Source organism: Microtus oregoni, unplaced genomic scaffold (genome assembly GCF_018167655.1).
Source record: "Microtus oregoni isolate MIOR12 unplaced genomic scaffold, Mior012 000000F_ref0000247, whole genome shotgun sequence".
Lineage (NCBI taxonomy): Eukaryota > Metazoa > Chordata > Mammalia > Rodentia > Cricetidae > Microtus > Microtus oregoni.
The window spans coordinates 11,878,461-12,003,222 of NW_024543059.1; the positions used below are offsets into that span (position 1 = coordinate 11,878,461).

Sequence of the window (124,762 nt, forward strand, 5' to 3'; positions counted from 1 at the left end):
TTCTCTTCTGCTCTCCTTTATTTCCTTCTTTCCCCCTCCCTCCCTTTCTCTCCTCCCCTCTTCTCTTCTCCCTCCCCACTCCTTTTTTTCCTCACTCTGTAGCCCAGGCTGGCCCAAGACTCTCCTTTTCAAGTATCCAAACAGCACCACTTTGCCTGACTTAAGTTCTCATCTTGAAAGATCCTGGGAAGCCGAGGGAAGGGAGGAGGCAGCAAGCGGCTACCTAGGCAAGCACAGTCCATGATCACTCTTGATTTGAACTCTGGACCAAGTGTGACGGAGCATGAGACATGATCCTTTGGGGAGGTTGCTATGGGCACAGAACAAGCTTGCTGCCTCTGCCTCTCCAACCCAAGGCTTTGCTACATATCCAAGGGGGCATCTGTTATAGGAGAGGGAGGGATTTTAGGACTCACTGCATGCATCTGAGCATCTGGCATCAGCAGTTTTATAGGATTGCCCATGGGAGGGGCTACAGTCCCAGGTTCCTCTGAATCTGCCCCACACAGTGGGTCCATTTCTTAAGTTCTGGCAGGGGATCCCAGTTTCTGGAGGCTCCCTCTGAGTTGTACAGGGTAGAGGATGGTCACCTTATCCACAGCGAAGGAAGCTTGACAGAATTTTCTGGGTAGCCATCCTCTCCTTTGCTTGGCATTCCTAGGACGGCATTAGGAACTGCTGAATATATACGTGTGTGTGTGTGTGTGTGTGTGTGTGTATGTGTGTATGTGTGTGTATGTGTGTATGTGTGTATGTATGTGTGTGTTTGTATGTGTACGTACTTAATAGCATCAGCCATGTTTCACGTTGTCAAAAATCTTCTTACATATGACTTTGAATAATTATTCTTCCCTGTAGATATCTACCATGGTGCATCTCATGAAGCCCATCATGGTTCCCCAGCCTTGTAGGTTATATATGTACTACATTGAAATGAATGGTCATATTTTCTAGATTCTTGCTTCCAGGAAATTGTACAGAATACTAATGGTACTCTTTTCCTATCCTGTAAGGCAAATGAAAAACTTGTCCTCTATCATCGCCACACAAACCGAGCCTTGGCCGCCCATCGGCATCTCCCCCTAAGGTACCATATGCTGCTGGGTGTAAGAGAATGTCATAGTGGGCTCAAGTCGTGCATGTAAAAGCAGAGACGTTTGACTAGACGTCTGTGTCTAGTCATGCGAAGTGAAGGTTTTTAGGTGCTGAATTAAGAACAATGACATTGTTCATGAAAATTATTTAAAAGTTAAGGCCAATTTTTGTTTTCGATTAGTGTTAAGCATACTAGACAAGTCAAATACGTGAAAATCCTTGTTCATGCTCAACGTTATTTGAATTTTTCTGCTCTGTGAAACAAAGATAAGCACTCAGTTGGCACATCAAATACTTTATTTTGTCAAGTGACATATTTTATTTTATAATTCAGAAAGGGGTTACTAAATTTATGAAGACAGTCAAAAGACAAAGTTTAGTTTAAATTCAGGGTGGTCCATATGTTTATCACCTGAAGTTTTGATTGGCCTGAATTTAAAATCCAAGAGACTTGATTTTGCAAATACCTTTTATTCATTTATTTAGTTAGTTGAGACAGGGTTTCTCTGTAGCTTTGGATCCTGTCCTGGAACTTGCTCTGTAGACCAGGCTGGCCTTGAACTCAGAGATTCATCTGCCTCTGTCTCCTGAGTGCTGGGATTACAGGTGTGCATCATCATCGCCTGGCACAAATACTTATTTTTAACACTAAAGAAACTTAATGTATTATATTTGAGAAATGTATTATATTTGAGAAAAACTTTGTCAGAGATACCTACACGGCCCACACATCTATTGACTGGAATTGTAACTGATACTTTTAAATGTCATAATTATGAATTATGATGCTTTGTGTAGAACTTTGATGCTGCTATTCAGTAAAGTCTTCTCTGATGGGAGGATGCTGGCTATAAAGGGACCCCATGTGCCTAAACCCTTGAGAACAGGGGGGAAATATTCCTGCAAACGTACATTTTAGGGGCTCTCCTGGGCCTTGCAGAGTGGTCTGGTCCAAGAGGGATTTCCTAGGAGGGAAGAACACTGTCATTCAGTTTCTGACTGGAATCCATTCTTTTGTGCTCCAGGACCTATTTTGGGAAGGAAGTTGAGGTTGCAGCTCACACACATCTGGATTCACACAGAGTTGAAAAACCCAAGAACCACTGGATGCTGGTTACTGGGAATCCCAGGAACACGGCGACCACCATGCTGGACCTCCCCGCTCCTCCCACAGACGACACCCGTGCTGTGGAGCAGGCCATGGGCATCAGCACATAGTGACACACCAGGCACACATGTGACCTCTCGGGCCCTGCTCTCCGCAACTGTAGGTCTTAAAAAGAAATGAACAATCTTAGTTGTGTCCCAAGCAGTTTTTCCAATAGGCTGCAGAACTCCAGGAACACGGTCTTAAAAGAAATATATTAAATGTATTGAACTAGTGATGGCCTTGCTGTAGGGAGTAAATGGTGTCTGAAAACAACAGTATTTGAAGTTAGATCAGCTTTTGTTGATATCCTAATTGTGGCAAGCTCAGTACCCCCACTCGGAGCCCCTTGCTTAGTAGACCCTGCAAAGCCTATGCTCCTTTCCAAAGCTGTGTTTATGTAATAAAGGCTGTCAGAAGTTTATGGATGTTTTGGCATTGCTGTTTCTCCCCCAGTTTTCTTCCATGTGGAACAAGGTGTGGTTCTGAGCTGTAGCTTTGCCTTGAGATTAAAATCCCCGACCTCTATGACCTTATAATCACACTGCAGAATCAATCCCTTTACCGCTAGTGAATTTTTGAAACTGACCGAATCATGATGTCAGCCATGGGGTAACAACGAAGGTCCCAGCAGTGGGGCTGGAGAGATGGCTGTGAGTGGTTAAATGTGAATTCTGCTCAGTTCTCAGCGTCCATGTCAGGTGGCTGACAACTTCCTGTAAACTCCAGCTCCAGGGAGGACTGGTGCCCTCTTCTGGCCTGCGCAGGCATTGCCCTCACACGCACCCCCCCACCCCTCCAACATACGAATACACATAATAAAAAAAATGAAAAAGGAAAAGTCGGGACAGAATGAATGTATATGCTTCTGTTTATTTGTTCAGCTACTCATTCTGCCTTTGATGTAAGATATTAGGATAAATAGCTCTCCCCAAATGCGCACGCCTTTAATCCCAGCACTTGGGAGGCAGGCAGATCTCCGTGAGTTCAAGACCAGCCTGCTCTACAAGAGCTAGTTCCAGGACAGGCTCCAAAACCACAGAGAAACTCTGTCTCGAAAAACCAAAAAAAAAAAAAAAAACCCAAATACATATTGAGTTGTAGAAAGTAGGTTACAGTAGGTTTTATGTAGGTGAACTTGGGCTCGAGCACGCTTCAAGAAGCAGGCATTGGCACCAAAGGCTGACTAGCCTGTCTCTGTGCTGGAGCCACTCTGGGGAACAGTTCTAGTCACTAATGTCAGAACCCTAAATAGACATCTTGAGTCAACACTGGGTTCAACCTGGACAATGAGTTTCATCAGGGACTCTCAGACAGTCCATGGGCTTCGAGAGAAGCCCCATAGACAAGGACCTAGACAAGAAAGTAATAGTTCCTTGAGGTGGCCAGAAAAGGCCTCTGTCAGCAGGTGCCAACCTGGCTATGTACTCGAGCACCCGGAGACTTTTGGCAAGAGCCGTGTCCAGGCCGTACTTCCTTCTACCAAACCACAGTTTCTGGGGTAAGGCTTTAGAGTGTGCAAGCTTGGGCACATCTTAGGAGAGCCTCATTTGGTTTACTTTGGGTAGAGTTCCAATTTCCATGTTAAAGTATTAAACTTTAAAGGTTGTTTTTAAAATATTTTTATTTTATGTGTATGGGTGTTTATTGGTATGTCTGTACATCACATGCATGCACTACCCACGAAGGACAGAAGAGGGCGTCAGATCCCCTGATATGGGAGTTAAAGATCGTTGTTGGCAACCAGGTGCGTGCTGGGAATGGACCCTCTCGAAGAGCAGAAAGTGCTCTTTAATTCTGAGTCATCTCTGCAGCCTACAGAAGCAGTATTTTAAAAAAGCTTGCCAGTTTATTTTAAAATAGAGTCACTGTCTTTGGAGAGGAGGGTAACATACGCTTATAGGTCTTCAAGGGCAAAAGCCCAGACAGGTAGAGTTGCTCTACCTGCCTATCTGGGGAATACATTCTGTAATAGCCAGAACCATCTGCAAATATAGTAGTCACTTCTGCCCCATTTTCACTCCCATCACAAGGGCATGTTTATCCCTACCACCATTCATGTGTGTGTGTGTAAGAGAAACTCCTGGGCTTGGAGGTACAGCTCAGTAATAGAGAATACTTGACTAGCATACAGAGATCCTTAGGTTTGAATGCCCAGAACTGGGGAATGGTGGATACAAATGAATCCTGTGCCTCTCATGCCTGTCACTAAAAGAACAGGTGAACTTCAGAACCGAGCCTGTTACCTGGGTCACCCATTCCTCAGTATCGCCCGTCCTTCCTTGGTCACTGGTAGCAAATCCAAGTTCAGGACTGAGTGGGACCTTAGCTTCCGGCAGTAGGAACATAAGATAATCCCAGAGATGAGGTTTGGTCACTTTCTAGCTCCAAGTCCTCCCTCCCCACCACCCCCCAGGGCTGCAGGAAGAAATGATGTGGTAAGCACGGCTCTGTAAGTTCATCTGTTTCTACCCACAGGTGGAGGGGAAGAGGAGGGAGAGCAAGGGAGGGGGAGGGGAGAGGGGGAGGGCCTTAAGGTCCATTGGAGGGGGGAGGTCATCTGTGACTCTGGAATCACAAGTGTGAGAAAGTTGCCCAAGGCTTGAAGTGCAGATTGCAGATCTGATTGGTGGGTTTCTGGGGAGTGTTTTTTTTTTTTTTTTCTTCACAAAAGGCAAAATTAGAAACACCTTTTTCACTATTAAATTCATTATCTAGAGTTTTTTTTGAAGAAATAACCACGTAGTTCCACTTATATATTTGATGATCATGCAGTATAAATTCAGTTATTGCCCCCATAGGAGCCTGAGTTACTAGGCCCGAGTCCTGTGCACAGCAAACAGTTGGTCGCTAGATAAACTCTTACAAATCAAAAGGAAACAACACCCATCCTGCTTGAAGACTAGAGTGGAGTGTTTGAACTGGATTATAAAAAACAAAATCCCAAACCAAACAAACATTCAAGGACCAAAGAAGCTTTTCTAAACCGCATTCCAAGGAAAACAGCCCGAGCAGCATCCCTGGCCTGGCAGAGCCGCGCGGGGGCGTCAGAGCCTGCAGGGGCCAATGGCCTCACCTGGCAATGTACGGAAGAGGAAAGAGCCTCAGCCGGGAAAGGGATTCACAACGCTTCAGGGGAGCCAGAGGCGGGTCCTCCGAGATGCAGTTACTTGGAGGTAGGCACCTGATCTGCTTGTAACTGCTAAAGTACTTTGAAGAGCAGAACCAGGAGTCGGGTCAGGAGTGGGCATGCAGTTGCCTAAGGTGGCCACAAGAGGTCAATATTAATAACGTTAACAAGTCAGTTCCAAGAAAGGGCTAGTTAGGCTTAATGTCAAATAATGTGGGACTTTCCAGCTTCAGAAATGAATGTTTTAAGAGGGAAAGAATTATGAAAAGCGCCCTGTTAAGAGGCTATGGGAGGTCAGGGCACCTCTTTGCCATAGTCTATGATACCACCCATCCCTATCATCATATCACTGTAGACTGGGAAAGGTTATGCAAGATTCCCCGTCATCTACCACCACCAGCTCCCAGTGCTGTCTGGTCTTGGGATGATCTTGCTTGTGTGCTGCCTTCTGATGCTAATTTTATTTATTTTTACTTTAGTGTTTAATTTTTTAAAATATATTTTAGAGTGTTTTGCCTGTACGTGTGTATGTGCTCCACGTGTGTGCAATGCCCTCAGAGGTCAGAACAGGACATCAATCAAATCCCTTGGAGCTGAGTTCCAGACGGTCATTAGCTGGGTGGTACCGAGACTGAACCCACATCTTCTGCAAGTGCGTAAGCGCTGTGGATGGCCGAACCATCTCTCTAGTCCCGCAAAATCGAAGTTTTAGTGTTCCTTCCTCTTCTACATCCCTATGGAGAGGCTTCTTAGAGAAGTGGCATGCATGCGTGCGTGCATGCTTTTGCCATCTGTTGTCCCCGTTCAGCACGTGGCTCGGCTCATATTGTTGCCACTCATGTAGTAAATGGACGCTTAGGATGTGGGGAGGCACCGCATGTGAACCGGTGTTTTTCACCACCAACTTCCACTGTGGATGAAAATGTGGTTTCTTTGCCCGTCTGCTGTGCTTGAACTGTAGGCTCTCTGAAGGCAGGGAATGGAGGACCCCTTCTGTCCTCTGTGTGGAGCATCATTGCTAAAGCCATCACCAAACATTTATTGACTACTTGCTGTGTACTGGGCCTTTTGTAGTCTGAACATGGCAAGCCGTGTAGTCCTCACAGCCTACGAGATATAGGTACCAGCATTATCTGAAATTTACAGGACAGGGAATCCACAGGATAGGTTAGCAGAATCGGTGTCACATGACCAGTAAGGAGGGAGTTCGGCAGCCTGGACTTCAGCCCAGAGCACTCAATCCTCTAACTCTGAGATCGACCCGATGACTAATACCGGAACTCGGAAATGCCGAGGCGTATTCTAGGATGTGTCTCTGGATGTGCGTTCAAGTTCTGCCCTGAGACCTGCTGCAAATGTGCCCTGCTCCTGACAGAGGGCGAAGCGGGATGCGGAATGCTTACTGTGCATAACTGTGCCCAGTGGGCACAGTGGAACTATGGGTATGGACGCTAATTCTGAACGGAAGCTCAAAGGGATGCTACGAGCCTCCATGCTCACTCATGTGGGAGGTGGCCAGTGTTCACACGGAGCTGTTTGAGGGGAGCTGGAGCTCGACGTCATCAGAGTTGGTGGGAAGATCCATGCCTGCAGGGCAATGAACCAGCGAAAAGGAGGCAGCCGGAGAGAGGCTGAAAGACAAATTCCGCTTAAAGTCTGCTCCGGCTGCAGAGACTAACGGTGAAGCGACCATGGAGAAGGGCGGAGACCTGAACACTGATCCTGTCAGGAACATCTGGCGGTACCAGAGAAGTGCCATTTGTGACAACGGAGATGAACCTAGAACGCTGTGCTCAGGGAGATCTTGCATGTGAAGTGTGGAAAAAGCAGAGGGAGAGCAGGACGGTTCCCAGGGGCTCGGCATGAGTGCCGACATGCTCTGAGCGTGGACACAAGCTCCCAACGAGCCGGGGAGCAAGCCCTATACATGCTCCGAGGTTCATTTTTAATTTCCAATTAATTAATTGATGCTTGGTTTTTCAAGGCATGGTTTCTCTTTGGAAAAGATTGGTAGAGCTACAGACCATGAAAGACATCAATTTGTTTTTCTCTATTTTTGTTACACATATGCACATAGTTTTATATAGTTGGAAATATCCTTGGCTTGGGAAGGCTGCAATGAAAGCCCTTGGCTCTCCGGCATTCAACTGTAACTTGTAATTTTCTTGAACGGCACCGTGATAGTATGTATGTATGTATGTATGTATTTATTTTTTGAGACACCTCACAATAAAGCCCCCGTAGTTATTTTCTAAATGAAAAAAGAATCATAGTACCAAGCAGAATTTTGATTTGTTAAAAAACAAACTCAAACATTGAAATTCCTCCTGTGCCTTCTGCAGCTCAGCAGACCCGCTCCCTGTGCACGCCAAATAATCCTGTGTCTTTTTGTTGGCTGCTCATTTCAGACGCCGTGAAGCCTCGTGTAGCTTGGTGAGTCTTAGACTGCTAATGGCCGCTTACATAACTCAAAACACTTGGGTGTGTGGCTGCTTTTAAAACCATTAGTGGAAAAATTTGGAAAATAATGCTGACAATATTTAATTTTAATTAATCATGCAATTTCTTGAATTATAATGAAAGGATGGACTTTCTTTTTTCTTTTAATCATTAGCATATGCTAACTAGTTAACTGCCTCAATTAGTAAGCTTCACCATGAGATTTCCATGCATGCATTTACCTCGTTAAAGTGTGTCCATGCTCCCGTTTCTATCTTCCAGTGTGTTCTCTCTTCTCCTCCCAGGCTCCAAGCCCTTTTCAGTTCCAGTCTCTCAACATTGAGGTCACCACCCATCCTCCACACATATGGAAAAAAAAAACCTGTCTTTTGTGTTTCTGAGATTTCTATTAACATAATGGTCTCCAGTTCCATGTATCTTCCAGTAAATGGAATAATTTCATTCTCTTTGTCTTCTGGGGCAGGATCTTCTTGCTGTATCTTAGGCTGGCTTTGAACTCATGCTTCAGTTTCCTGAGTGCTGGTAGACAGGCAACAGACATCATATTTGGCTCATTCTTCCTTACTAGCAACACACTCTTGTGTATATAGACTGTACCTTGTTTGGTTTTCCTTTATAAAATCTTCTGTGTACGGGCGTTTTTGTTGGGAGCTGTAGCTTCCTGGCCCCCTGACTTTCTTTGCCTGTCTGAGACCCTTTGCCTGCTGGAGTGAACTGAGCAAAACACCTGTGCCTGTAGCTGCTCTGAGCACGAGATCCTGATGGAAGGCTGATGAGGCCTGCAGCTGAAAGATCCCGAGAGCTGGGCATGGCTAAGGATCCCTGTATAAACTGCCCCTGAGCACAATAAAGTGAGCATTGGCATTCTTGTATCAAGGATGACCCATGTCCACATCTCTGTCTGTCTGTGTTTTTAAGTCTCAAGTCTGGTTCCTGGCTTGAGTACTCACCTGTATTGGCAGGAGAGATACAGGCGTAGTATCGTATAGATTGTAGCACACATGTAGAACAGGATTCCTTGGTTTTTACACGTTTTGCCATGCATGTCTTCGCAACACGTGTGTGTTTGTTGCCCACAGAGATCAGATGAGGGTGTCAGACGGTTTTGAGCTGCTGGGAATCAAATCCAAGTCCTCTGGAAGAGCAGCTAGAGTTCTTAACTAAGGGATCATCTCTCCACTCCCCTCCTTCCTCCCCCTCCCTCCTTCCTCCCCCTCCCTCCTTCTCTCCCCCTCCCTTCCTTCCTCCCCCTCCCTCCTTCTCTCCCCCTCCCTCCTTCTCTCCCCCTCCTTCCTTCCTTTTAGTGTCTTTGAGTCAGCTCGCTGTATAGCTGGGCTGGCCTGGAATTCATTGCATAGTCAATACTACCTCTGGACTTACAGTGTTCTCCCCCTGCCTTTGCCATTCATCTATTTCAGTGCACGTAGGTTGACACCATGGCGTGGCTATGTGATGGCCGCAGCAATAGCTATCAGTGTTCAAGTGTCCCTGTTCTATGCTGACTTTGGTTCCTTCCAGTGCATAGTTAGAGGGCGTACAGTCCCGTTCATGTGGTAGCTATATTGTTTTTTTTCCTACATCTTAAATAATCTTATTTTAACTTTTATTCTTCTCTGTTGTATTACCTCCCGACTACAGTTTCCTCTCCTGCTTTTTCTCCTTTGCCTCTCTCCTCTACCCCACATCAACTCCTCTTTTGTTTTCCTTCCAAAAAAGAAAAAAAAAGCAGGCTTCCCATGGATATTCACTGACCATGGCCTAACAGGATGCAATAAGACTGGGCACAGACTGTCCTATCCAAGCTGGATGTGGATGTGGCAATCCGGTAGGAGGAAAAGGGGCCTAAGTGCAGATGAAAGAGTCAGACAGCCCTCTATCCCCACTGATAGGAGCCCCACAAGAACATTGTCGTAGGTAGGGTTTCTATGGCTGCGAAGAAACATCATGACCAAAACTCAAGTTGGGGAGGAAAGGGTGTGTTCGACTTACACCTCAGCATTGCTGTTCATCACCGAAGGAAGTCAGGACAGGAACCGAAACAGGGCAGACTCCTGGAGGCAGGAGCTGATGCAGAGGTCATGGAGGGTGGTGCTTACTGGCTTGCTTCCCCTGACTTGCTCAGCCCATGTTGGAGAACCCAGGACCTCCAGCCCAGGGATGGCACCACCCACTGTGGGCTGGGCCCTCCGGCATTGATCACTAGATAGTGAACCGCTTCCTCCTTGAGATCCAGCTGGAAGGTATTGCCTCAGCTGAGGCTCCTTCCTCTAGCTTGTGTCAAGCTGACGCACAAAACCAGCCGGTACAAACACCGAGCTACACAACCATAAGGTATACACCTATATGCAGAGGTCCTAGCTCAGTCCCATACAGGGGCTGTGTTTGTTGCTTCAACCTCTGCAGGCCCCTTCGAGTTCTGCTTAGTTGATTGTCTAGGTGGCGTTCTCCTGGTGTCCCCGACCCCTCTGGTGTTCCTCTGGCTCTGGTAGTTACATTGTTTTAGGAGGAAGTTCCATGTTGTTTGCACAGTGACCACACTGACATGCTCACTAGAAGAGTATAAAGTAGAAAAGTTACTCCACCCCAGATCTTCACGAGCTTCTTATTTTTCAAACAGCCATTCCCAGGCTGGGTGAGATGGGGTTTAATGTTCTGATTTTCATTTTCCTGATCGCCAAAGATACCGAGCATCACTTTAAGTATTTATTGTATCTCCTAAGAAAAATGAGAGACTGACGCAGGATGTGTGTCTGAAACTGTGAAAGGATAAAAACGGCTTTTAAAAGATGAGCCTTCTGAAAGAGAGTTCTAAAAGCGTCTAATGTTCAGCCTGAGTGGCGTCTCTCAAGCTGTCACATTGTGTGTCTTATATAAAATATTTGTAGTATTTGACAATTAAGCTTTTTTTTTTCTTCCTGTTTTGTGGCTTTGGGGGTTGAATCCCACGCCTCTTGTCTGCTGTGAGCTGAACTACATTCATAGCCTCCTTGTGATTTAAATATCTTTTAATACTTTAACCAATCTTTAAAAAAAGGAGAGAATATACGTGCTGTTTGGGTGTATCTGGAAACTCAGTTTCCCTGACGTATTACTCAGGCTTAGATGGATAGTTTTTAGAGGCAGCCTGTCCACTAAAACTGGACAGCCAGAAGAAGTTGTCTGGAGACTTATCCCGATCAACACTGGGGAAATAGCTCTGGTGGAGAAGTCATTCGAGTTGCCCTGTGTGTTTGGCGGCAGACCTTGAGCTGTGTTTTAAGCCACTGAGATGCCTGCAGTTCCTGCAGGCTTCCTAGGCACCCGGGTGTGTGTATTCACTGGGGTACCAGACTGACCCACCCAGGGTCCTTCCAGAATCCTGCACTGCGCATGCGATGCCGTGAACGCTCAGCGTGCGGAGTTGCTCAGCGCATGGACGTCCTCCCTTCTCCCCACTTTAGCGGGACAGAGATGGTGCCTCAAGTGGCTGTCCTCACTGTTGGGCAACCCCCTCTCCTTTCCCTCCTTGCGTAGTCTCTGTGGTGTATTATTGTTGGCTGAAGGGAACGAGGTTGAACATCTGCCAAACACCTGTCTTGTCTCCTGAATGTGCTTCCAAACAGACGGGCAGGAAGCAGCACCACCCTTGCTGAGTTGCCAGAGTCCAGGGCTTGGGGGCTGGAGGGATGGGGAAAAGGAGTTCAGATATGATCTCTTTCAGGGCAGGGTGAGAGAGTAGCAGAAGAGGTCTCTGGGTTCTGCATCCTGCCATACTTCCCTGGCTTCCTCTGGAAGGGCAGTATTGTAGGGTATGTATATCAGCAGGAGAGACTGGCTGCCGGCAACGGATACAGATGGGAGATGTTGGAGGCCGACTGGGGCATGAAAAAAGGAGAAAGTGACCTTGACCCTTTATATGGGAGGCGATCTGAAGCAAGGGAGAAAGGCGTTGATAAAAAGTACCTTACTAAGAAGGAGACACTGGGGGTAGCTGGCACTACCTTACTGTGAAACCTGAGAGGCAGGATGTGCCAGCCTGCGGTGGATCTGTTTCTCCAAATCTCACTTGTGGGTTGCTCGAGGATGTCAGCTTCCTGCTTTGTATTCCTTGTAACACAGCTGGATGAAGAGAAAATCTTCAGGGAGGGTGGGGTCTCAGGAGTTCAGGAGGAAGACCCACTGGGATCTCCATGACATGGACAATCAGCCTCTTTCTGTCTAACTCTTTTTCATTGGCTAGTACATCTTTTTACTCTCCTGCCTGTCTCCTTGTTTAGCTCAAGGTGGAGCAAGCAAGGAATGAATTTTCAAGATGGTTGTTCCCTCAGTAAAGTGACCTTTGACTACTTTATGCTCCTAAACACTTCAACATAGACTTAAACTAGCAATTAAAATGTAATGTTTAGCCCAGAATTATAGCTCCTCAGGCAGCTGGTGCAGGAGGATCACGACATTGAATTCTGTCTGGGAGACATAAGAAGAGGCTGTCTCAGTTTTTTTTTTTTTTTTTTTTCTAAACTCAGGGTTGAATTTGAGCTGTGGCCTCAGCCCCTGTTGTATCTGTTCCCACATCTCACCCACTGCGGTTTCTGACGTTTGGGAGAAGAGATCAGGATACCCAGTAAGTTCTCTGATCATCGTATTTCGCAGAAGACCAATGCAAGTCACTTCACTTTCTTGCTTGTTTCCTCCTTTCTTTTTCTTTTTTTCTTCTTTCGTCATCAAACTGGCAACTCAATCGTCCCTTACTTCTTTCTCTCTTTAGTCTTCCCACTGGGCGTGAGCACCAGCCCTGGGTCTCCTCACGTGAGAAACAAGAGCTGAGAAGGTAAGCCAGTTACACTAAGTGCTTCTTTGGGGCCCCTTTCAAGTAGCTTGAGGTAGAGGGACACAGGTACATAGCCACCACCAGTGTTCTCTTGGCACCCTGGCTTGCCTCTAATTACGGCCTTACATAAACACAATAACAGCAAGGGTTATCTTTCACCACCTCCTTCCAAGTGTTCCCAAGGAGACCATCGGGTCCAGTCACCAATTTACATGATCCCAGAATTCCTTCCTTGTTGTTATATTACTTGGCATGGTAGAGGCACACAGGGTTGCTGTGGCTCCCCTCCCCTCCCAGCTCTTGTTGAAGGAGAGGATCCATCCACCGTGGCTTAGTCCAAGGTCCTCATCTTCCAGGGAGCAGCCTCACAGGTATTGGTAAAAAATTTATTTTCTTTTTTCTTTGTTTTCTTTCTCTCTCTTTCTTTCTTTCTTTCTTTCTTTCTTTCTTTCTTTCTTTCTTTCTTTCTTTCTGGTTTTTTGAGACAGGGTTTCTCTGAAGCTTTTGGAGTCTGTCCTGGAACTAGCTCGGAGATCCGCCTGCCTCTGCCTCCTGAGTGCTGGGATTAAAGGCGTGTGCTGCCACTGCCCGGCTGGTAACTTTCCCACAGTTCCCTATTTGGCTTGGTTTCACTTTGGTCCTCAGTGGTATTGGGGCTGCCTTCAAGGATAGACCCCCTTTGTCGCTGTAGCAGGGACCTTCTCTAGGAAGCGCTCAGCCAAACCTTCTCCAATAAGCAGTGACTTTCGGGTCTCTTGGAAATGAAGATCAGCTCAGCTCACTTTGGGGAAGTCTTGGGCTGTTTCTAATCTTGCCGGAGCTTGGGTTTACTTTACCTGGGCTGTTGCCAGGCTACATAGGCAGGATCCCATTGAGACTGTGTCTGAGAGGTGAATCCAGCTTAGACAGCAAGATCAATAGATTACAAGTTTTTTTTTCTTCTTTCACGAATTCCTTATACTGCTCATTACCAGAGGGACCAGCGCTAGGCTTCAGTCTCTCTGCCCCTGAGACCAAAAGTGTTTTTCTTTAGTTTATTGATTACATCATGTAATGGACTCTCTGGACCTGAGTTTGACAAGTCAGGGAAACGTGGTGTCAGAAAATCAGCAGGGAAATCAGCGACAGGACCGAAGATGCCCAACTCCTATGTATGTCCTAAGGTTAGTGGTTTCCGTCACTTCCCTGCTTCACTGGGCTTTCTGTCGTCTCTTTTCTCTTCTGACAGCAGTGAGAGACTTGGGCCATCTAGGAAAATAATGGAAACAGAAATGCAAAGGAGAAAGAAACTTATCTTCAAATAAGTTACCAAGTCCAAATGTTGCAAAGAACCAAAAGGCGTGTGAAGACCGGGGATGGGGAGGACCCTTGAGCGGAACTGGTGAGTTTCATAGAGTGGAGACCACTCAAGCTGGGGAAGGACACACACACACACACACACCCACCCACCATATGATCCTGGAGGTCCGTCTACTCAGAGAAAGTAGATTGCAGAGGGTCAGATTTAAGGATCATACTCCCAAAGCAACTGTTACCTGTTGATTTGTAGTGTTCTGATTAAACAGGAATCAATGGCCACTGTGGAAAACAGGAAAATGAGGTAAACTTTGCTAATTTTCAGTGCCTCATTGTGTTGATGGGCCCCAGCTAGCCACTGCCATGCTCACATCAGTCTCTATGTGGATATTCAGTGTCTAGTGTGAAGTCAGTGATTGCTGGGATCAATTTGTGATTGGTGGTGAGTATGGTTTATGCTCACAAAACTTACCTTGAAATTTTTAATTAACTAAAAACTAATTGTGTGTATGTCTGAGTGCAAGTTTGTGCATTTAAGTGCAGTGTTCTTGGAGGCAAAAGGAGGGAGTCCGGTCTCCTGGAGCTGGAGTTACAGATGTGAGCGACACAGCATGGGTGCTGGGAACTGCCCTTGAGGCCTCTGCAATAGCAACAAGGTTCTTCACGCTGGAGTCAACTCTCCAGTCCCTCATAGTGGGATTTTATTCCCGGTGCTGAGCCGTGCTAAGAGGTGGCAGGATCTTTAAGTAGTGTTTGGGTCCATAATGCCACTCTCACAGAACTGATAAATATATTTTATAGAAACCTTTCTTCTATGTCTTCCTTATTCTTTGACAATCTTACACATCTATAATTTGTTTATATAGACCATTACTCCCACGTCCCCTTCCCATACTCATTGAACCACTGGGTTTAATTAGTGTTGCTTGCATGAGCCCTGAGTGGTAGAATATATTCTGGAGCATGGGCTGTTCACCAATGGCTACACTCTAGTGGAATTCTCCACGCTCTCTTTCTGCTTTGGAATTACATTGAGATGTCAGAAACAAGGTGGGGACAGCCTGGTTTCCTGAGTCACTTCTTTGGAAGGATTGACTAATACAATAAACATCACATGTCATAATTGAAAGAATCAGCTTCTACTTATATATTATTTTTATATTAAGTAATAAAATTTCATACTTAAATTGTGATTATTTTGCTACATTGTATAAGATAATCTGAGAAGATAGTTCAATCTATCATCTATCTATCTATCTATCTATCTACCTATTAATCCATCCATCCATGGTATTTAATTTTTTTCTACACAGGGTTTTTCTGCGTATCCTTGGCTATCCTGAAACTCACTCTGTAGACCAGGCTGGCTTTGAACTCACAGAGATCCACCTGGCTCCGCCTCCCAAGTGCTGGAATTAAAGGCATGTGCCACAATCACCCGGCATGAGAAGATCATTTTAATAACCTCATACTATTCCATTGGATTAACTTACTGCTTGTGCGCCATGCTTTGGAATGCTTTGTGGAAAAGACGAGCCCACTCTTCCCTCTGGGGAGGAAAGCAGCATATTGCTTCTCTGAAATGTATCGTAACATCTTGTTTCTCCCCTTTGATCCAGTTCTGTGTTAGCAGGTTTATCCTTAGGATGTGATAAGCAAAAAGTTATCAAGAAAGCTCTCTTTATAGTATCCAAATTGGACATCATGTACACGATGACGGGTTAGATAAATGACAGTGGGTTTCCTGGCATCGCCGGTTTGTTGGCGTGGCTTGTCTAGTATCTCCAGTATCTGGAATCTGAGGGTGAGAACGTGGCTGGGAGAATGGATTTCTTGTCTCCCTGCTGACTGACTGCCTCTGATTTTGGAGGAGGCTGGCCAAGATTTCTCCCCTCCTAATTTCCTTGGCAGTCTATGACCCTGGCTGCAAAGAGTGTTCAGATGGCCTCCTGGACATCAAACAGCTACAGCCCAACATTTGGTTACATAAAGAGCGAATGAATCATGAACACATGGATTATATTTCCGTTCAAATACACAGCAATTTTGAATGATGGGAAATGGACTCTGGGCTGTACAAATTAGCACTAGGTTGGGGACGTGGGTGAAGTCACCGAACAGATTTACCAATTTGCTATGTCCTCTGTGCACCCCAAAACATTTCTCCTTAGATCCTTAGGAACGGAATCCATTTAATTCAACAGGCTGTTGAAAGCTAGTTCTTCTGCCAAAGTAGTCAGGAGGCCAAAGGCATTTATTTTTGCCAAAGGTTCTTGGTTCTTGAAGTTTATTTTCTTTTTCTCTTTCTTTTTCCTCTTTCTTCTCTCTCCCTCCCTCCCTCCCTCCCTCCCTTCCTCCCTCCATCCCTCCCTTCCTTTCTTCTTCTATTTCAAATAAAGCCCATGAAAACTTAATATGTATAGTGGATTCTCCCTTTTATTAGTTTCTGTATTGGAGATTTTAATTTTCTTCCTTTTTCTTTGTTTTGAGGTACAGTCTCATGAGGTAGCCTAGGCTTACCTCAAGCTTGCTGTGTAACTGAGACCAGTCCTCAGAACTCCTGGTCCTCCTGTTCTACCTCCCAAGTACTGGGATTATAGATGCCCACGACCTCACCACACTTTTTCCTCTGGCCAGATTGTGACCCATTGAATGCTGGCGTTTCTAAGGTCCATTACTACTCATATATATATATAATTATATATATATGTAATATTTGTAACATATATTCTCTCTGTAGCTCTGACTGTCCTGGAACTCTCTATGTAGACCAAGCTGGCCTCAAACTCCTTGAACTGACAGAGATCCACCTGCCTCTGCCTCCCAATTAAAGGCATATATCACCATGCCTGGCTTCTATGATCGATATGCTAACTTCCTAGTCCTAGTTCAGGTTCTCTCTCCTCATGTCCAGTTCCTGCATCTGCACATACACTGAGTATCTCTGTTCTCTGTGGCTCACAGATGTTCTGAACTCTGTCCAAATGGAAGTCACTGTGGTCCTTCTCCTCTTGGATATTCTCCCTGTCATTAGCATCTTAGTAACTAGAACTCAGTCACTCCATCACGACACTATATTAGCACAGAAAGACTTGGCTTCCTGCTGTATATCAGACACTGTGTTATTTAAGGAGACGTGAAGCCCAGGGCAGCAGTCTTACTCTCAATGTCTTCACAGTCCAGAGGAGAAGCAGGTCATGCAGATGGATAGGACAAGCATGGCACCAGGAATAGGCAGAGCCTTACACACCGTGGGAAAGGGGCATGATCACCCTGGTGTGGGGGGCAATGAAAGGAGGTTTCAGGGTGGCAATCCCTGAGCTGAAACTCAGGACGTGAGTGAGGAAAAGTGGAGGGAGGCAAAGGCAGCTCACAGAAGCATGAAGGAGGGAGGACAGCAAGCTGGGAGCAATGAGTCCAGAGGCAGCATGGCTAGAGCCTGGGTACGGAGTGGATAGTGGCTGCTACAGGGACTCGCTAAAGGCCTTGGATCCTGTCGTGCAAAGTTTGGATGTTCTGAAAGTTAAATTTGTTCCTTGACCACTTCACACGTGAACTTACTGCATGCTGACCGCTCTCACCCCCACCTTCTCCCACCGCTCTGCTAGCCCTGTCTAGCCCACCTTCCCTACAAATCCTTTTCACATGATCACCTTGAGCCCACCTTCCCTACAAATCTTTTTCACGTGATCATGTTTATTAATTTAGATTTTGACCCACCGAGTTCAACCAGGATTGTCTGTGTGAGCATGGGTTTGGAGCTGAGTGGGCAAAGCAATAGATACACGTGGATGACAATGGCACCCCTTCTTTTAGAATCTATCAATAGCTAACTACTCGTCAGTAAGGGGCCTATAAGCCTCTCCCTTTCTGTGACTGATTGTTGACAGGGTGAGCCCCAGTGAAAGCAACTGAAACCAGTGCGAATTAATGATTGTATTGGTTGCATGAGCTGGTTGCATGCCATTTTGCTGTCTTTCATCTACCGTCTGGAGACATGTTTTCTGCCGCCTCTTGTGCATTGGTCCCTGAGTCTTAGGGGATTATGCAGTACCTCATTTGGAGCTGAGTCCTCAGCCATGACTTTTTCTCACTCTCTTGGGCGGCCATGAGTCTCTGGAGTCACTGCTGTTCACTGCAAAGAGAGACTTTTCTAAGCTGAGGATAGCTTTTGAATACGAGTATAAATATTGAGATATAGAAGGCAGTTTGATGCTGTGTCGGTTTATTTAAATGGCAATAGCAAGGTCCCCACTTGGGCCTATGGCCTCCCTGGACATTGGTTTTTAATAAGGATTGCAGTACCAGACATGGGTTCACTCCTGAGGAGCAGGGCTCAGATTTAGTCATAGAGAGTTAACTACCTCGATAACATCTGTGCCCCTATTGTACAGGTGAGCCAGTTTTACTTGGCAGTTTGGTTTGTTTTGATTCGTAAGGTTCACAGCTGGGTAAGACAACTGATACCCTTTCTCCGTTAGGAGCCTGCAGAACATCTTCTAGCACTTTGAAAGAGAGCTAGCAGGAACTTCCCAGCTCAGTTCTAGATCGCTTTCTCTGTATCTTACAACCAAGGTGTGTGGTGTCTTCAGCAATAGGTCCTCCAGTTCTAGTGGGTAACCAAGAAAAGTGACAAAACACGTTGTCTTTGGGGCCTTTGGAGCCTTCCTGACCAACTCTGTGGAGGTGTCTTTGCTTAGCAACCCACTTCTTCTAGAAGCAGCCATATCTAGCCACATGAGGCGATTTCCTTCTCTCTTATTTTTAACTTGGATTATAAAAGAGCAGATTTCTGTATGGCATTTTTATATCTTTCATTTTCATTAATTGTCCCCAAACATCCTCATCTCTCCAACCCCGCCGCCTTCCCCCTTGCAATCTTTCCACTCCTCGTTTTCCCATCTTCCCTGTTCTGCTCTCCCTCCTCCTGCAGGGCAATCCTCACCCCTAAAGGCCCCTACCTAGTTTCCCAGGTCCCATCCACAGGTGCTCCATGTTAAACCACAGAAGAGTCAAAGCTAGGATCTTGATGCGAGCAAGAGCATGCAGCATTGTCCTTCTCGGTCACTCTGTACAAATTATTCTGGCTTTGTCTCTTTGGTTGCTTTTCCATATGAAGTTGAGTATTGTTCTATCGAGGTCTGTGAAGAATTTTGCTGGGATTTTGCTAGGCATTGTTTTAAATATGTATATTGCTTTTGGTAAGATTGCCATTTTTACTATGCTAATTCTGCTTACCCAAGAGCATGGGAGATGGTTCCATTTTCTGGTATCTTCTTCAATTTCTTTCTTCAAAGATTTAAAGTACGGGGAGGAGGTGGAAATTTTTAATAAAAAAAAAAAGATGTAAAGTTCTTGTCATACTGGTCTTTCACTTGTTTGGTTAGAGTTGCTCCAAGATGTTTTATGTTATTTATGGCTATTGTGAAGAGTGATGTTTCTCTGATTTTTCTCAGCCCATTTATCATCTGTATAAAGGAAGGCTACTGATTTTTTTCGAGTTAGTCTTGTATCCAGCTACATTACTGAAGGTGTTTATAAGTTGTTGAAATTCCAGGGAAGTATGTGGAATGTTCTGTGACCATAGGTGGCTGGGAAGGGTCAGTCGTCTCTGTGGGAGAATGGCTAGCACTTCGGAGGCACAGCATAAGGACAATGGAATGTGGGCTCAAGTCTCCAACCGACAGGCCAGCATGAGAAAAAATGGTGGTGGAAAAGCAAGGCGGCAACAGGAAACCATAGAGAGAAAAGCTGTGTCCTGGGGCATGGAGATGCCTTCCCTTTGGTTCACGGGGCAGGATGAGGGCCAGCTATGATGGAACCATTACAAAGTGCAAGGACAAGAGCATGCTGGGATTCCAGGGCAGAGGTAGAGGAAGGTAGGTGCAAAGCAATGGAAGGAGAAGCTGGACGATGCTGTTAGAGAATCAGGGGTGTGCGCTTTGTAGACAGTGCAGACATAGAGACAGGAACCCACGTAAGTGCTGAGCCAGCACAGCCACCGTACCTACTGATCCTCACAGAGATCAAGGGACAGGAACCCCGGTGAGCTTCAAGCTGACATAGGAGTTATGCCCATTACTGATCATCGAGACACAGGGCCAGAAACCCAGGGGAGGGCCAAACCTATGGGAGGGCTGGTGGTAGGGATACTTTGGGCCCTCACAGCATCACTGGTGACTTCTTCTGGCTCTGTTGCTTGTATTAAAAGAAATATGGCAAATGCAGTTGGGCCACTGCTCTGGTGGGAGTGGGAATACCTCAATGCCACCTTTTCCATGAGGGTCCAGCCTGGGCTTTCACCGTTGAGCTCCTGTCTCAAGCCTGACCTGAAAGTCATGCAAGCCACCTACTCCCTATGTTCCTACTTCTCTGGCTACAGGATGCTTTCTTTCTTTCTTTCTTTCTTTCTTTCTTTCTTTCTTTCTTTTCATCTGTCTTTATTTTTGGTGATTTGACTCTGGGGCCTCCCATGTGAACTGGTCGCTAGCCCTCTGTGGCCCTTATGTGTATTTTTGATGGCTTCAGAATGGACCGTGGGTCTCTCTCTGTTTGGCAGTCATCCATGTACATGCAGTTCTCCTGGAGAAGTGGGATTCAGACAATAGACTTTTGTCCCCGGGTTCTGCGTTCTATGGCAGCCCCCATCCCAACATTCCAGCCATGCTTTCTGCCTCCCCCAGCTTTCCCCAGCTGTGGCCACCGAGTCAATGCTCTGAGACCAGGCTGATAGCAGGTAGGGAGAGCAAGACTAACCTCCACACAGTGGGCATATTATCCTTTGATCCTCCAAGGAGAGAAAAAAGTCGTGATGGTCCGGAGGAAGCCCTTTGCTTAGTTCTGTTTCCTAAGTTGTCTCTATCTGGGTTTTCCTGGGTACTCTCAGGGTCTCCATTTGCTTTATGGGTCCCTCTCTAAGTTCATACGTGGGTCACCTCCCCTATTTATTTATTTTTTGTTTGTTTAAATGCAGGCTTGTGTATACAGGTGCATGTGGGCATGGAATACACGTACGTGTGTGTGTGTGTGTGTGTGTGTGTTCACTCTATCACTGCCACGTCCAATCTAGAATATTCTGCCCATCATTTGTCCTCATATGAGATTAGGGTGGCCAGCAGCTGCTGCCTTGAATTGAAAGGGTCAGAGTAAGAGTCAGAACACTTCATCCCTGCAGAAAGGAGACAAGCTGCTGCGTGGGAGGGAAAGTCAGAGAGCCTGCAGCGTGGGAGTCTCCAGGAATGGTCCAGAGAGTAGTCAGTCTCCATGGTGAAGAAGCTGGAGAAGAAAGAGCAAGGATGGAATCAGAGTAGAGAGCACTCCTAGGGAGGGGACAGAGGCAGGGAAGGCGAAGGACTGGCTTTCAAGAGGCCTTCCACTGCTCAAGAGCTGGTTTGAGTCAGACCCACGAGGATGGAAGAGGGTGCTGGAGCTGAGTGGGCATATGGGTGCCCAGCTGGGACACTGCAGCATCACGTCTGGCCCAGGGCATGTGCCAAGAAGTCCTTGCTACCTTGAATTGACTTCCTGGCGATTTGGCAAATTTCTCACTGTGACCCACGCTTGCTCTTGGGAATTCGTACATAGTTCATATGTAGAGTTATTTTGGAATTTATGTACTGGCCACAGATGAATACTGATGAATATGAATTTATGTCTGTGCATGTATGTATGTATACACAATGCAAAACATACATAATAGAAAACACTTGCAAGAAAACAAGGAAAGCTTCTAGAATTAAATGAGACACTATGTCTCTGGGTCTTCAGAAAACAGTCTGTAAGTTAAACATATAAGACACAGCAGGTATAAAACACATGGAAGGTGATTAAGGTTGGATCCATTTCTGCAGTTTGCTAAAGAGTCCACTGCCAGGGATCCCCGTGGATAAGGCATCCCTGGCCCAAGTGTGTTTGGTTCATCTTGCTGGTGTTTATGGGCAGAACAGTATAACCAATGACTCCTTAGTCACCAGGACTGGAGACTGAGATGGATTTGGGGGCTCTGTTCTTTAGGACCTCCATTGCTTCTGTGATTTCTTGTCTTTCAGAAAGACATTTCTACTGGGCGGTAGTGGTGCCCGCCTTTAATTCCAGAACTCAGGAGGCAGAGGCAAGTAGACCTCTGTGAGTTTGAAGCCAGTCTGGTCTACAGAGCAAGTTCCAGGATGGTCTCCAAAAGCTACAGAGAAACGCTGTCTTGAAAAGTAAAAAACCAAAAAATTAAAAAAGACATTTCCCCTTTATGTCTCAGCATCCCCATGCTTGTACTGAAAGGTCACCCTAGAATAAAAGATTCTGCAGGTGTTCAGTAGCTCTCCAGGACCTGCTAAGGTAGGGACAAAGACAGCAGCCATATTTCTGTTACTCATCCAGCCAGGACAACTTCACATTGGTCCATTTCAGGGCTTGCTGGCCTATGCTTTGAGAAAAGAGGTTGATTTGCTCAAGACACTTGGCTTAGATCCTCCAGAAACAATGGTCTGAGTACCAAACATCATTGCTCTCTCACCTGGACTGATGTGATGGGACTTGTCACTGATGCAGCTGTTGAGTTCTGGGTTGCGAAACTGGTTGGCACTTGTGTTTGGTTTTGTATGACTACTGGGTGTAAGCCCCACCTCTGTCATTTCTTAGTTCTCTGGCCCGAAAATAATCTCCTAGGCTCTCTGAGCATCTGTTTCTACAATTTTCAATGGGGGGGAAAATATGAGGTTTGATCACAACATCTGTCTTGTTTCATTCTTTGTGTTGTATGAAGCTCAAGCACTAGCGGACAGCTGAGCAGGTCTTGAGGTCTCTAATCACTGAGGACGTACCAGAATTTGTGGGTTGTTTCTCTGTGGCTTGTACTTAGCAAATCACCCAGCTTAGAGCAGCAGTTTGCATTTGTTCTTCTCTGGGTACTGTTTGAGGCCCAGTTTATCCTTACCACCAATGTCTAAAAATGAAAAAGTACTTAAAATAACGTCAATTGATATAATAGATTCTCATTTCCTAAGTAAAAAAAAAACAGGTTGGTTGAACAATGTTTAGTGGTGATGGCTATACTGTTGTTCATTTGACAAGGTCTAGGATCACCCATGAGATCTACGCACATCTGTGAGGGAGATTGCAAGACAGTTTCACTGAGGTGAGAAGTCCTACCTTGAACGTGAACAGCATCACAGTTTGGGATAGGGTCCTGAACTGAATAACAGGGAGAAAATAGCCTGAGCGTGGTCATCTGTCTCTCTGCTTCCTGACTGCTGACACGATGTCACCAGCCACCTCACATTCCTTCCTCCATGCTATGCCTTCAGATTGTGAGCCTAAAGAAACCCTCCCTTCCTTGAGTTCCTTCTTGACAAATGTTTTGTCATGGCAATGAAAAAAAATAATTAATGTGGACAAGAGCGTTGATCTTTAGGTGGACTTAACATCCTTGGGTTGAAAAAACACATGGTTTAATGCCATCATTAGGCCTAAGTTGCTTTCCTGGGTTTTCTGAGTCATCCGTAGTCCTCTTGGGTCTCTGTTGTGCAGGCTTTCCCCATCACGGCATGTGGCGGCATCTCTGTCTGTAAGAATATGTGGGGTGTGGCCAAGGGATGGAAAGCCAATGCCGATGCCTTCTGAGGACAGTCTGGGGGGACAGCAGGTCACTTGCTCCCTCCACAGGGCCCTGGAGGCCTGTCATAAACGGTTTGAAAATGCCACAGGGGAGCACAGAAGTCCAGGAAATGGATGATGGGACTGAGGGTGATGTGGGATCTCCATCATTGAGCAACATCCTCCTCCCAACCCTGAATATGTGTCTAATTAATTTGTCATGGATTGAAACAATGGCTTGTTCCTGGATTGCGGGGTTAATATAACGGGTCATGGGATATACAAAGGAATATTTGTGAAACTAAAAAGCAACTCCATTTGACTTCTGCATATTTAATTTTGTGTCGTCATGTAGGTAGATGAGCAATACACATTGTTTTGTAATTGGTCTTGCTCACTTAGTTCAATCTCATAGACCTCTTCCTGTGACTGTAAATGTCACCATATCTCCCTTGTTTATTTAGCCTGTTTCCAGGGCCATTGCAGTTGGGGACCCTGGAAATGGCAGGCAGGGTGAGGCTCTCCTAGTGCATCCTACAGACCCAGTATGTGGGATATTCACTATGTAACCAGCATAGAGTACAGATAACCGTAGAAAGAGCTGCTGTTCTAGGTCCCCACCCTCACTCAGGGTGACTCCCGGGGAGCTGTTCCGACCTCGGGTGCTGACAGCAGGGACCTTTCTTGGATCCCACATGGTCGCTCTGAGAAACAATGATGATCTAGACCCACCTTGTGGGTATCTACCCCAGAGGGGATCACAGAACTCAGTGCGAGGGTTGGGAAAATTGGCCAAGAGTGAAAGGTTTCTGAACATACCGTGATAAAAATCTCCTTTAAATCCAACATGTATCAAATTGAAGGTTTTTCTGGAAGTCCTGGTTTGTGCTCATGGTCACAGCGTTATAGCCACTACCAATGTGTCTCACGAAGTCAGTCACACAGGCCAATAAACACAGTCTGCAAGCCTCTGCTCAGAAGCAAGACTAGGCCACTAACGGCAGTGGTTTGCACAGTGTAGCCAAAGTTTTCTCCTCTGTTTCCGAAATGTATGGGCTAGCTACAGATAGCAAAGATTTAACAGTTTTCTGCCATCATGCCCCAGCACGTAGGTATTAAATTTGTAAACTTATGGACTGCATTCTGATAGAATGCCTGACTTAAAAAAAAAAATGTCTGTGAGACAAAGATTGGTCAAGATAAAGTGATTGAGACTGTGGAATATTCAACCTTAGACGGGACATCTGTATCATAATTCCCTCCAGAGGCCCAGGGGACAGGGTGAAAAGAGGGTGGGGAGAATGTCAGAGGTGGAGGTGGTGGATGGCCACAAGGAAAGAGGGTTTTTCAGACTCAGCAGGGCAGCTGTGCATACGAACTCACAAAACTCGTGACGACATGCACAGGACTTCAAGCTCAAGGCAGACCAAACGACAACATGGACAGGGGAGGTGGGCACCATGGCCACCACTAGCTAAGGAGCTACTGGCAACTGATGGATGCTGGGAGAGAGAGAGTGTCAGTTTGCTTTAAAGGTGTGGATCCAGTGGAGCCCAGACACCCAAGAGAATGCGGGCGGAGCAAATAGAGAATGTGGGCGGAGCCAATTGGACTCAATGGATTTAAAAAGAGAAGAGAGGTCACAAAATCGGAGGACCGGCAGGAGGGGATGGTGAATCTGGGAGGAGGTGGGGGTGAGGGGTGAATATGATCCAAATATATTCTATGAACTTCTCAATGAGTTACTCAAAAATTGCTGTAAGCTGCTGACTTGAGTTTTATTAAAAATGTATTACATGTATTTCATCTTGGGTTAGGACAGGATTTCCAGCCCTTTCTGAATAACCCTAAACCACTTTGCTACATATAGCTGCTAAGCAGTGTTCTCAGTACTGATGATGAGAAAATCAAAATAATGGCCAACTCTACATTCTGCAGTGCCTAATGCTCACCTAAGACTTAGCTTTTTATGTAAAAATAATTATTCTCATTTAATAAATGACAAAATTGTAGAGATGCCAAAGAACGATCTTAAAATAAAGGTCTTTATGATTTGTTGATAAACTTTTAATTTGAGTATCTATTTAAAATACCCACATACCCAAGGACATGTAAAAATTTCTTGAGTGAAAAGTGGTCATGAGGGAAAAAAAAAATTTAAGAAGCCATAATCTGAGGTATATTTGTGTGTGTAGGTGTGTTACTTGAGTAGCATGACAGGGGTCAAAGGGTTCAGGGTGCCACTATAGGGTTCTCTTCTAGGAAGACTCAGGGCACCTGACAGGCACCTCAAGAGCTGCACCAGGGTCTGTCTCAGGTTGTCCGTTTTGATCCCGAGTCTGTTTAGAGCATCCCCGCTTTCAGTTCTGTTTGTCCACTTCCCATGTATCCTTTTTGTCTTTTTAGTGAAGAAATCCAAGGATTTGTCTAAGCCAGAAGTCAAATTGGTCACTTAAACTAACAGTACAGCTTGTCCAAGTCCAAAAATACTATCCGGTAGAAGACGACAAGGAGGGAAATTGGTCAGAGGAGCCTGACAGCATTCAACAGTGCCCTGGAACCCCTGGTCTTTGATCCCTCCTTTTCCAGACATGGGGCAGGAGCCCAGAGCTTTCTGTTTGTCTTAATTAAAGTCAGCCTTCTCCTTCCCCAGAGCCCCTCTGCCCTTCTGGGGACACAGGCTGCATTCACCGTCAGCCACTCTGCCCAGACCCTGTGCAACTTTATGAAAGGCGTTTCCCACTTGGATTGAACAGGCGCTGTGTTTGTGTGTGAGGGAGAAAATGAATCACTGTAACGTGGGGGCTAGGATCTGGGGTGTTGTGTTTGTCCCATGCAAGTACATAAACACAGTAGAACTCTCTGGAAACATTAGGGGCGGGCACAGAGACTGGAGTGATTCGGTGGCCCCAACAGTGGGGCACATTTTCCATATGCAGGACCTCTCTGGGTTTCTGCCCTCTCACGGCATTCTCCAAGCCCACGGGAAAGGCTGAGGTTTTTTGCATTTCTGTCTGTGGTCCGGGAAGAGGCATAGGCTCCGAGGACTCCCTCCAGTCCAGTGAAAAACATGCTCGCTCGCTTCACACGGAGGCCGGAGTTGGAAGCGACCGACCGTTGAGAAACGTTAAAGGTTTTCTGGCAGTGGGAAAGGGATTTTTTTTCCCTTCCTCCCTCCCTGCCGAGGAAAAACAGTTCTAAAGAGAGAGTCACTTTGTAGTTGTAACTCCCATTCAAAGACTCCCAGCCCGAGAAGCCGCCGATCCCCGTGCCTCTTGCGCGTGGTCTGTGGGAGGCTGTCACTGGTCCTCACCGCCCTGCTCATGAGTTTGCCGAGGACCATCTTCCCCAGGAGGGAGGCCGGTAAGTGCAGCCTCTTCGTCTGTCTCTGGGGACTTGAAGGGGCCTGATCTTTTTTTGGACATCTTCCCGGAGGGGTGGGAGAGCAGTTTTCCTTACTTGGTGCAGCCTGTGTGTGACTGTGTGCACATGTGTGCTGTGAGTCTGTTTGTCCTTGTAGGGGCTGGCTGGGCTCTCACCCTCCACACACTTGACAGAGGGTTGAAGTGCATGTGGGGAGCTGGGAGATTGGGGAGGGATTTCCCTACGTGGTTGAACACACCTGGCTTCCTCTGTGGCTGTTGCTGGTAAGAAGGAGCAGGGCCATCTGTCTTCAATGCTGGAGCTGTCAGGGTCAGCAGAGCAGAGGCAGAATTTAAGTGGGGTAGGACAGTGGAATAGATGCGGGCCTCCCAAGTCTGGACTCTGAGGGTCTAGGGTACCCTCACTGGAGGCCCTGCCTTCCTGTAGGTACTGTCTATGAGCTGATGGCATTTCTTATGACAGCCCCCTGGGTGTGCTCCGGAAACAGACACACACAGGCACCAGACAGCCAAGGTTGATCCCTCTGCCCAGCTGCGAAAGCCGGTGAAATTTGGGTTCCACTTTAACTTTGGCAAAGGAAACATACACATGGTTTTCTTTAAACAAGGAGAGCGAGGCAAGTCAAGAGCACAGCCTGACTTTTCCAGCTCCAAGAAGATACGGACACAACTCTTGAGAGCTTTGGATTAGCGCCCACGAAAACCTCTGAGTTCAGAGGGAAGGCAGAAGGGCTGGCAGGCCACCACCCGACCTGAGCGGTGGAGTCTATGGCTCCAAGAGGAGCTAGTTGGCTTCCTAATCTTGGAAAAGGTGTTCATGTCTCTATGGCTCAGTCTCCTCTTTTGCAATTCCTGCCTCACAGGTTCAGAGAGAAACAATGGCAGAGCTCAAGTCTGTGAATGCCTGGACACCACCCGTATAATGTAGTGACCATGTCAAGTCTCAGGAGTAGCTCTTCTAGGTGATCCAGCAACCATCACAGACACCTGGGCTCTTGGGTGAACAGCAGTAGCGGTCTCCTCTGGAGCAGAGAGCAGGCTTCCGTTCAAATAACTCTTCTTAGGAAAAGACGGCGGATGTGTCTTTTTCCCCTGGGGAATCCGTCCCACCAAGTGCTGACCTAGTACTCAGCCAGTACTTGGTGCTGGGTAGAACTATCTTCTCAGTTTTTATCCACTTTCTGTCTCTGGCTGAATCTCCCTTGGTGAGGGTTTCCCTGGCAACAGACTGAGGCAGAGCTGTGAGAGTGGGGAGTTCCCTGCAGAGTGCTGCAGGCACTGCACCCACGAGGGTAAAGGACACGGCAGAGCAGGCAGGAGACTAAGGATAGAGTCTCAGCATGGGCTCTGGCTGGTGCAGCTGCTCCCAGAGAGCCTGGAACCCTTGCATGCCGGCTGCCCCTGAGGCTGGACCCCTGAGGCAAGGCAACTTCGGGGCTCAGGAAATGCTAGAAGAGTTGAGCTGGGGTCTGTCCCGAGCATCCTTTGCATGGCTGTGGAAAGGGATGTCTTAGTCGTGGGGTAAGGAGCATCTCTAAGTGACAGCTACTCGGTAAACCTGACTGAGTGCCTACTCTCTTCTGAGTTTACTCGCGCAGAAGCTGTGAGCAATATGGCCACCTGGCCAGTTGAGTTCTTGCAAAGCATCGTGATCTTGAATAGGTTCCTGTCCACAGAATCCCAGAGAACACAATGGTTAGATAGGAGAAGGGCTAGAGATGACCCCAGGAACTATTCTGGCAGTACCATTCTCCGAGGGCAGATTATGGCTGATGTGACCATGACTGCGGCTGTCTTACTTTCTCCCATTAGAAGATAGGCACCCAGACCCTTGTGGAAACCCTGAGAATGGAGCAGCTGCCAGCAGGGCGTCAGCCTGCAAGGCAAACACCAGCTCTGCCTAAGCCTAGCAGCAGAAGGGGCTGGGTCTGGAGAATTCTGCTATTCACTTTCCCTGCCCCAGGGAAGGAGTGCGGCTGCATGAGACACTATGCATGTCTTCAATGGTTTAGAGCTTTATAATGTTCATGGGGACAAGTGAGGATGTAGTGGGGTTTGTCTTGTTTCTCCTTCCCTAACCTCTTTATTTCCTGTTTATTTTTCTTTTTTCGTGGACACGACTTGTAGTGCTCATTTCATTGCATTTTAACCAACGTTATTTAAAAATACTTACACATCGGAAAGTTGTACTAGAGAAACCAGAAAAGAGTAGGTATGTTGAATTGAATTAATTGCCATATTAAATAATAAATAAATTTAGACGAATGTTATTGACAATAAGCAGGAATAAACTGAATATAAATTATCATAAGAGAAATGCATTGGACTTCAGGCTTTCTTACACATGCAAATTTTAATTGTTATTAACTTTGAAAACTAGTATAAAGTGCAGTGGGTTTTATTGTGTGCTTTCATAGGTGTGTCATTAGGTCTTGTTCTAACTCATGCCCCTCGTTCAATTTACTTTTCAATACACAAAGAGTGAAATCACTTTCTTAAACACTTGGGATTCATTTGCCACACATTGTTCGCCTAGAGCATCCTGTGCTCCAGGCACTGTGCTGGGTGCTAGTGAGCTAACGGTACATATTAAATAAACAACAGACTCAAAGCATGAAGCTAAAGGCCTTCAAGAGGCACTCGTTGGGGAAGCCAACCTAATCTGCTGGGTCAGAATGGGCTTCTATGAGGAAGTCTTATTTGAGTTGTTTTCCCCCAGGGTGTGTGGGTACCAGTCAGGGGCAGGTCCATTATGAGGGGGTTGTGCATTGTCAGGAGACAGTTTGCTTAAGATGATGAGGTGGGAGGGCCAAGAGTTTGAGACCAGCTTGTGCTATACTTATTCGTGTTGTGTACACCCTAATTCCAGTACTTGGGAGACTGAGGCAGGAGGATTGCTATTTGAGGATAGCCTGGGCTACAAAGTGAGTTCAAGGTCGGCAAGGGCTAGATAGGGAGAGCCCATCTGAGTAAACAGCATCACCATCATCACACGGGTCAGGACAGGGGTGGAAATTCAGGCTATAGGCAAAAGGGACTGAGGGAAGACAGTGACCTCTGAACCACTGTACAGGAGGACAGTCTTGCTGGTGGGACAAGATTGTCCCTGGTTCCAAGTGTGTGTATTATCATGAGACCTCCCTGTGCCTCCCTGTGCCCTCTGTAAGGTCAGTCTCTTCCTCCTCCAGAGTGCGTTCAGCAGAAACAACTAGCCAGGGCCTCCCTGAGCAGGGCTTACCATACTCCCCCGCATGCCAGGGTAGGGTGCTTGTTTCCATTTGACAAGGGAGCTGAATGCAGTGCTGGGATTTTCAGCAAATGGCATGGGGTAAGACCAGGACTGAATCCTGGTTAGTGTGCCCCATGTATTGAAAGTCATGTATTGGTGTGCCATACTATTGCTGGAAAATAACATTCACACATAGGCGTGAGCATTGTACACATACGCATGTGCACACACGTGAACACACGGGCATACATGTACACATGGGACACACACTCACGCATGCACGCACACACATGTGCGCACACACACACACACACACACACACACAGATTTTCCACGGTGCTTCCACTTGACATAGGTCTGGATAACTCCTTATTCCTAAAGGTATTAGGACCTCAACCTTGACAGACTGCCACAGTCTGTGCCCGGGGCTATTTTACTCTTTTCTGTATTGATGCTTCAGCTTGTTTTTCAATTTTGTGTTTTCCAAGACAGCTGGAGAAAGGGTTTCAAGCCCACAGAGAGGCAGAAACCACTGCATTGCTTAGTCAGTGTTCTGTTGCTGTGAGGGGACACCATGGCCATGGCAACTGATATAAGAGAAAGCCTTTGACTGGGGGCTGGCTTATGGTTTTGGAGGTTTAGTCCATTAGCACCAGGGAGCCTGGCAGTGTACAGGCAGGTGCCATAGCTGTAGCTGAGAGAGATATACTGGGCATGGCATGGGCTTTTGGACCCTCAAATCCCATGGGTCACACTTCTGCCAACAAGTCCACACTTCCTAATCCTTTGAAATAGCGTTACTCCCTGGTGAGCAGATCTATGAGCCTATGGGGCGGTTTTCATTCATACCACCACACTGGCCACACCGGCATCCATCAGCTACATTTGATTTGGTTGTCTTTCCCTCTTTGTATCTGCCAATCTCTTAGTCTTCCTCTCCTTCCATGCTCCATCTTTTCGATGTAATTGCATATGTATCAGGTATCACTAAACCCCCAAATGGATAGAACTACCTTAATATTCGCCAATTTACAGATGGTGAAATACACAAATCTTTAAACAAGATTTATTTATTTATTTTGATGTGCATTGGTGCTTTGCCTGCATGTATGTCCCAGTGAGGTGCCAGAACCCTTGGAACTGGAGCCACAGACAGTTGTGGGCTGTCATGTGGGTGCTGGGAATTGAACCCCAGTCCTCTGGAAGGTAGGTACCTTTTCTTAACTGCTGAGCCATCTCTCCATCCCTGAAACACATAAATCTTTAGCTAATATGTAGGGGACTTTGAGAAGTGCAGGTACTGGTGTGAGGCACACTATTAGGGAATACTGGACTGGAGATGCAGCTCAGTTGGGAGAGTGCCTCTCCAGCATGCACAAGGCTCTAGGTTCGATTCCCCATACCCCCTAAAGCAGGCATAGCGGTGCAGTCCTGTAATTCTGGCACTTGGGAGGTGGATGCAGAAAGATAAATCTACTGCCATCCTTGGATACATTGTGAATTTGAAGATAGATTGGGCTACATGAGACCCTAGCCACCCCCTAGCCCCCCAAAAAAGTCACCACGCCAGAAAGTTCTTTTATGTAGTTTCAATTTGCTTGGTGGCCATATAACATGTCACTAAATTTAAAGGCTTATGCAAGTAAAGGGTAGCGTCTGCTTCAGCATCTCTTAGCTCCAGAGACAGAATCCTTATCTGTGATTGGCAGACATGCCTCATACTGGGTACAGAATCAGATTCTGTAGTATGGGGCAGCTCCTAGAGGAAGGTAACCCTCTGCTCAAAAGCTAAAGGGAAGTTATTCAGAGACTGACCCAAGCTGTTACCAGCAGCAGGTGAGGGTTACAGCTTTTGGTCAGATAGATCGTAGGAGGGGAGGAGCCAGCTGGGGCAGGGAAGATGGAACAGGTGTATCATGGGAACAGAGCAGAGATGAAGAAAGACTATGTAGAGGCTCTGTGCAGATCCAGGTCTTTCCTGGGCCTTCTGGGCAGGTGGCGTGTGTCCATCTGCCTCCCGGAGGCTGCCTCGTGATTTTCGATGCAGCCCAGCCTGGCCCTGGCCCCAGCCCTGGCAGCAAAGATCTGCTTTTACTGGAAAGGGTGCTCAGAGCAGCGGAGAGCGGGTTGCAGACAGTGTTGGGGGGACAAACTCTCAACTGTCTGGGTGATGTTGCAAGGGAGAGGGTCCAGTTACAGGGTAGCGTTGTGGCTGCTGTGCCCTGCCCATCCCTCCTCCCCTCTCTGGAGAGCAAATGGGGCATTGTAGTACCCTGGGGTTCTAGGGAAGCAAAGCTGGTATTTGAGCTGCCAGTATGTCAGGCAGCAAGACATTCTTTGGGCCTTATAATAACCCATTTGCAAAAGGGAATCTGGCACTCGGAAGAATGGTTGTGGTAGCTTATACAGCCAGTGAACAGCAGAGCTGAGGACACTGGCCGCTGGACTCCAGGGCCGTCGCTCTGTTCCCTGCGCATTCTGCCTCCTGTTGCCAGGATGTGAGCACATGAACCCAGTCTAATCCAAGTTTAGCCTCCTATTGGTCTATCTTGTGCCCGTGTCTATGGATCTGACCTCAGCATCCTTGCCTGCTGCTTCCCAGTCCTCCCTTCTCCTCTCTTTTCTTCCTCTTCTTGTTCCTTCATGTGATAGCTACTTAGCATGCACTTTGTGCCATCCCTGTGCTGGGTCCCAAGACTGCAGAGGGGGAAGATAGGAGCCACAGACAGCCCCTGGCATGGGAAGTCACAGTTATTGTATAAGGTAGACACACAGATGAGTCAGGCACGGAGTACATTGAGAGGATGGGAGAGAAGCCCTAAATTCAGCGATGTAATTGGCAGGCCATGTCAGGGAGGGCCTCCTGGTGGAGGTGACAGAGGCAAAACTCAAAAACCATACAACCCCTCTGGGAAGCAGTAACTGGCTGGGTCTCTCTGTCAAAGAGGGTGTGTTGTGCTGACCCCGGGAGGTGGAGGAAGCCTGGCACATCTGTAGGAGACAAGTCTACGACCTTGGCAGGGATTTAACATTTTTACGTATGGAGTCAGTCATACCAGGGCAATAACAAATGAGGAAAAGAAAGGATTTCTTCATCTTTAAAATGTTGATATGAAGCAGGAGGCAGCGTTCCTCAGATAGTTGTGTGGGCAGAGAGAGAGTGAGGGCAGTTACTGCCTGGCACGACTAAGCACAGTCCTTTTCAAAGTCTAGTTTTTCCAGTCTGAAATGACACCCCAGGACCCAAACCCCACCCCTTGGAACACCTCTGACACCCTTAAAAAGCCAGAAAAGATGAGGAGTTCAGCTACCAGGGTTCTGCTGGGTGGGGCTGTTTGCCTTCTCACCCTGAACGTCAGCCAGTGAGAACTGACTTTCCATTTTATTTTCCAGGTGGAGAGGCTGGCAGGGTGCTGGTGCTTAGTAAACCACCCCAGTCTTGTCCTTAAAATAGCACCACCCAGTCTGGGACCACTCCCACCAGCTTTGTGTGTTAACCCATTCCAAACCTGTCTAACAAATGGGGACAGTGGGCCAGGCAAAAGTCTCCAGCAGTTCAGCTTGGCAAAGCGTGCTTCTTCAGCTCGTGTTAAAAGGGCAGGCCCCTCCAGATGATGCCAGGTTCACATCTGGCTTCTGCATCCTGCTGGGACCTCCTGAGGGAAAGGGTGGAAACCGCGGCACCTTCCAAAGACAACTAACCAAGAAGCTGCAGACACCAGGGTTGGCCCTTCTCAGTATGTTCTATGCCGTGGAAACTGACATAGTCACTCGGGTTCCGTGCCGCCAGGTGACTTCCTTTGTCCTGTAACTCTGGAACAAGGGTTCATAACTAAATTCTGGTCCCTCAAGGGGAACAGGCTCCCTTGTTCTTCTGGTCCGAGGCCTTGAGGAACTAGGAGTGAAGTGTGTGTTTTTGAAGTGCTGTTTAACCTGAGTCTAATCATGAGTAAGATGAAGGAAATGTCTCTAAGGGTTCTTTGTAAACTGTAAAGTACAAACAAATGTGGAAAGCCCGTTAGGAGGCATCGGTCGTTTATTTATTCGCCCGGTTATGTGTTGACTCATTCTGTAAATGTTTATGGAGCCCTTATGTGGGCCTGGCGTGTTTGGGGGACCCTGCGGTGAACAAAGCCGATGAGGTCCCTGTCCGGGGGGATTGTGTCCTAGATGGGATAGGTTGATGACTCACAGGGACTCAAATGGGCTGATAGGTCACCCCCCAATGGTGGCAGGTCCCCCGAAGGGAGTAAACAAGGGTAACATAGTAGAGCGCATGAGGGGAAGTCACTGAGATTGAGTGGACACGACAGGCTGTGTTTCCGATGGAGCCCGCCTCAGAAAGAGTTAGAAGGGGAACTCTTGGGAGAGGGAGCAGCTGTGGCAACACGAGCTTGGCCTGTTTGAGAACCAGTTCAAAGGCCAAGGTGACTGTGGAATCCAGGGAGCAGGAGGTTCCCAGGGTCAGGAGTAAAGGCAAGAAGCACAGGGAACGCAGGTTTCCTTCCCATAGTTACACATTCCTGGGCCTGTTAGCATATGCATCCCCACCCCATATTCTCTCAATAGTAACTTGCACTTGGAGTTTCTGATTTCACTTCTAAGACCACACATGGGAGGCTGAACTCTCAGGACCCAGCCTCTGAGCTCAAAGCAAGGCAGAGCTCTCCCAGCTGCCTCTTCTTTGCTTCCTTTGGGGCAGCCACGCATGAGACCTGTGCACTGCGGGGCAGAGGGGGAGGGTCCTCTTCTTCAGAAGTCTTGACATCCTAGGTGTGATGGAGTTTCCAACTTGGGGTGTACATTGCATATGAGTCAGGTCAGTCGGGGTCCCGACTACACTTGGGAATGCGTTTACCTTATGAGAGCAAGAGAGAATGGGTTATCTGAAAATAGAAGGGGGAAAAAATATCTGGACTCAGGACAGATGATGGCGAGGATTTGGCTCTGATGCAAGGGGCACCCAGGATCCTTCTCAGGTCCGGGGTACCGATTCTTCAACCTTTCTGCCAGAGGGAAGTAGCCACAATAAATAACCAATTGCGATCCCAGTTACACTAATTGGATACTTCAAGAGAGGCCATGGGTGCAGAAAGCAGGCAGTGCTGACCAACACCCCCATCCCCAGCACTTCAGAAATTCCTGCACCTTCCTCCAGACTTAGTCCCACAATAGGAGACTGTCCCCATGCCTGCTGACAAAGGCGGCTTTATGTTCAGAATGGCCTCCCAGGGTGCCTCTTGTGACCACCCTGGTTGCCTAGCAGTGGCTGCACCTCCGCAGTCTTGCATGGAATGTCAAGGGCATCCTACAGTTTGTCCCCACACCCTTGTTAATGCAGGGGGACCTGGTCCATTTGGTAGAGTGTCAGAAAACATGCCAGAGAGGCCACATAAGGCTCAGCCCGTTGATCACAGAGGGTGTGCTTAGGAGAGGGAAGGGATAGAGCAAGTTCTTTGGGGCAGATGTCCACCCGAGATCAGGCCGTCTGAAGGGACGTGAGTGGGAAAGGTGTGCTGGTCACATGATAGGAAACACTCAGGAGGGTCATGCTACTTAAGACTGGTTTTCAATATGCTTTAGGGAAGTTAAGTCATTGGTCTTCAATGGAATATGCTCAGCATCGTGTGGCACGTCCAAGGCTCGCACAGAGCTGGCCACTCCCTCTGGAGGGTGTAGCTGGGCCTGAGACTACCTACAGTCAGTTCATCTGTTAGGAAAAGTGTGACACAGAGGTGGGAAAGGGGGCTGGGCTGTGGAGTCAGGAATACCTTGTTTAGAGCCCCCACGTGGTAATCTGCTAGCTCTGACCTTGGAGAAAGTTTCTTGACCTTGTTGATCCAATGCTTAGCTCTGACTCAGGGTCACCAAGCACAGCACAGGGTGAGTAGGTGTGCACTGAATGTTTGACCGGTGACTTTGGGACATGGCTATGATAGCATTTGGGTTGCCCGCGGGATTCTGGGGTGATGTTTTTCCAGTGCTGGGGAGTCTAACTCAAAGGCTTGTGCTTGCTAGGCAAGCGCATGGTCACTGAGTTACCATCCCTTTTCGAAAGTTTGTGTTGAGATGGTCTTGCTTAGTTGCCTAGGCTGGCCTTGAACTTGTGATCCTCCTGCCTCAGCCTCCTGAGCAGTTGGGAATCTCAGGTGCTTGGTGATCAGGTGAGGCATTGCTGTGTAGTAACATATCTGGGACACTCCTGACAGGTGCCAAACCCTCGTCTGTAACCCTCTTGTCTTTCCAGCCCTACCGCTGCTGCCCGTGAATGTCAGGGACACTCAGGGACAGAGCAGGAGTCTCTCTATGCTCTGGAGAGGGTCTGCTGCCTGGGTGCTCCTGCCAACCCAGATGGTGGACTTTGTTCTGAGGTTCAGCTCTCAGCCCTGACTTCCTTCTGTTTGGGCCAAGCCTTTCACGTGGAGAAGTCAGATGGCCCTGGCTGGGAATGTTCACACAATTCTGCGCCAGGTTGGACTCCCTTACCCAGCGTCACCTGTCCAGAGCAGGTGGTGAAGGCAGCCTCTGACAGGGCGTGTCTTCCCTCTGAGCTGGGATGTGACTTGGGGCTGGTCTCAGTGTGAGAGAGGAGCGAGCGTTCCCCACTCACCCCAACCCGAGCCTGGTACCCTGGCAGTGCAGGTCACTGGTACTTTGGTCAGTGAAATTGGAGAGAGAAGCAAAGGCGGTGACCTCCTGAAGGGCTGCACCAAGAGGGTCAGGTGAGTGACTGGCTTCTCAGTCAGTGTGTGTAGCCAGTGACCATTTCCTGTAGGAGGAAACCAACTCTCCTGAATGGGTAGCGAATTGGTTGCTAGGATGGAGGTTGTCAGGGAAGGCTCAGTGGAGAGAGCTGTTTGTGCAGAAGTCCTGGTGTTATCGTGTTGCATGATGGGGCTTTTCCAGTCATGGTGGGTGGTTGGATGCCCTGGTTGTGGGTTTGGGGTTTCTGGCCCCCAGTTTGGTCTTGTTCTCATTGCTGGGGTTTGAAAGCGGTTGGAAAATGGAAGGGAGGCAAAAAGGACTTGCGTACCTGAAGGATGCTTCCCTGTGGACCTGGTGGGGGGGGCACCATGAGTGTGTATAGCTGATGGCTATATTGACGATGAGAAGAGAATCCGCTGTGCTTGTCGGTTCCTGCACTTTGCTTTTGACCAGTTCCTGCTCCTTTTCCTTCTCAGAGGTGCTAATCCCAGCCTCTAGCTCGTAGTGTGATTACTTCCTGTTGCTGGGGACCCAGGTGACGAACATGACAGTGAAGAGAAGCAGGTGCCCCGAAGTCACAGGGCAGCATCTCTCCTTCTGCTCTTAGTTATTGAGGGAAAATTGTCCCTTTCTGGCTGAGCTACCCGAAGATGACAGCTACATCCCAGGAGCCAGCTGAAGCCATATGGGGGCTTCCAGAAGCATCCTGGGGTCACTGCCTTTTAGTTTCCCTCCTTATTTGCTCAGATCCCTGGAAGAAGGTCATTAGACCTCTGTTTTCTGTGTTTTCAATTCTTTGGAGCCCTGCAGAGGCCCCTCTCTTGCCCAGGAGCTGCCAGAGTGTCCCTGTACCATGCTAGAAGCCCCAGTTAGCCATTTAGTCCTTAACGGTGCTTACTGCCTTCTTAATGCCCTTCTTGGGCATTCTTCCCGTCCCAGACACTGTGCTGATCTTTTCGTGCATTGTCTATGAGCTCACATGGTGCGGCTCCACCTGAATGGCGGGGTTCACTCAGGGGTGCATTCTGGACCTTAGCTGTAGCCTCTGACTCCAGGCTTCATGCATGATACAGCCCCAAAACCCACCTCAACAATCGCAAACTGTTATATAGCCAAAGAGTAAAAACATAACCGGACAACATCCCCTGGCAAGATGACTCAGGGGTAACTTCTCACACAAGCCTGGTGACCTGAGTTCAATACCTGAAACCCCAGTGAAGGTAGGAGAGAACCCACCTCCACGACATTGTCTTCTAGTCTCCCCATGTGCATGCCTTACACACACACACACACACACACACACACACACACACACACAATACACACATACACACAAACTCTATTGGATCATAATTCCTTGGAAGTTTTTAATACTACTTGCAAACCATTCTAGAATTAGCTTCTGAAAACCCATACACAAAGAGCTGAGGCAGAATTATCTTAGGAGAAAGCAGGCCAAAAACCGAAGACCTGCCTTCTTGTCAGCTTTCTCCATCCCTGTCTTCTGTCCCTCAGGAGAAACCCAAGAACTAGGGGAGGTGGGACACACTTTGAATTGAATTTGTTCATAGCACAGAGCTCATATTCCTGAGGAGCACCTTAAACCTCATTGCGTCCTTGCACCCCAGTCCTCTCCCCCACACCCCCAAGCTCCACTGCCGCCAAGAGATCTGTCTGACCAGAGTGCCAAAGGGCAGTGCTGTCTCTGACCCCTCCCTCAGCTTCCAAGTCTCTGCTCGTGGGTCCTTGGATGAGTCAAAGAGTCACATGAGACAGAGCACCCACGCTAGGAATAGTGTCCATCTATGCCTGCGGTACCCAGCAGACTGCAAGGGCCCATGTCTTTATCCCATGCGACCCAAGTGCCTGAATCACAGCGAACCCTAGGAACTGACTGTTGTGTGGATGAATACTAACAGTAATCGGAGACTGGAGAGATGCCGCAGTGGGTAAAGGGCTTGTTACCCAAGCACAAGGACCCGAGTTCAGATCCCCAGTACTCATAAAAGTGGGCTCAGCATCTTGTGTCTATAAGCTTAGCACCAGGCAGGCAGAGCTAGGCAGATCCTGGGGCTTGCTGGCCAGCCAATCTATCCAATACAGCAAAATTCAGGTTTAGTGAGAGATCCTGTCTCAAAAAGTCAAGTAGCTAGCAATAGAAGCAAGACAGCCAATGTTGCCCTATTGCCTCCAAGGGTGTATGCACAGGTGAGTATATCCACGTATACTACACTTGAGCATGTGCAGATAGCAAGATACATACACACACACACACACACACACACACACACACACACACACACTTTACCAGAAGAGGGAATTCTTTATGTCTGCATCGCCTATTGTACTGGCAATACATTTCTGTAGGCGAAATGGTCTTCATCTTAAAACACAGCTCACTGTTGATAGCTGCACATGCCCATACTTGGGGAGCAAAAATACAAACAGTGAAAACAAGCAAATGCCTCTGAAAGTCGCAGGTTTCTGTTTGGGAGGTGGCTTTGAATCAGCCACGAACTCCAAGCTCTTCTTTGGGCTCTCTGCTGAAATTAGGACCCATCCGTGTCAGTCTTGTAATTAGACAAGGTTGCCTGGTGTGTCTGCCAGGAACACGAAGAGGTCCCTGCCCAAAAGAGCACGGAGCAGATGGGGTTGCTGAGCGCAGCTTGTGCGTGAGCGCAGCGCCTGGGGAGAGGAAGGCAGAGAGTCAGGAGCTGTGGTGCCCGCTACACACGTCGCTGGCGGAGACCACGGAAGCAGCTCCTAGGCTGCTAGTTCCCTGCATGGTGACCCAGATGTCGGGGCCCACGCAGAACAGGGATCTTCATGGGTCTTGCACCGTGGGGTCAGAAGTGCACCTGTAACGGACAGGTGCAGCAGCTAGGATGTGGCTGCCCTGCTCTGCCAGCCGGAGGTGGCCACCACCAATATGCGCTTTGGCATATTCACATGCGCTCCCCGCTGCTGGGAGGCCAGGGACTGACACCCCCTCTCTTCTGCTCATGGAATCTCTTACCTGGCCAGGCTAACCGTGAGTAATTCTAAGCCCCTTTCTCAATCTTGTTTCAGCACTGGAAAAAAGCTCAGTAGGGAACTTAGCCCTTAAAAGGTGACAAAAAAGGGTCTGTTAGAATCAGGATCCTTCCATGTCAGCCAGCGCTGGGAGACCCAACGGCACATAGAGAGACTCAGGGAATTCACTCTAAGTGCACATCTCATAGGAAACTGGCTGGAAGCCTCAAAGAAAGCTCGCTGGGTGTGGTAGCTTACCTATAAGCTCGACCCTTGGGAAGCTGAGCCGAGGGATTCCCCGGAGCAAGCCAGCCTACTGCACCAGTCAAATAGGTGATCGGAGAAATGCTTTAGTGAGGGATCGAGGAAGGTGTCCACACAACGTCTGAGCTTCCCATGCACAATCACACACAGACATAGGCATTCACCCACATGTGAACACACACACACACACACACACACACACAACGCAGAAAGACTGATTTTTGTGAAGGAGCTTACACACTTATTTACCCTACTCATTTTATGTGTAAAAGGGAATTTCTCACCTGCATTGATTTCCAATCTACTTGAGAGTTAGTGTTGGAAACCACGAGCCTGAAGCTTCCTGGGTGCTCGGGTTCGAAGCTCTGGTCTTATCCTTGAAGGGCAAATGCTTTACCACTGCGGCATCTCTCCTCCACAGTCATACACTTCATGAACTTTCTAGTGTTTTTCTTCATAGCACAGTAAGTGTACCATGTGATAAAGTTTTGTTTGAGTTACATAAGCTATTAATTCATAAACATTTACTTACCTGTGTACCTTATGTGTGATCATGGTGTGCTCCATGATATAAAAACAATGTAAACTCAAACTTTGAATCAGATCATAAAAGTTTAAAAGGCAAGCCGTATTTAGGACCTCAATGGGACAGAGAAGGATGGGGGTGTGGCCCTATATCCTGGAGTATGACATGACTTTCCTCTGGACACAGTGGCCATCTCCCTGCTGTCCACAATAAGGATTTCAGGCCCAGTTAGTCATGAGTTCTCCTTCCTTTTTCTGTCCTTATGCTCACCTAACTGGGTAAGTAGTTTGCTGAGCTACTGCAAGGGTCAGAGGTAGGTGGCTGACCCAGGCTCACATGCCTGCCTTCCTCTTTTCTCATCCCTCATGGGTAGCTGTTGCTACTTCCAGTCAAACCCCACAAACCCAGGGATGGTCACAGCAGTTGCTGAAGGAGATGGGGGGCTGCCACATTTCCTGCCCAGGTGATAACTGGGCAGCGGGCTTCCCCAGCACTGAAATAACTGTCAAAAGCAGAGAATGAAGTATGTCTGCATGTGTGTGTGTGTGTGTGTGTGTGTGAGAGAGAGAGAGAGAGAGAGAGAGAGAGAGACAGAGACAGAGACAGAGAGAGACAGAGAGATAGGGTCAGAGAGAGACAGAGAGAGACAGAGAGACAGAGACAGAGATGGAGAGAGAGAGAGCGCGCATATGAGCTGTCAGCCTCTCTGCACAAATGGTGGTAGTTCAAAGACTACTTAGGACACTTACTCATCTCATATGCCATCTTACAAAGTCAACCTTAACAGATGCCAAGAAATAAAAACCACATGCCAAGGCACCTCCCCGTGGCTACAAAACAATTAAGCTGGAATTTTCTAATAAAAAATTCAAGAAACCAAAAGACACAAAATTTCGAAAATTAGGTGACTATAACCATGACACACCTGTAAAGAATGGAGTCGAAACTTCCGTTACTGACTTTCTAAGAAAAGACAATAAGAGGTCTGTGCTGTGGGTCTGCACCTGCCCAGGCTGAGTCCCTCTACAAAGTCAGAACAGATAAAAAACAAAGTAACAACACAAAGAACAGTAAGACAATGGATGTCCAAGATTCCTAGACTGTGGCTGAGGGGTTCAGAAGGAGACTTTTTAGCTTAAAGTAATAGTGACAAAGATGGCTGACATGGTGACAATGTCAACTAACACACTGCTGTATTTCAGAAACTGGAATACTTACTACGTCTTCAATTGGACGTATCCTATTCAGCTTAAATCCAACTTTTTTTTTACTTTAATAAATCTTCTAAACATTTGAAAAAAATCTTTAAAGAATATTTACTAGTTCTTTGAGTCTTTCATATTTCGACCACATCGACTTTCCATCCCCCAGTTCCTCCCAGCTCCATCCTTTCCTTCCTCCCTACTTATGTTGAGTCCTTCCAGAGTAACAATGGACAAATATGCTTGCTGGAGTTTTTTTCTAGATTCTTCTTAAGATGAATTACATGTTTTACTTGTGTCTCTTTAGTACTGCTTGCTCAAGGTGAATCCCTGCCCTGCCTTTCCCTGTGCCCTTGAACTTGGGGTGGCACTGTGTGCCCCAGCCCTGAGTGTGCCTTGGTGATTTAGGACCACCTCCTAGGATGCCAAAAGTTTAACACCTATGTGAGATATTCACAGTAGCCTCTTAGGTTATTTCCAGAGTCTAGAAGTGTCTTTTCGGATGTCTCTTAAGCTCAAAGGTCAGCTCATGTGGCTTCTAGTCAGTCTGCTGAATGACTAGACACTGGAGTCCTCCAGTCTGTGGTCCGAAGTGGGATGCTTTTCCTGTTTTGGCTCAAGTGTCAGTGGGAGGGGCCTCTGAGATGCTCTTCAGCTATTGGTCCACAATATGCAAAGTCCTTATACTGTGCCAAAGCCCCAGAGAGTGCAGTCAGGGATGTACATCCTCAGGGATGTAGTAGGGTAGAGGAAGAATAACAACAACAGACCATAATATGGCCTACTTGACTAGGGGGAATGCTAAGGCCCAGAGATGCTGTCTTCCTAATCCTGTGTATAATATATAGACACAGAGGGTCAGTCTCAGCGGTGGGCCCCATGGATTCTATTAAAGATCTCCTTTGGGTAGGAGAAGGGACATTCACATCTTTCCTTCATTTCTTATCTCTGAATCACTTTTCAGTTCAAGACCAAAAAATACCCCCCCCCCCCCGCCCCGGGATGGAATAGCCAGACTTCAAAACTGCCTTTGAAATAGGACACTGTGGGAGAATGCAGAAACTCCAAACACATTTATCAAAAAGTTCCTCTTTCGCCACATGGTGATTCAAAATCCTCTCCAATTCTCCAGTCAGCAAATGATGTTCCAGATCAAAATGTAAGGCTGTTTCTTTCTAGTGATGGCTTCGCCCAGCACACTGGCTGCATGCAGATGAGGAGGGGAAGGAAGGAAGGAAAGAAGGAAGGAAGGAAGGAAGGAAGGAGGCAGAGAACAGGCAAATGGGGGATGGGGAAGAAAGGAAGGAAAGAAGAGAGAGAGGAGGTGAGGGTCTTTAGAAGAGAGGGAAGGAAGATTTACAACCTTGCTCCAGAGCCTATAGTCTAGAATTTTCTTCCGGGCCTCTAAGGGGAACAAGTGCCCACTGGCTTGTAGTCCTGTGCTTCCCCTTGGCACAGCACTCCACGTAGAGGACAACTCAGATGCCCTGAGCAACTGTGAGGACAGCAGGGCTCACCCCTCTTTTCCAGGCAATCTCCTGCCTGACAAGATGAGGTGATCCCCTGTCGCACCTTTGTTCTCTGGGAGGCCTGGGGTAGAGAGCCAATCCTCTTTGGGGGGACGCTGGCCAGGTCTTGGGAGGGCAGGTTTCTAGTCCTTTGACCTTCTCTGGTCTGGAAAGGCAGGAGATCTCCTGAGGGGCACCATGTTGAAGTCCTTCTCTGTGTAGGAAACCTCAGGGCAGCCTCGTGCAGAACCTACTAGGGACAGAGGAAACCTGGTAAGACCCTGGCAAGGAATCCTGGGGTTCGGGAGCGAATAAGAGAAAGGCTTGAACGTACAGAGAGAGTTGAGGAGAAGGTGGCACAGCTGGCCCCCGGCACAGCTGGCCCCCGGCACAGCTGGCATTTGGTTTCATGAGAGAGCAATAGCTGGTTCCAATGTCCTGGGCACAATTACCAAGGCTAAGCAGAGTCACATGACTGCCGTGCTGTGTCTTCAATTATTCCCTCTCCTCCTCTGTCTCTTTTGGTGCCAGGCCTAGAGGGAAGTCCCCTTCCACAGAAGCGTGGCTCTCCATTTCAACCCCTGCAATCCTTTCCCTTTCATGTCTTCTGGGCTGACAGGGCTCATGTGGAGAAGCCTTTGCTTGTAGATGGAGGATGAATGCCTTGCCCTTCTGCATGCTCCCTCCCATCCCATGGTCCCTGTCCGCTCTCAGGAGAGAGCAGCAGCCTTAGAAATGGCCACGCCCTGTAGAAAAGCTTGCTTTTTACTGCTGCCAGTACTCAATGGACACGCTCTGAAAATATCCTCATGGTGCGAGCAGTTTTCAAGGACTCTGACCCTCATCTGACCTAAGTCCTTCATGCAGTCAGTGCCCCCAGCCAAAGAAGCCCACAGCTTTATACCTCATCCTCAAAGGACCACTTAGCATCTTTGATCTGGAAGATGCCTGGCAAGTGAATGGTCATGGCTGGGGATCTTGTAGATCAGGAAAGGACTTGGGGGAGAAAGGGAACAGGGTACATAATTCCAGGGTCTATGGAGGTTGTTGGATCAAGACTGCCAGAGCCAGCTGCTATGAGTGGGAACGGACAGGGGTGAAGACAAGCTTTGACTGGTGTTATTTTCCAGAGCTTAGATCTCTAGCAGCAGTCTGAAAGACTGTTAGTCCATGAAGATACACTTTTAAGTCCAAACCCGAACATGTTGATTCGTAGAGCAGAATAAATACCATAGCTCCGGGCATGGCTGGGTCCAGCTGTGGTGTGATAGCATCTAGGCTTGGTTCAGCTCACTTTCCCTCTGTCCTTCTGTTCCTTGTTCTTTTCTCCACTTCCTCTCCAACTGCATGACCTCTGAACTTTCCATGTCAACGTCACTATCCAAACAGTGATGCTCAGCAACTTATTCTTAGATCTTCTCTGCCTGGTGTCAGAAAGTCCTAGGAGGATTTTAAACACGAAACTGATTAGCTTTCAAACTTTCAAATGGCGAGTGTGCTAGTGACACACACACACACACACACACCACATATTCATAAAACACCCCACACACCACATATACCACACACACATATACCATGCATGCCCCCTACTGAGGTTGGTCTGAAAGGAAGGAGGTTCGACCTAAGTTGCTATCCACAGTGATTCTGGCATGGAACTATCAGTTCTGGGAACTTGAAAGGACAGGGAGTTGAGACACGCTGGAGACGTCAGCCCAAGGGCACTGCGATGGTTTGGATTTGAAAGGAGATATCTGGAAAAGAAACAACCAGCAGGAGAACTCAAAGACTGCCAACAGACACTGAGCAATCCTCTCGAGACAAAGCAAGTTTCAGCCTCTGGACTTTGTGACTGAGGCTCTGGACACATTCAACGTGCGGAACTGATACAGAAGTTTCCATGGCTTTAGGGGGAAGGAAGCAAACCCCAGCGCCGGATCTGGAAGCAGTGGTGAGTTAAGGAGAGAGAGAGAGAACAGAACACAGAGTGTTTATTCAAGGGTGCCAGGATGGGGTGACAGGAGCCAGATTTATTTTGTCCTTCAAGATAGGGTCTTGTCTATGCCAGGATGGCCTTGAACGCCTGATCCTCCTGCTTCTACCTCCGGGATGCTGGGATTACAGGCACCACTGTGCCTAGTCTACCACATGATTTAAGGAAAGAAGAGGGTTGCGCGTGTTCACACGCTGGTCGTTGAGACCCAATGCAGCTGAGACACTGGGTGAAGGCAAGAAGGTAGCAATGGGGGCCGTGAGGAGACAGCTCGGAGGTGCAGGCTCCAGCCATACTGCATAGCCATGCTGCATAGTTCACTGCCCCATGCTTTGACCATCTTTCTGTAACACGAGGGCAGTACCGGAGCCCACAAGCCCTTTTCTGAGGACACTGCCTGGCACATTGAGGTGACATTCTGAAGTAGTCGTCCCTGAGTAAGTGATGTATGCCATATGGAAACAGCATGTTCACTCGCCAGTGCCCGAAGCCAGCTAGTGGCCATAAAGGTTTCCTTGAACCAGTCTGCCCATGAGTGTGACCAGCAGGGCTCAAAGGCCTGCAACCAGCTCCCTTGTCACTACATGCTTGCTCCACTCTGGCTGGAATCTGCATGAGCTAGAAGGACGGAGAACACGGGGCTTTGGGATATTGGCAAGGGTTGCCTTATGAAATGGCTAGTGCCGAGTTACGTTCTTTTCTGTAATATTTATCTTTTTATTTAGTATGCGCACATGCATGATTACAAACAGATACACCATACATGTGTGGCGTTTAAAGGTCAGGGGACAGCTTAGAAGAGTCAGTCTTCTTCTGTGTGGGTTCCAGCGGTGAGAGCCAGGTCCTCAGGCCTGGTGGCAAGCATCTTCATTTGCCCAGGCACCTCCTCTTGTTGGCCCAAGAGCCAATGGTGCTTTTTTGCTTGCTTTGTTTTTTTTTTTTAACATTTAGTGTGTGTGTGTGTGTGTGTGTGTGTGTGTGTGTGTGTGTGTGTACTCTATTGCCATGGCACATTTGTGGAGGCCAGAGAACAACTTGTAGAGGTTGTTTCTCTCCTTCTATCATGTGGGCTCTGGGTATCAAACTCAGGTTTTCATGCTTGGTGGTAAGTGCCCTTACTCACTCTTGTCATCTACTGAGTTAATTTCTTTTCTTTTCTTTCTTTTTTTGGTTTTTCGATACAGGGTTTCTCTAACTTTGGAGCCTGCCCTGGAACTAGCTCTTGTAGACCAGGCTGGCTTTGAACTCACAGAGATGCACTGGGATCTGCCACTTCTGAGCTAATTTCCACTAAAACATCCAGCGCTGTGCCTGATGCACAGACAGCTGCCAAGTAGTTGCAGCACAAATTCTAGTTGGTCTTAATGAATCAAAACCCAGAGTCAGACATAGGGCTTAAAGCTGAATCAGAGAAGCAGGACGGTAAGTCACCAGAGAGACCTTTTACCTCTACCAATGCCCAGACTGAAGGGACGATCCTCAGACTGCCTAAACTATGCTGTAGCTGTGTCCCCACCAAACCTGACTCCACACTCCAGTGAGTTCCTGTCTCTTCCCCTTTGTATTCCTCTCTCTGCCCAGCCATATTGTTCCTGTCTCCCCCTCCCTAGTGCTGGGATTAAAGGCATGAGCACCACCACCTGGATCTGTTTCTGGGTCAATTTTGTGTAGCCCAGGGTGGCCTTGAACTCACAGAGATCGGTCTGCCTCCAACTCCGAGTCTTGGGATTAAAGGTGTGTACCACCACTCCCTGGCCTCTAGTGGCTTAGCTTTGCACTCTGATCTTCAGACAAGCTCTATCCATTCAAATACAAATATAATATCACTGCAAATAGTTATCCATCTAATTATTAATACAGAAAGCAATGTGGGCTGAGGCTGATTCAGTCAGGAAAGGCCCTGAATTTAGATCTCTGTCACCCAGGCTAAAATATGGGTGCAGTAGTGTTCACCTGTAATCGAGTGTTGTGAAGACAGGTGTAACAGGACACTGGGGTTCACTGGCTAGGGAGCCTAGCCAAGTAGGTGAGCTCTGGGTTCAGTGGGAGAGCCCATCATGAAAAACAGGTGGAGAACAATAGAAGAAGACAGAAGATATTGATCTCTGGTGTGTGTGTGTGTGTGCGTGTGCGTGCGTGCACACACCTGTGTGTGTAAGCCAAGGATTTCAGACAGCATCCTAAGAAGGCATTCTCTCTTGGGGCACACGTAAAGACTTCTCTGTGGTGAAGCTTTGGAAGCTCTGCGCATCTCCTGATTCCATCCTGCATGTGCACAAACACCGGGATGGGTTGCCAAGAGCATCCCACAGTTTGTTGTTCTGGCAACAGGCTTTATTTTGTGGCTTGGACCCGAGTCAGAACTTGTCTGGCTACAGCATTAGGCCACTCTGCCACCTATCTCATGGACACCGAGTTCAAGGGAGGGGCCTCTTGGCAATTCTTTGCCAGCCTGTGGGCCTGGTAGGGGAACCAGTCTCGGGTTAGGAGGCTGGGAGAATGAACCAGCGGGGACGGCTGACGGAGTAGGAACTCAGAGCCCTATGTGTCACATTGGTCAGGGTGTAACCTTGGGCCTGAAGGAGGGCACATGTGCTTTCAGGAACCAGCTGTGCACTGAACCTTCTGCACTCACCCCAGCTGCAGGGAACTGGCCTTTAGAAGACCCCAGTCTCCAGATCTTCCCCTGGTTGTTATAGAAATGAATACTTTATATTGGTATGGATTTCAGTTTATTGATAAAAATTTAAGGTATTATGTTTATGCAGCTTATTTAAAAATGTAATGTATAATTAGGAAATACAGATTAATAGATAGTCATCTATATTAATCAAACTTTTAGTTAGTCATGTTAGGTTTTCTAGATATACAGAGATATATTTCAGTTAAATAGATATCTTCAACACTCCAAAGACCTACGGAATATGACATTTAAAATGTTTTAAGAACTTAGACTTTTCTTAACAGTGAGACATGTCTGCTTCTGGCAGCACCAATTACTTCAGAGAGTTATGGGCATCAAACAAACTCATTATGGAATTTGCCTTCAGTGTGACATGGCTAGCCACTTGGGCAAGAAAATGCTCTTGCCTGGACTGTTTGATTAGGTATGCTGTATGAACTGGACATGCAGAACCCACAGAGAAGTAACTACTAAACTTGCCAAAAGATGGGATGGTCCTTCAGGGTTCCTGCTCCACAGAAGAAACTGCCAGACATTCTGCAGGACACAGAAGAAAGCAACGGATGAGCTTTGCAGTACAAGGCAGAACAGAGCTTCAAATTTCCTGCTTCACTGAAAAGTCTGCCCGATACTCTAAGCCTGTAGGCTGAAGATGGATGCCCCAATGTTGCAAAAGAACTTGGGTGACTGCACAGGCAGTGAGATGTCTCTGTCAATTCTAGAGTTTTGGAAGTTGCTTGCAATGCATTTACTGTTTGCTTAGGTAATATTATATCCTTCTGGAGTCTTTGATGGAGTTGAAGGCAGTTATATTACAGTTTCCCTTAGCTGTAATAAAAGATAATTTTGATATAAAACCTTAGACACTCAAAGATAGGGTAGGTGATCGTGTATTTTCTTTACTTTTGCCTAATACAAATGACTAAATATTCTAACTATAAATCTTGCTTGAAAACTGTTTTGTTATACGTAATTTTACTATGTTAAAGTTAAAAACCTTCCTTTTTAATTAGATAGAAAAGGAAGGGATAATGTGGGATGTCCTTCTGTATATGTGTTGCTTTTATTGGTTGACAAATAAAGCTGTTTCAGCCAATGGTCAGGAAAAAAATGTAGCTAGGTTGGAAATCCAAACAAAGATGCAGAGAGAAGATGAAGTAGAGGAGACACCATGTAGCCGCCAAAAGAGCAATATGCCGGGGCATCACCCAGAAGCCACAGCCTGCTGACAATACATGGATTAATAGAAATGGGTTGATTTAATTGTGAGAGCTAGTCAGTATTATGCCTGAGCTATTGACCAAACAATTGTAACTGATATTAAGCCTCGGAGTGTTATTTCATAAGTGGCTTTGGGGATTGTGAATGGTAAAGAAACTGGCGAGGGGAGGATTCAGAGGGACAAGAAAAACGTTCAACTACACCTGGTATTGGAATACACCAGTGGTCACAGGCTGAGTCCTGGGCTCTCGGGTTCCTTTGGAGACACTGTAAGAGATACTAAGGAATACAAGGGGCCCAGGGCAGTGGGTTCCATCCTCCTTGACCTCCTTGCTCTGCTCTACAGACTAGAGTTTCATTTGAAGATTAGCTTCCGTGTTTGAAAGCCTTGCAAAGCCATGGTCCCGGGGAGCAATTTAATTCCCAAGCCTTTTCCCAAACCTGATTCTTAGATCTTTTACTAGCATCTTGGATTTAAATTTCTCTTCCTCTGTTCCTCAGTTTCCCTGTCTGTAGGATGAAGGTTTGGATAAAGAGTTTAGGTTTGGTCTCTGTGAGCCCGGGACATGGCTCCATTCGATAACGCTGCAGACCGGCTGGGTTCAGGGACTCCTCAGCTCTGCTTTGTGGGCACCCGCGCGGCTCAATTCTAGGACTTGAGCCAGCAGCCTATCACAGGACTTCTTCCCATTTCTTCTTTCCTCCAGGGACTCATGCAGGGGCGGCTAAGTCCAGTTCTGCTGCCACTCACCGGCCAAGGCCAGGAGAACAGGAGAGGAAGAAGCGTGGCCTCGCTTCCTCTCTAAGGATGGAGCCCCACGGCCACTCTGGAAAGAGCCGGAAATCCACAAAATTTCGCTCCATTTCTCGTTCTCTGATCCTCTGCAATGCCAAGACCAGTGATGACAGCTCTAGCCCTGATGAGAAGTACCCTGACCCTTTTGAGACTTCACTGTGCCAGGGCAAGGAGTTCCTTCACTCCTCCATGCAGCTGGCAGACACATCGGAGGCCGGGCACAGCAACATTCCAGATCTGGCGCTGGCATCAGAGGCTTCACAACTCCAAACAGCTGGGAGTGATCACGGCAAACACTGCAGGAAGATGTTCTTTATGAAGGTATGGCCACAATCTGTATCTCCGGCAGGGCCCATAGTTGTTGTCTGATGCCATGAGTGATCATAATCTTTGAATCCATTTATGCAAAAGTTAGAAAATCACTGAGTTCTCATTTTGGACAGCAACAAGGGAAATGTTGAGGCAGGGCCTTTTAGAGCTCAAAGCAGTAGACTTGCTGGTGAATCAGGTACAGCCAATACTCTTCTCTGAGATAGTTGGTGAGAGGTGGTGTCAGTTGGAGATGGACTGAGGCCTGGACAAAGTGTAAGCAGGTCAAAATATAGCTACCCTTCATCATCTCTGAGGATGAAGGGTACCAGGTTACCAGGACACAGGAGAGGCCTCGGGAAAGCAGCTAAGAAGCATGGGATGGAAAGGTAGCTTCCCCAACACAGCTGTGAGTACTTTCCAGGTCCCTTCAGTCAATTCCAACGTTAAGTGTTTGGGGCTTGAGAATGTTATCCCGGTTAGATGGCTGTCCTCGTGTGATAGAAATTGTGGGGGTACGGGGCACCCAGGCTAAAGATGTGCTGTGATTGTTCGCTAAGAAGTGCTGTGAATTTGCTTTTGTGCCATCTATGGGAGGAGGGACTTCTCAAGGGTCCAAAGAATTCTGGACCTGGAGTCAGCACTGCCCATGCAAGATGGGCAGAACCCAAGGGGTTTCTCTCATAGTCTATTGCCAGGACCCTGAGGCAGTCATGTGATCCAGCAGCAGATAAAGTAGGCATTCTGCTGCCTTGGCGAAGTCTGGTACTTTTGTACATACTGACCACCAGGAAGAAGCTCACTCTTGAGTACTTTTCCAATATGTAACATCAGGCCACACTATGGAGCAGATGGAGGCGGTTGTCTTAGCAACGTCTAGACACAAGCAGCATCCTTAAGGTCTTGCCTAGAGCAGGCTGAACCATCATGTTTGGGGTAACTCCCACTGATGAGCCTTGAGCTCATCTTATGGAGTAGAAGATAAAGCCAGCATGTTGATGGGCTTTAGGTAAAAGCTGACCAGGCTCTCAGCATGCCAGGAATGGGGAGAGATTTACTCACCTGAGGGCTTGTTTAGAGACAGGGTTTCATACATCCCAGGCTGGCCTTGGATTTTCTGTATCACTAAGGAAGAACATGAAGTTCTCTTTCTCCTGTCACTGCCTCTCCTGTGATGGGTGCTACCACACAGCAGTGCTGGGGGTCAAATCCAGAGGTTCTCACGTTACATCTCCAGTCTGAGAGTCAAGCTTATTAATCACAGCGTGAGAGCTCAGGTAGGCGAGATTCCAAAATCATCTGGAGATCTCTGTAGCTCCCAGGGTGGACTTTCCTGTTTAATCACAAGGCATTTTCTTAGTACCTACTATGTGCTGGGCACTGTGGGGATCCAAATCCTGCCCATAGAGAGCCTGCTTAGAGGGTAAGCAATACCCCAAGAGGCGTGTGGGACAGCAGACGGAACTGAGAAATAAGGAGCATGTGTCAATGGGTGCTGGCTCTCCTTCCTCCAGGCAGTATTGACTGAGTATCTACCCGGAGTAGGCACTGTGTGATGAACTGTCGTTGTGTGGCTTGCATCTGGCCAAGGGATGCAGATGTCGACAACTTAATGCATGATGCAGCATTTGGTAGAGGGGCCACGAAGAAACCTTGAGCTGGGTAAGGGGTGTGCGGTGTGGTGATGAGGTGCTGTTTGTGAGCTGCGATCACAAAGCTTTCCCTACCAACCAGACTCTCGATCAAGAATCTCAACAGCATAGAGGAGCGAGTCACGTGACCATTGCAGCTAGAGCCTCCCAGGGGCAGCACATGCAGCAAAGGGAAAGAAAATTATATCCTAGGAGTATTCAGGGGGCTGATTCAAGAGGATGGCCGCAGGGTCAGGATAAGCCTGGGCTACATAGTAACGTTTGATTCAGCCTGGAATACGCAACGATTTGCCTAAGGGGGAAGAGAAAAGTAAGTAAGAAGGAAAGTATGTTGTGAGCATCCAGAAGTCTAGAACAGGACAGGCAGAGAGTAAAGGGGAGAACAACAGGGCAGGAAGCCAAGGTAGCGGCCAAGGTCCTAAGTAGGGCTGTGGCAAAGCTTTGGAGCTTTATTATAAGGATGGGAGGCAGGGAAGGGACATGATGAGGTTGTTTTAACAGGAGCACTGAGGGGCTTCTCAGGAGGCCAGCAATGGTGTGGGGTACACTGAGAAGAGTCAGGGCAGGGACGGACTCCTGTGGGCCAGGTAAAGCTGAAGGGCTTGTTGATGGGGGACGCAAAGTGTGACACCATGAGAGGGGTCCCTTCCAGCTGCACATCTGGCCAGAGCAGCAGCTCAGAGAAGGGTGTGTATGAGAGCGAGACAGCAGGAGAGAGAGGAAGAGGAGGGGCTGGAGTAAGATCAGGAAAAGCAGATTGGTTCCCTGAATGAGGGACCATTTTTTGTTCTTTTCAGGCAGAAGATGCTGGAAAGGATTCCATGTAGAGAAAACTGCTTAAGCAAAGAGATAGAGGAGAGGGTGGGTGCTTGAGAGCTTGGGTCTTGTCCACTAGGCACACATGGGCATGTCCAAGGCTCCACTGATGTACCTGTCCAGGCCGAGGTATCTGCAAAAGGGAGGAAAATGGGAAGAAACCAAAAATCCTAGCAACAAGGAAACTTTCTCAATTATCCTTGCTCATCTTTCTGCTGTATTCACCACTCTTATCTCCTCGTCCTTCATCTCCCAAGACCCTAGGAGGGAGGCAGCCATAGCCTTATCCCTAACAGCATGAGGCCGGGGTGTGGGCTCACTGCTCTGATTGTCTGGGTTGGAATCGGTCTTGCCCACATACTATGTGTCTGATCCTGGGCAATTCATGTTTCTTCCTTGCGCCTCAATTTCCTCCTCTTAGAAACTGAGAATACTAGGGGATGGAACACGCCTTAGATAGATGGGATTTGAGAAGTCAAGACTAGAGAGAATGTTCATCCGTGCTGATTCTGTGGCTGTAGCAACTGCTCGATAGATAACATCATTTCTCTTTTCAGGGGTGAAAACTTGGTTTCTGGGTAATTGAGTAATTAATAAATTCAGTAACATTTACAAGAGTTGTGGCTTTAATGGTGCGATAGGCTAGTGGGGCCAACCAGACCATTGCAGTTCCTACTGTGGTCAGGTCAGACGTAAATTTGGAGAGGGGATATTCTAGTGGAGGTAACGATGGGAGGCCAGGTGAGTAGGGTGGAAGTTTGGATGTGACAGGAATCCTGGGCTAAGCAGAGGCTGGGAAGAGAGTGAGAGGGTACAGGCTAGGCTGACGTGAAGGCTCAATCAGGCCTGAGTCAAGAGAGGAGAGAGAGGTGCTGTGTGGCTGGCGATTGGGGATGTGATTCCTTTTAAGTGAGCACAGGTGAGTCTTAAAGAACCATGAATGTGTTGCCAGCAAGGGAAGGTTTTGGTTGGTTGAGCCCCTCCTTTTATCAAAGATGCCAGCTCAAGGAGGTCAAAGGCCATAGCTGGTCCCAGTACCGTAGAGAACCCTCAGAACATCTCAGGCCACCCACTTCCTTCCAGCAGGGATGTTCTGGTCCCTGCTGGGCTCCCTGCTTCTCCTCAACAGAAGCTTCCTGTGCTCAGGCATGACTCAGCTGGCTCAGACGGGCTTCTCGGCTTCCAGCAGTGCCATGGTTACACCGATTTCCAAACAACATCTGGAAGAGACCCCGTGACGTCAGCCCCCACTCTAGACACGCCTAATGTGAAACTTGAAGAGAGGAAGTTACATAAACAGCTAACTTGAAGAAAAATTTTCTTTTTTTAAAAAAGAAAGCATCACGGGAAGGTTGTGTGTGGCACACCCAGGATGGGGCTGATTCCTGCCTACGGGTGTGCAAAGCCAGGGGGGATGGCTGGAGCTCCGTGGGAGTGTGAGCCTGTGGAGAACACTGAGGTCCCAGGAGCCACTTGCTCCAAGGCCAGCTTTCCAAAGGCCCTCGGTCCATCAGACCTAGAACACTTACAGGAGGAAGTAACTGGGTTTCCCTGACACTTCAGACTGTCTTTTCCCCATATAAAACTGTTTTTTTCATTCAATTTCTTTTTCTCTTTCTCTTCTCTCTTTCCCTCTATTACTCACTCACTCCTTCCTTCCTTCCTACTTTCCTTCCTTCCTTCCTTCCTTTGAGTTATGTGAACAAAGAAGACCGTGAATTTTTGAGCATCCCGCCCTTACCTCTGGGGCATACCCCACCACACCCAGTTTAAGCAGTGGTGAGGATTGAACCCAGAGCCTCGTTCATACTAGGCAAGCATTCTACCAACTGGAGCTATATTTCTAGCCTCAAAGAGCATTTTTTTTTTTAAAAAAAAACATCATTTGAGCAGAATATTAAGGCCAAGGAAAGGAAGCTAGACCAGAGAAGGGCACTCCCTTCCTCCCCATTTCTTTCTTTTCCTTCCCCCTTCAATCTTTGCTTCCAGTTTCTAAAAATACTGGATTTTGCATGTTCTAAGCTATTATCTGGAGTAAAGAAACAAATCTAGGCGCTGGAGATCCGCCTGCCTCTACCTCCCGAGTGCTGGGATTAAAGGCTTGTACCACCACTGCCAGGCTTCTATATTCTGTTTTCTTTCTTATCTTTTAGTTTAGCTGATTTTTTACATTTGTTACAGGCTTATCTTTAACAGGGGCAGGACTTGAGCTCAGGGCACAAATGATATCCATAAACTAAATGTCTAAAATGATACATCAAGGTGAAAGATTTTTCAAATCAATTCTTCTGTCATTCCCCTTGGACAAATAGGCCCCTGAAGGAACCTGCAGGCCAGTCTCAGTTAAGGGCTTAGTCTCCTCAGAGTTCTGCCCTGGCTGCTGGGAGGTCCATCTTGACTCTTGGCTATCACTCTCTGTCTGGCCACCCCCACTGTCCATCATCATAAGGATCTTTGGTGTAAGCAAGTGGTCACCCACAGTTTCCTATTCACTGCCGTCCTCCAAGCAAGCCCTGGCAACCCTCCATCCCAGAGATGTGTATACTCATGCCATGGACCACTCTGGACAGCACACATCTCCAGGAGAGAGGGGATGGGCACACAAGTGCCCCTGCTGAAGTCAATGCCTTCATCTACATGTGCTTCTCACTTTCTCTCTGGCTGGATCTCACATTGTCCTCAAAACCTGCTTGCTCCCTTGGTACTCTTTGAAGTTGGCCCTCTCTTAAGGTATGGTGGGAGACAGGCCTTGTTGAGATGGAGAACTGGTACAGAGTGATTGCCCTAAAAATGTTTATAGATAGAACTATTTACAGATCGGCACAATGAGGCCACCCTTAAGACAGAGCATCTGCTGGCATAGCCCCTCTCTTGAGCCAACATGTGGGGTTACATCAGACATTCTGTCAGCATCCTCTAGCTGGAATCTAGAGTCAGTGGTGCTCAGCCAGGGGGAAGAAAAGAGCCAAGAGGATAGACACATGTTGTGGGGGGGAGGGTCCTGCTTCTAGAGCTGCCCCCTGGAAGGATGTTAAATGCTTTGATCCAGGCTGGTACATCCTGATCTTCTTTACAAATTTAAAAGATTGGTTAGGTGAAGTCACCACTCATCTACCGTGACTCCGTGGTGGTACAGTCAGCTCAACCATCTGCATCTCTGGCATGTGCTGTGTGTGCGTGTGTGTGTGTGTGTGTGTGTGTGTGTGTGTGTGTGTGTCTGTCTGTCTCAAGGCCTCCTTAGGCAGACCAGTTCCTAGCAGCCTAGTCTGTGGCTTGAGGTCTAGGCTTTCTTGGCGAGCAGGAAACCTTATACCCTGGCTGCTTGTCTTCTTCCTGCCACAGAAGAGCCACTTGCGGGCACCGAGAGCAGTCACTGTGAGGGAGGTTTAGGCTTCTAGGACTCCCACGGAGCTGCTGGGTCCCCAGAGTCTATGAGAGGACACAGAGAGAGGCAAGGGTGGTCTGTGTGCAGGAAGTGGGGAGAGACAGCCCACAGGTATGATTCATGCCCACTTGCTGATGCTCACTCAAATTCCATGTGATTTCTAGTTTCCAATGCTAGAAGACATTTGGAAATGTTTCCTTAGAAGTCGGCTTCATTAGTTGGCATTTTGAATCTCGTTGGTTTTGGCAAGTCACCATTTGGCTAGTGAAGAGTTTGCCTGGGTAGGAGAATAAAGGAACCTGGGACTAATCAGTGAAGCAGCTACCTTTCCAGCTCGGCTGTTTGTCATCGTCCTTTGCATGCAGATTACAGTCCATCTAGGCTTCTCCCCACCCCTGCATGCAGTCTGTGCCTTACCTCCTTCAAGAGTTTGACTGTACAGCCACCTCTGTCAGGAATACTCATGAGCCCAAACCTGAGTCATCGTGGAAGGCCCAGAGGGTTAGCCAGCGTTCTAGGACTGTATCAAGAGTCTCCGAGAGAATCAGCTCGAAGGGAAAAAGGCTTATCTAGGTCCATGGATCAAGAGGTCTCAGCTCACGGTTGTTTCAGTTGCTCTTGGGCTGATGGTGGGGTTAGAGCTGGACTGTTGTCTGGCAGATGATGTTACCTCTGGAGACAACGGTGTGAAAGGGCACACATCTGTCTGCATTGGTTTTTTTATAACTTTATATAAATCTACAGTAACAAACAGAATGGGAGTTAAGAGACGAGTTGAAAAGTGCATCCTGTATGCCAGAAAGCAGCCGTTTGGAAACAGCGTTACTAAAAAGGTAGTAGTTATGATTAGACTAGAAAATGTTTAGCAAATAATTTAGTGAGAGATGTAGAAGTTCTTATTGGAAAAAAGTTACAAAGCCTTGTTGAATGACACTAAAACGAGGCCTGCCTGAGTGGTGGAGATGTTTGCATACCGTGCTTATGAAAATGGAAAAGGTATTAGGTATCTATACTCTCCCAAATTTATTAATGAATTTAACTAAAATTTCTTCAGTTAAAAATATTTCAAATTAGCAAACAAAGATTTATATACCATTACGGCATTTTAAAACAAAGTATTTTAGTAGATCCGTCTGTCCCTTTCCTGCCTCCTTGCCTCTCTACCCTTCCTGTGACATCCCCCAAGGCTCCTTTCTGTTTCCATGGCACATGTGTTCTCTGCTCCCTCCCCTAGCATCTCCCTGTACCCTCTCCTTTCTAACGCTTTAGGAGTTCCGCATGCATACCCATTTAGACATGCGTGCATGTATGTGACTTGCTAGGCCTTGAGGATGAGAGAGGATATGCAATTTGTTGTAATTTTTAGCATGGATCATCTCCCTTAATATGTGTGTAACATGTTTTTATGTTGATTTGTTGGGGTTTATCCTGTTTGTAACCCTCTCCGCTTCTCAGATCTGCCATTGTCCACCTTTTCTTTCATCTGGGGAGTTCTTAGCCAGTATCTCCATTGGTACTTTCTCAACCCTTCCTCTGCCTTCTGGACTCCACAACTCTGGAGAGACCAACATGAGATCTTTTGCTAGGATTCTACAAGTTCTATGAAAATTTATTTGAATTGTGTTTTAATTTATCTGGTGCTTTTAAGTAGATCTCTTTTTATGCCCCTAAAAATGTTGTTGTGGATTATATTAGTAACTTTCTTGTTCCAGCTTCTAGTTTAGTCTTTCCTCTGTCCTTTGAGCCAGTCCTCTGTGGTTTGTTCAGTTGGCAAGTATACATTGCATTTCTAAGATTTTGATTTGATTATTCATTTCTCATAATGCTTTTCTGAAACTTCTTATTTTTTATCATTTTTTAGACACATCATAAATTTTTTTTATCAGTACTTCTTGATTTCTACTTAAAGACCTTCGACAGTTAACTCAAATATTTCTGTTATCTCAATGTTGAGATCCGTGAATCTTTTTTCCTACCCATTTTGAAATCTTTTCCATTGTGGATATGAGGGGTGATTTTGAAATTTGGATATTGTTGTAAATGTTATTGCTTCCGAGTCTTATTTACAATTTTTATTTTGGTTGTCTTTATTTGATATTCTTCTTTAGTCTGCTAATCTGTAGGGTTTTTTTTTTATATATTTCCCAATATTAAATAGTCCTTTGGATCACTGGATTGAGTTAACTTCTATTTTGGTTTGTGATCTTATGCTCGTGTCCGAGACTGCTTTCCAACAGGCCTTTCTTGTTCTAGATCCAGGGTCACGTGTACCTCATGATGTCGCCAGACTTTCTTCATTATTTTCTCTCATCCTTTCCCTGGATCAATGTGGTCTAGCTTTGGATGTTTCTGTCCCCGTGACGGGAACCCAGGAGGAACCATCTAAGGAGTAGGTTCTTACTCTGGCCTATGGTTCCCAGGGCTTCCGTGCAGGGTCAGCGAATGCCATTTGTTACTGTGGCTATAGTAAACTTGAACATCTTAGGGGGAGCATGTGACGGGTCAGAGATGTTCCCCTCATGGCATCCAGGAAGCAGAGAGAGAGAGAAGGGGAGGTACTGGGGACAAGGCGCATCTTTCTGGGTCACACACCTGACTGGCCCATTTCTTCCAGCTTAGACCCACCTGCTACCCACTACTCCCATTAACCGGTTATAACCTGCCATTGGATTGTCCCCTGATGATGTAGAGGCCTCAGCAGCCAATCATTTCTCAGTGGCTGGATCCATCAATTGAGGATTAAAATTGCAACGTGTGTGTTGTTATCGTTTTAATTTAATTTAATTTAATTTTAGGGATAGTTCATATCCAACTACAACAAACCTCATAAAATAAGAGATGTGGTCCTTAGTTACCAAAATCTCAAATTGCTTATTTCTGTAGCGATCTGTAACACTTCCAGTTGATGTCATCTGGAATTAGTGTTTTCCTCGTGGGAAGGCTTACTATTCAGCTTATTTCGGTTTTTACGAGACCATGAAGGTTTCCTAATTTTTCTGGAGTTGGTTTTTGATAAAGCAGGCTTTCTCATAATTTCCCGACTTCACCTGATTGCTCAAATATATCTCGTGTCTCTTTGCCATCCTTTGACTCTCGAGGCAGCGTCTATAGTGATGCTCTTTTATGTCATTTGTGTTCCCCGTCTTTCCTCCAGGGTCCTTTGCTGGAGCAGCCCCAGCATTTTAAAAGCTTTTCACTGAACCCATTTTTCATTTGTTCAGGGTCTGTACTGTATGCACATCGTTATTCTAGAAATTCTTCATTATCTGTTCCATTCAGCTTCCCTTAATGATTATGTTACCATTTTCATCTTCTCTTTTTAATACAAACACTCAGGATGGTAACTATTGCTACATACATTGCTGCATCTTTAGCTGCATTCCAGACACTTGGCTAAGTACAAGTTTACATTGGTTTTGTGCTCAATGCTTCACATGTCCAGTGCTGTCTGTCCTCTGAGGGTCACACCTTCCTTCAAGGATGCTTCTTTATTTCCAGATCCACAGGGATTTTCCAGGTACCTTCAAAAAGGCGTTGTCCTGCTTTTGAAAGGACCACACAGTCACAGGGAACTGTGAAGATGACACAGAGACGTCCCACCACCCCACACCATTTTATAGCAGCGATCTCACGTGCCCGTAGTACAACATGGGAATGGGAATCGGGGGCTGAAGAGATGGCTCAGTGTTTGAGGTTGTGCACTGCTCTTTCAGGGGACTTACAGTCTCCTGCAACTCTGGCTCCCGGGGAATCTAATGCCCCTGGCTGCCAAGAGCACCTACGTTTATGTGAGCATATTCACGCATATATACGCAAATTTAATAATAATCAACTTTTTAAATGGCAAATTTGACATTGCTACAATGCAGGTGTAGTTCTGTGTAGTTTTGAATACATCAGCCACGTACCAAAGTGATGCATTACCAAGAAAAGTCTCCTGTGGTGCTGCACCCCCCAGACATATTCTAGGCCTCCTTTCCAACCGTACCTATCCAAGAAACCATAGTTTCCTTTCTCTCCACTTATTTGTGGTGCTTCCAGTGTGCTGTCCCAGTTCTTTGTTTATTATCTGGAAATGATTTGATGGTCCTGCAAATGCTTATTTGTGGAAGCATTTTGTGTAGGTTTAAAAAGACGCTGTGTTCTGCAGTTACCCCGAAGACTTTTTGCCTGTTTTGATCTTTTATTTTCCTCGGGGCTATGCTGGTTTAAGTGAGAATGTCCTCATTGACCCAGAATATCTGGTCCCCAGTTGGCGGGGCTGTTTGGGCAGGTCACTGGGGTTGGACTTGGAGGTGTCAAATCTGGAACCATTCCCAGTTCACTCTCTCTGCTTCCTGCTTGTGACTCGGGATGCCAGCCCCCAACATCCTGCTCCAACCTACTGCCTGCTGCCATGTTTCCCCACCACGAAGGACTCTTGTCTCTCTGGACCCATGAGACAAGGGAGCCTTTCCTTCTGAAGCTGCCTTGGTCGTGTTGTTTCGTTACAGCGACAAGAAAGGAACTAATGCAGAGGGCTAAAGGTATCACCACAGTCTATATTCTTTTTAGTTATGTCAGCAATTTGTGAGGTTGTACAATGTGGACTAGCACATTCAGAATTATATTTATTTTGAGATTTAAACATGTTATTATTTAGCAGAAAATTTGCTATTATTTTTTTCAAATAAAAATATCATCTTAATTGGGGCTGGAGAGATGGTTCAGAGATTAAGAGCACTTTCTGCTCTTGCAGAGAAGCTGTCTTAAGTTACGTTTCTATTGCTGTGAAGAGACACCATGACCATGGCAACTCTTATAAAGGAAACAATTAATTGGGGTGGCTCACTTACAGTTTCAGAGGTTCAGTCCATTATTATTGTGGCAGGAAGCATGGCGGCATCCAGGCAGACATGGCACTGGAGGAATAGCTGAGAGTCCTACACCTTGCAGGCAACAGGAAGTCAACTGACTCACTAGGAAGTATTCCAAGCATAGGAAACCTCAAAGCCCATCCCCACAGAGACACGCTTCCTATAGCAAGGTCAAACTTAGACCAACTAAGCCACATGTCCTAATAGTGCCACTCCCCATGAGATTATGAGGGCCAATTACATTCAAACTACCACTGGACCCAAGTTCAATTCCTGGCACTCCTGTGGAAACTCATAGCTATCTGTAACTCCGGTTCCAGGGGATCCAGTATCTCCTCTATCTTTTCTGACCTCTATGGGCAGCTGGCACACGCGAGGTGCACATACAGGAAAAACGCTCAGATACATAAATAAAAATAAATCTGCTTTTTTTCTATAAAGTGTACCAGTTTTATTTTGCTTTGTATGTGTTTCTTTTTTGTTAAAATTTTAGTTTTTTATTTTATTTTAAATTTTATATATGCATACTGTATTAACACCACCTCCCCCCCCACAAATCCTTCCATATCTCCTACCCCCTCTCAAATTTGGACACTTTTTCTTTAATTATTTGTATCTAATTATTAATTATATTTATGTATGTAAATGAATTAACACATAAACAGCCTCTTGAGCCTGTTTAGTGTTGCTTGTATGTACATGATTTTAGGCACCCACATTTTAATCTAATTTTTGTTCCTTTGTTTTTAAGCCCACCCCACCCCACAGACATAAGAACACACACATATGGTTCTTAATGGCTTGTTTCCTGTTGTTTGTCTTACATAGTTCCTGCTGAGAAGGGAGTTAATTGCTTCCTGTTGGAAGACAGTTTTTCATTTCTCCCTGCCTGCTGCTCCGAACAATTAGTTTATTTGTGTGTCTGTGGTGTATGTTTTTGTGGTGTTTGCAGATGTATGTGTGTATGGAGGCTGGCCGAAGATGTCAGGTTTTGGCTTTATCATTTGCACATATACACACACGTATATGTAGATATATACATACATATGCCATCCAGAGTTTCAGTGGCCAATTGGGGTTCTTGGAATGAATGCATCCCCTGTGAATACTGGAACATTCTTAAAAGTTGATGAATTTTATTGTGTAGAAAAAATTTTGTCCAGTCTTTTCACCTGGCATTTTTACTAAAAATTTTAACCTGGCCTCTTGTGCCAGAATTATTGCTTAGCCTCTGCTCTCCTCTCTCTCTCTCTCTCTCTCTCTCTCTCTCTCTCTCTCTGTCACACACACACACACACACACACACACACACACTTTATTTTATGGCTAGGGTGTTTTACTAGCATGTACTGTCTGTACATCCCTTGTTTGCTTGGTGCTGGCAGAAGCCTGAAGAGGAGAATATTGAATTTCTTGGAACTGGATTTACAGACAGTTATGAGCTGCCATGTGGGCACTGGAAATTGAATCATGGTTCCCTGCAAAAGCAGCCAGTTCTCTTAATTGCTGAGCCACCTCTCTAGTGCCCCCGCCCCCCACACCTTATTCTTTGTAGACAGGGCCTCTCACAGAGCGTGGAGCTGGACTGGTGGCTATGAAACCTCCAGCAACCCTTCTATTCCCCCCTCCTCCAGAAGCTGAGATTGCAGGTGTGCACACCACCAAGCTTGCATTTTACCTTAGCTCTAGGAGCAAACTCAGGTCCTCACGCTCACCCAGCAAGTGTTCTTACCCGCAGAGCCAGCTCTCCAGCTCCTGCTCACGGCTTTTAAGGACTACATATTTGAGTGTTTTCTTTTTTCAGTTTTCCCCAGAAATGGTTTTTGATATGCTTTAATCTTTATTTATTTTACTTAGGGTTTGTTGAGTTTGGTGAGTTTATGTTTTAATGTCTTTCAGATGTTGTCATGTGAAGTACTGGATGGATAGATAGATGATATGTAGATAGATGATATATAGAAGACAGACAGACAGACAGACAGATGATGTAGGTCCCTTCGTCCTGCAAATTTGCTAAGTGGGTAAGTTGTCACTGTCTAGTTTTAAGCTCTCATTTGTATTTCCCATGTCTTTGTGTTGCTACCTGGGTATTCTTCAAACCTATGCCCCAGTTCTTCTGTCTTCCCTTCAGTGCTGTTATCTAAATATCCCTTTCAGTCTGTTTACTTCTGAATATTAATTTATTAATATTCAACTCTCTGAGACATTTTCAGTTTCTGGTCTGAATTTCCGGCTACTTCCTTCATGTCTTTAAAACACGGCGCTTGTTGATCTTGCGGTCTGTGCAGGCTTCCTTCCGTGTGTGTGGTTCTCGCGGCTTTCAGTGAGTTTTGTTTCGACTTAGCTGTTTCCTCAGACTCCTCTGTCCCCCTACTTTCTCTGTGGGTGTTTCGGGGGCCCCAGGCAGTGGTAGTTCCCTCACAGAAGATTCAAATCTGCTCCCATGGGGCAGTTGGATCATCATTAGGCGGGAGCAGGATCGACCAGGTTTTTGTCTGCAGAGTGGTAAGGCATTCACGTGGCGTCAATTAGGACTGCGGCTCCCGCACGGGCTCAGCGGTGGTTGTCAATCCTCAGGGGATTCCCCCTTCCCTTCAGGGTCATATCTGGACCATAATTTCCTTTCGTTTCCCCAGGGGTGGCATGGGTTCGCTCTAGCTCATACTTAAAATAAGGAGATAATCCTTTGGAGCGTCCTCTGGATGCAAAGAGATTGTCCCGTTAAGCTCTGTCCTTGGGAAGGAACGGGGCTTTCTCCTGCTCTGTGTGTTTCATAAGGATGCACACTGCAAAATCCAAATTCAGTCACTCAGCACACGATCTCAGAACCACAGCACATTCTGGGCTCTGCTTGTTTCTCAAAAAGCCACCACACAGCCTTTAATCCTGTCACCGGCCTCTGGCTATGCCTGATAAGGATGTTTTCTCATTGATTGGTTTCTGTCTCACTTAAACCAGTTCCTTGGTTTTTGCCGAAGGATCACAGTCAGTGATCACCACTAGTGAAAGCATGACTCTCCCCTGTCCTTGAAAGCCTCACCCACCAGTGTTTTCAGTTTACAGGTGTGATGAGCATCATGGCACAAACATCTGTATGTGTTTTATACAATTATTCCCTATAATAAAATATGAGACCATGAAGAGACAGAGTTGAGAATCATTTGGGATGTGGGTTGGTGTTCTTTGGAGACTGAATTTTAGGGTTCTTTTTAAAATTAATTTTATTAAGCTATACATTTTTCTCTGCTCCCCTTCCTCCCTCTCCCCTCCCCTCTTCTCTCTCCCTCCTACATTCTCCCTTGGTCCCGATGTTCCCCATATACTTTTTTACAATTTACTTGTCTTTTTCTACTTTCCATGTAGATTAGATCCATGTATGTCTCTCTTAGGGTCCTCACTGTTGTCTAGGTTCTCTGGGATTATGAATTGTAGACTGGTTTTCTTTACTTTATGTCTAAAAGTCACTTATGAGTGAGTACATATGATAATTGTCTTTCTGAGTCTGGGCTATGCCACTCAACATGATGTTTTCTAGCTCCATCCATTTGCCTGCAAATTTCAAGATGTCTGTTTTTCTGCTGTGTAGTACTCCATTGTGTAAATGTACCACATTTTCCTTATCCATTCTTGGGTCGAGGGGCACTTAGGTTGTTTCCAGGTTCTGGCTATGACAAACAAAGATGCTATAAACATAGTTGAGCACATGTCCTTGTGGTACGATTGAGCTTCCTTTGGGTATATACCCAAAAGTGGTATTGCTTGGCCATGAGGAAGGTTGTTTCCTACTTTTCTGAGAAATTGCCATGCTGACATCCAAAGGGGCTGTACCAGTTTGCATTCACACAGCAATGCAGGAGTGTTCTCTTTACCCCACAATCTCTCCAGCATAAGTTGTCATCAGTGTTTATTATTTTGGCCATTCTTACAGGTATAAGACAAAATCTCATACTTGTTTTGATTTGCATTTCTCTGATGACTAAGGATTTTGAGCATTTCCTTAGGTATCTTTCAGTCATTTTAGATTCCTCTGTTGAGAGTTCTCTGTTTAGGTCTATGCTCCATTTTTAAAATCGAATTATTTGTTCTTTTGATGACCAATTTCTTGAGTTCTTTGTATATTTTGGAGATCAGTCCTCTGTCTGATGTGGGGTTGATGAAGATCTTTCCCTATTCTGTAGGCCACTGTTTTGTCTTGTTGACTGTCTCCTTTGTTTTACAGAAGATTTTCAGTTTCAGGAGGTCCCATTTATTAATTTTTGCTCTCAGTGTCTGTGCTACTGGGATTATATTTAGGAAGTGATCTTCTGTGCCAATGCATCCAAGTGTACTTCCCTCTTTCTCTTATATGAATTCAGTATGGTTGGCTTTATGTTGAGGTCTTTGATCCATCTGGACTTGAGTATTTTTTTTGATTTTTCGAGACAGGGTTTCTCCGTAGCTTTTGGTTCCTGTCCTGGAACTAGCTCTTGTAGACCAGGCTGGCCTCGAACTCACAGAGATCCGCCTGCCTCTGCCTCCCGAGTCCTGGGATTAAAGGCGTGCGCCACCACCGCCCGGCTTGGACTTGAGTTTTTTGCATGGTGATAGATATGGATCTATTTTAATTCTTCATGTTGATATCCAGTTATACCAACACCATTTGTTAAATATGTTTTCTTTTTTCCATCTGATATTTTTGCTTTTTTGGTCAAAAATCAGGTGTTTGTAGGTGTGTGAATTAATATCTGTGTCTTTGATTTGGTTCCATTGGTTCTCCTGTCTGTACCATGTTGTTTTCAGCACCGTAGCTCTGTAGTAGAGTTTAAAGTCAGGGATTGTGATACCTCCAGAAGTTCCTTTATTTTACAGAATTATTTTGGCTATCTTGGGTTTTTTGCTTTTCTATATGAAGTTGATTACTGTTCTTTCGAGGTCTGTGAAGAATTTTGCTGGGATTTTGGTGGGCATTGCATTGAATCTGAAGATTTCTTTTGGTAAGATTGCCATTTTTAGTATGTTAATTCTACCTACCCAAGAGCATGGGAGAGCTTTTCATTTTCTGGTGTCTTCAATTTCTTTCTTCCAAGATTTAAAGTTCTTGTCATACAGGTTTTCCACTTGTTTGGTTAGAGTTACTCAGAAATATTTTATGCTATTTGTGGCTATTGTGAAGGGTGATGTTTCTGATTTCTTTCTCAGTCTTTTTATCATCTGTGTACAGGAGGGCTACTGAGTTTTTTTTTTTTTTGAGTTAATCTTGTATCTTGCTACATTACCGAAAGTGTTTATGAGTTGTAGAAGTTCCTTGGTAGAATTTTTGGGGTTGCTTGTATAAACTATCATATCATCAGCAAATAGTGAAAGTTTGACTTCCTATTTTCCAATTTGTATCCCCTTGATCTCCTTTTGTTGTCTTATTGCTCTTAGCTAGGACCTCAAGAGCTATATTGAATTTCATCTAGAGGTCATTGGCATAAAGTAATTTTATAATAAAAGAAAAAAAGTCCTCAAAAGGTGAGTTCAACCACCTTTAAAATGAAAATATCCCAGACCTAGATTAAGGTAGCCGCCACTCAAAGATTTGCCCAGCCCCCACCTCCATGCACCTCAGGAAAGAGTTGCAGTGGCCCTTCGGAAGCTGTGGTGCTTAGATTAGAGTTCCACCCTTTCACCATCAATTCATTAGAGTTCCACCCTTTCACCATCAATGCATTAGAGTTCCACATTTTCACCATCAATGCATTAGATTAGAGCTCCACACTTTCACCATCAAGTGCATCTTTATGTATTTACTCCTCACCTGACCCCCCTGACTCCCAGAAATGATAGAGTTGAAACTATAAAAAACATTGGCTTCAGATCCTATTCCACAACTTGTGTCCTTTTGCACGTATTCTGCCTTTTCCCTGCACCCTTTCTGGACCCCCTTTTTAAACAGTTACTCTGTGCGCATGGCCTGAGATCGGAGTCTAACTCATGTCCTCGTGTGTGGAAATGGGTCTACCCTGGCAGCATTTTTTAGAAATATTCTTTTCACGGTATCAGAGGCCACTGTAGTAGGCGATCTGGGCCAGGACCTTGACCAGGACAGGAGTGGGAATGGCGTGCTGAAGAGGCTTGAGAAGGTGGAATTAGAAGGACCTGGTGACAGTGGTCATGCTGTGGAGAAGGGGAGTGGACATTAGAGGGAAGTCCTGGCTGTGCTTGTCCCTTCCCCTTGAAAATATCAGACAAGGGACATCATCCGTATGACCAGGTGGTGGCCCAGAACCAATCTGCTGGAGTCTGCTTGTGTGTCCTTGTGATTTAAAAAGCGAAGCCTGTTGCCGCAATGCCAACCCAACCACAAGAAATGGACCTTGATGGAGATGGTTGGGTTATGCTGTGTGGGTCCCTCAGAGGCAGCGGTCACAGCAACTCCGTTCAAAAGAAAACAGGAAAGTTTCCGTTGAGGAGGAAGGCCGCCAGCAAGCTCCGGAGTGTCAAGTCTGTCACTGATGCCAGCGAGTGATCCACATGCAAAATGATCTCTCCCAGTGGGTCAATGGGACTCATAAGCCTTGGGAGAACTTCAGGCTCTGCAATCAGTTTGCTTGTATGACACAATGCCCCCAAATTCCTCCTACAATAATTCTGGGTTATCCTCTCATTCCAAGAGGACTGCGTAGCTTTCCATTTTTAGAGTCGGCTGTTTGTCTCTAGAAGCAATAGGACTGATCTTAATGTTGGTAAAAGTACTGTGAAGAGCTTGCTGGACAGGGGACCACAAGGCCATTTGGTCCCCCTGTGACTGGGTTGGTGGAGAGATGGATGTCTAGGTAATGGTGGCGTGCATTGCCCACAGAATGGCTGCCGTGACCTCAGTCTCTGACGAGAACAAGGGGAAGAGTGTTCTAATGACTGTGTTAGCCCTTTGACCACAGTGACAAAGCCCCAGCGTGGAGAGAAGCCCCACCTTGGGAACAGGAACAGAAGTGTTCTGTTCTGTGTACTGCAGAGGGAGGCCTCTGTGGACTTGCTCTCAGGGCTCCTACAGAGACTCCTTTGATGAGGAGCTGCCCCACCCCAGGACATGCTTGTCCAAGAGTGTCCAGGCTCCCCTGGGAGCCAAGGGAAGCCGTTTGAGTCTTGTGAATAATTTTCTGATATGTGATCATTTCAGAAAAGGAAAGCAGCTCAGAGGCTTTGAACATAACCCTCAGTTGCATTAGAAAGCGCAGCGCTCCAAGTGATGGTGACAGATGGCTAGTCTGCCTCTCCGCTTACAGAAAAGGGAATGGAGTCTGAGCAGCGGTGCAGCATGTCTAGAGTCACGAAGAAGTCAAGACTGCTGGTCTCATGACCTCATCTTCCATCTCGTCACTCATGTCTCAGGGGGAGGCCACCAAATTTGACATCTTCAAAAACATGTTTTGAGATTTCTTTTATATTATGTGTGCGGGCGTTTGGCCTGCACACACATCTGTGCACCGTGTGCATGCATGCATCATGGAAGCCAGAGGAAGGTATTGGAAGAACTGGAGTGACAGATGGTTGCTAGCTGCCATGTGGATGCTGGGAGTTGAACCCCGATTCTCTGGGAAATCAGCCAGTGCTTAAAATGCTGAGCCATCTCTCCAACTTCTTCTTGAAAAATGCATGTGTGTGGGGGATATACACATGTGAGTGTGTGTGTGTGTGTGTGTGTGTGTGTACGTGTACATGTGGAGGCTTGAGGACAACCTTGGGGTGTCATCTTCACAAACGCCATCTACCTCCTCCAACACAGGTTTCAACATTAGCCTGGAGGTCACCTGATAGGATAGACTGAGCAGTCAGCGAGCCTAGGGCTCTTCCTGTGTCTACATCCCCAGTGCTGAGCTTAGAAACTCACCATCACGCCAGGAGGTTTTTTTTTTTTTTTTTTGGTGGGTCCTAGAGATTAAACTCGGGCTCTCATCTTCCATAACCAACCCTTTATCAGCTGTTCCACTCAGCCTCCAGCTTGGCAATGAGATGAACTCAGAACACACGGGGCACTGTTGCGTTGGTGAGCCAGCCACAGAGCGTCTATAAACACCTGCATTGCCTTGCTCAGGAACTTTTAGGATGCATGTCTTTTCACACTCGATGCAAAATTGCCACTTAAGTTTGATCTTCATCCACCAGTGTGTCTCCATTCCTGCCGCGGTGGAATCTAGGGAAACCGTTCCCTTCCCAGAAGGCTAAAGAGATATGCACCTCAGTTTCACACAGTTATCCAGAAGCTTGAGGACATGGCCCTGATTTGATGCAACTTTTTGCCTTCTGTCAGGCCAGACACTGGCCACATGGCTGAGGGGAAGGATCAGCTGCCTTGAGACTTACATCAGAGATGACTCTGGTTAGGGAACACGGACTGGTAAGGAAGACAGACTCAAGTGCATGGTCACACTTCCACGGAGAGCAAAGTCATGAGGCAGGAATGTGCTCTGGGAACTGTGAAGTCCTGTGGAAGACCAAGATGGCAAGATGGCAAGACTTCTTTTGGATCAGGCCTTCTTCAACCAACACTGAAAATGTCAGAAAGTGAACCCCTCATGTGAACAGAACATTCTTTTATTGTTCAATCCAGGAAAAAAAATGGGTTTGTTCTATTCCCTCTGATTCTCCTGCCATCTTGGTTTGACTAGCCAGACAATTTTTATTTTGGATTAGGGATTTTATAAAGAAAAAAAATCCTACTATTGTAACAGTTGAAATAAATGTCATGTTAGTAATTTGTTTGGGGCCCAATTAAAAGGACAAATACGGTAGAAAACCTAGAAAATATGCAATGTGTTAGAGGGGGGTGGTGGTTTGGGCCTGTAATCTCAGTACTCAGGAGGATCAGAAGTTTAAGGTTATTCTTGGCTACATATGGAGTTCAAGGTCAGCCTGGGCTACGTGAGACCCTGTTCCTAAAGGGGGAGAAAGTACTGGGAAAACAGCTTCCAGTAGAGAGCTTACTGTGCATGTGGGGTACCTTAGTTCAAACCCCCAGAGTCTACATTAAGAAGCGAAAAGGCGGGTCTCCTAATGATGTGAATGTCACTCCATCGCTGAGGGGTGAGCACAGTAGACAGCCAAGTCTTGCTCACCAGCCAGCCTAGGCTAACGAGTTTCAGATCAAGGAGAAGTGGTGTCTTCCAAACCAAGACGAGGAGCTCCTGAGGAATGACATCTAAGTCGCCTCCACATACACATGCACACACAAGTCCATACACATATAAAATAAAAAGAAAGGAAAATGCAGACATAGCTTCATCATTCAAATACATCCTTCCTCATTCATGGGAACCGTTGTCCTGTGTGTCTCGCCTATTGTGTGTTATCACAACTGGGAAGAGAACCAGTACACGGCAAGTTCTTAGTAAATGTTTGTTGAATGAATGTCGCTATTTCGGTGCATCTGTTTCTAGCCCTTTTCAGTGTACTTTTTACATTATTATAGTTAGACTATTGTAAAATATTTCAGAACTTATAGATACAAACACAAGTATAAGTACACTAAAATAACTCTTCTAAACACTATCTTAAAAGAAGCTTATCAGGCCATGTCCTGTGTGCATCCGGTTTACTTATTTACTTTCAAATTATTAAACATCTAGAAGTGGTAATACACAGACTGAATTCACGTCTCAGAGGGGCTTCAAGAATAAGGGCCACCCTTGGGCAAGTAGACCAAGCTTAGCAGGCCTGCGAAGGTCCCAATGCCACACTAGATCGCTACTTCTGTCCTCTCACTGGAGAGCAGGAAGTGGAGACTGTACTAGAGGGAACCCTTCACATTAGAGCTGGGATGCAACCTCCTGCCATGGCCATCACTAATAAGTGTCTTTTGGAAATCAGGCTGGATATTCCAGTGTGCTCAGAAAAGCAGATCACACACTTAATTTTGAAAATCAGAGTCTCAAGAGCTCAGCTACATCAACTCTCTCCTGTATATAATCACTGCTTTGGTCACGTGTCAGGAATTTCCCGGGTTGGTGCCCTTAAAGATGGGTCATTTTGCTCAGGCTAACACAGCGCCATCTGCTGCTGAAAAGAAAAATGACTGCCTAGGAGGCGGCCCAGACTTCATCTGTTTTCACAGCGGCGGCTTACCAAGGAAATAAAAGGGAATTGATTTGTGGTTTCTTGCATGAATTCTTGTGTCAGACTGGATTTAGCTCTATTCCTGAAAGTCTGTTAGTGGACTTCTGGATCCAGATTGCTTATGACACTCACCTGGTTAACTCCGCCACCGGGCAGAAAAGTCTTTCAAAACTCAAAAGAAATATACACCTCTGGAGAAACAATTGTCTGAACAGTAGCCATGGAAGGGGGCTAACTGTGTTCTGAATCCTGTGAGAAATTTCTGTGGGTCATAGTGCAGGTGGGCGTGGACTCAGAAAGGCTCACTAGCCTGCCATCAACAACTGGGGAAAATGCCAGCCGTGTCTTCAGTGCCAGCCTGCTGAGGCCGGCTGAGGCCAGCTGATACCAGAGATACCCAATGAGAGGCAGAGCAAGGGGGATTCTCTGTTTCCGGGCCACACACCAGGTGTTGAATATTGTAGCCACTCAGCACACAGAATTAACCAGCCCCTGCCATACCTGCCTTCTCAAAGAGGTAGTCACATCAGGTAGACTAGGAGTCTCCAGGACACTGCAACATTAAGTGCCCACCCCCAAACACCTAAACTATCTTTAGCTATAGCTTCCAGGTCCAATAACAAATATCCAAGTCATTGACCTGGTCGTTCAAACTTGACAGCTATGGACGTCCCTGTGTTTATGGAGTTTCCTACCTACTGCTTCCCTGAAACACATGCGCATGCACGCGCGCGCACGCGCGCGCGCACACACACACACACACACACACACACACACAGTTGCAATAGTAAGTGATGAAGCCAATGTAACTGTCACAGCGTTTGTAAAGTTACAAAAGAGAGCAGACCCGGAAGCAGAAGTAAAGTAATCCCTTCACCTTCTCTGCTAGCCTCTGTGCCCCCCACTCTCCACTTCTGGTGTCTCAGAGAAAGGAGGGGCTGGAGAGTTCTTCCAGATGCTTTTTGTTCATGCAAGGAAGAGCCAGATGGTTTCTTCCACCCTGGTAGAGAGATGAGACTAATTAGGTTATTTAACATACTCAGTACAATGGAAACTCTGCATGTGTGGTGTGTGTGTGTGTGTAATGTGTATGACTGTGTATGTGGTGTGTGTTTGTGTGTTTGAGTGTGAGTGTGTATGTGGTGTGAGTGTGTTTGAGTGTGTGGTTTGTGTGGTATGTGTGTATGTGGTGTGTTGTGTGTTGTATTGTTTGTGTATGGTGTGTTGTGAGGTATGGTGTATGTGTGTACATACGGAGATCAGAAGTCAACACTGACTATCTTTCTCATTCCCTCTCCACCTTACTTTTTGGAGACAGGAGACCAAGCTGGAGCTGGAGCTGGAGCTCACTGACTCAGCAAGACCTGGCCAATGGGCTTCAGGGTCCACCTGCCTCTGCTTCCCCAGCACTGAGATCCTGGCTTTTTATATGGTACTGGGGACCCAAACTTAAGTCCCTATGCTTGGGTGGCAAGCTCTTCATAGACTGAGCCATCTCCCAAGTCCTAGAAACTATTCATATAAAATCAATGCGATAAAAAAGTGAAATAATTCAATACGGTAAGGCAGAAATAGAAGAGGATTGTAAACCATTCGGCTTGATATTGACTTTTAAGTTTCTAAATTAAATGCTGGCAAATAGAAATCAGGAATATAATAAAATCATAATACCCAGGAGAACACTCGGATGATTCAATGCTTTAAAACTCTGTACTTGTCCAGCAGTAATTTTGTGAGTGCCTGTCTCAGGGCGATGTAGCACCCCAGTCGTCTCTAGTACAGGTCTCCAAGGCTCTCTGTTCAGGCCACTTTCTAATCCTTTTGACTGGAACACTTGTCATTCTCTGTAGTGATCTTCCACCTTTGGTTATTGTTAGCCTTTCTTGACTAAAATGTCGGTTATCCAACGTTAGGTCCTTGCCTGTCTAGATCACTGCTGAACTCCCCATGTGTAATCAAGACCCTGACATATGCATTTGACATTTGTAGCATTTATTTAATAACTATGCAATTTCTATTTGTTAAGTACCTTTTAGTTAAGCAAATGTTTATCTGGAATAAATGATTAAGAATGGTTCTAAATCCCAGCCCTCAAGGTGCCTGCTGTTTCAGTAGAGAGACAGACAAATCAACAGGTATTTCTCTGGTCCATGCCTGTAAACACGGATTCCATGTTAGTTTCCCCACTGCCCAGACCTGAATAATCACACAGAAAACTATATTAATTACAACACTGTTTGGCCAATAGCTCAAGCATATTCCTAGCTAGCTCTTATATATTAAATTAACCCATTTCGAATGCAAACTTGTGCAACCACTCTGGAAAGCAGTGTGGCGGTTTCTCAGGAAATTCGGGATCAACCTACCCCTGGACCCAGCAATACCACTCTTGGGAATAGACCCAAGAGATGCCCTATCATACAACAAAAGTATATGCTCAACTATGTTCATAGCAGCATTGTGTGTGATAGCCAGAACCTGGAAACAACCTAGATGCCCTTCAATGGAAGAATGGATGAAGAAAGTATGGAATATATACATATTAGAGTACTACTCAGCAGTAAAAAACAAGGACTTCTTGAATTTTGCATACAAATGGATGGAAATAGAAAACACTATCCTGAGTGAGGTAAGCCAGACCCAAAAAGAGGAACATGGGATGTACTCACTCATATTTGGTTTCTAGCCATAAATAAAGGACATTGAGCTTATAATTCACGATCCTAGGGAAGCTAAATAAGAAGGTGAATCCAAAGACAAACACATAGGCATCCTCCTGAATATTAACCTTCATCAGGCGATGAAAGGAGACAGAGACAGAGACCCACATTGGAGCACCGGACAGAAATCTCAAGGTCCAAATCAGGAGCAGAAGGAGAGAGAGCACGAGCAAGGAACTCAGGACCGTGAGGGGTACACCCACACACTGAGACAATGGGGATGTTCTATCAGGAACTCACCAAGGCCAGCTGGCCTGGGTCTGAAAAAGCCTGGGATAAAACCGGACTAGCTGAACATAGCGGACAATGAGGAATACTGAGAACTCAAGAACAATGGCAGTGGGTTTTTGATCCTACTGCACGTACTGGCTTTGGGGAAGCCTAGGCAGTTTGGATGCTCACCTTACTAGACCTGGATGGAGGTGGGCGGTCCTTGGGCTTCCCACAGGGCAGGGAACCCTGATTGCTCTTCGAGCTGATGAGGGAGGGGGACTTGATCAGGGGAGGGGGAAGGAAATGGGAGGCGGTAGCGGGGAGGAGGCAGAAATCCTTAATAAATAAATAAATTATTAAAAAAATAAATTAACCCATTTCTATTAATCTGTGTAATGCCACGAGGCTGTGGCTTACTGGAAAGGTTCAGCGTCCTTCTCCTTTGGTAGCTACATTGTGTGTCTTTGACTCTGCCTACTCTTCCCCTCTATCTCTGTTCAGATTTCCTGCCTGGCTTTACTCTGCTAAGCCATTGGCCGCAACAGCTTTATTCATCGATCAATAAAAGCAACACATATACAGAAGGACTTCCCACATCCATGCCCCATTATGCTAAGCATTCATTTCAACTCATAATTTGCTGAATAAAAAAGATGAAAACTGTCTTCACAGGAACCTTCTACAACTTCCTCCAGAGAAAAGACTGGAAAATCAGAAGCACAGAGTAGTAGCTTCCTGTTCCCTAAAGTCTGCCACCAGAGGACACGCAGCAACTCCACCAGTGAGTATCTTGCCAAAATATCTTCGGGAACAGGGTTGTATTCGTTCCTTTTTTGTTGCTGTGGAAAATACTGTGACCCAAGCTACTTAAAGAATGTTCCAGAGGGCTAGAGTCCACAGTGGCAGAAGGAGACAGAGCAAACAGTCATGGTGGCAGGAATAGGCTGTCGAGAGCTCACATTTTGAAGCAGATGTGAGTACGGGTGCAGAGAGAGAACTGGAAACGGGAGTCTAAACTCTCAAGACTGCCTCTCATCCTTCCTCCAATGGACCACACTGCCTACACCTCCCCAAACAGCCCAACCAACTGGGGACCAAAAGTTCAAATGCATGAGCCTGTGGGGATGCTCTCATCCAGCCCACCACAGGGACTTACCTGCTCCCGAACATCAGGACTGTTGTTGCTGTCGGGAGCCTAGGGGGCTGGGTCCTTCCTGGGTTATCAAGGGTAAACCAAGTTGACTGTCTATCTCTCAGAGAGCATGCTTCATAGGTGTGCTTCCCAGACAGCTAGAGGGGTTCTATATTGACCTGGCCATGTCTATGTGGACAGCACCTCTGGCTGAGTGACATGCTGGGAAGATCTGGTCTGGGGAAGAGAAAAAAAAAAAAAACCTTTGCTCCTATCCTGAATGCTGGCATAATTCCTGTGCTGAGCAAGCTTCCCCTGCAACCCCAGCCTCCCTTGCCTCACCTGGCACATGACAGGGGCTGCGATCAGAAGACCTGAGGACTCGTGAGTGCTGTAAATAGAATCAGAAGAGTGGAGAAAGGCATGGCGAAATTAAGCTCGCGCTGAAGGTGTTAACACGAAGCCAGGCTAACGTTTTCAGTTAATGCCATGCTCTTCCCATGTGGCTACAGAAAACGTGTGTGCACAAGTCATTGGAAATTCTACTCTAAACACCGTGTTTAGAGTGGAATTGTATGAACATTTATAGTCTAGTTAACAACTCCCTTTTATTAAATATTCTCATTATTTTTAGTCTTTCATTACCATAATCCTTATTGTTTACTTTACACATGAAATTTTTTGCATCTATGTTGATTCCTGAAGGGAACCCCATTTAGCCTCCATATCTGTAAATGGGAACTACTTTTAAAAACAATAACATTTTTACAGAAAATGCGTGGATTCTTTTCTCTCCCCATTGTCTTCTAAACAATCCAGCATATGTAGTGCATTTGTTTGCCTCTGCTATGTGATAATAATGTAGTAAACTTATACAAAATATGGAAAAGCACCCACATATCCTGGTATCTATGGGGGGGGTTCCTGGAAGCAATTGGTGCCCATGAATGCTGAGTGACAACCACACAAGAGGGAGTGGCTGATGACTGAGAAGGCTTGAAGGCTGAGTGTGGTGGGGTCTGTAGTTCCATCATGTGGGCCATACAGGTAGGATGATCAGGAGTCCAAAGCCTGCCTGGACTATATACAGTGAGCGTGTGGCCAGCCTGGGCTACAGCAGAGCCTGTCTCAATCTCACCCCTACCCTCACCCCCAAAACACAAAACAAAATGAAAGACACCATATTTGAGGGCCATTATGCTTAGATTGGGATCTAACTTCCTTGGAAGAGATTATCTATGTGACTTTGGGGAAGCTGCTCGTCTCTCTGAGCCTCATTCTCTGTGGTACTACGAGCCGTCCTTAAATGGCCTGTTTGGAGATTTGTGTAACTTGGTTTATTGTTTGTAATGGCCCGGGAGTTAAATTTTGGTTTAAACGGTCGGTAGATACAGCTGAAGGACTTTGACCACACAGCCACACTAACCTGCCATTCCTTCAGCAGCAGACATGATCAACCATTTCACACTGGGCTACTATTATTCTTTTAAATATGTATTGCACAGGCTTCTCCATCTTGCCTGTGACTGCTTTTCTGCCTTGTTCTGCACCTGGTACTGGTTACACACTTTTCAGGGGGCTCCGTCTAGAGTGAAACCAAGGGAGTCTGTGCAAAACTATTAAGAATTTCAAAGTGGCTAACTAATTTATTAAACTTAATTACTGAATGAATACTTCAGAATAAAATTTCTAAATCATCCCTTTTATGAGAGAAAAAGAACTTAGTGTTATCCACTTTTAGTTCCTTTGGCAATTAACTTTTCCAGTTCATAATTTGACTTAGCTTTAAAGTATAAATTTATTATTATTGTTACATATTCATCTCAACTTATAGCTTCTCTTTCTAAAACTGCTTGGGCTTCTGAGCTGGGCTCCTAACCACATTTGGTATCAGTCAAGCCAGTGCGGTAGGCATTGCAGGCTTTAACTCCCCCCTTTGAAGATGATAATTTTGATGCATTTTTCTATCGCCTTGTATACATCCACAAATATTTTCAGGCAGAGTACCCAGAGGAGGACCCAGAACAGCCAGAGTTTTGGAGAATGAACCATGTCCTGCTCTGGCCTCTGTTTATACAGATCTGAATCCATAGAAGCTACGGAGCACCCAAAAGCACACTAGTTGCCTGGGTCAGAAAGGGCAGAGCCCAGCTCAGCATGGCCTCAGCACTTCACACTGGATTTGTCTATGGTTCTGTAGTCAATCTACTGAAACTCATTCCGAATGGCAACCTATTTTTCTGTCCTTATTTCTCTTTCTCTCTTTCATCTGGTAGAGGTCATTATCATGGGTCTTCTGCAGCCTTGAGGACAGCACCAACCATCCTGGGTGCTGGATGGTTTCTGCCCTCACAGACCCTCACCTAAGGAAGGGGCTGGCGATTGATGGGCGAGGCTGATATCTGAGTGCACACAAATGATTTCTTCCTGTTTTTCCCCCCACCCCGTCCATCTCTGTTTAGGTGTTAATCCCTATTGCGCAGGAGAAATTGATTTTCCAATGGCCAAGAAATCTGCAGCTCCCACCGACAGGCAACCTTACTCTCTCTGTAGCAACAGGAAGTCTCTCTCTCAACAGTTGGACTACCCGGTTTCAGTAAGATGGAGGGGAGGGGCCTGGAGACGTGGGAGGAACGGAGGCTGTGTAATCACACTAGCGCTTTTCTGCTCACAGACTACAGAGAGCTTACTGAGTTTGCTAAGGCACCCCGCTAGGCACAAATCGTTTGGAAGGACTATCTGTCAAGCCTCCCTTGGGCCAGGTACATGCAACCACTGTCACTTCTATGCTGTTAGGAGCCCATAGAGAACACCATCCCCGTCCCCCACTGCCCCCACAGAGTTCTCAAGGTCTAAAGCATCCTGAGAATCCCTTTATTTCACCTGCACAATAACTCTGAGGTGAGAAGACTAGGGAACTCAGGCTTTGACAAACTAAGGAGTTTATTATCTTTCACGGTGCTAGTATGTAGCAGAATTGAGACTTGAAGTTGTATCATTTTTATTTTAACATTTATTCATTTCCTATTTGTGAGTGTGTATTTTTTAGGTGGGAGTGGTGGGGGTGCAACAGTGTGAGTGTGGAGGGCAGAAGTATGGGAGCAGGCTTTTTCCTTCCATCATGTGGGTCCCAGACACACCCATCCCCCACAGAGGTAGGGGGCAGAGACAGAGACAGAGACAGGGGTTTGACTATCTGGACGTCTTCATCTCGTGACCAGCAACACTGAGAAGTTAGTTAACCATTGCTGATGGCCCCTCGTGGTCTCACCTTGTCTGCATAGAGGCTTCCAAGGGAGGCAGCAAGGCAGGATCCCCGAAGGGTTGTTTCTGGGGTGCAGGGAGGGACAGCCTTGGTTTAGGGCTACAAAACCTGGGATAGGTGTGGTCACCGTGCCTAGCCAAGTATCAACAGCTTCAGACCAGCAACAGGAAAGAAGAGGGAAGGGAATAGCAGGGGAGAAGCGGGAAGAGGAAGGAGGGAAGGGGGGAGGAGAAGATGAGCTGTTTCTTCAGGGAATGATGGTCTGGAAGCCCAAATCCACTCCAGGGTCCCTACAGGCTAGTTACATATGTGACTCACCTGGCAGCGTCAGATCTTAGTGAGCAGGATCCTTACACACTCTTACACACTCTCCCTTACACACCCTCAGCTAACATGTTGGCTTGGTGACCAGGTAGGAAGCACTAGCGTGTTCTTGGGCTGCAGACTGCTAAGGCAGCACATAGCAAAAGAAGGATGTGTCATTACTTCCTGGGGACAAAGCCCCGCCCTCAGCACCTGCATAGTTAGCACAGTTAATTATTCCTTGACACCATGCACACAGGTAAGTCCTCTTGAAAATGATCTTCTGGAGGAAACGGAGGCAGAGAGGGACAAAGTCACTTCTCCAAGGTCATTAGCGGATTACTAGCAGAGCCAGGAGAACACTCTGGGACATGGATATGGCTTCTGAAGTGACAGCATTACCACTAAGCCACACTGCTCCCCACTGGGGTTCTGGGACATAAAACTGCTTGTGGTTGATGCCCTCCGCTTCTTTGAGGCAGCTGGTTAACCTCCCTCCGCCTTCCCTGGAATTAAAGTTCTTCTTTTGAGTCTTGGGGTTCTAAACTCCTTGCCTACTGCCCTGTGCCTGGCACAAACAGAGGTTTTGGTAAACATGCTTTGAGCTGAACACAGTGTATAGGGATGTCTCAAACTCAACTGAAGGTCTCCCTTGGCCTCCAGGGCTTATTTTGGGGGCAGTATGGTCTGAATTATTACCCCTGGCTTACCCCTTCACAAGCACGTGTGAGCCCTTTCTGCTGATCTGCAGCCAGGCCACCTTAGATAAAGCTTCCTGCCGAGTGCAACCCTTGGGAGGTAGAGGGCGGGGCTCTTCTTGGCTGATGTCACCGGTGGCTCATTCCTGCCCTCTTGGGTTCTTCATGACAGGGCACTACAAGACCAACTCGGTCACTGAGCACCGCTCAGCTTGGGCAGCTGTCTGGGGGTCTGCAGGCTTCAGTCATCTCCAACATCGTGCTGATGAAGGGCCAAGCAAAGGTGAGCAAAGATCATCACCAATGGGAAGCGCTGGGGCATTGACTCTTCTAGGAGCTGTCATTTAGGGAAGCGTGGGGACAGGGCAGTGGGACGCCGAGTGCAACAGAGGGGGCAAACCCAAGCTCACAGGCACTCGCTGGAGTTTAAGCAATGCTGATTCTTCCAGTTCCACTGTGATCATTTCCTCTCTGAGGACACCACAGTGTTGTTCCCCGACATAATCCTAGGATGTGTTGGTCGGCTTCTGAGAATGACCTAGAAATAATGACAGGGAGAATAGCACCCGTAGGAACACCAGGTGACTGGCGTCCTATGGCAGGAGACTGGATGGACACTGGATGGAGGGAACAAGAGGCCTTTGGTAGCAGAATGATGTGTTTCTGGGTGGAGCTGTTACTATTAATGCCATTAATGTCTCCTTGATCTTTCTGGGCATCTTATTTTCAAGTACAGCCTGTGAATTCTGTAACCTTATTTCACAACAATATCAGAGGAGGTGATTGGATAGAAATACTCAAGCAGAGAGAGTGAGGCATTAATCTCTACCCTGCACCCCTCTGCCAGCCTTGTGGGCAAGCCTCTCATACTCCATAGTCCAAACTGGCCACAAGCTACTAACCACACTGCCTGGTTAACTCCTGAGACCACCCCACAGAACTAAAGGAACTTTGTCTCCTCCCCGATTCCTTTCTTCAGGGCTTAGGCAGGACCTTAGAGAAAAGACCAGTCTAAGAAACAGCTGGGATACTCTCCATCTGACATCCTCTTCTTTCCCCAGGGCCTGGGCTTCAGCATCGTCGGAGGAAAGGACAGCATTTATGGTCCCATTGGGATTTACGTGAAGAGCATCTTTGCTGGAGGTGCAGCTGCCGCCGACGGACGGCTCCAGGAAGGTAGGCCTCCTTTCCTCCCCCTCCGAGTGTGGCTGAGAGGTGAGAAGCATAGTCCAGAACTGCGTTTCAGGAGGCACTGAGAGCTGAAAATGCATCTGGGGCTTTCAGAGTACACTTCTGTGCTTGTGAGGGGTGCGTATCTCTAGTGGGAGACTTCTTCCCTCAAGGACGCCATCATAGCGAGGAGCAGATTATCATTCTTCGGCTCTCCAAGGGTACCAAGCTCACATGTGGTATACTGATATACATACAGGCAAAATGTCTATACACATCAATTAATCATCTGTCATCAATCAATTAATTAAAATTGTTGTGGTGGTGCATGCCTTTAATCCCAGCACTCAGGAGGCAGACACGGGTGAATCTCTGTGAGTTTGAGGCCAGCCTGGTCTACAGAGTGAGTTCCAGAACAGCCAGGGCTACACGGAGAAATCCTGTCTCTGAAGACAAACAGAAAACAAAACCCTTAAACGCATACACACACACAACACACAAGATTAATAAAATTTAATTCAAAAATTCTATCTTGCTGTTTTTGTGGCATGCAAATTATGACAAGATTCAAATTTCAGCCATGTTCTTTCATGTGAGGCCATGGCTGCCTTGATGTTCCAACTCTGTGTTGAGTCATCCAAACAGAAATGGTAAGACTTGCAAAGATTTAATTACTTACTATCTGGCTCTCTACAGAAAACACTGCCAACCCAAGCACAGTGCGGCATCGGGCAGTGGGAGGCACTGGATAGAGAGGCCTTGGGTGAGTCAGGAAGTGGTGTATAGGATGCAGTGGCTGACAAGAGGCAGGTAGCAGGTGAGCCGGTCAGAGGCTGGCATGGGAGCCTGGTACCAGAGGCTGTCGCCTGCTCTTAAGGCAGTGACTCTTCAGAGGACTAGAGTCAATGAGAACAGAGGAGGCCTGGGAAGAGGCAGTAAGTGGGTAATGAGGATGTGTGACAGCTTCCAGTTTCAGTCCACTGGAGAACAGGAAGAGGCCAAGGAGGAAGAGGAAAAGGCTGAAGAAGTGGGAACTGCAGGAGGGCGATGTGCCTGGCTGAGCACTAGATGGCACTGTCCGACAGCCCACTGAAAAGCGGTCGCCAAGAGGGGGATCTTGGGGAAGGAGTGAATTAAAGAACCACAGAGGTGTGGAGGAGGGACTGAGAGGAGGAAAAGTACCTAGGGCAGGTCTACAGGAGCAGCCCAGGCAAGATCAGGAAGAGAAGAGGAGGCAGGAGAAGGGAAGAGTAGGCCCGAATCCAAGGGGTGTGCTTTGGTGTTTCGTTACTTTTGGACTTTTGGAAACCATCAATGTTTTGAGGGGGGAAATGGTGCAGGGTGGGGTTATCTCCCTTAGTTAATAGCAATAATAAAAACAGAATTCCAACCAGCCCATTCCTGGTTTAGAATTAAGTAGCCTAGTTGTTTTCAAAAGTGGCGTGCGTGCTCACGTTGGCTCTGGGCGAGCATGCTGGTGACGATGGGCTTGCTGTGCACACCACACCACGAATGGCTGGCTTTCCTTCTCCTTCCGGAAAACGATTGTGTGAAATAGATCTAGCACAACCTAGGCTCATCAATGTTCTCCAGACACGACCAAAAGAGGGACATGGCAGACAAGCCCAGAACTGGGTTATTTGGCCTTTGGGGACAGATATTTTAATGACTTGGAGTCAGCTCTGGTGGAATTAAGAGCGGACATTCTGAAGTTTTGGCTTTGCCTCTCCCTTTCTCAGCACACACTTAATTACGTTTTAATTCTGTTTATTTTGTAGCCCTGTCTAGCCTTGGACTCGATAAGTAGCCCAGGCTGGCCTCCGACTTCTGGTGATCCTGTAGCCTGTGTATTGGGATTGCATGCTTGGGGTCGTTTGACATACTTTTCCCGCGTATGTGTTCTCAGTCATATGGAGTCTTCTGGTGACAAGGGTCGAGTTCTGTCATTGTTCCCTTTGGCTGCAGCGGCCCACCATTCTGAGCTCTGCAGCCTTGATTCGTAACACATAGACACACTAAACTAAACAGTATCTGAGCTAAAAAGAAGCAGTTATGACAAGCTGTTGGGAAACACTGTTAAAGCCGAATGGCAAAGTTGGCACTTGAGATTGGTGGCCCAGACAATGCTCGAGTGTGGCAAACTCTAAAGGCCAAGGGCTAGGCTTGGCAGGCCTAGGGACAAGGCCCAAGGCCCCGAGTATATCCCGAAAGCCTGAATAAAGCTTGCTAGCTTCCGCGTTTCTCTCCCTCGACAGGCGATGAAATCCTGGAACTCAATGGTGAATCAATGGCTGGCCTAACACACCAGGATGCCTTGCAGAAGTTCAAGGTAACGTTTTAGCCTCTGTCCACAGTCTGAGACCCTCAGCAGTGAAGTCAAACCTAGCCTCGTCTCCTTCCTCTGAGGCCACAAAATTAAAAATTGACCCTTTGCAGGGACCTAGCCTTTGCCTAGTCGACGCTGCCCTCGGGCACAGCATTAAGGAAAATCCTCTACATATGGCAGTAGAATCAGGACATTTAAACTACTAGAGGTTTATAAAACTGTCTCAAAACATGCATATTTATAGTAGTAGATTTAGAGATATGGTTTGGGTTTTTGAGGGTTTTTTTTTTTTTTTTTTGGAAGGGGGCTAGAGACAGAGTTTCTCTGTGTAGCCCTTGCTGTCCTGGAACTTGCTCTGTAGAGCAGGCTGGCCTAGAACTCAGAGACCTGCCTGCCTCTGCCTCACGGGTGCTGGGATTAAAGGCGTGCACCACCACTGCCCTTTTGAGTTTGTAAAGAATCACTAAAAGGTATTTTGCATCTCCATCCAGTTAGTTCAGTTCAAGAGTCTATCTGGGTAAGCACCCATGTCATATATCATATAACATGTATACTCTGGGTGCATGTGTGTGTACGTGTCTTGTGTAAGTTGTCACATGTTTGTATGCTATGCATACACACACACATACATACACACACACACACACACACACCTGCGTTTCCTTGGAGAACAGCAATCATCGTTACTGGCTGTCTGTTTTCTTTTTCCCACCTGTCTGAGAATACCATCACTCTTTTCCAGCAAGCCAAGAAGGGGCTTCTGACCCTGACAGTGAGGACCCGCCTGACGGCACCCCCGTCCCTGTGCAGCCACTTGTCACCCCCTCTGTGCCGCTCCCTCAGCTCCAGCACGTGCGGTGCCCAAGACAGCAGCCCCTTCTCCTTGGAAAGCCCCGCGTCCCCTGCCAGCACCGCCAAGCCCAACTACAGGATCATGGTAGAGGTGTCTCTGCAAAAAGGTAGGAGCGCTGTGCCAGCCTTTGCCCACCGCTGTCCTAGGGAGACAGCACAGAACGGGTGACGAGCAGATGCTATTTTTGTCCAGCTGGACTTGCCATCGGGTCTCATCCTCCTTCCTTCCCTCTCTCCTCATCCCCTCTTTCTTTCTTCTTGCTTATTGAGTATGTGTTTGTGTATCCGCCACACAGGGAACAGCTAGTGGGGGCTGAGATTCTCTCTTTCTGCCATGTGGGTTCTGATGATTGAACTCAGTTTATCAGGCTTAGGAATAGGTACCTGTCCTAGCTAACCCAGACAACGTCTTTATGTCTTTAGTGAAACAGTTAGCAGGTATATAGCTACACACACACACACACACACACACACACACACACACACACACACGGGGTGGGGCAGGCTGAACTCTGTGGCTAATATCCTGAGACCTTGAACAGGGCACTGACCCTCTCTGGGCCCATTTTCTTGTTCCTGCAAAATGAATGGAGGGTTGTTTGTTTGTTTTTAATCAAGCTGACATCCAGGGATCTGCAACCATTCGCTCTGTGATCCCAGGTGCATGGCTAATTCGTAAAGGCTGGAGGGACAAGGGACACTGTTAAGGGCAGAGCTGGGCTCCAAGTGCAGTGATAAGCATCATGGGTACCTGCAGGGCAGAACATCGTAGGCCTAGTCCTGCCCAGACTTCCCTGTTTGAGAGTGGGGTTGTCACCTACCAGTCAGTCACTCAATTCAAGACTACCTTTGAGCTAATCTATTGACCCATTCCTTCTATTCCTTCCTTTTGGAATATACTCCATGCCCTTCTGTTTCTTCCTCTGCCACCCTTTGAACCCACAGGGCCTTTCCAGTGACCTTCATGCTTCTATTCTTGCCCATCTGTATTTATTTCTCCATATAGAGCCAGGCATATTACTAAAGATGGTAGTTAAATTATGCCACCTCCTCATTCCTGACTGTCCCGTGGCATTTTCTTCTAAGTTAAACAGTGTTTGTTTTTTTTGCACCTGCCCTCTGTCTCCTCAGCCCACTCTCCCCATGCCTGCCCATGTTCTGCCCACACCGGCCTTTCTGGTCCCACAGCAACAAGGCACCCTCCTCCCAGCCTCCACCTCTGCCCTATCTCCTCATCCTGGCTCGTTTTTGTTGTCCATGGTTTACACCAAATGTCATCGCAGAGGCCTGGAGGGGCATCCCGCCGCTTCCTAGCTCATTCCCCTTTGCTTCCTGTATAATACTCATCAGTATCTCCTCCCTTCTTCCCGCCTCCTCTTGCTCACCTTCCTGTATCCTCCTCCCTGCCACCTCCCCTCTCTCATTTCCTAGTGTCTCTCCACTTGACCTTACCACACACCCTCCTCACCGTCTGTTTTGCCCATCACTTGGTCCCTAAATGGCCCCTGTGTACAGTGACACCCCACACACAGGGGTGGAATGAGCATCATGACCTGGACACTTGGCTAGCCTAGGACGCCAGGCGTCAGAGGCTTCTACTAGGCTGGGACCCCCACCCCCCAGGAAAGCTCACACTCCCCACCTTTCCCCCATTCTGCATTCCAGAGGCTGGTGTTGGTCTGGGGATTGGCCTGTGTAGTGTCCCCTACTTTCAGTGCATCTCGGGCATCTTCGTTCACACGCTGTCACCCGGATCCGTGGCGCACCTGGATGGACGGCTGCGGTGGGTCCCCATTTCTTTTCCTAAATGGTCCCCTGGCTTGGAGCAGAGAAAACTGGCTTCCTTTAGGAGTATCTGAGGTTGGCCTCAGGAGAAATGCGGAAGGATTCAGGCTTGACTCAGTTGTAGCCACAGCCATGTCAATCACCTGGGCATAGGGAAAAGGGGCGGGGTAACACAAAATCTCAGCAGCCCCACACCAAAGCTGTCGATTAGGTTCAGTGTTGCTGACAGCCCGGAAATCTCTGCGTATGTTAGAAACATGGCACCCGAGAATGTCAGACAGCAACAGAAAACAAAGGAAGCTTGCTCTATAACTCAGACTAGACTGACACAGAATCCATAGTAACATAGACAGTGCAGGGTTTTCCTGTGAGCTCTTTGTGCACAACAGAGTGTTTTGAGTAAACCAGCTGTGGTTTACGCACACCCTCGCCAGGAGGGCAGAATAAGTTCAGATAGATGCTGCAGTCCCGCCTCTCTCCATAGACCTGCCTACAGCAAGCGACCTGATTGGGTAGAAATCGTTATCTCAGTTTAACCCAGTACAACACTTGCACAGCTATTCTGACGTCTGCCAGAGGGACAAATGTATCTTTCATGAGGATGTGCGCTGCCTTTGTAAACAGGAGACTTTTGCCCTGCTTTAATTCCCCCTCTCCACGATTGCAGTGTAGGAAGGCAAACCCACCTCAGGTGGTGTCTGGATAGCAGGTCTGAGCTGGAAACTGATCTGTGCTGCCGTCTGCAGGACAACCTCTGCTACTGTGCTTGGGATACAGCTGCAGGGTTAGGGGTCCAGCTGCGAGGCTGGGAGACCTGGCTCCAGAGCCAGGGCATCTAGCTGCAGGGTTGGAGGACCCCCTGCCAAGTTAGGGTGCTTGCTTTAGCTCTTTTGCCCTTTCCCAGAGGCCCACAGTGGGGGCGGGGACTGTTCTGTGCTACGTGGCAGAGGTCTTCCATTATTCCTAGAGAACATACATTATCTTAGCACAATAATGGGCTCAGCTTAGTAGAAACACAGAAGGGAACAGGGGGCCACATCAGGGGATGCAGAATCAGGAGACTCGAGTCCTGCTCAGCCTGCTTTCTTATAGAACCCAGCACCTCCAGCCCAGAGATGACCCCACCCACAATGGACTGGTCCTTCCCCATCCATTAAGACAATGCTCCTCAGGCTTCCTCCAGCCTGATACTCTGGAGACATTTTCTCAGTTGAAGCTCCCTCCTCTCTGGTGACTCTAGCTAGTGTCAAGTTGACATGCAACCAGCCATGATGGTTTATATCAGCAATCCTGTCTTTTCTAGTTGGGTTCTTTTTCTGTGTTCAGTGGTTACGTCAGTCAGTCTTCTGCTACTGTAACAAACACCTGAGGTGTCGGTACATAAAAAGAAAGGTTATCGTGACTCCTAGCATCAGAAAGTCTACGTGTGTCTGACCCGCCCCACTCCGTGTCGGTCTGTGACGTGGAAACACATGATGGCAGAACAAGTGTTCACCTCCAGGCTGGAACTCTGAAAGAGAGATGAGGACAGGGTCACAATGTCCCCTGTAAAGGTGCATCCCCAGTAACCAGAGGGGCTCGCCCTGAGCCCCAGCTCCTAAAGTTTGCACTGGTTCTCAGGGCCTTTGCAGTGTACTCATGTAAAGCACAGGAGTTGACAGTAACTAGTACCCCATCTTGGAACTGAAATAAGTCCTCGGCTTCTCTTCACAAGGACCTCTGCTACATTGCACCTCCGTCATTTCCTTTACTTTTAGCACACGCTGCCCAGTCCTTCCTCCTGGCCACTCCACTTCTGAGGACACTGAGGCCCAGGGTGTGATGAGTTACACCCTGGCTAATCGGCTAGAGGGGATAAACCGCATCCTCAATCCTGATCAGGTCAATAAGAGAAGGTGAGGGAAAGAGACAGGTGAGCTTCTGTCTACGCTGGACGGCTCTGGATGTGAAACACTGACCACGCTATGGACAGGAGCAGATGGCTGCTTGTCCCACCCTGTTCCGAGTTTTGGTCAGGCGGTAAAGAAAGTCTACTTGCTGAGATGTCGTGAGCAGCCTTGAAGGAAGTAGGTTATTGAGAAGTGGCCCTCTTTCTGCTACAGTCATTTGTTTTATTTTGAGCTTCCTGTGGGTGTTTTTCACAGGTGTGGTGATGAGATCGTGGAAATCAACGAGTCTCCAGTGCACTGCATGACCCTCAATGAAGTCTATAGAATCCTGAGCCACTGTGACCCTGGCCCTGTTCCCATCATCGTGAGCCGACATCCAGACCCACAGGTAACGTGCCGCCGGGCTTTCCTCTGCCCAGGCTCTCTCTCTCTCAGTATGAAAGTCAGGACAAAAGCCGGATGGAAACAGGGATATCACTGGCTAGGGTTTGAACCCTACTCTCCCAAACTTGTCCAGACTATCTGTGGGAACACATCTCTGCAGCAGAGACCCCCTGACAAACTCCTAGACAGCAGAAGCAATGGTTAGCCACTTAGGAAAACCTTATAGCTAAGTTACAAGTTTAGGGTAGGAGGACAGAATCCCAGGGTCCTATAGGGCAAACAGAAGAGCTCTATTTGTGTGTGTATCTGATGGGCAGTCATAATGGGAATAGCTGGAGCTCAGCCATGAGGACTGAGAGACAAGCAAGCTGATGGTGCAGAGCCCCTAATCAGCATGTGGCCTTAATAAAGAGACTGACACGGAAGAGGAGAGCTCAATAAAGCAGAGCCCCCTAGAGTTTAGGTGTCTCTAGATGGGGGCCACAGAAAGTCATTCCTGCATGGGGGAGCACTAAGTTCAAAGTCAGAGTCTGGAGGGACTGGCCACAGCTGGAGAGTGGATGGCAGGTTTTGTGGACCAGGCGAGAGTGAGAGTCGATGCTGGCTGGGATTGGTCCATGAGGTGTCGCCACACGGCTGACACTGTGCTCTTTTCTGGACCTGGTGAGGAGGTACAGGCCAGAAGCTTTAGATGTAACAGGTTCATAGTTGGTCGTTCCAACCTTTGGATAGAGTAGCGTGGGCAGAGAGTAGAAGGGAATGGATGGCGAGGCCCTGGTCTACACAGAAGGCATGGAGAGAGACTATAGAAGAAGGAATTTGAAGCCATAAATGGGAAGATTCAGCAGTAGCTCCTAGCTCCTTAGCTTTGGGCTAAGGAGAACGTGACTAAGGGATTGGGATAGTAGACAATGACCTAGGAGTTGGGGTAGCATGATGGGGGCATAGATGTCTGTAGAATATCCAGATAGAAACACCCCATAGGCAGCTACCCTGAGGGTCAATGTTGCCATGATATCCAGGCTGGTCCTAGACTTGAGACTTGATGCCATGGTTATAGATAGGTGAGAGCACCTTGGGGAACCTGGCAATGGTCACTCCAGCTATTTATTGACCTTTCCTCTGTGTGTATCAGTCGTGTTTGCCAAGCTCCAGTTCACAAACGAGGAAAGCAAGACTTGAAAGGCCTATGAGCACAGCTTATGAGTCACAGAGACAGGCAGTCAGGGGGATAGGTCCGTGGCTTGACGGCCGCCCACACTGTTGTGCAACCACCACCAAACTTCGCCCTGAGAAACTGAACGCTACCCATTAAACAGTTCCCTCCCCGTGTCCCTTGGTCATCACTTTTCTGTGCTCTGTTTTGCCTACATACCTCCTATTAGCAGAACCATGGCACACTGGCCCTTTCGTTACAGCCTCAAGTCATTTAAGGTTTAGCCTTGTCATAACCTCTGCCATCTGCCTGCCTTTTGAAGGCTGACTAATGCTGCCTTGCATGCCTCGGCTGCATTTTGTTCAGGCACCCAGCTTTCAATGGATAGCTGTTTATTTCTACTTTTCACTATTGCAGCAATGCAAAAAAGACCACAGGACGCTTACATGACTTTGAGATGCTTTTTAATTTCTTGGTTGTTTTTTTTTTTTCTTTTTTGAGGCCTAGTCTCACACGGTAGTTGAGGCTGGCCTTGACACTCACCATGTAGCTGGAGCTGACCTCAAACTTGAAGCAATCCTCCTGTTTCACGTTCCCAAGTGCTGAGATTGCAGGCACGAGCCACCACACCTGCTCTTATTTATTATTTATCCATCTATTTATTTAGTATTCCTTTGTGTGTATACCCAGATGTGGGTCATCTGCTATTTCTATTTTTAATTAATTAATTATTTAAGGACTCTCTATACTGTCCTCCATAGGCACTGAACCACTTTACATTCCCATCAACAGTGCACAAGAGTTCCAGTTCTTCCATGGCCTTGCCAAGACTTGTTATTTTGTGTGTGTGTGTGTGTGTGTGTGTGTGTGTGTGTACGTATATGTATTAGTACAGTACCAGGAGAGGCTCGAAGAGGATTTTGGATGTCTTGGATCTGTTCAGTGTGGTTTGGGAACCAAACTCTGGTACTCTGGAAGAGCAGCAAGCATTCTTAACCACAGAGGTCTTTCTCGAGCTCCAAGACTTGTTCTTTTCTGGTTTTTTTTTTTTTTTGAGTTGCTCTCCTAATGGGTGTGAAGTGGATATTTCTCTGTGACTGATGTTTTCATCCAGTGGTCAGTGGTGTTGAATACCTTTTCACAAGTTTGTCAACCATTTGTATATCTTCTTGGGAGAAATGTCCCCCCAAGTCTTTTGCTTAATTTTTAAATGAATTTTGGCTTTTGTTACTGTTCTTTATATTTTGGGTTTTAACTGCTCACTAGATATGTGATTTGCAAGTATTTTTCCCATTTTGAGAGTTGTCGTTTCAGTCTATTGACTTAGAATGCATACTTTAAAATTTTGGTGTTAGTTAATTTTTTTATAATTTATTTTAACTGTTTAAAATTTTGTGTATGTATATGTATCAATGTGTGGGTATGTGCGTGTGTGTGTAGGTGCCCTCAGAGGTCAGAAGCACTGGGTTTCCTGTAGACAGATGTATGCTGCCCAGTATGGCTGTTGGCAACTGAACTCTGGTCCTCTATGAGAGCATATGTGCTCTTAACTTTTGAGCCATCTCCCCAGCCTAGGAAATTTATTTTCTCTTTTGTTTCTCATATTTGGGTTACCAATAATTTATTTTATAAAATACCCTCTTTCCACGCTGTGAAGATTCTTACTGTTATAGTTTATAGAACAAGAAATTGAGGCTTAGAAGGTTAAGCTGTGTCTAAGTATATTGCATCTAGACGATGGATAAACTGGCATGGGATGTATGTCTGCTTGCTTTCTAGACTCACACTTTATCAGTCAATCAATCTATCATCTCATTCATTCGTTCATTCATTTATTCCTTTCTTTCCTTATTTGTTTTTTATTCATTTTTATGTGTATGGGTGTTTGCCTGCTTCTGACTGTGTGCTCCATTCATGCAGTATATAGGAAGTCGGAAGAGGGTGTTGTATCCCTTAGGACTTACAAACAATTGTTAGCCACCATGTGAGTGCTGGGGACCCAACCCCGGTATTCTGGAAGAGCAGCCAGTGCTCTCAAGTGCTGAGCCAGCCCCTCACAATTAACTGTTACTGTGAGGGGACTAATGGCTTGTGAGCATAGCACAGGCCCTATAATGGTCATGGTGATGACCGTGACACTGAGGTTACATCACTGCTAAGGGAATAGCTTCTAGAAGTAGACTACGAAACGGTGACTTTGCCTAGAGTTTCACAGTAGTGAGGAAAAGGTTGGAGAACCAAGGGGATCAATGGACATTCCTTTATTGATGGACACAAAACACCTGGAGGACCCCTGGGGCTTGTTGATACCCAGGGCACTTCTGGAAGCTGAATTGGCCAGCTCTTTGCAGAGTGGAAAGTAGAAGCCCTGAGCATGGTAGGTACAGTCTTGGGAATCTGCTGCACCTGCCTCCCCTTCTTGCTTGAATTGATGGTGGATCTTTTCCAGGTTTCTGAGCAGCAACTCAAGGAAGCTGTGGCTCAGGCTGTGGAAGGCATCAAATTTGGAAAGGAGAGGCACCAGTGGAGCCTGGAAGGTGAGGGGCGTGGTGGTGGAGGTTCCCTTAAAATATCTCTGCCTCCTTAGGAAGTTGAGGATTTAGCTATTAACCCACCCTCTGCCTCAGCAGCATGAGAACAGTCACGGTGCGCACACGTGGCATTAGACAATGACAGTAGGAAGACAGGGAGGGGCTCGCCAGTAAAGTCTGGCTCTCATTTTTGCTTTGTGCACAAAGTACAAGGTTTGTATTGTTTTAAAGGCGGCAGGTGCTCAGCGGTCATTCCCAACCCTTTCATCACCCGCCAGACTGCCTTGCCTGCATAATGCCCCGTAGGCTTTGGGTTTGCAATTCCTAATCTGTTATAATAGACATCGAAAAATCCCTAATTAATCTCGACCTGCTATATTATTCCACCCCATCCTCACATCTGATTTTTATGTACATGGTATCAGAATAAGGGAGACCCTGGAAGGCTCCTTGCCAAAGACACATGACCAGTACATGAAGAAACTGTTCTCAGGGGGTCTGGAACCTGGCTCTCTAGGTGGTTCCTGTGTTTAGCTTTTGAGCATTCTCCGGGTTGTCCCAGGGCATGCATGTCCAGGCCATCCTGAAGAGTTAGCACTGATGCTGGCAAGGAGGCTGAAGTGTGTGGGAAACATTCAGAGGAAACGGCAAGACCACACTGTGTTTCCACTAGGTCCTCCTTAGGGCTCCACTCACCCCAGATGTAAAGAAGCCCACGGGGGTTGACAGGGAGCGCCCCCACCCTCATGAGCTCCCTGCTTACGGCAGTAGAAGGTACGGTGATTAGATGCAGGGCAATGTTGCTTTCATACCTTCCTTTAGTGTTTTAGGTTTCTCAAATAAAGACATGTTATCCTACAACCGAGATAAAGCAAAAAGCTCCTCCTTAAAGGGTGTTTGGGTCCAATACTGCTGGCTTCAGTGCTTTCTCGTGGGAGCCTTTTTGGCTCTCCTAGCCGCACCAAATGAACCCACAAACAACCAGGCCTCCATGGCTCCCAGTCCCTTCTGGAAAGGGGTACCTGTGACTATCTGCCACTAGAAAGAACAGCATCTTGGGATGTGTAGGTGCCACTGTTCAGAAAACCACAGTGTGTGAGACGGAAAGTAAGAGAGAGGCGGCGGGGCTGTGGCTTCACTTCTTTTGTTGGAAGAAGATGGTACCCCATCGGGTGTGGGTCTCAAAGCATGTCCACATGTTCTTTTCCTTCGCTAGTGAACTGTGAGGCAAGCTGGGCAACGTTGGAATTGCAGCCCCTTTCACACACACATACACACACACACACACACACACACAGAGAGAGAGAGAGAGAGAGAGAGAGAGAGAGAGAGAGAGAAGTGGAGCGTTAGCCTCCTCCCAGGAAGGGGACACAGAGGCAGAGTGCAGTGTTTAAGATGTGCTTTAGGTTAGCTGGGGGTCCGCTCCTATGCAAGGGAGCAGAATAGAGAAGTGGAGCTTGGTGGAATTGGAATCAGCCAGCCCTGGGCCCCTATAGTCAGCATGATCCATTCGGCTTACCCCCAGTTGGCAGCAATGGCTAGCTCGGTCTAAACCACCCTCACTTCCACCAGGCCCTGAGACTGGGCTGTTCTCACAGAAGTACGGTATCTCCCTGCAGCTGCAAAGCCCCAAAGCTCACAGCTAACAGCTAGCCACCAGTTTCCCCACGGCGGGGACACCGAACTCCTACATGATGGGCCATGCTGGGGGCCTGAACGGTGCACTTCTGTGTCTGTCACTTGCAGGCCCAGAAAGGCCGAATAATTTTCTCAAGTAGAAACTAGAGAAGGCATGGGAGCCCAAACCCAAGGCTGCCAAGCTCCGAGTCTGAGGTGGCCCGCCACTGAGCAGTGGGACATACAGAGCGCTTGCTACCTGCAGCCTCAGGGGTGTCTGCTCTTCTGAGGCTCAGCTAAGGTGTCTCCTTGTGCTCCCTGTGCAGGTGTCAAAAGGCTGGAGAGCAGCTGGCATGGGCGGCCCACCTTGGAGAAGGAACGCGAGAAGCACTCGGCACCTCCGCATCGAAGGGCCCAGAAGATCATGGTCCGCTCCAGCAGCGACAGCAGCTACATGTCTGGGTCACCCGGGGGAAGTCCCTGCAGCGCAGGTGCGGAGCCACAGCCTTCTGAGAGGGAAGGCTGCACCCCCAGCCCCAGTCTGCCCCCAGGGCAGGAGCAAGAGCCCCATCCCGGGGTCCTATCCAGGCCTCAGCAGGAGAGCCCACCCCTTCCTGAGAGCCTGGAAAGAGACAGCCACCCGCCACTGAGACTGAAGAAATCTTTTGAGATTTTGGTGAGAAAGCCGACATCCTCCAAACCCAAGCCTCCACCCAGAAAATACTTTAAAAATGACAGCGAAACTCAGAAGAAACTGGAAGAGAAGGTCACAGACCCTTCTGGCCACACCTTGCCCACATGCAGCCAGGTAGGAGGGTGTGCGCGGTGGGACACGTGTCCCCTGCGTCTGAGCAGCTGCCCTTGAGCCTTAGAAATATCTTCAGGTTTCCTGTACTTTGGCGTAGAGAAACACTCTTAGGACCACCCTGGAGAGACACGTGACTTCGTAGGACCAAAATGGAAGTCCCGGGCCTGCCAGCTGTTGGCAATAGCGTTCAGAGTTCTTCCAGCGTGGTGAAGCCGCAGCAGGGTCACTCCGTGTTGGGGAGGTTGAGCCAGGGAATCTCAGGTGCTCTGCTTACCCACAACTGTCACCCAAATAACTAAAAGCGAGGGAGGACTAATTGTCTGTGGGAATGCAAGGCGATTGTGAGAAACTGGTCCCTTTACTCGTTCTCCCATAGGTAGGGAGACTAGCGTTACTTGGCGCTCCTTTGAGTGCCTCCCTCTACCGGCTGTTGTGAGAATTACATCCCCTTCAGTGTTTAGCGATCCACCATCCACATCACCCTGTCAAGACCTTCTTCCCTCAGCCCCACTCCTCGGGGAAGGCAGGTGGACAGAAAAAAGGAGCTGGTGAAACTTTTTTTTTTTTTTTTTTGGTTTTTCGAGACAGGGTTTCTCTGCGGTTTTGGAGCCTGTCCTGGAACTAGCTCTTGTAGACCAGGCTGGTCTCGAACTCACAGAGATCCGCCTGCCTCTGCCTCCCGAGTGCTGGGATTAAAGACGTGCGCCACCATCGCCCGGCGCTGGTGAAACTTTTAACGAAGGGCACCATGCTAGATATGTTTATGCAAACCGTCTCAGTTCGTCTTTGCAGGAGTCTGAGGGCGAGGGTCCCAGTTACCAGAAAAGGAACTTTGAAGTTCACATTGCTAGAGATAGCGTGTAAAGTAAGGCCTCTGGGAATCCCCTAGAGGAAGCTAAATTGCAGGTTGACAAACTTGGGTGAGGTGGTTGTGGGGAGGGACGTCTTGAGTTCCCTAGCTAAGGCACAGTGAAGGAAAGGAGAAGCCATTACCAAACAGGAAGTGCAGCCTTTCAGACAGCTGAAGGGCAGGGCTGGCTAGCAACCAGGAATGGGCTAGCCCGTGGATCTGCTTCCTTGACCCCCACTTCAGCAAATACGCCATTGTTTCTGAGTCTGAGAAGGCACATCAGAAGCAGGCAGGTGAGAAGGTAGACTTTTCGCCTTCTTCCTGCAGGAGAACAGGTGCACCATGATGCCCTTGGGCCGCCTGATTGGGTGGGGGCCATGTAGGGCAGGGAGCCTTGCCAAGTTAGGCAGCCAGCAGAGGAAGCAGGTTTTTTACAGGGCTACAGGGACAATCAGGCAAGGAGCCAAGGTGTTAAATACAGCGCAAAGACACATGGGCATGAGTTCGCACAGGTGCAGCACACACGCACCGCTTTCTCTCAGACTCAGCATCCCACATCTTGAGCAATTTGCCCCACCCTGCCTTTGGCTTCCTTCCCTGTCCTCCCTAGCAACATGGTCCCCACTAACACAAAGGCCATTCTGTGACTGCTTTTTTTCTTTTTCTTTTTTTTTTTCCGTCCTCTCTGCATTGTCTCCCAGGGCCAGCAGACCCTTCTGTAACATATTCATACAACCAGCAGAGCATTGTTGTGCTGGGAGAGCGAGCACAAAGACAGGATTCTATCCTGGCAGAAAACAGGAAGCAATTGAGTTTATGCACCGTGCTTAACACATCCTCGGCCACTCCTGGGCCTGTCTGAGTGGCTCTTGTTGCCTGAAAAAATTTTGTTTAGAAGTCAAATTAATTTTAGCATTAATTTTAACGACCTCTTCCAAAGAGAATACGATGTCAGAGGTATTGGAGGAGGTAGCTCATTGGTAAAAGGCCTGAAGCGAAGCATAGGGGCCTGAGTGAAGTCCCAGAACCCCTGTCAAAAACAACAACAGCAACCCAGCACAGGGAGGCAGATGCAGGCAGAGGCGGATCCCTGGTCCTTGCTGCCAGTCAGCCTAGTCTATTTGGGGCACTCCGAACAAAAGAGAGAGAGGGAGAGAACTGGAATGGTATGGACTTTTGAAACCTCAAAGGCCACCCCCAGTGACACACCTCACCAACAAGACCACACCTCCTAATCCTGCCCAAACAGTTGACCAACTGGGGTCCAAACATTCAAATATGTGAGCCTATGGGGGCCATTCTCATTCCAACCAACACGGGGTCTTTTTCAAGATGCCGTCCTAGCATTGGCTATGCCTTTCTGTAAAAGCACTCAACAGTCACCTCACAGAGCCCCTAACAGGGTGCAGTGAGTTTTCCTGTGTGGTAAACATCTTGGAGAAGCCCAGATGTTTTTATTGGCTTACTGTTAAGTGCTAAGGGAACTAGCTCAGGAAAGCCTTTGGAGGCTCTGACCCTCAATGTTTCGGAACACTCCCTTAAGTCTCCACCCTAGAGCTTGGGCTGGTCAATGACTGTGGTCACTTTCCAACTGTTCCAGTTCTTTCTTTCCCAAAGAGTGTTTGCAGACAGCATAGACACTAAATCTGAGACCCTGGACATTTGGCGTGTCTTAGGTTAATCCTAAATGAGGCAAATGCTCCTGCTTCTCTCCTTCCTCTGGATGAAGGCCTATAGCCTTGTCCCCTGGCCCATTGTGACCTGACTTTTCAATAAGCAGGACTTGGGAGCTGCCCCAGCACAGAACATTTCTCTTCCCTACAAACGTGTTGCAAGCACCATTTAGATGGGCCTGGCGTTGCCTTATCTTCTATGGGGCACCGTGTTTGGTTGCCTGGCAAAGTCTCAGTTTTACTCCAGAACCATATGCAAAGCATTTCTCTAGCAAGCCTTCCGTGCTGCTGGGGTCCAGCTGCCCTCAGCTGCCCCTGGACCCTGACCCTCACTCAGGCTGTATGGTGACTCTACCTAAGCTGTAGGTGGCTACTCGGTCCTGGTCCAGTTCCTCACAGGCTGTTTTAAGAAGGATCCGGAGACAGCAGCCATCTCCACGGAGGAAAAAATCTGCAATAGATCAGTGGTGTCACTCAAGGTGCTGCAGAGGGGAGCCAGAACACAGAACTAGATACTAATTACCACGGGAATCTCCGTGTGGAGCTCAGCTGGTAGGGTGCTTTCCTCGTAGGCAAGAAGCCTGGATTTGATCTCTAACACTTGGAATCTATGGGCTTGGGACATGGATGCGGGAGCAGTGGGCCATCTCTGACTACACAGAGTGCTTGAGGCTAGCCGAGGACCCATAAGACCTTGCCTCAAACAAAAGAAAACAAGACTGGGACTGACAAGCAGGCCCAGTGGGTGGAGGTGCTTGTCACCAAAACCGATGACCTGAGTTCGATCCTCGGGGCCCATGTGGTAGAAGGAGAGAAGGAATTCTCACACATTTGTCCTCTGATCTTCCTGTGTGTGCCATGAACACAGTCAAGAACGTCATTTGAAAAACTTAAAGCCAATGAGGGAAGCATGTGACATGCTTCAATTTTGAGCGGTCCTAGGTCTTAACTTTGGCAGCCTTAGAGGGCGGTTTCTTTGGCCCCTGCGTGTACCTTCCCCGGGTCAGGTAGTGGGCCAGCATCTTTCTCCTCCCCACCTCTTGTGCCCATCACAGAAGGCCAGCAACTTCCAGTGTCTGCGACGCATGCCCATATTGAGCCCAGAAGGTTGTTGGAAGCCTAGGATTACCAGAGCATCCAAGAGGGGTTAACTGGGCAGCAACAGCCCAGTGTGGGGGAAAGCAACCCTTCTCCACCCACCACTGCTGCTGCTGCGAATGTCCCTCTAGAGGTGTCTCAATACTCACTTTCAAGTCCTCATCAAAGAGTGCCTTGCCTTCTCACAGCTGGAGGCTACCGTTTTGACACGGTCTGGCTTCCTGTTTACACCACAGGAAACCAGAGAGCTGCTGCCTCCGCTGCCACAGGAAGACACCGCCAGGAGAAGCCCCTGCACCGCTGCCTGCTGCCCAGGGCCTGCAGTCAGCACACAACCTTCATCCTCTACAGAGGGGGAACCAAGGAGGAGTGCCAGTCCAGGTGAGCCCCCCGCGGGGGTCTTCCGGAAAGAAGGTCTTCCTGGAGAAAGTGCTAGGGATCAAGGAGGAACCTAGAGTTTGGACTGAGGTCAGGGCCTTGCATGGACACAGTGGACACCGCCAGTGACTGGGGTTGAAGGGACAGTGAGGCTTCCGGGGTGCTGGGGCAGGAGGACAGGGGCAGTGCCCTTCTGAGTGATAAGCTTCCTGGCTGAAGCAATGATTCCAGGGAGATGGTGGTACAGATGCCGGCCACCCTGGACGGGGTCTACAGGGAAAGATGGCCAAAGATTATAGCTCACCCAGCAACCCTGAGCAACTGCATTCCCCGGGTGTTGGCAGGACAGCGTACGTCATCCATTATGCTCGAACCTGAGAGTGCAGCATGGGAAAAGCGTGAGCGGTGCTTGTGGATGGTCACCACATCCGGGAGGTGGGGAGCAGCGGTAGGTCCAAGTGGTGCACCTCAATACAACGCCATAGTCTGAGTACTTACTAGCTTACTAAGAAAGAGCAGAGGATCCTGGGTTTACCCTTCTTTAACAGTGATCCTAGGCAGTCTACTTTGCTTTTGTGGGCTCGTTCACTGGTCAGCAAGTATTAAAGACCACACAGAATGCAGGTATGTGACTCACTGCGGCTAGGGGGTGTGTGAGGCTGTGTTTGGGGCCAGGGATGAGGGAGGAAGGGATGCTCCAGACAGGTTCCTGCCCTGAGGAGCTCCCAGTGTGGCAGAAGGGTGAACGGGGAAGCTACAAACCATATCCCTTAAGCACACAGAGGCCTCTGGAGAGCAAAGGACAAAATAAGTGGAAAGATTTAGACATCTCACCCAGAGAGGTGCCCCACCGAGGGAGACTCCACTTCCCCACCCTCCCTTCCCTTGGTTATCCTAATTGAGGACACACCCTCGTCTGCAGAGGGTTTGCCTGTAGAACTTTGGACTCTTAATCCTTACCATACCAGTTCCTTATAGCTGAGCAATCTGTAAATGCAGAAACAGTCTAAGGACAAGACCACCTTGCTGAAGTCCCGGAGTCACTAGTACCCACCCAGGCCTTCACAGTCATGCATGGCTCTTCTTCCGTGTCATCAGGGTTCATTGCTCTGCTTCCCTTGAGGCACTGTGGCAAGAGACGGGAGGGAGCGGTGTTCCTCAAACAAGAGCTCATTCTTACATGAAGGCTCTCCCTGAGACACGCGGCCCAAGTGGCCTGGTCTTCAGCAGATGAGGCTGAGGTGTGGGAAACACGGAGGACAGACAGTGACATCCCTCTTGAATGTCACTCGGGGGCCAACCACCCCTGTTTATAGGGAAGGGAGTCGAGTGCAGGGTCTCCCCTGCCCACGCAGGTAGATGTCAATTTAATGTCTGCCGTTTGATTCTGAGGAAGCTCTTGCCATGTTGCCCCTTGGACAGAGCAGCCCGAGGATATCATGGTCACAAAGCAGGTGACACAGTGGGATATCTTGTGGGACTTACCACATCCCAAATGCCCAGACCGCAGCCAGATATATCAACTCAGAACTGAGGAGTGGACCTTTCGGATTCCAATGTAGAGCCCAAATTCAAAATCGGTGACACAAGCGGGCGTTGGTCGTATAGTGGTGAGCATAGCTGCCTTCCAAAATCGGTGACACATAGCTTTGTTTTTTCTCTACCTGGAAGAGCTTAATCAGTTCTTCTGATTGAGAAAAACTCATTTTCCAAGCAAGCTGGTCCGTGACCTGAGTGTGGGCAGAGCCTCTCACTCCCGCAACTTCACGGTTTCAGGAGCAGATGGGTGCATAGCTGTACCATGTGCCTTTGAAAGGAGCGAGCCTCAGTAAGTTGTGCGCACCCCACTGGCAGGCACAGTCATCCCCCCTGCTCTTGAGTGACACAGACAGTCCAGGTCAAATAGGGTGACCCACAGGAGGCTTGTGGAGTGGAGGTTTAAAAAGCAAAAGAATTGCTTTCATTTCTCGTTAAGTGATCTGGGTAACCACTTTAGACAGTGGAGAGGACCTCTGAGCGGGCAGTGAGGTGGCAGGGGGTCTGGCCTGCTGGTCTGACCCTGACCACCCTGGCCCCTCATCCGTCTTGATTGCTAGAGTCCTCTCTTGTCAAACGACAGAGCAGGTACTTCCCAAGAACACGTCCAGTTCTAGGATGTTAAGATGCTATAGAAGGGTCTCTCCTCTGGCTCTTCAGTTCTGCCTGTTGGCACCCCACTTAGGTGACAACCCTTGGCCCTGGCCCCTAGCATGCCCACTGTGTTCTTCCCCAGGGCTTTTCAGCATTGTAATTTGAATTTGCAGAGAAAATCCCCAGTGAGGTGCTCTGCTCAGATCTGGCTTTGTTTCTGCCCGCCAGCATCACCAGGAAAACACCCGCTGCTGAAGAGGCAGGCACGGATGGACTATAGCTTTGACGCCAGCACCGAAGACCCTTGGGTTAGAATTTCCGACTGCATCAAAAACTTATTTAGCCCTATCATGAGTGAGAACCATAACCAAATGCCACTGCAGCCCACCACCAGCCTGGGTGAAGAGGACGGGACACAGGGTCATCCAGAGGGGGTCCTGTCAAAAATGGATACTGCCAATGGTGCTCCCCGAGTTCACAAGTCGGCGGATGGCTGTACTGTGAAGAAGGGGCCCCCGGTAGCCCCCAAGCCAGCCTGGTTTCGTCAGAGCCTAAAAGGTCTGAGGAATCGTGTCCCAGACTCCAGAAGACTTCCCGATGTAGGCTCGGCCATTCAGCCAGCACCTGTTTCCAGGGAGTTATTGGGGCCACACTCACAGGCCTCCTCCTCCTCCATCAGGCAGAGAATCAGCTCCTTTGAAAACTTTGGCTCCTCACAACTGCCAGAGAGAGGAGTCCAGAGACTGAGCCTGCAGGCCACCTCTGGGGAGACCACCAAACTTCCAGGAAAACAAGATGGAGGACGGGTTTCTGGTCTCCCCGGGCGAGGGCCTACAGTTTCTGCTAAGCACAGGCAGGCAGCAACAGAGCCAATAGCCACAGGCTTCACTAACACCTCCGAGGTCAGGGACCCAGGTGTGTCTGAGTCCCCTCCCCCGGGCCAGAGACCCAGCCCCAAAGCTCTCTCCCCAGACCCTCTCCTGAGACTGCTGGCTGAGGATGCTCAAGGCCCGGGCATCAAGATGCCAAGTCAGCGGGCACGGAGCTTCCCCCTGACCAGGACCCAGTCTTGTGAGACAAAGCTCCTGGATGAAAAGGCCAGTAAGCTCTATTCCATCAGTAGTCAGTTATCATCAGCCGTCATGAAATCCCTGCTGTGCCTCCCGTCTTCCGTCTCCTGTGGCCAGATCGCCTGCATCCCCAAGGAAAGGGCATCTCCAAAGTCACCTTCCGATAACAACACAGCTCCAGAAGGTCCTGGTGAAGTCATTGCCTCGGACACAGGGTTCTCCCTCAAGTGAGTGTCTGTGTCCTGCTTGCTCTCCACTGTCCCCATTCTTCTAGTCTATATTATATGGTAATTATCTATATTATATATTAACGTTTCTCAGTTATGCTAGTTAAAAAATCTTTTTACCTCATGTGTATGTGTACACGTGTGCATTGTAGCTCTGTCCTCCATGTGAAGGAGTTGTTTACACAGCCTCTGACTTGACTTGGATGGGAAGTGGGGACCATGACCAGGCCCACAATATCCACAAAGTGGATGCATATCTGAAAGGCCCGCTCTCAACTTATGGAGCACTGGGTGAGGCCGGGAGATGCTCTCCAACAAGAATCTGTTTTGCTTTTTAATGGTCCCAGGACCTAGGCAGGGAGTAAAGACGTTTAGTCCTGTTTCCATTCTGGCCCTTACTCTATGAGTGGAGTCCTGCCCTGTGCACCCGGCTTCTCTCTTTGGCTGGAATTAGGAGGTGGATGAGATCTGCTTCACAGACGTGTGGCTTAGTCAGGGGATCTGAGGCCTTCTCCAGGAGGGCTGGGACGGGTCTAGCCCTCTTGGATCAGCTGTGATTTATTACTTATGCTGCTGCGGATGACTATGTCGTCTCAAATAATAGAATTCCTGAAGCGCTGAGTCCTTTGTGGGATGGGGTAGTTCAAGAATCCCGCTTTTCTCTGTTTGTGAAAGCCTTTCAGAGCTGAGAGAATATTCAGAAGGCCTCACCGAGCCAGGGGAAACTGAGGACAGGGACCACTGCTCTTCTCAGCCCGGCCAGTCAGTTATCTCCCTGCTGAGCTCAGAAGAACTGAAAAAACTCATTGAGGAAGTGAGAGTCCTAGACGAGGCGACACTGAAGGTAGGTTTCCTGTGTGCATATCTGCAGGGACAAGGGCTCCCTGTGGGCTGTTGGGGCCATCTCAGCTGGGCCCGAGAGGGGAAGTAGCTAAAGAAGTTTACGGTCCTCAAGGCTTGTCATTGGGCTGGCATCAGATGGTTCAGTGGGCGGGGGCAAGGGGTGTGAGCAGATCCTTGGGCCTGACATCCTTTTACCATTTCCTGAATGAGAAGGGAGGTTCATGATGTGTCTAAACTCAAGTCTAGTGCTGCGTGAATATCCAATGGGCTGAGGACCTGGCATGAGTGTCCAGAGAGAAGCTGCATGGTATAGAGCCGCCAGTGGTAACCAGCGTAGGGGAGGTAGGCTCTCACGCTGAGGCTGCTTTCATTATTTCCATGGCGAACCTCAAGGTGAGCTCAAAAGGACCTCTGTGCTTCATCCGCATCTTTCGGAAAGTCCCGTTTGCTCGGTTGTTGCTGAACTCAGCTGAAGGTGCGTAGAGAGGGAACGACCCAGCCAGAGCCTGCAGTCAGAAGCGGGGCTCGTGGACCTCACTCTCTGGAAGCCTGCTGGGGTCCATACCTGTTCCTGCACTGAGATGATGCAGATGGGGAGGGAGGACTCTCCTTTTCTATTGGAAAGCTGTGATTCTCCACAGCTGCCTTTCTGAAGCCAAGGGTGCAGTTAAGGTTGATGATTCTAAGATGCCTCCGGGCTGTAGTTTCTCCTCTGTGGTTCTCATTAATCACTTGTAGCCTGCATGAGCCACACCAGTCCTCAGAGCCCAATTCAATGCAAATAACATGCTGGAGGTAAAACTTGAAGGTCAGAGCCTAAATGTTAGTAGAATACTTTTTTTTTTTTTTTTTGTAGCATGGCAGTTACCCATAGGATTAAAAAAACAAAGCCTGCAGATAATCCCTAAGATGTGGCCAGTGTCGGGTCAATGGGGCTTTTACATTCAGGTTAACCTTCTGTCCCAGGAACTCCCCATTAAAAGATGGCAGAGGACCTACAAGTTAGGGGCTCTGGTAGTCCTTGACCAAGGGACTGCTTTGCCATGTTTTTATTTCCCAGTGCCCTGTACCAACTAGTGGCCCAAGAACCATGGCCTTGAAAATAAATTTTACTTGGTCTTTTAAAGTTCTCACACTCCAGATGTCATAAGACCTGAGATTTCTTACCGTTTTGTTTAAAGGGAATGAGTCAGTAGCCCTGAGTCTGCCTTCCTCCGAATTGGATGTGTTTGGCTCTCCCTGTGTGCCCATTCATCTTACCTACGTGTGTGACCTCTATGGCTCTTGTGGGTACCAAAGCTCCAGGTTCCAACCCTCGACTAGAATGGAATCTCCTGCCTTTGGGTAGTGCAATTAGGTTATCCTGGCTCCTGACCATGCCCATGTGTGTGTACACATTGGTACACCCATGTACAATGGAGCGAGGTGCTAGCTGGGCCCCTCACTGCTGCTATGCTTGTGGAAAAAGGAGAAGCCAGCAACCATGAAACAGCACTGGCCCCCGAGAGTTTGACCCGAATCCCACTACCTGCCCTTGTCCCGCAATGTCAGGGTAAAGCAGCATCTTCCAGCCTGGCTGGATCTCTAGCTGGCGTAGCCATGTGTAGCCCAGTCTGTGGGAGTTGGGTGTGAATGGGAGAGTAAAAGAGATAGAAAGCCAGGCTTGCTGTTTTACATACATTTGTTTCCCCTCCCAAGCTTCCTGTAATTCCTGTGTGATGAAACTGCAGCCTGAGGAGGTGGTAGTTCTGGCCCAGCTGGTGTTTAATGAAACAAGCCAGCATGTTGCAAAAGCACGTGTTAAATTGTTCACGCGGCTGCCTGCGGTATGGCATTTGTGAATGTATATCATTTTCCTCCACAGCAATTAGACAGCATTCACGTCACCATCTTACACAAGGAAGAAGGCGCTGGCCTCGGGTTCAGCTTGGCAGGAGGGGCGGATCTAGAAAACAAGGTGATCACGGTGAGTGGCCCAGGATTCAGCCTGCTGGAGGCAGAGTAGGTTGCTGTGGGTGGGAAGACCTGCCTGGAAGGGGTCTTGTGATGGTAAGGAGTTTAAAAGGAAAGCCATTGGGACCTTTCTCAAGAGGCACAGTGTGGGCTCCTATCTGAGCCAGACTTAACTCTTTGACATTATATGCCTTTCCATGAAGAAAGGTCTCTGTGCACCCTAAATGGCCCCAGTACATTAAAATAAACACTAAATACATATGGAGCATTAAAAAGTATTGTGTCTGTGTGCATTTATGTGCACACATGCACACACGTGTATGCGTGCGCATGTTCTCCACCAGAACATATGAATGGAACGTTTGTATGTCTTATACCTAATACCTATATTCTTGAGACTATGTGGAGGATACTTTAAAAATGGAGAACAGAATCTGGAAATATTTCCATCAATAAAGCACTTCCCTTGCAAGCATGGGAAGCTCGACCTGCTTCCCAGAACTCAGGTTAAAGGAAAGGTGGGAATGGAGGGACATTTATAGTCGCAGAGCTGAGGAAGCCAAGACAGACTCCCAGCTGTCTGTCAGCCAGCCTAGCCTACTTGGCAATTCCAGGCTCCTGAGAGACCCTGTCTTAAAACACAAAGGGAATGCTGCTGAGGTGTGACAGCTGAGGTTGTCCTACGGCCTTTACATGTTTGTGCACACACACGCTGCTGCACACACACACATGTTCATACACGTGTGCGCACATATACACACATGGCTTGGGGCCAACTTTGGTAAAATATCACATAATTTCCTTTGGAAATACAGCTTGTGGTAGTCATTAGGATTTGGAAAGGTACACTATATAACCACAGGGCATTTTTAAAGCCTCCTGTTCTGCAAGGACCCAGAGTCTGGGATAGCATGGGGAGGGGCAGCAGATTTGTCTTTTAGGGATTTTTCTTTGTGGCCTTGTAGTCGATTCTGGCTTAGCTGATCCAACAGCATGGGCTATTGCCCTCACCTGCAGCTTCAGGTCCCCAGTTGCTGACTTGGCTATTCTCAGGCCTCTGACTTCCAGATTCAGGCTGTGTGGCATGAGATCTGGGACTCTAGATGTGGTGGCAAGGACCTTTCCCTACTGAGGTGTCTTTCTTTCTGGCTGTAAGATAGGTTCCCCCCTCCCCCACATATCATGCAGAAAGAGGGAAGGAATCCGCTGGAAAATGAGGAAGTCCAGGCAGCCTAGGACTGTGCACCTCAAGGACTTCCAGTAGAAAATGGGTCCTGAGTTCATTCCCAGAAGGGATACGCTCTCCTGAAAGGTGTTTCAGGAGTCACCAAAAGATGCATTGAGAAAGATCAATACTATTTCCACACAATGTACTTAGAAACAAATGTCATTGCATTGCTTACTCAGAGGATCAAGATGTAGACTGGCATTGTTGGGTTGCTGGCATCTTTAAACAATGGACATTTTGGGAGATTTCATTTAACCTCGTGTTCCCAAATTTCTTTGATCTTGGAAACCTTTTCTTATAAATACCCCTAATTAATAAGCCATAGACTCAGTTTTGCCAGGAAACCATTCTGAGAAGTGTGAATCCAGGGTGGATAAGGCAGAAGATGTTCCCTAGGAGTGGATGGGGTTGGAGGATCAGTCAAGGGCATTGTGTGGAGTGCTTGAAGACTCTCTGGCCATCGCTGTTGCTGGTTTCTGCCCTGACTAGGGAAGGAAAGGAAGGAATGCTGTCCCGCATCTATTGCTCTGCCCTGAGATATAGTCAATCTGTGTTGTCTTTGGCCTAAACTCCGCTGGGGATGGTTGTGTATCTGGCTTGGGGTCCCCTGCCAGCACAAATGGGGATCTGATTTGGGTGGTCTGTGGGTTCTAATTCCTTTGGCTTGCTTAGGTTCACAGAGTGTTTCCAAATGGCCTGGCTTCCCAGGAAGGCACGATTCAAAAAGGCTACGAGGTTCTTTCTATCAATGGCAAATCTCTCAAGGGGGCTACCCACAATGATGCCCTAGCTATCCTCCGCCAAGCTCGGGACCCAAGGCAAGCTGTGATTGTCACCAGGAGAGCAACCGTGGAGGCCACTCATGACCTGAACTCCTCTACTGACTCAGCAGCATCAGCTTCAGCAGCCAGTGACATTTCTGTAGAATCTAGTAAGTGTTCCCAGTATGGTGGGATGGGGACTGGTGAGGGGAATGCCCCCTTGTGACTGCCTTTGGCCATTTAGATCCGTCGTTGGTGGCCGTGTGGTAATGTGTGGTTCCAACACACCACTCCAGCTTGCCTGGTGTGCTACCGGGATGTGAGTCTGTGTTTCTATGTGTGTGTGTGTGTGTGTGTGTGTGTGTGTGTGTGTGTGTCTGGTTAAGCAGCTGGCACAAACCTGGGCAGCTGGGCCTGAGAAGAGAGCAGACCACCGACCAAAACTATGTATTTTCCTCTGCAGCGGAAGCCACTGTCTGCACAGTGACACTGGAGAAGACCTCTGCAGGACTGGGCTTCAGCCTGGAGGGAGGAAAGGGCTCCCTTCATGGAGACAAGCCTCTCACCATCAACAGGATTTTTAAAGGTGGGTCCCTTTTCCCTCTACACCCTCTCCAGTTGTGGGCATGCAGCAAGCACCCCAAACCCCAAACTCCTGAGACCCGTCTGGGCCATTGTAGATTCCCACGCCCCTTGAGTCACGTGTTGACCCCTATGCGTTCAGTTCTGCTTTTCTTACCTTGTACCCTTGCTCAGTCACGCCCTTACTTCTCTTTTTGCTGGGCCCTCTCATGTGGCTAAGCCTTGGGCTTGTGTAATGAGTCTTTTTCTGTCCCGCCAGCCAGATCCCAAATAAAGTCACAGAAACTTACTATTCATTATAAAAGCTCAGCCTATAGCTTAGGCTTGTTCCTAACTAGCTCTTATAAGTTAAGATTATATTAATCTATGTTCTATCATGTGGTGTTACCTCTCTCCCATCTTGTACTTCCTGTTTCCTCTCCATGTCTCCTGACATCTACCCTGCACCTCGATTATCTCCACCTACTTCCTCTATATGCCTGGAAGTCCCGCCTATACCCCCTGCCTAGATATTGGCTGTACAGCTCTTTCTTAAACCAATCACAGCAATACATTTTCATACCATGAACAAATATCCCACAACAGGCTTGATTCAGCTTGGCAGGACCAAGGACAGGAAGAGGCAAGGAAGACTCTGGCTTGGGCACAGAGTTGAGGGATACCAAAAGATGCATCGAGAAAGATCAATACTATTTCCACACAATGTACTTAGAAACAAATGTTAATCTTAAAAACTATACAGCTGTAGTAGCATTGAGGTGAAGACAAGACACTCAGGAGTTCAAGGTCAACCTTAGCTACATAGTGGCTAAGAGGCCAGCCTGGGTTATGTGAGTCTGTCTCAAACCAACCAAGCAAACAAACAATCCATAATACATAAGAGGCCAACGTTTGGAGTAAAGCCAGAGGCTGGCACTTGTCTCAGAGCCTGGTTAGCTTTACTCTAGTCCTGAATTCTTTGATTCTTCCCGTTTGATGTCTTCTTCATTATGAACTGGACTGCCACACAGTCTGACATGTTGGTCAGCTGAATATGGATTTTCCCCGAGAGAAGGATGAACACCTTGTAGCTACCATACAGCTACATACTATCCGCAACTCCTTCCACTTCTTAGGTGGAAGCCTTGGGCAGGGGAGCAAGGGTTGTGGAGAAACATTGGTCAGAAGCCAGGCTCTGGGTGTGGTCTCAGGCCTGCCTCTAACTGCAGGTGACCATTCCTTACCAGTCTAGAGGTTCCTGATCCAAAAGAAGAGGTAAAAAGTAAGGGTGTGTGTTTGGGAGCTTTTAGAACTGGGGTCCAAAGGGCATCGCGTCCCTCCTATCTGTCCTTGTGAGCCTTTACAGCTAGCTGGTCTTACATTCTGCAGCATTTGTGGAAACCCAGTGGGTGGACTGAGTCATGCGTGGTAACTAACCCAAGTTTCCATGTTAGCTACAGCTCTGAGAAAATGTTTTTAGCTCTAGAGGGAGTCAAAGCTAAGAGACTTGGGTTCTAATATTAATTCCACAAGTGCAGTAGTAGCAGGGCCTTGGACGAGACACTTCACTATTCTGGGCCCATGTGCACACTTGGGAATGAGCCTTCAGCCACAGGCAGGGGTTACTGGTACCATGGGATGTGGATGCCAGAGCCTGGAGGTCAGAGTTCAAACCTCACTTGGAAACAGCTGAGTCTGCTATCCAAGCTCTGAGCTGCCATGCTGTGAAATGCCTCACTCTAGAACCACTGGCAGTCTCCCAGAGGTCGGTGTGTGATCCACTTCTGCAGGGACCTGGTTCCTCAGAAAGTGCCTTTTATTCTTCCTGTTTCCCGTGAAGCTCAGGATCACCCGTCATCTTCTCCTTTTTTATAGGGACAGAACAGAGTGAGACAGTCCAGCCTGGAGACGAAATCTTGCAACTCGCCGGCACTGCCGTGCAAGGTCTTTCTCGGTTTGAAGCCTGGAATGTTATCAAGGCATTACCGGACGGGCCTGTCACTGTGGTCATCAGAAGGAAAGGCCTCCAGTGCAAGCAGATGACAGCTTCTGGGGACTCCTAGACAGGGTGCCGATGCCAAGACAAAGCAGGAGCTTGAGGCTCCCATCACTGCCGATTCTCAGGGTCTCTGCTGCCCACCTCACCCAGGCTGGGGGAAAGCCCAGGTGTGCTTCCGGTAGCTGCTGCTCAGGTTTGGACCTTCCAGGACACCGTCCATTGAGAGGGTCACACAGAGGTGATTGATACAAACCATAGACTGTATATAGACAGCTTAGTGCCAATATTCTGGTGCCATAATAAAATGGATGTATTGTAGTTTGCTATGAAACCCATGTCCTGATTTGAACATCACCCAGGTGTTTTGAAAGCCACCCCACGACGGCAAGTTTTCTCTTATGAATTTGCAGAACAGGCAGGACTTGGAGGAGAGTTCCTTTTGGCTCTACTAAGCATTATCCAGATGAAGATGGGCTGGGCTGGGGCCCTAGAAAGGAAGGGTAACTGTTGGTGCCTCTGGCTGCTGGTGTTGAGCGCTGACTGAGAAATCTGTTCATGGCCTGGGCTTCTGTACCATGATGTCCGGCTGCCTGCTGCACACACCAGAGCCAGGCAGGAGCTGCATCTTTTTAAATGGTCTGCCTTTGAAGTCGCATGGCATTGTTTGCACTGAGAGCAGGCGCAGACCTGCCTGGGCTCAAGGAAATGGAGGGATGTTGTCAGGAGCATTTTTTGTAAGATGCACCCTGTCACGAAGAACACTTTCAAGCACTTAAAAAAAAAAAACAAACCTGTTTTATTGCTTGGGCTGAGAAATGATCCTAGAAAGAGTGGGACCAGGGGATAGAGGAGCATGGTATGAGTTAAGGTGTGAACAGATGTGTTCACAGGATGAACTAGCATGGCTATGAGCATAAAATGAAAATTACTCCCGATGTCCCATCTGTCATGGCAGGCACTCTGCTTGACGTTGAGTAATAGCCATTTATGATCATGGCCACTTCACCAATGGTGGGTCCTGTGCCAGGGTATTGGAAGGTACTGAGCCTCAGGACAATGAGTGACTTGCCTGTCTGGGACGTGGTGGGGCAGAGAATATCATTCCTTTCGTGACCTGATAGACATGAGCAAGCCCAGGAGCTTTAAAACACAGCACACGAGGCTCCCAGCCTGTTTGTAGCATGTGCGTGATCTGTAGAATATCTTTCATCATTGGTGAATCTCTGATAGCCACGCTCAGGACAACTCGATGTGACTCCTGATGACCCACAGCAAGTATGGTTTATTAGGTCTGGACCAGGGCTTCAGATCCTTATCCCCAGTCCTCTGTTCCCATGAAATAAGGATGGCCTAGGGAAGGCCTGGCAAGGATCACAGACCAAACACCAGAGACCATTTATTTCAGGGCACTGCCAATGGAGGCTTGCCAGGGTGACCTGCTAGCCTCTCCAGAATCTTAAGTTGAGAATGTTTGTTTGAAGTGGACTCAGAAACCCCTGCTGGGCTCCTCTCTTCTGCGCAAAGCCCTTCAGCGACTCTTGCATAGCTCTGTCTCCCCTACTCTGAGAAATAGCAGCCTATGGCTGGAGCTGGCATGCTTATTTCTCCAGCCCACTTTAAAGTTTGTGCTATATATATAGTAGACAAGAAAAGGAAGAATTCATGATATCGTTTAGATCAGTCCTTTAGATCTATTAACAATAAAAGGTGTGGGGTTGGGGAGACAGCTGTCAGGAAAGTGCTTGGCATGCAAGCTGGCGACTTAAATTTAATACCCAGAGACCAGAAAGACAAAAAACAAATAAAACCAAACAACCAAACAGACTAATGGAAACCAAAGAACCAGGTGTGGTGGCATTTGCTTGTAATCCCAGACCCGGGGAAGCAGAAAGACACAGATCTCTGGAACTTCCTGGGCATCCAGCCTAGCCTATTTGGTGAGTTTCTCACCTGTCACAAAAACCAGGGTGGATCACAGCCAACAGAATGGTACAGCAAGTGGGCTTAGCATGGAGACAAAAACAGAGAGAGACAGCAGGAAGAGATCAACAGTTGGTATCCAAACTCAGGGAAAACAGAGCAGGGCCAAGAAAGCCATCTAGACCTAGATGTGGGAATATCCAAACCAGCCTTATCAAAGTGCAAAGGTGTCCTAGACTCCATGCCCCATACTGTGAACGAATGGGGGAAGAGGAGAGGAATTATTAAAATCTACTGAAGGGGCGAGGCTGGCTGGACTGTGAAGCGCACCACGTCGTCTCTGCAGTCTTCAAGCAAGCACACTGTCAGCCAACAGGGACCTCTCCTTTCTTAATAAGAAAAGCAGGGATCTAAATTTGAAAAGCTAAGGAGACAGCATGTGTCCCTATTGGAATGGCTGCTTTTGTGTAGGCTTGTGCAGTCCCACAGCACGGGAGACAGCATGGCCTGATGGGACGGGGTGGGGGGGCTCTTCTCCCCAGACTCCCCCATGCACCCAGGGACTGCTGGCCCCACTCAGAATGCCTCACACAGGTCACAAGAACTCCCGCTCCCTCCCAAAGATACAATTTGGTTTCATGGGGACACAAACATTAACTCATGACAGGACAAACAGGAAAAGACAAGTCTGATGAAAAAAAAAAACATTAGGAAAAAAGTGTTTTTCCTTTAAGGCTTATTCTGTGCTTTGAAACATGTTTTCCAAGTTGACATCTTTGTAAGGGGGGGAACGTCTTGTGTTAAAAACTGGTATAATAAACTGTATCAGAAAATGGACACAGGAGTCTGGGACAGAAGTCTAGGAGCTCCAAATGCCAGAGGAGCAGGACTTAAGGACCAGGATAGATGATGATTCCCCAAGACTGGCACAGAGACGAGGGGTCTGACAGCAACGCACAGGGCCCTTGAACCACAAGGAATCAAAGGATGCTCCAGCCATGTCTTTGTCAGGAGGCCATAGCAGCATCCTGCCAGGAAGGTGTGTACCACCGCAAGCTGATGGATAGTGCCTTCCACACCAAGGCCAAGAGGAAGGAGGCGTGTGTGTGTGTGTGTGTGTGTGTGTGTGTGTGTGCACGTGCGCGCCGCTGTCCTGGGTTGGCACTCCCGAGACTTCCTGTTCACTCGGGCATCTCCAAAGGCCACAGTAGCTCTTCCGTGTTCTTTGACACTCAACAGCAGGAGGCCCTGATGGGTGTTTCTTGCCAATAGGTGACCGTGTCAGTGATGGAACTTCCTCACGGCTTTCTGAAGGTTGGGGTAGAACTCGGCCATGCTGCGAGGGAAGAAGGAGTCTACCACGCTCTGTGGGAGGTAGCCACTCAGGTCTGTCTGGAAGAACGTGACCAGCTTGGTTTTGTTGGGCTCCCTGAGAAAACAGCAGCAGTGGTGTCGTGTTAGACATGTACCACAGAGGCATCAAAGCCCAGAGCCACGACCAGTGACGAGCACAAGTGGCTCAGACATGGTGATCACCTCCACACCTGCTCCAGCCTCAGTGCCCAGGGCTCCTCTTCACCCCCTTGTTCTAACATGTCTTTTAGGGGACACACTGCCTGGGGGAGCTGGTGCCATGCCCTGGGTGGGACGTGCAGATGTTCCTTGTGGCTATTATTAACGGCTGTGTTTTCGATGACCGGGGACTTCTGGGACATTCTGGGCCCTTTCCAGAGGTGGGCAAGGTTGGAACTCCCTCCATGCCAATGCATACTATGACCACGCGGTAGGGATTTTATCCTGTGTGATTTGTGGCCCTACAACACGCTCTGTCACATTTGTAAGTGTTATTAAGTCTGACGTGGACGAAATTTGCAAAGCTGGAAAATAGCGCCATCCTCCTCAGCTTCTACTTAGCATAGCTGACTGATGATTGTTTTTTTCTAAAATGTCACTTAGCATGCAATTCATTTACTACTATTTGGTGGAGAGAATTATTTTAGATCGCGCAATCTTAATTGGAAACATACTACATAATGGTAACTACGTATGGACTGGAGTCCTGTGAAATCCTCAACCCTATTTCAGGAGGGAAATGGAACCATAGATTCAAATTTTGAGCTCCGGCTTAGAGAACCGAGGGCTCCTTTATACATGTGTCAAAGAGGCTTTGGCAAGGGGTAGCAGAAGCCCAGATGCAGGGTCCCATCTATGGATGAAGCAGTAACAGGGCATTAGATTAATCCAGAAGCTGAAATCAGATTACACACAATAGAGGAAGTAGGGCATGACCAAACGGGAACCTGGAGGGGTTCTCGTGGTCACAAATGCTGCAGTGGCCAGGTTTGGAGAAGCTTTGTGGTATTTTCCCCTCCCCTACCATGTGGCATTTTATTTGAATGATGCTGTTCACATCAAAAACTCCACAGAGCACCATACCTCCAAGGTTCTATTTTTCTGCCGTGGAACTTCTGGTATTGGAGACTCTAACGCCCCCGCCCCCACCGCCTCCAGCAGTCTAGACAACTACTGAGGTCTCAGAAGGACAGGGCAAGCGGAGGAGCAGTGTAGAGAGATCAGGGACTGCTCTAGACCAGCATTTCTTTACCCCTGTGGGGCAGGAAGGTGGGAGGGGAGAAGGAAGAAGGAGAGGAGAGGGAGAGCGATCTGGGGGCAGGGCCCCCTTTGGATCTCAAATCCTCAGCTCTGTCAGATTCCATCTTCTCCCTCCCTCACCAGCTCCAACCGATTCTGGGGCCTGGGGCCCTTCTCTGTCACCCCCAAGACTCCCCCTCTCCCCTGAGTCTATCCCTCCTGGTCACTCTGCTGTGTTCTCTTTGGAAGCTTAAACAGGTCAGTAAGAAATCAGAGTTCATGACCACATTTCTCTCTGGGGAGCCCTGGGCTTGGCAGTACAACATCACAGGAGAGTCAAGCTACTTGGGGAGAGACCCATGGGGTAGGCCAAAGTGGCTAAAAGGGGGCTCGGGGCACCATGACTGTCCTCACAGAAACCACCAGGAGTTTGTCATGACACTTTCACCAGAACACACGTGGAGCACGGGAAATGTTCCCTGGCATTCACAGCAGGGGGGCCACAAATGCAGCTCTGATGTTGCCTCCTCCAAAGACTCTAGTGTCCTGGGAGACAGCACTCCCTCCGTCACAGAGAGTCTGAGCCCAGTCACCTCCACCTCACTCCCCAGCATGGCCTCCTGCTCTGGGTCACAGCTCCACCTACTCTGGGGGCATCTGAGCAGCTTCCACTGACATCATGGCCTGGATGCTCAGCCCTCGCTAAGGCTCCCAGTTATGAGGCTGGCAAGGTCTGGCCCTGCTTGCAGGCCCCTCCCCAATCCGACTCAGTGACTTCCTTCTACAGTTTCCCTTGTACCCACACCTGCTTCTACCCAGAGGAACCCTGGACCTGCACAGGCCACCGTGATCCACGAGACTCCTATCAAGGCTTTTGCTGACCTCCTGGGTCACTTCCTGACTCACTTCCACCCTACCCCAGGTCCGTTCACCATCCCTTAGATTTCTACACAGCATATAATATGGAGTAATTCCTAGTGTACATACAACATAATTATGTTCATTTGTGCCTTGTTTATCTTCTCCTGCCCCATCAGAATTAAGCCCACAGAGAACAGATGTTTTCTATCTGTTTTTAAACACAGAAAGAAAGAAAAAAAAAAAACACAGTCAATATGGAAGACAGATGGCCGGGTTTAAGCTGAGGCTTTATCACTTGCTGGCCTGTGATCTAGGGCTAGTTATATAACCTCTCCGTCCTACCCACCCCTTCTATAAAACGCGGGCCATGATCACAGTTACAATATGGTCTCAGAAGTGCCCTCGAGGCCCTGAGCGCTGTCTCATTTCTGGTAAAGGAGGGGTGGTCACTGTGTACAACGCATTTGCCTGACCTGTCCGGTGGGGCTGGAGAGAGGGATTCTCACATCCAGATTAAAATAAGTAACTTACAACTTCCCCAGGCGCCACGACCGCACATCGTGTGGCTGAGTGCCTGCAGGCACCAATGTATTTTCTAACATTGATGTTACTTTTGTGGGTTACAGTCAAAGTACCTGTTTTCTGAGTTCACAGAGGTGTTATGCTTAGGTCTGAGACAAAGTCCTCCCCCCAATCTCCTTACCCTGGCAGTGGTTCACAGAAGCACCCGCACGGATGGTTAAATCCTCGCACAAAACCTGGCTTTGGGGGACACGATGGGTGTTCCACGTGGGTTGCTGGAAGACATTCATGAGGTCAGTGAAGTCACCTTCAGGCAACAGGGACACCACCACCAGTACTGAGGATCCACTATCTGCACAGGCCCAGGGACTTCGAAGTCCAGCGCCCAGCAAAGGGTTCTGCTACCTATCAGCTTCCTTATGCTTACACCCACTCCAGTTCACACACACATGCATCCTTACCCCCACACAGCTTTCCCCCAGCCCTTTAGGAATTTAAGAACATTCCAGAATCTAAGTCCCAGGGTAGGAGGAGAAAGATTCCTCTCTCAAATTTCAGTCCACAGAAGTGAGGATGTGTCCCTGAGCTTCCCTAGAGGGAGACGCAGAGGAATCGTGGGACTCTGTTGCTCACGGGGAAGGAACAGGGCAGAAAGCAACAAGATTAGGATGCTCCTGCGGACCTGGCACACTGACATACAAGGAGAGCAACTGCAATCCGCATGTTGACGGTGCGGACTGAGCTCAGCAGGGATCAGAACAGATCTGGGACACAGAAAGGCTCAGGTACAGTCTCCCCAACTCTATAAGGGAAGAAGATGGCACACATGAGCCTGCTGATGGTCCCCAAAGAGCTGTGTAAGACAGAGCCCCGCCTCTAGGACAGCCAGCAGATGCCTCCCGTCACTTACCGTTGGAACTGATGGTGCCATCCTCGTATTTCTTCACCAACACCAAGTCCACAAAGTCCCTGGAAGAAATCAGCTTCATGGCAGCCGAGGGTGTGGAGGTTCTGCTCACACACAGCATCTGCCAAAACAAAACGGGCTCAGGACTACTGAAGACAAGTCATTTCATACACAGCAGTTTGGAGGAGCTGCAAGCAGGAGAACCCAGAGGAAGTCTGGGGACACTTGGGCACTTTCCAGCAGGTGCACTGAGGCCAAATGATTTCATCTCCACGTCTTAAAAAAAAAGATCTTCTTCTCCACCCATCTAGTATCATCCTAGCTTGCAATGCCCTGGGGTACAATTCCTTGCTGTGCCAAAGATCTGCAGGAATGCCATCTGCAATATTTGGTCACGGTGCCCCACGCTGGGCTCAGAATGTCAGTTCCCCCTAAGCACAGTCCAAGACACAAGTCCATTTCTGCGTTCCCATATCTTGTAGCAGGCACCATAGAAGTAACCGTTGCTTTCTACAACTGTAACATCTGCTTCTGCTTCCATCTGGAGTCCGAGGGAAGCGTCTGTCTTAGGAATTACTGAAGAGTTACTCGCTCCAGACCCTAGTTCACTCCAGGTTCATGGCTCCTCCACACATCCCTTACCTGTCCTCTAGGAAGAATCAGGATGCTCATGAGCTGTCTGAATCACGCTGATGCATGCCATTGGAAAGGAAAGGTCCTTGCCCCTTATTGTTACTGTTTCTCCTAATGAACAAGAGCCCCCTCTCGTCCTTGGCTTCTCTGCTGTTTGGGATGTCTAAGTTCCCCGGCAGCCTGTGCTTCCTCTCCTTAGCGTTTGCGGAAGGCTGTGTCTCTCGGCAACGGGCCAAATCCTTCGATGAACACATGAATTAATGAGAACAAAGAGTTCTCACACATCCCATGCACAGATGAAAAACACTTTTTCTCTTTGTGCTTTATCATTCTTCATTCAAATTTCTGAATATAATCATGTTACCTTAATAAATTCTACCCATAACTCAGTCTAGTTTTTTTTTTAAAAAGAGTCTTGTGATCAAAAGAAATAGATGATTTAAAAAGTCTTTTTTTTCAACATACATGAATATCTATAATAACATTTGGTGATGTCCAAGGAAACACATGGGAGGGAGAAAACGGAGCGGGATGCTGAGCTTAGTGGTATAAGCTTGTAATCTCAGCACTTGGCAGGCAGAAGCAGACGAATCTCTCTGAGTTCAATATCAGCCTGATCTATATATGGAGTTCTAGGCCAGCTAGGGACCCTGTCTTAAAACAAACAAACAAACAAACAAACAACTCAGTGGGCTGTGTAAAACAAAGTTCAAGCAAAATAATTACATTCTGATTACAGGTACTTCTTGTTGGTGGTGGCTTGCTTTGTTTATTGAATTGAAATGTAACCTTGCCTAGCCTGGAGCTCCTAAGTAGCCTGGCTGCCCCCAACCTTGTGATCTTCATGCCTCTACCTCCTGGCTGCTGGGATTACAGGTATGTGCCATTTTAAAAACGGGACATAAAAAATAAAAGTCCGTATTATTAAGACAGAACTAAATGCCATTGCTTTTGCTCAAAAATAACAAACAGACATGTCAAAAAAAATCCAGGCTTCACACTTTATGAAAATTAAGCTGTGAATTGGATGTTAGATAATAACATGTGTTGGAATGAGACATAGACTTTCAAAAATCTGTTCGAGGAAACACAAGCCAAAAGTTTGAGGATTCATGCTTCATGCACCAGAAGACTGGCTGGGCTCAGCGAGGGGATATGACTGCACTGGGATCAGGGACAAGCCAGCATCCCCAGAGGAGCCAGAAAGCCCCACTAGACCCAACCAGCCAGTCATGGTGGAGAACTGACTTAGAAGGGAAGAGAATCCTGCACAGGTGAGTGCCACGTGCATACGCTGGGCACAGGTGGTGCCTGGAAAGCAGCACCAGAGAGAAACATCCCCCTGGGGGAAGAGCTGAGAGATGAAGCCACTGGGACCCAGAACTGGGGCTGAGGTGAAGGTGACAGAGTTAGAAGGCTATTTTTGGTTTCCTTCGAGAGGTGGCACTGTGACAGGAGGGGGACCAGCTCCTGCTTGGCTCCTTTACCTGTGCGCATTTGGCAGCTTGTCTTTACCCCTGTCAGACTGTCTTTTCCCCCGGGCTCAGGACAGGGAGCTTGTAGCCAGGAACAGAACATCCGATAACCGCCTTGACAGCATTGATGGGTCAACCACCATCATGGCGGCTCACCTATCAGCCTACGGCTTTCTTAGCTTACATTCTCTTAGCCCCACCAACCACTGTACTGAGACCAAGAGGCGGGAATGTGCTCAGGAGACGGGGCCACTACTGATCCCGGGCTATGGGAAGGCTTAGCGGGTGAAGCCACTTCCTGTGTGAGTTCGAGGACTGGAACTCAGACCCCCCAGAACCCCCACACAAGCTGGACAGGAGTGGTAACTCAGCTGTAGTTCCAGAAGGAAGGCAGGGGTCCCTAGGGAGTGCCTAGAGCATGCTGGCTGGAACTGCAGGCTCCAGATTCAGCAAGAGATTCTGCTTCAATATATAAAGCAGAGAATGACTGCATGAGACACTTTTTGGGGCTCCACGCACACATGAACATGCATACACACATACATGTATACCCCCCTTACATACAAACATGTAAGTCAAGTATATAAAAGTCATTAAACTAAGGGTTGCTCAACTTTACCCACTTGGGCATAATACTTTGTATTCTCTCTTTGCATCCTTTTCTTGTGCTGGTGTCACTTCATCCAGAACAAGAAAATCATATCTATTTATTGCGGTTTTGCAAATGTCCCCACTTAGACCAGCTGGCTTTATAAAGGAAGCCATTTAACTATTAGAAAGAGAGAGAGAGAGAGAGAGAGAGAGAGAGAGAGAGAATCACTTGTCATAAGCTAAAGGCAACTGCAAATTACATGTAAAATCGCTCAAGTCTGACTCCCAGCCCAGGCCACCTATTGGTCTCACAGTGAGGGACAGCGTGAGTTAAATAGTGTCAAAGGCGCACACCAGTGCCTGAGATCCACTCTCTTCTTATTGGCAGCAGAGGGATGGAAGAAGGGTTGAGACAGCACCATCCTCTCTGTGTGTTTCGATTCCATCTTTGACTGATAAGGACATGAAATTACCAATCTTCCCAGGGATTTCCGCCTCATCCTTCAGACAACTCTGACATAAAGTCTCCCACGGACAACAGACGGAACTGAAATGAGGTCAGGACAAAGACACCTGGCTCCACAGCTTGGCCAGCTGGAAAACGCTGTGAGGTTTCACAATGCTACCTGCTTACATAAGCACCAGGCAATGCCAGAGGGGTCCTAGACAGCAACCCTAAGACGCCATGCACATCCCACAGGTTAGCCCCACTGGCGTTGCCTGTGTGCGTGTTTTCACCGCGATTTTCTATTCTTCTGAGTGTCTCTGACCAAAATGAAGCAAGGCCTTAGAGTTAGAGATGATACCGGGGTAGGCTCATCCAAGCTGCAGCTGTCTCCTGTAACAGCCCCTAGCCCGCATGGCTATTTAAATTTACATTTAGATTTGTTAAGATGAATAATTCATTTCCTCAAACCAGCCACCTTTTCAGGCTGCATGGCCCCATGGGAACCTGAGGCTCCCACACTAGACAAGACAGTTGCAGAACAATGCTGCCCCATAGCAAGGGTTTCTGCTGGGCAGGGCTGGTCTGCGGGGCACACACTTTCCTAAAGGAGACACTGCAATCCAGAAGTGGTCCCTCGCAGTGGTCCTACTGTGGGCAAAAGACTAAAACGGCTCTGTCAGTGGCTCTGACAATGCTTCAAACTAATCTGTTAGTCTAAACCCAGGCCTGCCTCTGTGTTGTGGGGAGCCCAGGCTTGCCTGGGGTTTCCTCATCTATAGCCCCTGGCTCTGCTGAGGGTTTCTGGCCTCTTAGAGGAGTCATGCTGTTTCCAGAGGGCCGAAGCTGTGATGGCATGCAGGGCACTCCTCTTGCCTTCAGAGGAGATGGGGTCAGGGTACTGCAGCAGGACAAGACACTCAGATGAAATACCCAGTGAAACTTACATCTGTGATGCTTTGGACAACTTCAAAACTGGTCACGTTGTCGTCCCACTTCTCCCGGAGGCCTCCAGCAACTGGCTTTATGCAATCCCATACCTCTTCCAGTGTCCCACACAGAATCCCTTCTCCTCGGTACCTGGAACACGGGGAAGAATTTGACCCAAGACATCAATTCAACTTGTTTATCTTAGGATTTTACATCAAGTCTATTATTACATGTCTGTCCTTGTTCTAGGGCTGGCTGGCAGAAACAGGGCTAAAATATGCTAGCCCGCCTCCCCTCTAGCCTGCACAAACAGGTACTAAGCACTCACGAAACACAGCTTGCTAGAAAGGATCCAAAACACTAGCTAAGGCTTTTCTGGAAGATGACTGGGGAGTCACAGGGGGGTCAGGGTGGGTTGGAATCTCTCATGAGGCAACCCCAGAGAAACCAGGAAGGGAGTCGAGGATCTGACAAGCTTTGTTCGAAGCGTGCACTTACAGATTCCCTGGAAATTCCTGAGACGGCCTCCAGGAAACTGAAACGCCATTCTGTCAAAAAGGCACAGAATGGAAGAGGTTTAGAGCTAGAAGAAGTCTTGGAGTTGGGATCTCAAGAGAGGATTCTCCAAGGTCACCCAACCCGTTCCTGGCACAGCTGGGATTCCTCATGGACTAAGTGGCCCCACAGCAGGTGATGACCAAAGAGATCCCCGCAGGCTGACTCCAGAAGTCACAGGCCCGTCTCCAATCGCCTTAAACGCCACCAAGAACTTTTGTTTCCTCAAGCAAGTTAGGGATATTTGTTTTAAAGAAAACATCAGAAGCGTCAAGGAAGAAAACGGTTTCTTTCCCTGGCACTCTCTGGGAGAAGGGACTGTATTATTATAGTGTACGGAGGAAAGACTCGGTACCTGGAGTTGCAGGTCCAAGCCTAACCTCAAACCAGTCAGGTGACCTTGAGTGTGTTCTCATTGAAAGGGGCGGGGATCTCCGGGAGTCCTAGAGAGCAGAGCAGCCACCCTCCGTGGAATAGCTCCCTCAATCCACCTCCGGGAGCTGGGGTGCAGAAAATCTCAGGGAGAGGAGAAGCCTGGGAGTTTGGAAGACTCCCTAGGAACAGTCTCCAGATCCCCTTTCCCGCTCAGTCCCTCACTCACGCCTTCCCGGCACTTCTTCCAGCCCGACTCGTCCCGCCGATACCGGAGCACCTTCTCCGCCACCGCCTCACTCTCTTGAGCGGCCCAAGACACGTCCATCTCAGCGGCGAGCAGGGTCCCAGCTGAGCAGCACCGGTTTTGCTAGGCGGAAAACGGGGCCTTGGGCGGAGCCTGGAGCCCCGCCTTCGGGCTCCGCCTCCCTCTCAGAATTGGTCTTTGCTCTCAAACAATTCCGTCCCTCCTGGAAATCGGCCAGTCTGAAGATGGAGGCTGGCCCTGCGGTACGTATCATCTCTGGGCGGGATTCAGGAAGCCTGCTGGGCATCTGCCTACTCTGGGCAGGGCCAGGAACTACTCCTGGGCTAGAGCGTGGCGTGGTGATTTCCCCTTGGTGCTCAGAGGTTTTCGGCTCTGACTGAGACCGTACAGTTTTCATAGCAAACAACTCCCCAGGGGGGGTTTCTGCGGGGTGGCCCCAGGGATGTGGAGGAGCAGGTCCTGGAGGCAGGCAGGAGGGGAACCCATCTGCAACTGTTCAGGAGGCCTGCTCAGGGATGTCCGCCTCTAATAGTACAAGCTGCTCACTTTGTTGTGCTTGAAAAATTAAGCATATAAAACCATCAAAGATAAAAATGAGAGATAAAACTGAGATATATATTTTAACTAAAAGTAAGTTATTTGGCTGTTAAAAAATGGTTTTAAAGCATTGAGAAATGTTGAAACAAAAAGATACTTTTTTAATTAAAAAAGAAAACATCATACATGGAAAGATACTTTGTGACAAAATAAATGACCATGGCACAAAAGATGTAGACCCCTGGTAAAATTAAATGAGGAGACCCATCTAGGGGACAAATAGAACCCCTGTGTTAGGGCCCTGTGTTAGTAACAGTACTTGAGAGAGGATTTTTCCTAACCGCAGATGCTAACATGCAAGTGTGCAATGTTTTGCCAACAAAACAATGATACATATTAACAGTTGCCTGTGCTTTCTCTTTAACCCAACAGCCTCACCTGTACCGAGGCATGGAAGATTGCCCTTGTAATGGAAACAAACTTATTTGTCAATGCATTAAGCCAAGTTACAAGAGACCCATTATGTGAGATATTGTGTAACCATTAAACTCCTGTAACACAGGAGACGGAACTGAGGCTGGCGCCATGAAGGATTGCTAAAGAGCGGAGGCCCAGGCTGAGTCTAACATGGTTTGTTGGTCAGTGTCTTCCCACAAAGTCCTTGCCTCTCAGGCCACCAGGTTTCCTGGCAGACCTCACAGGACCCCTAGCTGGCTTTGAGCTAGGTGTCCAGGGCGGGGCTACCACAGAATATTCATTGCCTTAGCTCCAGATACTGTGCCTCCAGTAAATAAGTAAGGAGATGCCCGTGCGTCGTTCCCTTAGCAACGGTTTCTGTTTGTTCACGTTTATGGCTTGATAGCTGCTGTCCTACACAAGTATTTTACCTGGATTGAGTCATTTAGCATCTAATCATCTAGTCACAGCGTGGTGAGGTGGAGACCAGTGGCTCCAAGGGCTTGGAAAAGAGAAAAGGAACCAATCACTTGCAAACAAACAGATGGAAAAAGAAAGCACATATACTGTGTAGCGATTTTTAGTTAGAGGTTTTAAAAGATTCTTTTTATTTTTAAGTGTGTGTGTGTGTGTGTGTGTGTATGCACATGAACAGAGTGTTCAAGGAGGCCAGAAGAGAGCATTGGATCCCATGAACTAGAGTAATTGGCAACGATAAGCCTCCCAACATGGGTGCTGGAAATGAAACTCAGCTCAGGTATCTTCTCAAGTTCATGCCCTTTTAACCACTAAGCTATTTATTCCTCCAGATCCCCAGACTTGTAACAATACAGTGGATCCTCTACCAGGAATAGTTTGATGACAGGGCAAAAAAGCAGACAATCTCCCTTGCCAGGGACCATTACTCAACCACACAGGCATCTTGTGAGACCACAGTTCCACAAGCAAGCTTGATAAGGCAACTTGGTAGCTTTCTGTCCTAAAGCACAGATAAGGGCTGGTCTTCCCAAAGCGGAGGGAGGTGAGTGATCAGCAGGCTATGCTTTTGTTTGGAGCTTTCATGGAAGCCTATTCACAATGATGATGGCGACTCGGCAGGAGAATAACAGATTGACAACGTGGCCGGAAAGTGAGTAAAAATGCTGAGAGGCCAATCACCTATCAGCTCAAAGAAAGACAGGAAAAGAAAAGCGCAGGGTGATTAAAACCACTTGATTTATTATTTTTTCCATCAGATTGATAGAAATTGCATACTGTGGCAAAATTAAGTTTTTGGTGAGACTGTAAGGAAGACGTTCCAGTCATCTGCCAAGGCAGGGGATGCAACATCTGGGCTTGCAAAGCATTATAAAGAGGAAACTGGGGAAACCTGATATGATTGTCTCCAACAAGTGTAGGTTTCTCTTTATAGGAAATAATAACTTCAATAATAGCTTGCAAAGAAAACATACAAAAATTAGTACACCTTTTATTTTATTTATTAATTTGGTTTTTGAGACCGGGTGTATCTGTGTAACAGTCCTGGCTGTCCTGGAATTCGGTCTTGTAGATCAAGCTGGCCTTGAACGCACAGAAATCTGCCTACCTCAGCCTCCCGAGTGCTGGGATTAAAGGTGTGCAACACCACAGCGCGGCTAGTATGCCTTTTAAATCGGGAAGATAAGGGAATTATTTCAATATCCTTTGTGAAGAAAAGGAAGAGATATTATGTAGCTTATCCAAATAATGAAATACTAGACAGCTGTCATAGGGAGTTTCATCTGTGCATATTTCTATAATAGATTTCAAAATACAAATAAATACAGTGATTGATGTAGGGTAATAGCATTGACTTAATGTAGACAGAGACTGCTCATTTGCTTCCCGGTCACCCAGACCCTAATAATAACACAGAAACTGTATTAATTACAACACTCTTTGGTCAATAGCTTAGGCATATTTCAAGCTCACTCTTACATCTTAAATCAACCCATTTCTATTAATCTGTGTATCGCCATGAGGCTGTGGCCTACTGGTAAGTAAGGTTCTGGCTGGCAGCTGGCATCTACATGGTGTCTCCTCAACTTTGCCCCTCACTTCGCTACTTGGGGTGAAAATCCCGAGAGTTAAGACGAGCTTGCTTGTGTCGAGCACTGGCACGAAGGTAAACAGAGCACGGGGGTTGTAAATGGGGAGATTGGTTCACATGCGCCCAATAACAGAAAATGATCACAAAATTTGGCCCAACCACAACCTGAAACTAGGGCGGCCGTGATTTTGTACAGACGTGCAAGAACGTCCCTCTGACCTTGGGCTGGTGCCACCCTCGTTGTTGATCTTAGTGACATGGAGAGGTGCCTGAAACAGCTTAGGCAAGCTTGATTTGCTTGTGAAACCTTTGCTCCTGACTGTGTATGTGCCCACGGTTTACAGTGCTATGGGATTATCAATGTGATGCTCTCTGTTTTCAGAGAAATTCAATCTGCGGAGAGTTCCCTTTGTTAATCTGATAGAGAGCAGTGCTAGAAAACATGCATGGTTTCTATCGTGTGCCAGTTACTGGGAATGTCGAACCATGGAGCCATTTTTTGTTCCAAAGCTACTCGGAGAATAGTAGAGGAGACAGGAATGTTAGAAGTCGGAGCGTCTAAAAAGAGATATGGGAATAGGAGTCCGGGCGCCCAGTTGGCTACCGTGGGATGGAGCACAACAGCTCCCAAACCCTGCACGAGGTCAGTCAGAGGATCCGGGGAACAACTCCTTGAGGGCAGACCCAACGGGAAGTAGAGAACATGAGCTGGGCTCTTTCCCTTGGGCTTGTTGGGTGAAGGCTAGCAGCTTAACATCTCCATGGCTGTGAATTCTTCACCTCCTACCAGAAGGAAGTCTGTTGGCAGTGGGGGAAAACAAGGTCAGCAAACACAGAGAGTCAAGAGGTGAGAAGTCAGGCATTCTCAGGGAT

The 124,762-nt window shown here is 47.7% G+C and overlaps 3 protein-coding genes across 7 annotated transcripts in view; 2 read left to right on the plus strand and 1 right to left on the minus strand.

The window, feature by feature from the left end:
• Window positions 1–2,629, plus strand: part of Cfap161 (cilia and flagella associated protein 161) — an 11,703-nt gene extending 9,074 nt beyond the window's left edge. For both annotated transcript variants that reach the window (XM_041658760.1, XM_041658767.1), the window contains exons 6-7: window positions 1,014–1,087; window positions 2,121–2,629. In XM_041658760.1, coding sequence (XP_041514694.1) covers window positions 1,014–1,087; window positions 2,121–2,313 — 267 coding nt within the window. In that variant the 3' untranslated portion in view covers window positions 2,314–2,629. The remainder of the gene's footprint in view (window positions 1–1,013; window positions 1,088–2,120) is intronic.
• A 34,081-nt stretch (window positions 2,630–36,710) lies between these two features.
• Window positions 36,711–109,226, plus strand: Il16 (interleukin 16). 4 transcript variants are annotated; one of them, XM_041639782.1, is made up of 19 exons: window positions 36,711–36,857; window positions 49,957–50,366; window positions 74,743–74,851; window positions 77,665–77,798; window positions 79,641–79,751; window positions 80,530–80,644; window positions 82,894–82,967; window positions 83,707–83,923; window positions 85,482–85,599; window positions 87,746–87,878; window positions 91,480–91,567; window positions 93,505–93,986; window positions 97,844–97,988; window positions 100,344–101,412; window positions 102,088–102,256; window positions 104,120–104,221; window positions 106,109–106,367; window positions 106,661–106,783; window positions 108,634–109,226. In XM_041639782.1, exons 2-19 carry the CDS (start codon window positions 50,058–50,060, stop codon window positions 108,819–108,821), a joined length of 3,945 nt encoding a protein of 1,314 aa, XP_041495716.1. In that variant the 5' UTR covers window positions 36,711–36,857; window positions 49,957–50,057; the 3' UTR covers window positions 108,822–109,226. The 4 variants fall into 4 exon arrangements, with proteins under 4 accessions (XP_041495716.1, XP_041495638.1, XP_041495797.1 ...); XM_041639704.1 differs by lacking the exon at window positions 36,711–36,857 and adding an exon at window positions 39,643–39,871; XM_041639863.1 differs by lacking the exons at window positions 36,711–36,857; window positions 49,957–50,366; window positions 74,743–74,851; ... (4 more) ...; window positions 83,707–83,923; window positions 85,482–85,599 and having other exon boundaries at window positions 87,827–87,878; window positions 93,505–93,669.
• A 1,197-nt stretch (window positions 109,227–110,423) lies between these two features.
• On the minus strand, window positions 110,424–120,935 carry Stard5 (StAR related lipid transfer domain containing 5). The gene is made up of 6 exons (XM_041640023.1): window positions 120,790–120,935; window positions 120,132–120,181; window positions 119,651–119,783; window positions 115,563–115,680; window positions 114,834–114,927; window positions 110,424–112,106 (listed from the first exon to the last, which is right to left on the minus strand). Exons 1-6 carry the CDS (start codon window positions 120,886–120,888, stop codon window positions 111,959–111,961), a joined length of 642 nt encoding a protein of 213 aa, XP_041495957.1. The 5' UTR covers window positions 120,889–120,935; the 3' UTR covers window positions 110,424–111,958.
• Window positions 120,936–124,762: the final 3,827 nt, after the last annotated feature.

What these genes read in the sequence shown, in the direction of transcription:
- Il16 (XM_041639704.1), top strand. Translation starts at nt 39,667, where the DNA reads ATGGGTCTTGCACCGTGGGGTCAGAAGTGCACCTGTAACGGACAGGTG. An exon ending in TGATGAAGGGCCAAGCAAAG is followed by an intron (nt 79,752 to 80,529) that starts GTGAGCAAAGAT and finishes TTCTTTCCCCAG; the next exon opens with GGCCTGGGCTTCAGCATCGT. An exon ending in GCCGACATCCAGACCCACAG is followed by an intron (nt 87,879 to 91,479) that starts GTAACGTGCCGC and finishes GATCTTTTCCAG; the next exon opens with GTTTCTGAGCAGCAACTCAA.
- Stard5 (XM_041640023.1), bottom strand. Translation starts at nt 120,888, where the DNA reads ATGGACGTGTCTTGGGCCGCTCAAGAGAGTGAGGCGGTGGCGGAGAAG. An exon ending in GGAAGAAGTGCCGGGAAGGC is followed by an intron (nt 120,182 to 120,789) that starts GTGAGTGAGGGA and finishes CCTTTTTGACAG; the next exon opens with AATGGCGTTTCAGTTTCCTG. An exon ending in CAGGAATTTCCAGGGAATCT is followed by an intron (nt 119,784 to 120,131) that starts GTAAGTGCACGC and finishes CCCGTGTTCCAG; the next exon opens with GTACCGAGGAGAAGGGATTC.